General features: G+C 37.7%; 2 protein-coding genes, 1 long non-coding RNA gene and 1 pseudogene across 4 annotated transcripts; all 4 read left to right on the top strand.

Moving 5' to 3' along the window:
* Positions 1-1,264: 1,264 nt before the first annotated feature.
* LOC134528947 (serine protease snake-like) lies at positions 1,265-30,342 on the top strand. The gene is made up of 5 exons (XM_063362615.1): positions 1,265-1,382; positions 12,842-12,951; positions 13,571-13,827; positions 29,192-29,361; positions 30,175-30,342. Exons 1-5 carry the CDS (start codon positions 1,278-1,280, stop codon positions 30,340-30,342), a joined length of 810 nt encoding a protein of 269 aa, XP_063218685.1. The 5' UTR covers positions 1,265-1,277.
* LOC134529568 (uncharacterized) lies at positions 20,449-21,860 on the top strand. Of its 2 annotated transcripts, none has more exons than XR_010074630.1 (3): positions 20,449-21,135; positions 21,343-21,525; positions 21,767-21,860. It is a non-coding gene; the product is annotated as an uncharacterized LOC134529568 (long non-coding RNA). The 2 variants fall into 2 exon arrangements; XR_010074629.1 differs by lacking the exon at positions 21,767-21,860 and having other exon boundaries at positions 20,449-20,596; positions 20,983-21,135; positions 21,343-21,600.
* Positions 30,343-35,504: 5,162 nt separating the features above from the next.
* Positions 35,505-35,579, top strand: LOC134529970 (U6 spliceosomal RNA; annotated as a pseudogene).
* Positions 35,580-38,755: 3,176 nt separating this feature from the next.
* On the top strand, positions 38,756-101,293 carry LOC134529570 (uncharacterized). Its single transcript, XM_063363797.1, has 4 exons — positions 38,756-38,943; positions 89,539-90,075; positions 93,551-93,710; positions 101,088-101,293. Exons 1-3 carry the CDS (start codon positions 38,917-38,919, stop codon positions 93,677-93,679), a joined length of 693 nt encoding a protein of 230 aa, XP_063219867.1. The 5' UTR covers positions 38,756-38,916; the 3' UTR covers positions 93,680-93,710; positions 101,088-101,293.
* The last annotated feature ends 24,891 nt before the right edge of the window (positions 101,294-126,184 follow it).

Here is a 126,184-nt window from a genome sequence, read left to right on the forward strand (position 1 = left end):
TTGTATTTTACTTTTCACCTTCGTAGTTAAAAAGTTGTGCTAGAAAACTTTATTTATTATATTTGGTTAATGAAAGCACAGTTTGTGCAACTAGACTGGTCATTACTGACAGTGCTAACTTTTTTTATTAACTTGTTTCACGCAAATCTGATTATATTACAATGCACAATTATTTCGAAATATTTTAAATATATATATTTTTTTCTCATGAAACTACATATACAACATTAATTCTTCAAAAGTAACTGCGCAGATGGCATTTTCCAAAATAATTAATTAAATTTAGGTTTGAGATACTGTAACTATGTCTAATTAATTTATTTCTCTTCAGTTCAACCACATTGAATTTGTTTTAGTAGAACATGTCAGAAATGAGTTGGAATGTAAACATGGATCATAAATGATACAAATTTCTGGGATAAAAATTACATGTTTGGTCAAGTAAAAGCAAAGAGAGATGGGGTAATACTGGGTCTTAAAAACTTTAGTTTCTGCGAGTCATATGTGACGTGTTAATTGAAGATTCTATACGGGGATGAATTGTAAATCCATGGCAAAGGAATATTTTTTTCGATTGTACATTTTTACACAATATGTAATCCGAGCATTTTCTTATCGTTGGTAAAACTTAACCATGCCGCAAAGGGGTAGAGATTCAAGCACCAAAGTTAGGATAATATAAACAAGTTGGAAATATAAAAAATTATCACTACACTGAGTAGGAATGGCAGAAACGCTTCTCGTCAGCGAATTTCCCTTACAGTTTTAGTCAACTAAAACGACATATGCTCTAGGTGTATGGTTTACTACATGTCCACCTATGTCGCAAACGGCTCGGTTGCGGACCATTATTTACTGAAAGTGAGAGTGTGGTGAACACATCTCCTTAAATGGGATTGTAATGTTTTAAATGATAGGATTCTACGTCACACGGATGTTTGTACAGAAGCTTCTGACGACGGAGCCTTCAAAAAATTAGTGGACATCGAAGCACTTGGTGGCCGACTCGCTGCTCATAAACATGAGCCTTGCTAGGCCGTTTGGACCAAATCCACGACCCTCGCCACATAGGCATACATAACACGTCAGCGATGTCGGCTCACGATGATCCTTACTCCTTATGTTTTGTCTTGCTAGTTTTAAACGGGTTTGTGTGTGTATATATATATGTATGTCCTTAAATTTACATTTCACTCCGGCAAGCGACTAATTTGTTATTTACCACAGAATGCCAAGAATATGCTGAATACGTCAGTATGGAAGAAGAGTCACCGATCATGTTGCCCGAGTTAAGGATAAATAAAATTTCTACCTGTGGCATAGTGGAAAATCCCCTTATTGTTGGCGGTGTAAAAGCAGCTCCAAACGAATTTCCTCACATGGTAAGTCTTAGAGGTATCTCGAAACAAATTGCTATCATTTTTATTTTATTGTGTAGAATTTGCGCAGCAAAATTGATATTTTTGTACACAACTAAATATACATTTAAGTTGAGTCAGAAAAATCTAACCTCGAGCCAAATGTTTTTTCACTGATCTATGTCAGTATTAGGTACCGTGTAGATTTCTTTGGCAATAAATAAACAAACAAACATATTCTTTTGATATAATTTTCCCTCATTATAGCGAGGGACTTTTATGGCCTGAATAATTATAACACTTACGCCTGAAGTGGAAACCATGGTTACAAGTCAGATACACTGACAACTGATAAATTTTAAAATATTTTCAGAAAGAGTAGATAAGACTCCAGTCCTAATCCTCCTGCTTGTAAACTAGCCTAGAGTTTGTCCCAGGAGCAGCTAGTCAAAATCAATATGGGGGGCTACTATCCTTGGATCAGCAGAAAAGTGATATAATGTTGGAAGTAAGACGTGGTCCAGTGGTGGTTCCATAAGATCGCGAGAGAGGAATGTTATTTTCTCCAGTGTACGTAACAATTAAAAATGTCCTTAAACCCCTTCATCCTCCTCTCCCTAACATCCGCCTTGGAGTTCTGCCCCTCGTCATCATTCTTTAGATTCTTAAGCTTCTCCAGCTAGAGGTGACAGCGATAAAAAAAACATTGGACTCGCATTTGGAAGACATCTTTACGAATTATGGCTCCAGTGATCAACCCAGAAAAATGCTGTGATGGTTCCATTTCAGAGGCAACACAGGTTCCCTACCCAATTTTATTGCTTTGTATGAGATTTTGTAGTGCCTCGCTGTTCGAGAGATGTAGGTAAAGCCACATGATAAAATATATATCAGCTCCACCAAATCTTACAACACTTGCTATTCAGCTTCGCTGGAAATAATAATTCAGTCCCAGGGGTGAAGCAGCTGACTCAACAGTGTAAATATAGGGTAGGCAAAAAGTCATGGAGGGGTTATAACTGTAAATAACTTTTTATTTATCATTAGTTTCCATTGAGTTTCACACACTTAAATAAAATGTATGGGGAATTGTTTACACTTATGCGTGGAATTCAATTCTTGATAATCAATGGAATCGAATGATAAATAAAATATGTTACAGTTATAACCCCTTCGTAACTTTTGGCTTACTCTTGGCAAAGTTACGCATGTTTCATAATAGTATTGTATGAATGTAGGTTCTGCAACAGGAGTTGGATTGAGGACTGTAGGCTCCCAAATTGGTTTCTATAAAATCCCACAATTTGAAGAGCCACCATTTTAAATTCAAAAAAATTCCACTATCTGATATTCCACCATTTTTAATTCATCTGCTGGAGGCAGCCAACTTGTTTTCTTCTGCTGGTGGTCATCATCTAGTCTTCTCCTGCTAGTGGTTGACATATTCGTTTCTGGTGTTCGTGCTTATAGTGCGATAGTGTCGATTTTTTTGTGCACATGAGTATTGTAGAAATTGGGTTTCTGTGCCTGGGTACTGAAGGCAGAGCCTGGGGAGCCGAGCACCATCTTGGATTATGATGTCATGCTGGTAATCTTGGATGAGCTTGAACTTAACCTTTGAACTTAATGTTTGACCTTGATATTTACCTTTGACCTTGACATTGACTTTTGACCTTGACATTGACCTTTAACCTTGATTTATGACCTTGACCTTTGACCTCAGTAGCCATCTTGATTTCAGCCAACTTGAAATTGAGCATCCCACTCCCCAAACATTTCACTATTCTTTATTGTCGCTGTATTTAATTTTGACATCATGGGGGCCATCTCAAATGATGTTTAACTTTGATCTCTGACCTTGACCTTGATGTTTGACTTTAAACTTGATATTGACATTTGACCTTGGCATTAACAATTGACCTTTACCTTGACCCTGACATTGACATTTGACTTTGACATATAACATTTACCTTTGACATTTTTCTTGACCTTTGAACTTGACTTTATACCTCAGTTGCCATCAACTTTTTAACAAGCTTGACTTCTAACAATCCATTACCTAAATGTTGAAGTTTTTGTTACAGTCATCATCTTGAATTCTGATGTCACATCCTCCATCTTAGATCTGACATCATGACCATCACCTTGTTGTCATATACTGGAGGCCGCTATCTTACATGACATCATGGCCACCATCTTGCATACCGACATCTTTGTTTCTGCTGTTTGTTCCTAGAGAGTGCCAGCATCGCTATGTCTCATGCACGTCAGGTTGAAACTCCATTATCAACCAATGTTGTTATGGCCCTTATCGACATATTAAATATTATATTTTTATACAAAATGCATTGGAACCGTGATGATTCGAACCATCGCAGTTCGGACCTCTGGGTTGGAAAATATTTGCCTTTAACTGTACGCCCATCGAGACATTTACCAGACTGAGAATTATGTAAGGTATGTAAAAAATAGCAAACTTATTCAAACTTGTAAACTTTTTTAATTCGAACGAATAATAGCATCACTTGTTCAAGACCGAGCCGCCATCTTGTTTTTAATACTCCATACAAGGAGCGCTATTGTCACATATTACACACATTGTCTGCTGGAGGGTGCAGCCACCATATTATTTTGTGTAATCAATACAAGGGGCACTATTGTCATGTAGTACACACACCATCTGCTAGAGGCTACTGTTGCCATATTAGTTTTATGCTATATTGCAGTAGTATTTATTACTGTGGTGTCCGCCATCTTGTCGGTCGTGTCGGCTGCCATATTGAAAGTTTATAATTATTAAGCTATAAATTAGGGAAATTTTCAAACTTCACTTAAAAATAGCTTATTCATTAACTGTTGGATTCTATCGATTCCTGTCCTAGGTTTGATCCTTGTTAGAAGCAAAATATATTATTTCTGGTAATAATATATTTTATTAAATATGGTGAAAAATCCTAAACGTGGCTTACATTCCTCATCCAGCTGTCAGAAAGTTTCTATCGTAATTTTTTCCGCCATATTGAAAATCTGTAGTATTTTATTTAGAAGTTCGGATTTTTTTAATCATCAAAAAAATCTCATATTAATGTAATGACTGACTCGATAGATTTTTGTCCTTGATTCAATTATCTGCCTGTGATAAGAGTAAATAAAGTTTAAAATTAATTTTAAATTATGTTCCCCATTACCATTAGTCGATTTTATTAAGTTTTCCCTCAACGAAAAACGACTCTATACAAGATACCTTTTTGACGAACTAAATACGTTTTTGCTGTCCCTACCATGGAAGTCTAATTTTTCGATACTTTGAATACCTTCTAACCAGGTAATGTTCAATGAAAGTCATATAGGTCAAATTTATACAAAACAAGAGGACATTTTTATACGATACTTGACATTTATTTCAAACAAGAAACGACCTATTTCAAGCAGACAAGAATCTCGGAACTGTCAGACCTAAAGTATCGATAAAATAAATTTCAAGAAAATATACCAAAAGAGCATGTTTTACGCTTACTAAAGGACCAAGAATTCCTAAAAAAAATTTTTTATCAAGACCGGGAAGTTTTGAACCAGTAAATATTCATAGCTGACTACAGACTTGAATAAAGACATTCAAAGGAACCCCACTAATTCAACAAAAGAAAATGACATGCAATGCACACACTGGACACTCAATGGACATGAAATGCACACACTGGGCACACAGTGAACACAAAATACACCCTTTTAACACACAATGCACACACTGAACATACAATGAACACACAATGCACACAATGGACACACAGTGGATACAAAAATGACAAAAAATGTCACACACACTGGACTAACAGGTGACAAAAAGGACACACACTGGACACAAATTTGACAAAAAGAATATCCTGGTCACACAGTCGAGAAACTCAGTATTAGTTAGAAATCTGATTTCGAGAAATAAAACAATCACTTATGAAATGCAAGATATATATATATATATATTTTTTCAATTTTATACATAGTTGGAGGTGTGTAGAGGTAGCATCCAATGTTAGAAGTTTCACCAGGGACGAATTTTTGTGGATTCATTGAGACGAATTAAGTTGTTGACCAGGCAAACGACCATTGTGGGACCTGTGGAGATGGAAATGAGTCACTCATGAAGAGGGGTGATTATGTTAATGAGATCCCCTTTGTTTGGACAGAAATGTTGCATCTCAGTGTTTCATTTCCCACTGCGATCACATCAAAGGAGCAAGACGATATGGCATCAGGGTGCATCCGTGGAAAACGGAGTTGTGTGCTTAGAGAGTAAGCATACAGGGGCCGCTAACAGAGCCAGTTGAGTTTCTGAGGCGTTGGTTTATCCTCAGAAGGAAGCCAAACTTTCATGTAAAGTCTTGACAAAAATCGCAACAATTGTTTGTGAGATGCTCGCTGTGCAAAATGGTATATTTTAAGTATTTTCCACACTTTCCGAGGAGAATGCTAAGATTCTATTTTGTAAATATGTATCCTGTAGATAAAGGGAGTTCAATTGTGGTTATGATTTGGAAATTAGTTTAGAGTTTGCATAACTCGAACCACAGGGGCAAATCCTCGCAGATGTCCCTCCGCAAATTTAGAAAAAGTGTTTGCTTTCATGCTCCGAATCAGTTTTCAGTTTCTTATGTGAGAAAGACTGTAAGAAGGAAGTTCTTTTCACGTGATCATTGAGCAGGACTACTTATGTTCGTTGTGTCCTCACACACTCACCCGAATTGTTTAGGTTCCGATCGAAGTTAAAGTCACAAATCCTGTAGATATATAGTGCTTGGCAAAGTACTGCAAAAAATTAAATGAGTGAAAACTATTTTATGGTATCATGTATAGCGACGGTTTACACATGTTCTTAGTTACATCAATAACTACAATATTTTCCTTACAAACATACTCATAATTATTCTTTCTTCAGGAACATCAGGGACTTGAATATGTATTTCTTCTACCTCTCGTAGTTCTTCTAGGGTTGGTCGTGACTTACGAACTTTGTTCTCGCAGTGTTTACTAATTATTAAATTACTTCGCCTTCACATGGTGAATTAGTTATTATATTTACATCTTTTGCCTTTAAAATTGTGTTCTGACACAGCCTGCTCAGGAGAACGCATATATCACTGTGTAAAATAACGTGTTGATTAAACATGTAATACAATTTTTAATGTGATTTTACCTCAATTTGTCAATACTTTATTAGGTCCAGACCAATACTAGAGAAATTTAGAACTTTCCTCTTTCTAAATACTTGGAGTTTTGTGAATATACATAGCCATCTACTTCTATGCTGGAGACTTTTAACGTAATGTAATAATACTCTCTCGATTTTTCACTGCTTGGTTTCTTTTTCGTGAAACATCATACACCTCTCTTAATTTTTGTAAAAATATTGTATGTGGTCACTGTAGTCTCCCTCTTTGCTTATAATAATAAATATAACCATGCAATCTGCTACCAAACTGTAGCACGTTACGATCTGAATAAATTGAATTATTTATTATTAAATACAAAAGCTTGGATACATACCGGAAAACAACAATTATAACAAAACAACATTTTAACAAAATCAGAGGTTGAGAGGGCGCTTACTATGTTACAATAAAATTAATTAATTTCTCTTGAAACTTCTTGTGGACAGATTTTCTTTACTTTTCAGGTTTTAAGAAATAATTAAACAAGAGTTTGAGATTCTTTTCTTTTATTGATCAAAACATTTGGTTATTCACGACATGTTTACAAAGAAGGTATAACTACTTCAGAAAGTATATAGAATAAATGAAATTAATACAAATAAATTTAAATTTAATTAGAATTTTACCTTTTTATAGTTGATTCATAATATTAAAGTTGGATCAAAATATTTTCGGAGCTCGTTGTTGTTATGATGAAGAAGAGAACATTATATTTTCCTTCGCTGTAGAACATCATGGCATCTTGGAACATGGCGTAGACGGCATGGCGGTTTATTCCATGGACTCGATTGAAGTTATTAGATGGGAAGCCATCCGGAAACCAACCCACTGCATCAGAGAAATGCAGGCTAACTCAGAAATAACAAAAAACATAAAATAATGCCACAGAGTCTTTATGGAAGGGGAAGGGGTGTATTTGAAGAAAGAACAACGGATTCCACCTATATTAGTTATGTGGGCCTGTATTATGTTCTCAAGATCTAAGAAGACGGAGATGAAGCACAGGAAAAACACAAGTTTGCCATACACACGAGGCGACGAGAACTCGCTAGCTGACTAGTAAAACTACTTGTGTTGAAAATTTAGGTATTTTGGGAAAGATTCTCGGACCTAAGTGACTACACTGTATTCAAACCAATTGTTCAGTGAACCGCCGAAAACACGAGACACCGACGAGCACGGATAGGTGAACTGGCTGCGGCGGAGGAAGAAGCCATAGGACGCCGAACTGCGAACGGATACATCGCAACATCGGACAACAACAGTAGCGCTGGAAGTCGCGTGCAACTTCACTGAGGAAGTTTTTAGGGTTAGAAGGGGGTGGGGAAGTGAAATTAGTGTTGGGCAGTAATGAAATAAAAAAAACATGGTGAATAAGTCTATATGAAAAGGCAGAAAGCTGCAAGCTTGCGCGGGGAGCACAGGGAAAGATTGGCTAGAGCAGAGTGCAAATTACGTTGGCAATAAGTTGGTGGGACATTGGAGTGAGGGTGGGGACCAGTAGCACAGGAAATTCCGTGAACAGCACTGACAAAATTAGAAAAATAATGCTACCGGGGACTAGCAAGAGTGCCTTAGTAAAGAATGCAACTCAGGCAGAAAGGCTTGAACTACTAGAGGTGAAATAAACCAAAATTAAAATCCCCATTAAAAAATATCAAATTTAATATAGTTAAACGCCATGAAAAATTAAAAATTTTAAAGTGCTATAAAAATTTCCAAAAAGTGACACATCACTGACGTTAGTTCCACTTCCTACTTCTTATCTATCGCAACTCGATTCTCCTAAATGGGGTAGTCTCAAATCTTTCCCATAAAACAAATACTGGGAACTAAAACCTTTAGGATACTGAATCATGCGGTAGGTGTAAACTGTAAACGGGAAGTATTTTTCCAAATACTACTGTATTCATCGACATAGCTAAGGTTCTGTGTAGTCATTCGTCTTCGGGTAAAATTGAGTCGTTTGCTTCTTTTTTAACGCAACTATCTATACGTTTACACCATTCGAACATACTACAGTCAATGTAACAAAAAATATTTGTTTAAATATTAAAGTTAATTGTAATTTAAATGAATAAAGCATCTACGTCATCAACTTTGTAGTCCTTTGTTCGATTCCCAGTAGATGCACTTGTAAAAAAAATCAAAACTTCCTTGATTCTTCCTCCATTAATGTACATAAGCGGAATAGCTCCCTCTACGACAGCCAAGGTGTATATTACTACTACCACTGTCATTTTATGGCAGCCATGTTGGCCGCTTTCTTGTTTACGTCATCTGAATTTCACTTTAGACGGTCGTTCTCTTACTTTATTTTATTAACCTGGTAGAGTACACTAGTGTTATTAACCAGATCGTCAGCGAGTCCATCATCTTGATGTAGATCTTGACCGCCATCTTGAAAAGCCATAATTATCAACCAAAAATAAAAAAAAGCCAAATATTAAAAAAAATGCTTGTTTATGTATTGATTGTTGAAATAGATTGCATTTCTTGCTTCGATTCTTGTTCGGTGCAAAAAAGGTAGTTTAAGCTAAAAATCATTATTAACAGTGTATGTAATTCAATATGACCTTACTAAATTAAATAAAAATGTTTTATTATAAAAATTGACATCCTGGGATCAATACTACGCGAAACTACAAGTTATGAAACAACACACTTCTTAAAAAAATATTAAACTTCTACTCTACTAACACAAACAAGTATATACAACTGAATCATTATTTTATTATAATTTTAATTTTGTCCATCATATAATCCTAAGTAAAACTTCTTCTGTCCAAAATACAACTCTATATTTAATTTTGTGTGGTTCAAGACACTGTATACCTGTAACACCTGATTTGCGAGGATTATAAGCGAAATTCTTAAATATCCCTAACATGCATGTATACAGTAGCTATGTTTTCTAACCTTGGGTCTTAAGGCAGGCTTGCACAGTTGTGACTCGAAGAAAAGTAAAGTATTTCTCCGTTTGATTAACCTGCAAAGTGTTTTCTTGGGTTTTACTTACCTTACTCTGCAAGCGGCCCTACAAGTCGCGAAACGTTTTTGATATAAGTGTGAAGCATTGTTTTTGATATAACAGTAGTGTGAAGCATTGTTTTCATCTGTCGAAAGCAATACATCGATTATGAAATTAGATTTTCTTAAAATATACTCTCATATATTAAAAATATACACTAGGGATAGGGATTTGAAAGCCTAGTGAGCTTTAGGAACGTGATAACCTTGCCAGGGTGTTGTCCTTGCAGTTGCATGGCTGTTGAAGTGTTCTGCGAATGAATATTTCTTCATGCGCACAACCGTCACTCCTTGCTAATGGTTTTATCTAGATTTTTAGTTGGAAGTGGTTCATTTCTGTTCATTTCATAATGAGGCTCGTTATTTTTCTCTACGTAAGCAACAATAAAAGGATAGTCTATTCTAGCTTAAGACTAATCGGAGGATTAAAATTAGCGAAATATTTTACTTACAATTAGTAGAGCTAAGAACATTTCCGAAACTGCAGAAGCTCAAGAAAATGGTAACTTATTAAAAACAAAGTTTTTTTCTACTGTCAATGCTTGCAACTGTACGAGAGAAGGATGTTTGGATGTAATCGAAATTCCTAGTCTCCTTGTCATCGTTTAAGAAGTGCCGATTAGTTGTATGTTCAAAACCAATTTCTTCAATCGTTATTGGGAAAAATCTGTTCTATTTCAGCATTTCCCTCACATACTTGGCGAAGAATTTCTTCACCTTCAACTGATTCTAGCATTAAATAAAGCAAAAATCCCCGCGCCTACTCATCAATCCTCTCAGCACCGGATCGGACGGCGACCGATGCTCTATAGGTAGAGACCTGTAAAATTCGCGGATTCATTTCACGATAGGATAGAATACAAATACTTTTGACATTATTTTGCTTCAATGATTGGGCCACAGTTCATCTGAAGGACTCTGGGCCAATGAAAAATCTTTAACAGAAGAATTAGCGAATCACGATCATTCCAGTCAACAGGTGTTACGAGTCGGTAACCAATCAACAGATGTAATTTGCACGAGTGCATAGAGGATCATGGAGTTTATCCTTTAGGGATTTGAAATCGCGAATTTGACAGGTCTCTATCTATAGGAAACGCCGACTATGCTTCAGTCGTGCTGCGTCCGACGCACTGCGGCTGACGCGTGCTTCAGACGCTGCGTAGGAGTCGCACCTTAATAAGGTCTGTCCCAATAATACCCACGCACGTAGGGTAGAGATGAGAGGTGATTTTTATCCAAGGTAAGTAGCTGCATCATAATTAGTGATCGTGTGCAATTGTTACCTTATAGTAGCAAGGTAATCCAAATAAAGTATTACACCAGGAATGTGGAGTTTGAGAAAATTAATACCTTATAAAGTAAGGAAGGAATACGTCTCTTGCCTTCCTTGAAATATAAAGTAAAATTTAACTTAACGGAACTTGCAGACTGCGAGACCACAGAATTAACGAGTCTATCCACAGAAATAGAACATGTGAAAAGTCACGAGGTCTTAACCAGTTATATGTTGGAGAATATGTTCTTGGTATATTTCTCTTCTTGAGTTGTTTAGTCAACGTCGTGATGATCTTCTAACGACGTTTCCACAACCTCGTTGTCGGGTGTTCGACTCCAGTTCAAGCCAACCACGAATTAAAATGGGCAAATTTTATAGTATTCAAGATGGCGGCCAGGGTCAATTTCATAAAATATGGCGGCCATTATTTCATCAAACACGGATGCTGACAATCCTTAATCTTCACTCTGACTCCAGTTTCAGGACTTAATTAATTATGTTCAATTTTAAAACTAATTTTTAAAGACTACTACAGTTTCTGTAAATAAAGGCAATTATTACAAAAAAACAAAGGGAACTTAACGTTTTAATTATATTTTACTATATAAATGTTTAATTACACATTTTTATGTACGTGTGAAAATAAACGAGCACCAAGTGATAAATTAGATATTGTAAATAACTCATTATTCGCGTGATTAAAAAAGAAAACACCGTAACTAGCAGTTTTATTAACCACGAAATCAAAAACTCACTAACTTGTGCATGTGTCTAAATACTCTAACCCTGGGGAAAACTCTTCGGCCTCATGCATTTGTGTAATATTACAAAGACTTTTATAGTGCACGTAAGACCAGTGTGATTTTATAAGTGACCTCGTACTATAGCCTTGCCTTGAAAGTGAGTGATGTGTGAGTAAAATGCTCGCTAGTACAAATTTTATTCGTTCAAATACGTTAAAGTTAATATTTATAAGGCTCTGGTTGCACTTATTAGTTCCATAAAATACATTATTACGAAAAATATTAAATTACTTGGCTATTTAATTAAAACCAAAAAATAGGATATTTAGAGGATATATGTTTATGAGTAGAGATGTGTCTGAAAAACACGTCAAAAATGAAGGACTTGTAAGGGATGCAAAATGTCGATGAACATACGCTAGAGCTGTTACCATGTACGATGAGACACACAGGTTCCTCAATATGTGTAATGCCTAGAGACATGCAAAATTCGCGGATTCATTCACGATAGGCTAGCATCAAAACAACTATACCTTCGTACCGCTTCTGCGATTGGTCCACATTTTATCCGGGGAACTGTGAGCCAATGGGAGACACTAAACCAAGAAAGTGCCGAATTACGGACAGCCTAGTTGAGACGTCTCACGCGTCAGTATCCAATGAACAGGTGTCATTTCCGCGAGTATTTATAGAACTGTGGAGTCTATCCTAGAGGTAAATGAATCCGCGAATTTTGCAGGTCTCTAGTAATGCCATATAGACGGGCTGCACAAACACTATTCTGTAATCAATCTATGATGAACACATAACAGTTCGCCCTATATACTTGGTGCTTTGCACAGCAACGTTGTGTAGCGTCTGAGTTGCTGATTGGATTGGTAGGAGGGTGCATGCGCTAGTGAATTGTGTTGAATTACTGCCAAATATTTCAGTACACAACACATCATATCTACAGCCAATGATCGTATGCACTTCCACTACATATATATGGTGTATTTTGTACCATGCAAGCGATCGCTGATATGGCATTCCACGTAACAGGGATCCAATGTATACCGTACACGTTAATGGCTCTTGTAATGATCAAAACCATTTTCGGACCTATATTCTTTGTTATTTTTGCCTCATCTACGTGTTCTGATTTCTGCACATGTACCCATAGTTTTGACATGTATTTAAAAACACTTTATGCATGTGGATACATAACTTTTTTTTTAATTTCAGGCTGTACTTGGCTATATTTTGAAGGATAATTCCACTGGCTGGTTTTGTGGTGGCTCTTTGATCAGCGAACGTTTCGTGCTGACAGCTGCACATTGTATCGATAGCACCAAGTGAGTTACCATTAGGGTGCATGCTCTTACCACTAAACTGATGAGATAATTTATTTTGGAAAGGTATTAACTTATAAATCAATTTAGGATTTTCAGCGTTAAAAATTACAATATCAAATTTAATTTAAATGCAGAACATTCTAATTAATTTATTAATTCACAAAAAAATTCAAGCAAAAATTAAATACAATTAAACTAGAGTACTTTGCTTGAAGGTAGGATGAACGAAACCGAGTTCTCGATTTCAGAAGCCATCTTGGATTCCCAACTTCTTTCATGCCCTTATTTTACCTGGCTGATCAAAAATTTAGCTGTAAAATATTTGCTGAACATTTTATAAAGCACTGAGGCCAGTGTTATTCCTGAGCAATGAAGATTGTTGTGATGTTCAAAGTAAATTACTTTAGTTGAAAGTCATAGCCGCTGAATTTCCGGGACCTTACAAAATATCTGTCCTCAGACCCGCTAAATAATACTATTCATATGTGCCACGAAATGTGTCTCATAATATATATATTTCTCTTTTATCGCTTTGTTTCATAAATTAAGTCAGAATCGAAACTCACGTCTGTCCACAAAACTATTATTTGAGATGCACAACTGTTATTTTTATTTCCAGAGACCTACCACATCTTGTGCGATTGGGAGACTTGGATTTGCAAAATGACAGCGATGGTGCTGCTCCCAGAGACTACCTGATTTCACAGTTAATAACTAATCCTTTTTACGACCAACCTTATCGCTACAACGATATAGGTTTGGTAAAGCTTGAGACATCAGTATCTTTTAATAGTCACGTTCGTCCAGCTTGCCTTCAAAGAAGACACATATCTACAGCTAAAGTGATAGCTACAGGCTTCGGGAAAATCTCTGCCAGTGAGTTCCTATTTTTAAGACCCTTTTATTAGCTTGACCTATATGTTTGAATGGACTATGTGATATTTCCATTCAATTTTTACCCACTTTTCGACGTCAGAATGTGTTAAATTTTGCATACATAAAAGAACCTCTGACAATACAATATTTTTTATAACTTATGACTTTAGAGTTAAGGGGGAGAGGGGGTTCAGAGGGTCAAAAAACCACTAATTTCGAGCTATGAGTAATAACCATGCTTTTTGTGTACCCAAAATTTCGAAAATGTTTAAAAATTAATGTTTTTTCGATTTGGAGTGTCTCCGATCCAATAGGTCATACTAGTATATAAATAGGCGTACGGCGACAGGCTTCCGCAGGAGCATTGGGAAGATTGGGGTTCCGGCTGTGGATCGTGACGTCACGACGGCCATCTTGAACTCAAAATTCCTCAAAATGTCTCTAATAGACTCAAAATGTCTCAAAATTACTCAAAATTTCCCTATTTCGAGGAAAAAATTACAGTTTTGAGGGAAGTTTTCCCATTTTATTCCTCAAAAATTTAAAAATTAAGAAGTCGGAAAACCTCGAAATACTTTTGCCTTAGAAAGAACACAAATTCCTAAAAATGACTTAAGAGTCCTAAGAGCAAGCCGCCATAAGGCGCTGATATCAGGACCTTGATCTATGACTTTGACCTTTGACCTTGACCTTTGACTTTGAATTTGAATTTTATATTTGACCTTGAACTTTACCCTTGAAATTTGACCTTGACCTTTGACCCTTGACATTGATCCCTGATGGCCTATTTGAATTCCGTCATTTTGTTTTCTTGAACTTTCCTCAATCTAGGAATTAAATGCCCCAGTCCCTAATGTTGCAATTTTCGTTATGCCACCATCTTGAAATTCCATATTTTCTATGCTAGAAAATCGGAAAATTTGTTTAAAATTTATAAAAATAATAAATTTTAAATAAAAACACTTCGACACCTTGGATTATGATGTCATGTTAGCCATCTTGAAAATATGTAATTATTATTGGATTTTAATGGAAAAAGATTAAACATTTTGTTAATCAAAATATAATAATATATTATAAAAAAACGCTGTTACATCATGGAGTCCTTGGTTCGAACACAGTGAGGACAAAAAATAAAAATGTCAACCATTTCTTCCTCCACAGAAGTCACCGGCAGACTGACCTACCACCACTAATGCCATGGTGTGTGTGTGTGTATATATATCGCCAGCTAGTATGATGTCACGTCTGCCATCTTGTTTTCGTCTGCTAGAGTGCACTGCAACCATGTTAGTTTAATTTTTACTCGCTAGAGTGCAGTAATTATTTATTATTACTATGGCACTCAGCATCTTGAAATAATAAACAAAAAAATTAAAATAATTTTAAAAAAATGTGGCTTGTACTAGAACTCTATCCTTGCTCAACAAAGGCTAAGTTCACAAGTTGTAATTATTTTAAAAATTGTAGTATTTTTAATCTTATTTTGTAATTTTTTATTTTTTTAAATTTTATATTCATAATATTTTTGTAATTTCTTTTTGATATATATTGAGGAAAACGTGCGTTAGTTTACTCCGTGTGTTCCTGATTATTCCTGGCTTGACATCTGTTGACATTCTTCGAGTGCTTCAGGTTATTTTTGAGAAATCGATATCTGCATAAAAAAATTTTACTTAATGAGTAATGCAATTTTTATTCAGAGTTACTTTTAATTAGTGAATTAATATTACTAAATTAGCACTAAAATATTTTTATCAGGTGCTATTCAAACAAGAAACATCCATTACTCAGTCAAATAACATACCTTTAGACAGCTGAGAATCACAATCATGCAAGACGAACTTCCTTCTCCTTGATGTCTAAATAAGCCTTCCTTCTTTTGCGATCGTTAGCTAGTCCTACATTAAAAAGAATAATATACACCTCCACGAAACACGTAGTGCCATCTGTTTTTGATAACCAGAACTACTTACGACAAGTTTCGTGTATGAGATAAAAAAAACTCTCGCTGATGAAAAATTAAAAAATGTAGATTTAAATAATTGTTCTAATTGAAAACTCTCGATTTGCATCTGGCATTAGTCGCAGAAGCTAACATGTATCCTGGTTCGTTATCTGTAGCTGTATCAAAGAGTCATCGCTTTAAATACTGCGGCAATGAGTTTACCTTGAGAAAAAATGCTAAACGTTATGAGAGAAGCAAGTGTATTTTGGGTCCTTGCCAAAAACCATTTAGTTGCAGTCAGTGTCAGAAAACACTTGGTAGAAGATATTTCTTGAATAGACATTGCAAGACCTGTACAACTAAACTGACTAAAGATAACGGGGACTGGTCTACAACACCGTGGAAGAGGAACGAAAGCAAAATATTAGATGATTTTAATGATTACAAACAATTTTAAAATGCTATTGCTAAAAATACTTTCCTAGATCACTACAATAATTTAAAATTTTAAACTAACGAAGAAAGTAGAAATTTCATGGGAAATGAAAATATATTTACACAAAATTCTAGTCGTCTCCATGAAAATGCGAATAACGGAGAACGGCCTGAAGCTGACAAGATCGAAGACTGTGATAAAACATCTGAAGCTGACATGATGAAGACTATGATGACACATCTGAGGCTGACATGATCGAAGACTATGATGACGTACCTGGAGCCCACAAGTTCGAAGACTGTGATAAAGCGATGGGACCAAAACGTTGGAAACGATATGTTAAAATAAATTATTCCAATCAAGCTTGCGATGATCACTGGGTCGTTGATGAAAGTGGCCATGCGGCTGGTGTTAAAACGGAAGACTCTAGAAATCTTAATAATATTTATTATAAACATGCAAGGAATATGGTAGCAACAGAAGAGATTTATTACGCATAATGGGAAGATCCTAAATATTGATCGACAGGTTAAGACTTCTACATGCTTTGCTTTGTGCTGAAGCACACTAAAGAAGTAACCTTGATACTAAAAGAACTGAGGGAAGCTGGCTACATACAATAATGACTTGTATTACTTGCATGTGTATACAATTGAAAAAAAAAATTTGGAAATTCAAAAGTGATTGTTTCATTTCTCAAAATCGGCTTTCTATCTAATGTCATATTCTAAATTAAAGATGTAAAAATCATAACCATTGACAGAACAAATTGAGAGTAATAATAGTCATACCAGTAATCAGGCTAAGTTCGATCAAAAAAATGTAATTTAAATCATTTGTAGCCAAATGTAGATGGAGCAGTTGGAGCACTTAGAGTGATGGGAGCACTCGGAGCAATTAGAGCTGTTGGAGCGATTGGAACATTGGAGCTCTTAGAGCAATTGCAGCTTTAGAGCTCTTGGAGCGATTGGAGCATTGGAGCACTTGAAGATTTGGAGCACTTGGAGCTGATGTAGCAATTGGAGCATTGGAGCATGGACGTTTGGAGTCAAATTCAGTTGGAGGCAAATACATTAGTACTTTTCTTGACGATATCAGGCAGAACATTATCAATAAGCTTACTGATGAAGTAGCTACATAAGGACCTTTAAAATATAACTTGTGGTTGGACTGTGTATATGATAAACCATATCCGTTTGAGGACAAAGTGAAAAAGTATGCATTCAAGACAGTGAATACTCCCATTTATAATTCCAACGATGTGAAGCAGTCTGTTAAACACAGTATCAATAAACTCTGTCGGAAAGAAAAAGACCTTGTAGGCAAAATATCTGGTTGGTCTCTTGTCTTCAGTAAACCGATTGGAGCTGAGAATTAGTCAGTTCAAGCCGATGCATAAATAAATGATTATAAGATTGCTAACATTAGCATGTGTTCCTGTAGTAGAGTAGAAATTATGTAATAAATTATATTAAAAAAAAGGTGTTATTTTATTTCTTGAAACCTGTTACATTTGAGGTATTTTTTTAATTAAATTGCCTTTTTTTCATTGACAAAGGATCTAACCAAGGAGAGGAATCCATAGAACAAATGAGTATATTAATTTAAGATTTTTTGATGAATTTTGGAATATTTTCTGGATTTATAGCTGAATAATTACGAATTTCCAAGATGGTGGCCAAATTACAATATGGCGAGCACCACAGTAATAATAAATAATTACTGCACTCTAGCAGATAAAAATTAAACTAACATGGTGACACTGCACTTTAGCAGACGAAAACAAGATGGTGGCCACCAGCAGACGAAAACAAGATGGTGGACGTGGCATCATGCTAGCTGACGATATAATATATCATATATATCATATATATTATATACCATAGCATTAGTGGTGGGAGGTCAGTCTGACGGCGGCTTCTGTGGAGGAAGGATCGATTGACATTTTTAGTTTTGTCCTCACTGGGTTTGAACCGGGGACTCCATGATGTGTGTTTTTAAAAAATCATATTTGATTAAATCTTAGTTTATTAAGTTTTTTATAAATTTTATAACTTTTCTCATTAAAATCTTATAAGAATTACGGATTTTCAAGATGGCTAACATGACATCATAATCCTAGGTGTCGAAGTGTTTTTATTTAAATTTTATAATTTTTATAAATTTTCAACATAGCCGGGACGTCAGCGACGACGGGCAGCAGCGACGTGGATAGCTCTCTAGTCGGTGGTTGAGTTACTTCCCCTCGTTCCACTTCCAGACAGGAGTTTATATGCCCATCAGGGGCAACGGTCTCCATGGCCAAGAAAGTTCTTAAGGGGCCCGCCTCGTCAGGGGTGTATGTGTGTTAGTGAGGCGGGGTGATAAGCGCGACGCTCGCTGGTGCTTCCAGCGCGGTATAGCCTCTAAGCGCAAGGCTCTGAACTGGCGCGCAGTCTTCTCGTCGTCACAGGATAACTGTGAAATTTGAGCGGTGACCGTAACATTATGTGGCGGAGAAATGAAGATAAAGGTGTTATGCAAGCCCCTTAAGTACTTTCAAGAATCTGTACTGATTGTTTTATGCCTAAAAATTACTCTGAAAACACGCGTTTTAGGCATTTTAACGCTTCTAAAAATACAGTTTAAAAACTTAATCCGAAATTAAAAGTACTTTTCGGTCCTCAGCGAACTCTTAAATGCTATTCGTAAATAGGCCCCACTCGGATATCTTGAGTAGTTTTGAAATCGCGTTGTTTTTCCTGAAGCTCTGCACACCGTATGTGTGCCCAGGTAGGCGGGCCCCTTAAGAGGCCTATACAGACAGTCTTCAGGACGTGATTGTAGGGCCTTTTGCTAAGAATAATTTGCAGCTTCCCATTACAGATAACACTGTCATTTTTTTTGCGTGCATAAGGAAAGGATGAATGGGTCGATCTATGATTTTTATAATGCTTTTAAAAATTCGTAACATAGGTAAAAATATTTCCGAATGTGTGGTTTTACGCAGCTGTTTTATGTATCGTGTGTAATGCATACAAAAAAAGTAGAAACACACAACGATAGAGTATTAATCGTTGATTAAAATGGTGTAAAAAAATACATAGGTCACCGCTGAAAAACTCCCAGAATTCTTCTACGACGAAAAGCATTTCCGCACATTTATTCTGCCGGGAAGTGTCTCCCTCGCGCGGCGTATTCTTCAGCCGGCGACTGGAGCCGAGGAGTGGGGCTAGCGGTGCTGTGAAGGCAGCGGAGGGGAAGTTCGTCTGACGGATGCTCGGTCGCCTTATCAGCGCGTCGGGGTATCGGATATCGCGATAAGCACATGTATTCGCAGGAATAGTGTCTACCACTGAGGCCGCCTGGTCGGGAAGGGTCATTCCATGCCAAATCAACCAGAAAATAATAATTTTTGGCATCACCATCTCAGAATTAATAAAAACTCGGCAAATTAGCAGTAGGTGTGCAGAAAAGTGCATTAGCAAAGTTAAAGCCCCCTGTGAATAATACTTTTTATACAGCAGGGTTGCCAACTTGTGGAAAAAGTGGAATTTTTGCTGCGCGAGGTCCAATAAAAATATTTGTAACTTCCTTTGTAGTTGAGTGAGAACCTTGAAGTAGGGCTCAATAGAAAGCTAGAAAAGTGTCCTTTGAGATAAAAATAAGTTTTACGAATTTTAGAAGAAATTTGTTTCAAGGTCATGGTCATGTAACATGTGACCTTGAAAATTTTGAAAAGTATATTTTTGAAAAATGTGAAAAAATTATATGTTATGAAGTGCGTTATTGGTCTAAGTGACATAAGTTTCATTTTGGGATGGATCTGGGATCAAACACTAGAACATTGTGAATTAGGCCATGTTCACTAAAACTACTCTAGTAAGGCATTAACACAATTCCACTTTTTCCACAAATTGGCAACCCTGCTGTATAAAAAGTATTATTCACAGGGGGCTGTAACTTTGAGAATTCACTTTCCTGAACCTGTACTGTTAAAGCCCTAAGTTTCATTGAATTCGGTGATGGTGATGTCAGCAGGTGTGTGAAATGGCATTGAATGACCCGGAAGTAATAAATTCTAGGATTCAGGCAGTTATTCCCAGAGAAAACCTCAACCATTCTACGCCCACCATATCGCGCGGCGAGAAGACTCAGTAAGGCATACTCGGAGCCAAGTGGAGGTTATCTGTAAGCGAAAAAAGTTGAGCGACTGTTATTTTTACCCCTTGTTGAATCGATATTTGACTTTGTAACAGCATCGAGAAGTACTATTATATGCACGATTTCTTTTTCAAGGATGGAGTTAAAAAGAAACTGGAGAAAATAAAGAAGAATCATCTTTATATTTATGCAACAAGAAAGAAAAATGAAGCTACTCATCTCAAAGCATACTGGAGTCAAAGGTCAGTTTGTTTTGTAATATGTCATACAAAATACAGATTGCGTTCATTAGCCTGCGTAGTCGAAACTTAGTCTACCTTGTGATCTCTCACCTCCAACACCTTCCCCACCATAATATTGAGTTATCTTAGATGAACAGTCGCATATTGAAAAGTTTATTTAAAATATATAGGTTAAATATGTATGTTTATAATATGTAAAGCATCCATAAGTTATTAGTTTGGACAGACTGAGCTCCCTGTTGGGAAGGGGGAGGGGCGGAAACAAACTCTGGCTCCTCACAGTCGAAGCATATAATATGTGTTTGTATTAACGTTGTAGTATTAACCTTTAAAATGTGTAATGTGTACATTTTTTATTTGGCACTGAATTATCAATTTATTCACAGGAATAAAACTATACCTAAACAAAACCATGTCAATGAAGAATTGGAAAACCAGAGCCTATCAAGAATTCACTGCAGCCATCAAGAACTGATTGAAAACGAAATAACTTCCGGAGTGCATGAAGTAGTGTACTATGAAGAAAGCTATCCGGCAAAGTGAGTAACTGTTTACATTTTATTTAAAACAAATCTAAGTTATTATTTTAGAGAAAGTAAGATTGGCAACACAAACAGTTCTATTAATTTAACAAATATGTTTTGGCCAAAATAAACATAAGATTTTTGGTCTGTTCAGTGTAAGGTCATTTATTGCACAAAAATAAAGAAGTCGGTATTAAAAAGGATAAATTTTATGCATTGCAGGAAAAAATTTAAACTTGATAGCTGCAGTTATCAAGTTCCGGAAGGTAGAGACTCACGATGACACCTTGGCAGCCAGGGAGTAAAAACGGCACAAGAAATTTCTTCAAGAGAAAATGACACATCAGATGAAGAGAATAACTACTCTGTAACCAATGTCCTGCACAATGAAGATGGGCAGTGTATGTAAGTCCCTTAGCCCACTTTAAAAATAAGTTAATTACAAAGTGTTTTTAATACATGCTATTTTTCTTTCTTCAACTATTTCCTGAAAAATTGTTTAATTTTTTTCCTTCGTATCATTTGCACACGGTCGGGTAGTAATAATATTACACGAAACTAGACATTCTTTCGAAACTATATTTCTATCTAAATAAATCAATATAAATAGTTAAATGTTATTGCTACTGTAATGTGGCTCTTTCAGCTCTACAGCCATGTCTTACACAGAAATGCAACCGCCTCTGAAACTATTTGAGATGGAAGCAGGATGTTCTTTCTGGTCAACCACCGAAGGAGCCATTGACATTCCATATGAGCTGGTGGACAGGAATGAGCCAACTGTAGACAGTAGATGTATCCATGGGCGTAGATCCCGGGGGGGCCAGGGGGGCCCGGGCCCCCCCTGGAATTAATGGGCCCCTCCTTGGGGGGGCCCCACTTCGTGATTTTAAAGTTAATGATGTACACAACATATATATCAGATTATTATTTACAACGACGACAGACACTTTGACATGCTTTACATTCCTACCTTCGAGTTCCGTAGTTATTTTCCCTTACCCCTTCTGCGAAAGCCATGGTATGGAGTTTTGCAGTGCGAACTTTGAAACACTTAATTCCTAGAAACCGTTCATTCCAAAGGACGAAGCTAGGGTAGGGTTCCGTTAGCATTTCCTCCCCATTGTTACCCACACTACCTTGTCCTCTGAAACGACAGTATTATAGGTTTCAGGTAGTCTGTTTTTAAAGTGGTTGTGCTCTCGTGTGCCCCAGTCTTCTGCTTTCTTGGCAAACATCAACATGGATAAGTTCGTGACGCGGAAGAAACGGAAAACAGAATCCGATTTTCACCTGGTAAGCTTGATTGTTTTATAAGTAGTGACTATTAGTTAGGTAATATATTTTATTTAAGTGATTATGTAACGTTATTTTTTCCAGTAAATAAACAACTTAATACTTTAACAGTAATTATAGCAGAATTTAGTTTATTTACGAACTTAAACTTATATACCATTTTCTGGAATTTTTTAGCTCATCTCCATTCTGTAATAAGGCTAGCTGCTCTGTACATTACATGTGAATATACAGGGAAAAAATTTTTTCCTCGTCAATATGGAAATTAAAATCACTCCCCTTTTATTATCAAACGATAATTTTCACAATTCATGGCCGATAATCACTTTATAACATTTGTTATTTTATAACTGCAACACTGCACGAGTAAACAGAAGTAAGAAAGAGAAAGAAGTATTTAAACGTTACACATTCGTATTTAAGTTAATAAGGAAGCAAACGCGCCTCTTTAATACCTAATCAAGCGGGATATTTTAATTAAATAATTCACTGCCAAAATACTGATTATACTAAATATAAGCCGAGAAATGTATGTGGTTCAATTAGCTGTAGGATCAATTTCATAGTTCTTTCTCCGAGATGTTTCATTTGTGTCATTAAGTTATTTTTTTTCTTTTTTACCTGGTTGATGCCTTTACTAAATAAAATAGTTTTTAAGGGTTTTAATATGATTAGATCGTTCATTTGATGTTGATCTGTTTATTAGCTTTGGCGCTTTGGGTTTTTAGGGCGCGTCAAAAACTGTGAACAAAAAATTTCACGAACAGCATTTGAATCGCAGTAATTATGTGATGTGGCATAAAAAAAACCCGACACAGTGCGAGTCGAACTCGCGCACGAAGGGTTCCGTACCATTATCTATAAAAACGGCAAAAAAAAATCATGTCTGTTGTATGGGAGCCCCACTTAAATATTTATTTTATTCTGTTTTAGTATTTCTTGTTATAGCGGCAACAGAAATACATCATTTGTGAAATTTTATTCTTTTTTCACGTTTGTTGTATGGGAGCCCCCCTTAAATATTTGTTTTATTTTGATTTAATCATTTATTTTTAAAGTGAATATATAACTAAATATTCTGTGAATATTTCAAGCGTCTACATGTTGCCGTTTTCAATATCGAGCAAAAACGAACAAAAAAATCACGTTGGTTGTATGGGAGCACCCTTAAATATTTATTTTACTATGGTTTTAGTATTTGTTATGTCTAACTATCACGGTTCATGAGATACAGCCTGGTGGCAGACGGACAGACAGACAGACAGACAGACGGACGGACAGCGGAGTCTTAGTAATAGGGTCCCGTTTTACCCTTTGGGTACGGAAGCCTTAAAATGTAACCCCACTCTTTACATCTCAAACTTCGTCAGATTGAGATGATTTTAATAAGATCTGTTACCCTAATATTAAATTTTTACTGATTTTCTTAGCAACTTAATCGGTCTCTACGGTGAAGCTGACATTTTGCTTCAAGATCTGAAATTAGAATAAACACTTTTGGAAAATGGTAATGTATGGGTGGGGTGTTATCTATTTGCATTATATTCACGTATATTATTTTTATAGATTTTTTCATGGATATTTTATGTATTTAGTTCAGGAAATTATTCAAACATGTTTGAGAGATCACTTCTTATAGTCATTAATTAATATTTACTGAAACATATTTTGCTCCGCTTTATTGTTAATATCACTTACGTAAAAATAAAGTGTATAACATACGAGCTTATCATCTAGAAGACTTGTTTCGGTTGACCTCTAGCGCAAAATTCTTAAACCACAGAATTCACGGGCCCCCCCTGGAAATCCTACAGATTTGCGCCCATGGATGTATCAACAATTCAGAGACAAGCAATCAGGTTAGCTGAATAACAATTATATTGCTTTTAATTATATTGACCTGTTAAAAAATTACAGTTAAGTTATAATTTAACTTTACGAATATACTTCAATTGAAAAATTACACAACTACTCAAACTACATAAATGTTTTTATCAGAAATTTCACTAAAAACAGGGCAAAAAAATGAATACAGTAAAAAATCTTATCCCCATTTAGTGACAATAGACAGCATATTTTACTGACCTTACTTAAAAGTGATACACCATCCCCAGTTAAAACATAAACAGCATTCATAAGAACACTGATTTAAGCACTGAAAATGTTTATATTGTAGCAAGACTTTTCAAAGTATGCATCATACATTGGACAAAAAACTATTAAAGATACTACAGATACTATAAGTACTTTTACTGCTATCAATATTCCTGTTTTATTCGTAACTAGGGAAAAAATAATATATACATATTTTATGCACATAGAAATATAACATGATTTTAGGTACATTAATAGATATAAGTTATTCAAAAATAATATATTTATGAATGATTTCAGCCGAACAGTTTATTCATTACTCCAAGAAAATATCAACATTTGGATGAATATATTGAACATGTAAAGGAAGACAACGGTTTGATACTAGAAAAGCAGCAAAAATCCACTATGGTCCTCAATGTCAACAGCCTGACATGGATCCAGAAACATTTGAGGAACAGATTCAAGCTTTCCTCAGTAGGTTACAACTAACACAAGAGGACCGTCAACAGTTAGAGAGAGACACAATTCTCCAGGCAGGAAGCGGAAAATGGCTTGAAACACATAGAAAAATTCTAACAGCTTAGAATTTCGGGAAAGTCTGTCGTAGACGTGCATTAACAAGCTGCGTTAACTTAGTTCGCAGAATTGTTTATACCTCCGATATTTTGAACGTGCCTGCAATTTATCATGGTAAAAGGTTTGAGGTGATGGCTATAGAACTAGAAAAACAAGAAGGAATATAAGGTTGGAAAAAGTGGACTCTTCATTGACAAGGAATTGCCTTTCTTGGGTGCCACTCCGGAAGGTGTTATTGGAGAAAAGGGTCTTGCAGAAGTTAAGTGTCCATCATCTGCAATTGAAAAAGATGTTACTGCAGCAGTTAAACAAGGGAACATCCGATATATGAGTTCGAAGGAGATGAACTGAAACTGAAAAAACACATTCATATTTTTATCAAGTTCAGGGACAGCTGCACATTTCAGAGAGGGAATATTGCATTTTTAGTGTTTGGACATCAGTGGAAAAAGAGATGGCAATATTTCGAATTGAAAGGGATGACAATTTTTGTAAACAAGAGATGGAACCACATCTTAAAAAATTCTATTATAACTGCATTTTGCCAGAACTGGTGGACCCTAGGCATACGAGGAGCATGGAAATTCGAGATCCTCCATACATTATTGACGCTATTGAAAAAAGAGCAAGAAAAAAATTTGCTGCTGTCAAGACTTGTTCAGCTGCTCATTAATTACCTCTGTAGCGTATCTTCTTAAAAAATGTGGGAATATAATATGTATTTTTTCTTAAAGTATTTATTGCGATATGACATTATTATATAAGAAAATTTAAACTCAGTGCGCTGTTAAATTATGCTTGTAAAAGCAGACCATCTAAATTTACTCAACTGTATCCATAAACTCATATGTTTATTGTCTTTGTGGTGTGCAAATGTGTTCAAATTCAATTATATTTGATTAAATAAGATGTATTTGTACAACTTCATACATTAACTTTTTTTTTCTTCAGAAAAGCCAAAAATAATTTGTACAGATAAATCGATGATTGTTATTTTCTGAACAGTTATTGGGTGGAGATGCATACAAATATTTTAAACAGCAAATTGTAAACAATCTAAACATGAAAAAAATACAAGGTAGAAAAAATAACATGATTCTGTGCCGTATTGAAAATGCATTTTGGCACAATTATCATTACCACACTTCTTTTTAAAATCAATAATAATTGATATTGACAATGTTGCAAATATTCTATTTCTAAAGGAATAAAGAGTTAAAAATACATGATATGACATGCTAAGTTATCGCGTCATTATTTCAAAAAAAAACTATTCACAAACAACTGGTTTGTTTACGTTTGGAATAAAAACTGTGAACACTAGTCACACACCGTAAAAGCCACACATCTTCCTGTATACTCACTTCATGTTATAGAATGGGGAAAGTCCGGGTGAACAAAATTACGATTTTTGCCTCATAACGTCACCATGTTTCGGATGACTTAAGACGACTTGTTCCGTAATTTTTTAAACTTCAAATACAATTTGCAGCAACAAATAGTACCTGTGACTATGTTATATGACTTCGTTGAGCAAAGAGATGCATTTCAACCTGTTGTTGAAACAAACATATTTTTATGTAGGAATGTTTGTTAACTGATTGTTTCATCAGTGCACGCTTCAATTCGTTTGTAGTCGTATGATAAATTGTAGTTTAGTACGTACATTTAAATCTAATACGTATTTTATGATGAACGAAATTGTATATATATATATATATATATATATATATATATATATATTACCGGAAGGGTGAAAAATCATGTAAACTGTTGATTAGTTATTTCTGAAACCCAGAAATAATATAACTACGTTCGTACATAGTATAAAATTGAAAATTTGGAAAATATTATTCTTTATTTGATTGTAATCATATTACTTTCTTGCTGGTGGACACGTAATAGCACACAACTTGAAGGATAACCAGACCCAAGTGTATAACTGAATTATTAATTATTATATAACTCAAATCAAAACTTAATTATTTAAGTAAATCATTGCTTGCCAATAATTGGCACAAATCAATTTTAATTTCTTAGTCAGCAAGGTTTAAAACTACAAACGAAAAATTTCCCAGCAAGGAAGTGTGCATGTGTCCGCGTATGCGTACCTGTGTTGTTTATGCTTAGGTATGCGCACTTGCTATGCTATGTATGCATTATTTTTGACTAGGTAACACGTAGGCCTACATATTTCCGACTATGATATTAAAATATGTAATATTTTTTGGTTAAATATAACGGAAAATGCATTTGATTCGTTATATGGATACGAGTTTCGTAGTTATGACAGCTCCATAGAACTTGCAATGAAAGTTCGGCGCAGCTCCGAAAGCTTGGAAAATGAGAGATCTCTGAGAATAAATACTCCAGCCAATAGTCTTCTCTAGTGTAAATAACCTGGCCAGGGGAGAGAATTGGGAGGTTGGTGGGCAATGCGCTCAACACAACGCCAAGTGCGGCCTTTATCCACTGACGTATAGTAAATAACTGTGCCTCGAAGGTAACGCGACACCGCGACAACACGAGACTCGAGGACAGAGCGATAGCGGGTACGGAACACCGCGATCTTTCCTAAAAGACACTGTAAGCTGGAATGACGGCGGGGTGGAAAGTGTTTCCCCCACTCCGCCTCCCAGTCGAAGTGACGCGCCGCCAAGATAACCAATCCACGTCTCCTCCTTCCAGCTTTGTCCCGCCCACCTTGCACGATGCCGTAAGCGCAGAACCCGCTGGCGGAGTTGCGCCCTGTCTGTATAGGCCTCTTAACTCTGCCGGGGGGAGTGTGCGGGCAGCTTGCACATCAGGCGCGGATTCCGCCGCCACGTGGCGGTCAAATGAACGAGACTGTTCTAAAAAGCCTGCCGCGTACAAGCCTCACCAGGTGCTCTAACCTACAGGTGAGTTGACGTGGCTCTCAACAAGTATTTTCTTGGCAACGAGCGGCAAAGCTTATAGTTAATGCAAACGTACTTGCCCCATTTATTCGTGACATTTTGCGTCGGCGCGCAGCACACCAAATATGGTTAGGAAAAAAATTTCACTTCTTAGTTAATTCCTTTAACTTCACGAAAATTATTCGGCGATTCACACTCCTTCAAAACTACATGTCCTATTTCACGCAGAGTACTTTAGTAGTAGCGCAGCGATTGACTACTCTCTTGCACCAGGATTACAAGCCATCACCCAAACAAATAATAACTGTAGAGGCCTCCTCTGGGCAGAACTCAGAGTTGGCGGCATTCTCCGCTCACGCACGCACACACGTCTCGTCGCCACGTCTGCCCGGCGGAATCGCCTTGCGCCGATTGTCCGCTGTTCGCCCGATGACGTCATCGCGGGCGCTCGGAACTCGTTGGCACGGGAATGGAAACAATCTCGAAGCTGGCAGTCGTCCTTACACATTTACCTTGCTTTAACTAATGTTCATCTAAAACGATATCAAAAATAAATGTATTAAACCCAAATATTGACAGGTACGCAAATATTAAAAATTCTTACAAAAGAAAATTTAGTTAAAAAGTGAAACAACCTGTAAATTAAAATACGTATAAAAACAAAAAAGCTATAATATAAAAAAGTACATTATTCTCAATTATATTGTGTTGTATACATTAAGTTACAAAAATTATTTAAAAACTAAAATGTAACCAGGGTTACTGGTTAAAAGGGATCAGGGTTGTAGATATTGGTTGGCAAGGGGTAAATGCCGGGGGCAGGGGGCAGGGATGATGTGTATTGTGTCGATTACCCTTACAAGCAAAATCCTTGGGCTGCAGATTATGCCTCCCCTCCTCCTTACCCATGAGAATCCTACTGAGTTGCGCCCTGCGTGTGGGGGATGTGCTGGACTTCAATGCCGAGCTTTAGAAATAACAGGAATTTTAAACAAAATTATTGTGCATTTTCGGGTAATACCACCATTAATTTACGAATTGTAGGGGTAGTAGTTATTCAATGTTTGAGTTGTTTCAAAATTTTTCGAATGTAATAAATACATCATTGCAGGATAACCTTCTGAAACAGCATATGAAAAATTGGTTATAGTCAAAAAAAAATCAATCGTATATTTTACTTATTTTAAAATTTAAAATTCTTTCAGGATCAAAAGAAAAAAGTAACTATCTGATGAAGGTTACCGTAAAATTAGCTTCAAAGGAATACTGCAACATTTCTTACCAAGAATACTTTATACGCCGGACACTCCAATTTGGTGTCTTGTCATCGCAGATCTGTGCTGGTGAGGATGCTGGGGGCAAGGACACATGCCAAGTAAGAAACTACTATAATGATTTCGTTTTAATTCATATAATTTTATCTAGTTGAATACCAAATAAACCCAATAAAGGTTGTTACTGTTTAAATACTTCAGAAGCGATTTAGTCGTCTTTTACAATATCGTTTTCAAACAAAAAGCATACGGCGCAATGCAAAGAGAACTTTGCTGTAGAAAAAAGCACGCAAAAAATTTAATTTTATAGGCGGATGGTGAAAAACCTACCAGGAATATTCCGAAACACACTTTCTTATGGAAATTGAGGTAAAGTATACATAAGCCTCTCATATCCTAGATGAATTCCCAAGTTATTTAAATTTTTTAAATTCTGTAATTAATACTGGCCACGCCGCTTACATTAAGCACTAATAAACAATATATCTTAAATTCTACTTTGAAATAATTAGAGCTTTTAGGCTTCCTAGGGCACACTCAGGCGAGATATTTTAGGATGTAGAAAAGGGCATCTACCTGCTTCTACTCACACAGTTCAAGCCAAATCGGTGAGCCTCGACTCACACCCACAACTTGTAAGACCAGACAGACGTGCTGTATTAAAATTTGTTTTTGTATCTGGTTCATTTAACAGGGATTTATTATTAAAAAGTTTGAATTTTTTTATATTTGTCTAGTATTTTATTATTTCAACTTTAATTTTTAAAATAAAAAAATCTATACACAGTTTTTGAATACACAGCTGTTCTCATAAATATTTCTACTTTCTGGTGAGGGTCGTCTAAGAAATGGAACAAGTAATATTTCGTTAGAAAATGAATACAATTACCTACACTCTTGTTGTCATGTTGCAGGGTGATTCTGGAGGTCCATTGCAGTTTGTGATGGACGATCCGTACTGCATGTACTGCATTGTTGGAGTAACGTCTTTTGGCAAGTTCTGCGGCTACAAGAATTCACCAGCAATCTACACCAAAGTTTCACACTACCTCAACTGGATAGAAACTGTCGTCTGGCCATAGGATGGAAAAAAAAAAAAAAAAACTTCATAAAGTTTCCCAGATTTTAATTAATTTAAGCAAATTTTTTATTCTACTTTTATCTGGACACACACAAATCTAATCCAACAGACCTGTAAAAACAACTGTCCAAAAACATTTGTTCACTTGATATGTGCATATAGAAAATCTTATGTATATAAGCAATATACAATAAAGGCAATTATAATAAATACTACCATAAAACATATGTATTCACTAAAATAAAAGGACACGCACTCTCATATTACAAACAATATTTGTGTATTCCGAAACTATGGATATTGATGCCGTTTTAGTAAAAGATGTGACATAATGAACAAAAACACTCATCTCGTTGCAACTGCCTGGGCCTAGTCATTTCGACGTGGCACGCATGCCTGTTCTTTGCGATCTGCGAGGCAAAGAGTTCACCGTAGGCACCAATAAAGCACCGAGCCTGAGCCATAGTTCAGCGACATTTAATAAACGACTGCAAAAATACGAATTGTGTACCTAATACGTAAATGGGTATTTGATAGACTCGTTTAACTATTTGCAGTAGTATATAATAGCATGTGCGGTGCCTGGAGCAGTAGCGTGGATCGTCGATTGTCGGCCGTCATCTTGGATTGTGATGTCACGGCGGCCATCTTGGATGACCATGGTCATAACCTTTGACCTTGGCCCCGGCGGTAATTTTTGGATTATGTCACATCCGCCATTTTGGATTCCACCATTTTGTTTTCTAGAACTTTCTGCCATCTTGGACTCCGCCATTTTGAATAATGATATATGGAAAATTCGTATATATTATCAAAAAATTGGAAAACAATTAAATTCATAAAAATATTTAATAGTGATCAGACGACATTTTGTGTATCACGCTGACTGCGAAGTATGTTTGAAATATTTTATTTACCACAGTTTTTAATGTAGCGGGATTGGACTTAGGTGCTCCACTCTCATGAGTGATCTCAGAGGGAGAATAAATTTAATGATTTTTCTTGACTCGTGTCTTTGCAATATCATGCCATTGGCTGTTTTTTTCCGACAGTTCTAGTCTTTGTGTTTGATATTATTATCGCCAACTGCCAAAAATGATTGAGATAAGCAGTATAAGACATCCAGCTCATTTTCCGTTAGTGACCTGCCTGGCGGAGTATACATTGAGATTAGCACTATTTTATGATTATATTTATCGTAATATTTATGCTAACCACTTCTAATTGGTTAAAATTGGGTAATTTTCGTTATGTTTGTTTTATACTTTTGTGGATCACAAAGGCCACCCCACCTCTCATAGTAGGTATCGCGGTCACGCCTATAAACATTATGGTTTAAGATCGTGAAGGTATCAGTTGAAATAAAATGTGTTTCATTTACTGACCCAAGTTTTAATTTTATTGATATTTAATAGGTCAGTAAGTTTGATAATTTTATTTCAAATACTTTGTGCATTCCAGTAAAGGATGGTTACTTAATTAATACACTGTCAATAGGTGTTAGATTAATGACATAACCAAAGTTATGGGTGTGCGCCATTAATGCTGCCTGCTAAGACAGTCACGAAGCCCCCTAGTAGGCTTTTATTTGTCCTTTAGTTACTTGGATGGTGGCCATTAAGTTGCACAATGGTTCCGGGTGGGTGCTAGGTTAGGGTACTGGATGAAGTCATGCGATTGGCTCACAAGCTTCAGAAAATCGCTCGGGTACATCTCTGGCTTCTCCACAAGATTTGGCTGCAGTGAAGCAGTTGGCATCACTGCTGTTGGTGACTCAGTCTGCATTTGGCTGGCCTCGTGTGGCCTCGAGTGCAACTTTCTTGGAATTCCTGGGTGGAGGGGTAGTGGTGGCTGGAGCATTAGGAGCTGTTTGTTCCTTCACTTATCCTTGCCTCCCCCTTTTTCCTTTTTTATCCCTTTGACTTTACCGTTATTTTGTCCTGAATGGTGGTTCTTCAAGGGCCTTCGGGGCAGTTGTTGTCGTCTAGATCTCGCTGGGTTTGCCATTTCTGGGTGCTCCAGGTAGTACCAGTAAAACTTCGCATACTGGTTTGGGAATTAAAATTTGGCTGCTGCTATTGCTGGGGAGCTGTATTCCTCGGGGTTACACAGCTACTGGGGTTGTTAGCCTTGGGGATCAGCTAGCTGGTGGGAACGTGGGAACTGGGAATCTGTTGCAGCCCGCTGGTTGTCGTGGATTTCGGCAGATTATTTTATTATTTTATTGCAAATTTACATGCATTAGGTGACGTAAATACAGGAGCCAAAGGATGGTCTGGATGAAGAGTTGGACAGAGTAGAAAAGAGCCTACCATGCGGGGGTCGAGAGCTTGGACTTGTGGTCCGCTTTATATTTTGTCCAGTTCTGGGTTTTGTAACCAGAGCGCGATCGCCCCTGGTGGTAAATGGATACATCGACCACTCACTCTGTTTCCATGGAGCATCACCAAAATGCGAATAGGTCTTGACTTAATTCACCTGTAACTTTATACGCCGACAGTTTCTCTATATTTAACTAGTAGTATAGTAATAGATATTAGAGATTTGTAAATTAGTAATAAGTCCTAGCTACTAAGTAATAGTCATCAAAAATATAGATATATTTCTAAAATAATAATAAAAAAATCAAACACAAAATAAAAAAATAATATTTAAAGTTATTATTTTAGTTTTATCTTTAAGCACTGCACGTCCATCCCTGAGTTGGGTGTTTGCCTATTTCGTAACAAAATGCCTAGTTTCTAAGTCATTTATCTTTTTTCTGTCTTAGTATCTTAGTTTTTTAGGTGATGACTGGCGGCGGAGTGAGTGGTCAGTGTAACCACTCACCACCAGGGGCGCTTGCGTCCCTGGTCAAATATTCCAGATACAAATAAAATACAAAGCGGACCACGAGTCCAAGTGCCCAAACCCCGCATGGTAGACACTTTTCTACTCTGTCCAACACTTCGAGGGCATCATACCAGAAGGGTGTATCAACACTTTTTGCAATATCGAGATAAATGTAATATAACCCAATTAGGTTCATAAACACTTATTCAGAGCTTCTGAAAAACATAACCATGAATCGAATGATAATACCATGTTATGTAGACAAAGGAAGGGAAAAACAGCCAAACTTTAAATGACTCCATTGTAAACTTGCATTTTCGTTGATACGCCCTTTTGGTATGATGCCCTCGACTTCATCCAGACCATCCTCTGTCTCCTGTAAATTCCTACAAGTAATGCATGCCAATTTGCATCCCGCATGAATGTGCCCAGGGTTTTCCCTGTGTCTATGCAGGTTTTACCTGGGTCCAACCTATCTCTAGTTATAGTCTAGATTTAAGAGTGAGGGGAGTTAGTCATGGCGCCAATCGTTGCCATGGCTGGCCAATCCCCTCCTAGCACATGATGCATGCGACCCTCTCCCTGCATGGCTAATCCCAGCATGACTAGGCGTATAGGCTTCGGCCTGAGACGCACCTAGGTCCCTCCCTAACCCGGAACCCTCCCAAATACACTTAGTTTTAGTTAGGTTAGAAAAAAAATCTGGGTCAGCAGTGACGCCGGCCGAGGCGGAAGCGAGCGAGGCTGACCGAGGTTGGCCGAGGTTGGCCGAGGTTGTACGAACAGAGCTGAGCGGGGCGCTTCTCCGGGTCAGCAGATTTTTTTTTTTTTAACCTAACTAAAACTAAGTGTATTTGGGAGGGGTCCGGGTTAGGGAGGGACCTAGGTTCGTCTCAGGCCGAAGCCTATACGCCTAGTCATGGTGGGATTAGCCATGCAGGGGGAGGGTCGCATGCATCATGTGCTAGGAGGGGATTGGCCAGCCATGGCAGCGATTGGCGCCATGACTAACTCCCCTCACTCTTAAATCTAGACTATAACTAGAGATAGGTTGGGCCCAGGTAAAACCTGCATAGACGCAGGGAAAACCCTGGGCACATTCATGCGGGATGCAAATTGGCATGCATTACGTGTAGGAATTTACAGGAGACAGAGGATGGTCTGGATGAAGTGTTGGACAGAGTAGAAAAGAGTCTACCATGCGGGGGTTGGGCACTTGGACTCGTGGTCCGCCTTGCTAATTGTCCAGTACTGGATTTAGTGACCAGGGACGCAAGCGCCCCTGGTGGTGAGTGGTTGCACTGACCACTCACTCCGCCGCCAGTCAGCACCTAAAAAACTAAGAAACTAAGACAGAAAAAAGATAAATGACTTACAAACTAGGCATTTCGTTACGAAATATGCAAACACCCAACTCAGGGATGGACGTGCAGTGCTTAAGATAAAACTAAAATAATAACTATCAATATTATTTTTATTATTTTTATTTTAGTTTTTTTTTAAATTATTATTTTAGAAATATATTTTTTTATGACTATTACTTAGTATCTAGGAATTATTACTAATTTACAAATCTCTAATATCTACTACTATACTACTAGTTAAATATAGAGGAACTGTCGGTGTATAAAGTTACAGGTGAATTAAGTCAAGACCTATTCGCATTTTGGTATTTGTTGCAAGCTTGCAATTCAAAATCCCATGTCTTTCAGAAACACAACCGGCACTGGAGGTGAAGCCTGCCAGGCGGGCCATGCCCATCGGACATAGGGAGTCAGCCCTAACACAACAGGCAGTGAACTCCCGGGAGCCCAACCTACACCTCTGGGTCAGCAGATTTTTTCTTTTTTTAAATTCCTAACCTAACTAAAACTAAGTGTATTTTGGAGGGGTCCGGGTTAGGGAGGGACCTAGGTGCGTCTCAGGCCGAAGCCTATACGCCTAGTCATGCTGGGATTAGCCATGCAAGGAGAGGGTCGCATGCATCATGTGCTAGGAGGGGATTGGCCAGCCATGGCAGCGATTGGCGCCATGACTAACTCCCCTCACTCTTAAATCTAGACTATAACTAGAGATAGGTTGGGCCCAGGTAAAACCTGCATAGACACAGGGAAAACCCTGGGCACATTCATGCGGGATGCAAATTGGCATGCATTACGTGTAGGAGTTTACAGGAGACAGAGGATGGTCTGGATGTAGTGTTGGACAGAGTAGAAAAGAGTCTACCATGCGGGGGTTGGGAACTTGGACTCGTAGTCCGCTTTGCTTTTTATCCAGGACTGGATTTAGTGACCAGGGACGCAAGCGCCCCTGGTGGTGAGTGGTTGCACGGTACTCGCTTCGGCGGTACATATACTAAAATTGGAACGATACAGAGAAGATTAGCATGGCCCCTGCGCAAGGATGGGTCAGCAGTGACGCGCCGGCCGAGGCGGAAGCGAGCGAGGCTGACCGAGGTTGGCCGAGGTTGACCGAGGTTGTAAGAGCAGAGCTGAGCGGGGCGCTTCTCCGGGTCAGCAGTGACGCGCCGGCCGAGGCGGAAGCGAGCGAGGCTGACCGAAGTTGGCCGAGGTTGGCCGAGGTTGTATGAACAGAGCTGAGCGGGGCGCTTCTCCGGGTCAGCATTTTTTTTTCTTTTTTTTCTCTCCTAGCCTAAGTTAATTCTAAGTGTGTAGGGGAGGGTCCAGGTTAGGGGAGGACCTAGGTGTGTCTTAGGCCGAAGCCTATACACTCTACCATGCGGGTTTCGAACCATGCAGGACAAGGGCGCGTGCAATCGTGTGCGTGTTGGGGTTTACTGGCCAGCCATGGCTGCAATTGGCGCCATGACTGACACCCCATTGGTCGCCTAGCTTAAAAGCTAGCTAAGTGTGACCCAGGTAAAACCTGCATAGACACAGGGAAAACCCTGGGCCGGGTCATGCGGGGATCAATTATCATGCATTAAGCAAGCAGGTAACTACTGGACAAGAGGGATGAAGGGTCCAGGTAAGAAGAGTTGGAGGGGCTGAAAAATCAACCATGCTGAAGTTGGGTGCTTGGGCCTTGCGGCCCGCATTTAAAGGTTGGGAACTCCTGGGTTATTATTAACCAGGGGCGCATGCGCCCCCAGGGGCGGGCGACTTCACTCGTCGACCCAGCCACAGCTGCCCAGGCAGCCACAGTTAAGACAGAAGTGGGCAGACGAGCCAGTAAACCGGCTCGAACTGCGGGCGCACGGAGCGAAAGGCAGCCTGACGTTGCGCTATCTTCATCTTCCTTCTTCAGGTCAACAGCAGTACTTTTCAAGCCAGGGTGGGGGGAGGGAACCAACCTCGCCACCCAAAATCCCCGAGACGGTTTAAGGTCGCGCCGCTCGAGGCTACTGCTGCCACAGCTACAGCAGCCCCAGCTGAAGGTTCCTGATGTCTTCCTTCAGAGTTCCGATGCATTTCAATTCCGTTGCGCGCGCAGCAGTTCACAGCTCCGCAAGTTCCAGCCCGCAGTTCGTCTACACTTCGCTACTATGGCACATCGAGCTCCCCTGCGGTGCCTTCGCCGACGAAGCTGCTTCCTGCCACGCGCCGAGCTACATTCAGGCTACCTTTCACCCCGATAGCCGTAATAACGACTCCACAGGCCGGCCATTGGTCCGCGGACTGCTATTGGTTATTCACAGCCACCCCAGCGAGATTGCAACTCTCGAGCTCGGCTCCCGTATCCGCCACCCGCGGGACGCGGTCGGTAGCAGTTGGCACTGCTAGGCCGCCCCCAGCACGCACACAAATCCCACACGCACTGCCAGCCTTCGGTTACCCAATAGGGCGCAGGGAACTCCCAGCCAACAGCCCGCGAGAGAGATGCGCACGCCCCGAGAGACGACCACCGACCTCCGGGTCAGCAGTGACGCCGATTGATTTTTTTTTTCCTAACCTAACTAAAACTAAGTGTATTTTGGAGGGGTCCGGGTTAGGGAGGGACCTAGGTGCGTCTCAGGCCGAAGCCTATACGCCTAGTCATGCTGGGATTAGCCATGCAAGGAGAGGGTCGCATGCATCATGTGCTAGGAGGGGATTGGCCAGCCATGGCAGCGATTGGCGCCATGACTAACTCCCCTCACTCTTAAATCTAGACTATAACTAGAGATAGGTTGGGCCCAGGTAAAACCTGCGTAGACACCGGGAAAACCCTGGGCACATTCATGCGGGATGCAAATTGGCATGCATTACGTGTAGGAATTTACAGGAGACAGAGGATGGTCTGGATGAAATGTTGGACAGAGTAGAAAAGAGTCTACCATGCGGGGGTTGGGCACTTGGACTCGTAGTCCGCTTTTCCAGTTATTCAGTACTGGATTTAGTGACCAGGAACGCAAGCGCCCCTGGTGGTGGGTGGTTGCACTGACCACTCACTCCGCCGCCAGTCAGCACCTAAAAAACTAAGAAACTAAAACAGAAAAAAGATAAATGACTTACAAACTAGGCATTTCGTTACGAAATACAGTGACGCCGGCCGAGGCGGAAGCGAGCGAGGCTGACCGAGGTTAGCCGAGGTTGGCCGAGGTTGTATAAACAGAGCTGAGCGGGGCGCTTCTCCGGGTCAGCAGTGACGCGCCGGCCGAGGCGGAAGCGAGCGAGGCTGACCGAGGTTGGCCGAGGTTGGCCGAGGTTGTATGAACAGAGCTGATCGGGGCGCTTCTCCGGGTCAGCAGTGACGCCGGCCGAGGCGGAAGCGAGCGAGGCTGACCGAGGTTGGCCGAGGTTGGCCGAGGTTGTACGTGCAGACCTGAGCGGGGCGCTTCTCCGGGTCAGCAGTGACGCGCCGGCCGAGGCGGAAGCGAGCGAGGCTGACCGAGGTTGGCCGAGGTTGGCCGAGGTTGTATGAACAGAGCTAAGTGGGGCGCTTCTCCGGGTCAGCAGTGACGCCGGCCGAGGCGGAAGCGAGCGAGGCTGACCGAGGTTGGCCGAGGTTGACCGAGGTTGTACGAGCAGAGCTGAGCGGGGCGCTTCTCCGGGTCAGCAGTGACGCCGGCCGAGGCGGAAGCGAGCGAGGCTGACCGAGGTTGGCCGAGGTTGACCGAGGTTGTACGAGCAGAGCTGAGCGGGGCGCTTCTCCGGGTCAGCAGTGTCGCGCCGGCCGAGGCGGAAGCGAGCGAGGCTGACCGAGGTTGGCCGAGGTTGACCGAGGTTGTACGTGCAGAGCTCAGCGGGGCGCTTCTCCAGGTCAGCAGTGACGTGCATGAGGTATGTCAGATCTTAATTGATTTCATTCTAGGCAATCATATTCATGTATAACCCTGAAGTAGTAATAATCCGAGGTGGCCGGTTTCCGTGCCCATCCTCTTACTCCTTCATCCATGGCCTTACACTCCTGTGGTAGATAGGTCTCTACCAAGAAGACTAGCCTCCCTACCCGTGTTTTTCCTTACCGTAGGTAACCCACTAACGTCTAAGTCCAGCTGCTTTGAATCATGGCTGCTGGTTCACACCGTAGGCCACCCAACAAAAAAAAAAAAAAAGCAGTGACGCTCCGGCCGAGGCGGAAGCAAGCGAGGCTGACCGAGGTTGGCCGAGGTTGACCGAGGTTGTACGAGCAGAGCTGAGCGGGGCGCTTCTCCGGGTCAGCAGTGACGCGCCGGCCGAGGCGGAAGCGAGCGGTCCCGGCGGTCGGGTTCAAGGTCGCGCTTGACCGCCGCCGGCGCGACGAAACCGCTCGCCGCCGCAGCGAGGCGCGCTCCTCGCCTCCAGTCGCTTCCTCGCCGACAATGACTTCGCGGCTCCTCCTCATTCTGGTGAGTGCAGTGCTTGTTCGTCTCACAGGGTTTCACGTCTACTGTTGTGCACGCTGTATTACGCCGAGTAGCCGAGTAGCATGTTTCATTTTCTTGTCACCTCCACGGTTTTATAGATAGGTCTGTCAAATTACTGTCATTCTCCGTCGGCTTAGTGAAGCTCGCGGTGGCCTGCGAACAAACGGCGCTAGTAGAAGTTGAATCCATCATTAACATTGGGTTAAATGAGAGTTTCGTATAAAATATGATATTAGTTCTAATTCTGTTTCAATTTTTGAAGTTTTTTTTCCGCCAGATTAATATTTTTTTCATTTGTTTGGTTGCTTGATACATGCCTAATCTGTACCAAAGCTTTAATTTTTTTTCCGAATTTTTTTTATTTAAATTAAAGTGTTATTTTAGAAATATGTTTTAATGTTTTCTGAAGTACCTAAGAGGCGTGACGTAGTTTTTAAGTTCATTGCCTAGAAATATGTCGGCTCGTGTGCGATACCCACTAGTATTGTAGGTTTTACATTTTCATTTTTCTCGCAATATTAAACTAATAATCACAGAATTTAAATATGTTTAACCAGTTACATTACTCCACCATTAAAAATAGTTCTGGTTGAAATTTAATAATTAACCAATTTGTAATAAACTTAACTATATTGAATATGTTAATATTAAATATACATTTAACTGTTAAATATAGTTAATTGTTTAATATTGTGAAAAAAAATTAAAATGTAAAACAAAAGCAGCACCAGTGGGTATCGAACCCAAGCCGGCTGATTAACAGGCCATGCGATGGACCATTGTGCCATGTCCCTGACTTGATAATCATTTTAAACATATTCTTGAAACATAATTTCATCTTAACTAACAAATTCGGAAACAATTTAAGGAATTGGTTGTAGAAGAGGCATTTACCAAGCACCCAAACAAATGAAAAAATAGTAATCTGAGAAAATTTTTTAAAAAATTGAAACGGAATTAGGACTTATATCATATTTCATTTAACAAAATGTTAATGATGGGTTCAACTAACACTAGTGCCATTAGTTCGCAGGCCGTAACGCCGTGAGCTTCACTAACATAAGCAGACGAGACACGCCAAGGCAAAGAATAGGAGGTTGCCAGACCTATCTAAATGACCGTGTCACCACTACCAATTTAGAGAGTTTTCTGTCAACTTATGCCTATAGTTATCTTGCATTTGTTGTTCACAAATTTAACCGGTTATTATTTAACCGCTATTTTTCAAACTGTAAAGGTCGAGCAAGTGATCATGACTGTGAACTCTTGTTTGATAATTTACCGCCATAAAATTAGATTTATAAATATTTGTTGAGTATATTTAAGCCAAAACTTAGAGTGCGAGAAAGCTATCGTGATGAATTTACTGGAAATTATCTCAAAGAATAGTAATTAATAAGAAAATTAAATAAACAGCATGGAGTGTGAAACCGATTATTTTGCTTTTATAATTTCGTGTGTATGCTAATAATTTAAACCCAATTTATAACAATGGTGATTTGTTTACAATTGGTAACATAAATTAAATAAATGTTTATTTGGAACGTGCTCTCATGAACAGTGAAGTATAATCGTGTGGGAAACGTTTAAATTAAACTTCATTCCGTATCTTTTGTTGTAAATACATACATATTTAGAATAAAAATCACACAAACACACACCTACATATATATATATACAAAATAATATGAACCATGAATTTTTATGGCTTTGGGAAAATCAAATTTGTATTGATTAAGTGTGACATACTACAGATAGTTTTACGACAAACCCTCCGTACAAACTGTTAGTTTAAAAACGTTTTCATGCTTTCAATTTACTCTGAGATTGAAATATAAATTTGGCCTTTAAACATTTATTAAATTGATCAAACCATTTATAAACTATCAACTAAAGTTATCAACTAAAATTCATTGAAAACATACATACGACTTGTGGTCTAAATTGTTCCCAAGGCTGGTATAAGAAGAACGTAGTTGTATATTTTTCTTCAGCTTTTAATTGGTTTAATGTTTGAGAGTCTGTTACAAGAGACTTGACCTTTCTGAGCTGCATAGTGGGTACTTACCTGCAAAGGGGCTGAAGTCTTTAGGCCGTAACGATTTTTACTCTTCGGAAACGAAGGTTTCTGATATATAGAACATTATCCCAAAGTTGAAATTTTGTACAGTGGCAGAATAAACGTTTCTCAGTAAAATATCAAAAGTTAACCACCGCAAACCTTGTGCGTCACACCGGAAACGTGCTGTTAAATCGAAATGATAATTTCTTGAAACGATCCACAAAAATGCTCTTCTTAAACGCAATTTATGTAGTAGAATTTCAGTATGACTACTGGAACTAATATAAAAACATTTCCTTACGTGTTAATTGTGATAAAAAGTACACAGTTTTAATATCATATAATCTAATACACAATTTAAATCATTAAAGTTAAGAAAACTATTTTTATTCAATTTTATGGAAATATAAACACAAATTACATAAATATGAACCGTTCAACACAAAAATCAACTTAATAAACGCTGTTACATATTTCTTAAGCTTTAAATTTATATATTTGTTGAGAGTATTGTACAATCGATCTAACCGCTAAAGCGTTCCGAGCTTCGTAGTGAGTACTTTTCTGCGGCGGTACTTAAATCACTCGGGCTGGGACGATTTTCGATCTTAAGAAACAAATATGTTTAATGTATCGAAAATTATCACAAATCTGTTACTTTTGTACAGTGGAAGAATAAACTTTTCCTGGTTACATATCAAAAGTGTACTACCGCAAACCTAGATAAAAATAAAACTTGCTGGATATGATTTGCTTAAGTAAAAAGGTGTTGTAGTATGATTCACTCTCTATTTTCTATTTTATTAATAAATAAATAATGCAATTATTGCTGGGACCAATAGCGTTATTTCTAGGGACAACATTTATAATATTTTAGTGTAATTTTATACAACGAGCCTTGGACAAAATTTTGACGGACATTATTAATGAACTCGCGATTTCATTCGAAACGAGTGCACTTATTTTTTTTTTCGTGTAATGTACAGCAAACTTAGTTTAATTTTTTTCTTCACACGCCATACTGCTACGGTAATAAGAACATCAAATTACTTTATTCCGTTACTACGGTGAAACAGAGCTAACCCAAAAATTATCGAATTCCCCGCAAAGTTTTGATAAACTGACGAAAGGTTATCGTACAAGTTGCAGACCCATACGTGACTAAAGAGAAAGGCTAAATTCTCTTACCGTTATTATTTCTGGGACAGACACCGTCTCGTTCGCTAGAGTCATAAACGACTCTCACACCCTTGCAAAAACAGCCGCCCGGCTTTTGCCACTCTAGGGATCCATCGAAGTCAGCTATCCAGCACACAAATATATCAACTTAAAAAAAAAAAATCTTTCATGCTAAATATTTTGCAAAAGCTTTGTTGTTTTATTTATTTTTTTGTAAATAATAGTTAGTAATAATATTATAAAAGCAGCATTTGTGTCATTTTTATGTAAACATTAACTTATTTTCAAGAATTAAATTTCTTAAAATATTTTATAATACATGCTTAGTTAATATTTAGTATTGTTCTGATCGTAAATAAAGTGATGCGTAAAAAAATTATTTATTTAAATAATATTCAATTTTAAATAATACAATTTTTGTAACAAATTATTTAACCACAGATAGAAAAATAACGTTCTCATACAGTTTTAGATAAACAAATTCCATAATTTAGTGTTAATTTTCATGTTGAATCAAAAATCGTTCATAGAAGAGAATCAATAGAAATTAAGTCTTGACATGTAATTGGAATATACCCTATCATATGAATTATATATATTTCTAATAACCGGTAGATAAGTCCAAGTGTAATAATGAGTGTCGCAATGTCGCGCCGGCCGCGGCCGTAAGAACTTATAACGGCCACAGTTCGACACACCCTGCGTCGTTCGGGCCGCTCCAGGAAGCCAACTTATTGCGCTAGATTTTTTTTAAACAGACTGTCTTAAAGCTAAAACAATATGCAAAAACATTTATGAAGAAACGTTTTACACTGGGCTTGTTATTTTTGTGTAAATCGTATATTTATCTGGGTGCCAGAGATAAAAAAGATTCATAAATTAGTCGATTTAAATCTTATTTTTAATATACACATTTGGAATATTTTTTAATGTTAATGTGCAAACTAGCGTTTCTAGGTTATTTTTGTATGTTTATGGAGAATATACGTTAAAAATGGCATAAATGGGAAGCATTTTAATGGACTGCTGTAAGTCGCTGTTAACTAGGACTTACTGCTCATTTTCAGTGATACGCTCAAGGTCAAGAGCGGTAAACTTTCAGTATATTGTTGAGCATAGTCGACTCTACCACTGTACAAATATTAAGCTTCGGACAGTTTTATGTCTTCGTTTCCTGGATTTTGTTTTATTTTTTTTCCTAACCTAATTAAAAACTAAGTGTGTTGGGGGAGGGTTCCGGGTTAGGGAGGGAGACTAAGTGCGTCTAAGAACGAAAGCCCATACGCTCTAATCATGCAGGGTATTAGCCATGCAGGAGGGGTAGCATGCATGGGGCGACTGAATTGCGCCCCATTGGAAAGGGCGCCTTTCAGGTTTTTTCGAGCACACACACAATTATTTAAATCCTGATAGGCTGCCTTTCCAGAGTTGGCTGTTCGCTTTGCTTTAAGCGAAAGAAAACCCTGAATTGTGCCCCATCGGAAAGGCCGCCTTTCAGGTTTTTTCCTTGTACGCATACAGTCCGTAAAATCCTGATGGGCTGCCTTTCCAAAGTTGGCTGTTCGCCTTGTTTTAAGCGAAAGAAAACCCTGAATTGTGCCCCATCGGAAAGGCCGCCTTTCAGGTTTTTTCCTTGTACGCATACAGTCCGTAAAATCCTGATGGGCTGCCTTTCCAGAGTTGGCTGTTCGCCTTGTTTTAAGCGAAAGAAAGCCCTGAATTGTGCCCCATCGGAAAGGCTCCCTTTCAGAAATTTTTAGTTTTCGTTAGATCGTTGTGGGCACTGAATTTCGCCCCATTGGAAAGGCCGCCTTTCAGGTTTTTTCCTTGTACGCATACAGTTTGTATAATCCTGATGGGCTGCCTTTCCAGAGTTGGCTGTTCGCTCTGTTTTAAGCGAAAGAAAACCCTGAATTTCGCCCCATCGGAACGGCCGCCTTTCAGGTTTTTACTTGTACGCATACAGTTCGTAAAATCCTGATGGGCTGCCTTTCCAGAGTTGGCTGTTCGCTCTGTTTTAAGCGAAAGAAAACCCTGAATTTCGCCCCATCGGAAAGGCCGCCTTTCAGGTTTTTCCTTGTACGCATACAGTTCGTAAAATCCTGATGGGCTGCCTTTCCAGAGTTGGCTGTTCGCTCTGTTTTAAGCGAAAGAAAACCCTGAATTGTGCCCCATCGGAAAGGCCGCCTTTCAGGTTTTTTCTTTGTACGCATACAGTTCGTAAAATCCTGATGGGCTGCCTTTCCAGAGTTGGCTGTTCGCTCTGTTTTAAGCGAAAGAAAACCCTGAATTTCGCCCCATCGGAAAGGCCGCCTTTCAGGTTTTTCCTTGTACGCATACAGTTCGTAAAATCCTGATGGGCTGCCTTTCCAGGGTTGGCTGTTCGCTCTGTTTTAAGCGAAAGAAAACCCTGAATTGTGCCCCATCGGAAAGGCCGCCTTTCAGGTTTTTTTCTTGTACGCAATCAGCTCGTAAACACCTGATGGGCTACTCAGATAGTTTATACTCTTTATTTTATTCCAAGACAATTTTGAATTGTCCCCTATTGTTGAATGATCGGCGCAGATAAAACCCTTTTACGCTTAAAATGCAATCAATGTATGTCTATACAAATTAATATTAAACTTATGGTGTACGACAAAACGAACAATTTTAGTTTCCTTGTAATATTTTATTTAAACATTATAGTTATCTGCTGACTGATGTCTACCATCAGAAACAAAATCGATGCTTATACAATCGCCCAAGAGATCATAAAGCTATACGTGAAGGAAATACAACGTAAATAAAATTATAATACAACTTATTGCTAGGTACTATTACAGAATAAGACCACGGGGCGTTAGGACATCCAGTGGGCATTACAGTGACTTGTACGGCCGTAGATGTACACACAGGCACAAGACAGCTTTGTTTTTGACATTCGGTGAGGGATAGTAGAGAGCTTTTATAAAGATTGCCGTGACAACTTGTCTATGTTCTTGCGGGTTTGTGGAAGTAGTGTTGCATTTAGTGGGATTTAAACTGTGTAACGCAGAAGGCCTACTGACCATAGTTCTAATCTACGTTTTTTGCACCCATGAATGTGAAGCCATGTAAAGTTAATGTAATAGAAAAAAGTTTAAAATAATCAAAATGAAAAAGTCTATGTGAAAGCGTCTGAGTGCCTGATTATGGCCAGTAATTATAACATACAAAATGAAGTGTACTCACCGATAAACTAAGCTCTAAGCTCTCTTTTTATGTGTATTATATATATATATATATATATATATATATATATATATATATATATATATATATATATATATACACACAAACACACACACACGCCACGGTACCAGGTTTTCGTAAAAGCTGCTGCGTGGACTACTGTAGCTGCTCCCATAACACCTTATATCATAGAAATCGTCAGACCAAGAGCAGATTTCGCAGCGGGTTTGACGATATAGCATGCTTTATTTTCTCCAGGAGGTGAACAGGGTTGAAAAATGTTTACACCATTTTATTTTTAACTCCCTAACCTGTGCAGATATGGTACTGCTATTTGGTTCAAAAAAATTGCTAAATTAAAGTACCTATATAATGGTATAGGATTTAGGAAATTATAAAAATAAGGGAGTGAAAAGGGGCGCAAACTGTCTTTGCAATTTCCTTAAAATCTCCCTCTAAATCCCCATAACTTGGGCAGAAATCGCTATGCTTTTTGGTTTCAAACATTGTTGATTTAAATACCTAAAAAAAAAGTATTTTCAGGATTTTTCGAAGTTAAAAATTTAAGGGGTAGAAAAGTGGTGAAAACTGTTTTCGCCATATACTTAATAGCTCCCTAATCTGAACAAATATACAAATATATTTATACTATTTGGTTTCAAATCACTGCTTACTTAAATACCTACAAACTAATTATTTATTTTTTAGACATTTGGAAATGTAGGGACTGAAATTGGGGTAAACCTGTTTTCGCAATAAACTGGACATATATCTTTATCCTCTCTGGTATAAATCTCAACTGGACATGTATAGTTTTTCCCTTAGTATATTAAACTCAGAGTAAAACATAGACTAAACAATTTTAATGCGGGTAAAGTCGCGTCAGGACAGCGTCAGGACCATTATAATAATGGCGAAAGTTTATATTTTTGTTATTCAATCACGCCTGAACAGGTTTGTATAATATTTGGCATAGAGAAACTTTATGTCCAGGAATAGAACATACGCTATTTTTATCCCGAAAAATGGGTTTCTAAGGGAACTAATCAGACATGATCTTTGTTAAGGCTCTACTATACTTTTTGCTAGGTGATATGATATTGTGACCATACATAGGCCTACATAAATAATTTATGCAAAGTTCGTTTGCCTTCCGTTACATAAATGTACGTATATGTTCATCGTTTCTTATGGCCGTAGCAGGAAGTGTTAACATTTTTACAAGCTTTTATTTAACTTGCAATGTTTGTATGTATGTATATCTGTGTGTTCGACACTAATCTTGGAAGCAGAATTAGAACCACTTCCCTATGTCCGATTAAGCTCAAATTTGGTGCACATATGTATCTTCGGTGACAATACAACAATATGGTACCATGAAGTTCTGATAATGAAGCCGGAAGATGGCCATAGTAATTTCTGAACTAAATAAGATAAACCCATCGAGTTTGGGCTCGATAGAATCGTTTTGAGGAGTATGTTTTTAAACCTCAAATCTACACTGAAATAAAACTTAGTTTGTAAAAACAAATTTGAAATATAGCAAATGAATTAGGCGCAATGATTAGGTTTATACTATCTCAACAATAAGCCAAATTGTTTTATTAATAACAAAAAAAACTAAACATCTATATTATAGTGTTTACATAGAGAAATAATATACACAAAATTTTAGAGTACCACAGGGCAAAAAACACAAAATCTGCTTTCTGTAAAAAAGTTGAAGGTCAAGATGCGAAAGTGGAAGACGTTCATCTACCTTAAGAACTTCAGAGGCTCAGCGGCATATTGGCGTACTGCATTAAACGAACTGTTGGCACAAATTCGGTGTCTAGGACCGCAGACTTACTTTTTGACATTCAGTTGCAATGACATCAATTGGCTAGATATGTTAAAAGCTCTCCTCATCGTCGTTGGACAACCTATGGAATATCCGGATGATTTGGATATGGTAACAACACAGCGGTTAATTGAACAGTATCCCGTAATTGTTCGCAGACATTTCATGTATCGCCACAACGCCCTTATGAAATTTATGTTAAGCAAACATACAATTTTAAATGGTCGTATTAAATATTTCTGGCGGAGAATCGAATTTAATAACCGCGGAAGCTCCCATATTCACAAGGTAGTTTGGGTGTTCACATTATTCAACCTAAATCTGTGCAATTCCCGATAAATTTTTGTCACGGCACTGCAGAACGAAATTATGAATTATATTACGCTAGGCTTGCGCAGTACACAAAATGCAAGGTAGCACTGTCGACCACGCCGTCGTGTACCTACTAAGGTTCAAAGCTCTTCGCAGCTGGTCAAGCCATATGTGGCCCTAAGTAGAGTAAATTCGTAAGAAGGTCTACTTATTGATGAATTAGACTGCACCAAAATTGACTGACAAACAAACAGTCAATATCGACGCTCTAAATGAAATGAACAGCTTAAGAATCATTTCGATATTTACAATGATAAATAAAAATTATGAAATAAATTAATTCTAAAAAAATAAAAAAAAACTTTTATTTAAATGCTCTAAAAACAAGAAAATAAATTAAATTGATTCAAAATCATCTTTTTATAACATTACACAACACCACTATTTTTATGAAACTAGCGACGGGTCGCCCCCAGAAGACCGTAGCGACACTAAACCGTACGCTACCTACCTGGCCAATGGTAGTGGGGGGGCGTGTCATGCGGGTGGGGGAAGGCTTTCCTCACGCCAGTTAGCCAGTCATTTAGCTGTTCCTTCAACACGCCTGCGTTCACAGTCCTGACAGAACAACCACGCAAGTCAAAGTTTATGTTTTTAATGAAATTATTGATAGTTTATTATAATTTTTAATTAACTGTTGAAACGCATTTGTTTAGTCACTTAAGCTAATAGTTTAATTAAAGGTTACGGTAAGTGATGGTTTTTTTAATATATCGAAATGCGATATAATTTTTATAGCCTAATAGCCCATGAATTTTAGTGTTCTACCTGAAAAAAAAATAATGCAGTTTAGAAATTTGGCACAGATGTTCCTTTGGGTGTTAAAAATTGATCCTAAAAAGTCCCCATCTCTCAGATGCTGGCTTCATACATTTTTAAGGCAATAAGGGCGTAAGTGCCAAAATATGCATATCACGACTGTTGCGTGAAAAAAACTCATTCTAATATATCAAAATTTGGTCAAAATTTTAAAGTTAAGGGCCCTTAGTCCTTAATCATTCGTTTTTATTACTTTATACATGGCAAAAATTATCTTATAACCTAATTTATACTCAACTAATGGAAGTAAAATATATCACTGCTCTATACAATCACCAGTTACATCAAATTCACCACTGATAGGAAAAAATATACCTATATAAAACATTTTCCGTTATTTTATAAGCTTTAAATCGGTTGGTCAAACATGTATATGCGATAATAATTGACTGACGTATTAAGGATTACAATGAACTACTGTACAACAATGGGTTTTTGAGCAATTTAGGTCAATATTGACTATAGCATATTACCTGAAAAATAATAATGTAGTCTTGAAATTTGGCACAGATGCTCCTTTGGGTATTAAAAATTGATCCTAAAAAGTCCCCATCTCTCAGATGCCGACTTCATACTTTTTTAAGGCAATAAGGTTGTAAGTGCCGAAATATGCATGTCACGACTGTTGCGCGAAAAATTTTCATTCAGTTGTATCGTAATCTTAGCTACATAGTTTTGTACACTTCAAACCGATTGTTGAATAGAGTTTGATCGTGTATTGGATTATCAAGAAAACAATGGCAAAAACACGTACAAAGTTTATGAGTTGTGTTTAGAAATTTTTTTGATACGGCTGTAGCGACCAGCCATCCTATCTTATTTTAACTCAATAACGTTCATTGTTTAAGAGAGTCGTTATTTTAAGAACTAATTTTATAACCTTACATCAATTATACTGTTCCTGAGCTTACTTTTACTCTCCATAATTTATTTGTGTTAACGCTTAATAGCCCCCTTCTTTAAGAATTTTATTTTAAAACTATTTCTCTAGACTCATAAAAAATTAAAAACTTTGTTTTAAATTTTATATGAAAAAATTAGCCTGAAAACAAATTTAAGTATTTTTTTTTTTTTTTCGTCACCATACAAAATATTGCCTGAATTTATTTTTCGGTGGACTGATTCATACTGCTGTATTTTTTAAGTGTACTTGTGTTTGGTTGCCAAAATATTTAGTGTAACTTCTGCAATCACAAACATTGTGTCGTTTTTTTACCAGTTACAAAATTACTTTAAATTAAATAAATAAGGAAAGTAGCATTTTAACAAATATTTTCGTGTTGGTTAACTTGAATATTTTAACATTAAAAGAGAACAAAATTACATAACATTTTCATGGACTAACAAATTTCTGAATTCTTGCAAGTAGTAAGGTCTGGCGAGTCGAAAACATAATTTAGAGTTATTATTGTTGTTAAAGTTGGGTTCTACCCGACTTTGACGAATTACTTTGACAGAAAAATAACATATATAATGAAGTTCCATAACTCAGGTAGAATTTGATGCTTAGAGTGAAATTTGAATCCTAGATTCCAATTTTACCTAGAAACTGAAAGATTCAAATTCAAAAAAATGAAATACATTACAAAAATTATGAATTCTTTTTTCATTCTCTTGTCTTAAGACAAATGTTTATAAATAAAACTTATATCAATACGTATTTGAAACCAGTCACATGAAAAAAAATTATTAGTGTCAATTAATTCAATTACGGTATTTGAACCTCGGGAAGACAACAAAAAATCCACCGCTGTCTTTAAAATTCCAAGCCCATTAGGTGACTGATCTCCTCCGCAGCAAGCAGTAAGTCTTTTATGTTCAAATACTATTTCTATTCTTTAACTTTTCAATCTCACTGAACATGTCATAACAATATACAGAATGCTGGCATGTAAATCTTCATACAATTAAAAAAATGACAATTATTACACAAGTGTTATGAAATGTAACATCATTAAAAAAAACAGTTCTAACCAAGAAGACGCAATTTTTTGTTTATACAAATCAATAATTTATAAACGACTTATTTGTACATATAATTGGATTCACTTACAACATACTAAAGTGTGTGCATGTTATTAGATTTAAAGGCGTAAAATGCACACGCCGTCCATTTCACACTTGTTTTATTCGTCATGACTAGAGACCTGCAAAATTCGCGGATTCATTTGGTGATAGACTAGAATACAAACACATATACCTCTTAGATAATTTTTCTATTGGCTTACTGTTCATCTGGACAAATGTCAACGAATTATAAACCCTGAACCAAAGAAGGATCGAATCACAGGCAAACCAGCTGAGACGACTTACAAGTTGGTAGCCAATGAACTTGCGTTATTTGCCCGAGTGCACAGAGGTATGTACAGTCTATCCTGAAGGCCATCGAAACCGCGAATTTTGCAGGTCTCTAGTCATGACGGGTGAGCCGCACTTAATGTTTACAAATACAAATACAAATAGGATTATTTATTTTATTGTATTGAATGAAACCTTACATATGTAAGAAATTAATTCCTCTTTCGCTAGACGTGATTTTAAATTTCTCGTTGGAAGCCTCCGATTTGATTTACTTCGCGGGCAAATTACTTGAAATGTTGTGAGACACTCTGTGCTTAGTTTTCGTTTGGCGAAAACAAGGCTTTGAAAATAACGTTTTGCGGTAATATTTTGTTCAGAAAACATTTGTATGAAAAATTGTGTTTATGTTTTAATATTGTAGTAAGAAGCCACATCGAATTTTCTTATATCAAATATCCGTCTGATAGTTTTAATTTTCTTTTTGAGTATTTATTCTTCAATGTCTTCATTTTTTAACATGGATGCTTTGGTATCTGTATTTATAAATGGAAGTAACTGACCTATTTCTAAGCATTGCTTTGTTTTTAAGTGGGTTCTTAAGCCAGTGATATAACGTTGACTGATGTTCAAAAATTGAGAACACATTAGGCCTTCAGACGTATTTAATTAATGCCATTAACCTTAAACATTACTGTCACCAAAATTCTTCTGATGTGGTTTTGAAATAGCCATACTTTACTAGTACCCGCAATTAAAAATAATAGATTAGGTTTTGTACATGAATTAATGTAATACACCTTACGTGAATAGCTAATAAAATTGTTCTAAAAAGTTACCACAATTCAATGGGATTATCTTGAATCAAGGTAAAGGCAGAAATTATACAAATGAACGTAAACAAAAATATACTTTACTAACACGACGACGGATTGTTCGCGAAACCACCCATGTTTTTTGCGCGAGTCAAATGCCAACTGGCGAGTGAGACGGCGGCGCGGTGGCGCGGCTATGTCCGAGTGCATGCGAGATGCAGAGCGACGGAGCGGCAACGTCGCGCTAGGCGATTCAAAGAGCGGCAAATTGGACTGAATTTTGCGCGATTTGTCAACAAATTCACGATGTGGATCCACAAGCCAGTGCGGGATATCCCAGGCCTTTAGATGATGCTGGATCCCGCGGGATTGCGGAATTCCGCTTAGCTGTATTGCAATCCCTAGGCGGGTTACACACATATGCATCTCGCACGGTGCGACTAGCATTTTTGATGCCAGTAGCACTGTGCGAGATGCATGCAGGCTGCATGGTCGTGGCACGTGCTAGTGGCCAGGTGAGAGAGGTGGGGACGTTCTGGCACTCAGTTCATTGGAAAATGTCGTCGTCGTCGGATGATGAAATGCTGCTGTTACTTACCGTCATTAGAAGAAGACGACGTCGAAGAAGAATAAATATTCAACGTGAATATTGGGTACACCCTTATTGGCGCGAAAATGTTGAAAGTAGCCAATACATAATCAGTAAACAGCTCTTGGAACACCCAGAGAAATTCCAGAAGTTGTACCGCATGAATCCAGACACATATATAAAATTACGTGAACTTCTGAGAGACCATTGTGACATAAAGAATAGTAGATGGCGTGATTCTGTCGGTGTTGAGGAACGACTCTCTATTTTCTTAAGGTATGTAGTATATGAAAGAATGCATTAGAGTTTTTGCAATATATGATACATAGGAATGTTAAACGCCTGTCGCTAAGTATTAACATTATACGTAATGGAATCAGCTGATTATTTTAGCGATAATATTAATAAGAGTCTGTTTCTTTAGTTATTTAAGCAAAACCATTTTAGTGAATTTCACAACAATAAACAAAACTTAACTCAATGAATAATTGTGATTTGTACAGTCATAATTTGAATGTACAATTAACAATGGTGAATCCATTTCATTTAAAACATTGTAAATAGAGTTAATTGGTAGGCCTACGGTAGTCCCATGTCAAGTAGGAAGCAGTAGCTCCATCTGCATCCGAAGCATCGTAAACTTGCATGTTGTTGAAGTTCTGAGAAGAGGTCATGGGAAATTCATTTGACATCGTTACTGGAACTGGTGGTGTGGTCGCTGAACGGTTGAAGTTTCTAGGAAAGTTCATAGATGCACTGGGAATATTTCCTCCAACCCTTTCTGATGGTGTATTTGCTGAAGATGAGCGGCTTGATGATGCAAGATCTTCTTCTACCAGCTCATCTATAAGATCCAACACTTTACGTTTAAACCGTCTTTTGGTTGGAGGTGTAAAACCCTTTATGTCCGGTAAAATACTTTTGAAGAAGTCGAGGTCGGCTGATGATGTATCTTCTCTTTCATACCTGGTTGATTTCTTGTCTAAGTATGTGGAGACAGCCTTCTCTAATGAGTCTTCTTTTTTTGTGCTTTTCTTAACTTCGAGCTCCGCCATGCTGACAAAGACGAGGAAGGCGTAGTTGAAGGAGGGGTTTTGTGAAGAATTCCTCGTAGAAAATGTTGTTGTGGCCGTTTCAGTAGGCTGGTTCTGTTGTTGTTCCTCAACATCGTCCCCTAACTCTTCTATTCCATCTTCTGTTTCCTCCTTTTGAGATAATTGACTTAAGCCGAGGTTCCCCGACTGAGATTTAGACTTGGTATAGGGTCGTAAATATTGCAACTGGTCCCACAAGTAGTAAGGTTTCTTCGCACCGCTTCCAGTATCGCTCATACTCTTCGAGTACCTTGTGAATCCACCACGGATGTTTTTCCATCGCAATCAGCATTCCGCCTCTGAAAAAATAATAACACCTGTAGACATTTTAGCCCTATAATATTTAACTCAAAACTTTAGAGTAGCTACATTCTAATTTTCTCAGATTTTTTAGTAGCAGCAGCAGAAGTCTTTTTGCTACTCAATACCTTTTCATACTCAGCAAAATAATTGCTAAAAGTTACTTTATATGTTTGTATTTTCAGGTATTTATCTACGGGTTTGATATTTACTGCGCTTGCCTACGAATTTTACCGTGGAGTGTCAACTGTAAGCGAAATTGTGGAACACATTGCTGAGTGTTTGTGGGAGACTCTTCAAACAGACTATATGCCAATGCCTTCAAAAAACGATTGGAAAGTGATAAGTGACAGGTTCTACAAACAATGGAATATCCCGAATTGTTTGGGAAGCATAGACGGGAAACATGTGCGTTTGAAGTGACCGCAGAACTCGGGATCGGCTTATTACAATTATCATGGATTTTTCTCCTTGGCATTGTTGGCCTGCGTAGATGCGGACTCCCTGTTCACATGGATAAGTGTTGGAGGTTATGGTAGGAACAGCGACGGAAGAGTAATACAATATAGTGGCTTCCTCCAAGCTATAGAGATTAATGATCTGCGTATCCCGGATCCGAAGGCCATTACCAAACACTACAGACCCACCATTCCCTTACTTTTTCATCGGAGACCAAGGTTTTCCTTTGAAAGAGTTTCTATTTCGGCCGTACCCAAGAAAAGGAGACAATGATGTTAAGAGGGCATTTAACTATCAGTTGTCCCGTGCAAGAAAGAGTGTAGAATGTGCATTCGGAATGTTGGCACATAAGTTTCGAATTTTCTTGGGCCAAATAGAATGTGAGCCAACAAAAGCAATTAAAATAGTAAAATCTGCATGCGTTTTGCACAATTTCATTAAAGTTCATGATGGGAGGATCGGCAAACCTCAGTACGAGAATGAAGTTGAAGAAGCATACAACAACTTGACACCACTACAACAAACTCGCCCAATAGGACAGTCGTCTCGTGCCAAGGACCTTCGTACCATGCTGAGTGATTATTTTACAAGACCAGAAAACGCGTTGCCTTTTCAAAATATGTATAACTTTGTATGAATTTGTTATTTTAAAGAAGAAAATAACAAACAGCTTTCATTATGTAATAAATTATTCCTTATCTAATCTCATCTAATCTATATTACAAACATTCGAATCAGTTGTCCTAGTTTTTTCTATCGTTATATTGCCTAATTTAAAAATCTAAATATGTGCGGGCAAATCTGAAAATAAAAAAGCCTTATCAATTACAAAGTTTCCATGTATTGTATTACTAATATAGCTGTTGAAAGCGTGGTATGTAATTTATCATTAATAATTATTATTATCTATGTACTTTATTATAATCTTTATATATATATTTCTTGTGTGCGTGTGTATGTCACTGAACTCCTAGACGGCTGGACCGATTTTGATGAAATTTTGTGTGTGAGTTCACGGGGATTCGAGGATGGTTTAGATTCACAATTGGATATTTTATCTCGATTCTAAATTAAGAAAAACTAAAAAAACACACTTTAAAAGCAAAAATTGCAACGCATTATTAGAAGCCATTAAGTTTTGCTAATGTAAGGAACTAAGTAGAGAGTAAGAAAAAAATAAAGATCCTGACAGTTTATAGTGTCGCCATATTTGTTTCAATTTTTAATACCCTTTTTGTATATTACAATTTAAATTGCAGAAAAAAATCATGTTTCATAGCCACACAAATAGTGAGGATGGTTTAGATTCACAATTAGATATTTTATCTCGATTCTGAGTTAAGAAAAACTAAAAAAACACACTTTAAAAGCAAAAATTGCAACGCATTATTAGAAGTCATTAAGTTTTGCTATTGTAAGGAACTAAGTAGAGAGTAAGAAAAAAATAAAGAACCTGACAGTTTATAGTGTCGCCATATTTGTTTCAATTTTCAATACCCTTTTTGTATATTACATTTTAAATTGCAGAAAAAAAATCATGTTTCATAGCTACACAAATAGTGAGGATGGTTTGGATTCACAATTGGATATTTTATCTCGATTCTGAGTTAAGAAAAACTAAAAAAACACACTTTAAAAGCAAAAATTGCAACGCATTATAAGAAGCCATTAAGTTTTGCTATTGTAAGGAACTAAGTAGAGAGTAAGAAAAAAATAAAGAACCTGACAGTTTATAGTGTCGCCATATTTGTTTAAATTTTCAATACCCTTTTTGTAAATTACTGTTTAAATTGCAGAAAAAAAAATCATGTGTCATAGCCACACAAATAGTGAGGATGGTTTAGATTCACAATTGGATATTTTATCTCGATTTTGAGTTAAGAAAAACTAAAAAAACACGCTTTAAAAGCAAAATTTGCAACGCATTATAAGAAGCCATTAAGTTTTGCTATTGTAAGGAACTAAGTAGAAAGTAAGAAAAAAATAAAGATCCTGACAGTTTATAGTGTCGCCATATTTGTTTCAATTTTCAATACCCTTTTTGTATATTACAATTTAAATTGCAGAAATAAATCATGTTTCATAGCCACACAAATAGTGAGTGTGTGTCATTTCTCTATGTCCACGAGGTCTCGCCGCGTCAATTTTCTCCTTGGAGCGAACCCGTCCGCTTAATTAAATAAACAGCTTTTATCGTTGAATGATTTCTTGATTTATTTAATGAAAATATGCTCTCATAAAAAAATTAGTTAGATAGACATTCAATAGGTGTCTTTCTCTCACTCTCTCTCTGAAATGTATGTAGCTTGCTCGCGGGTCAGTAATGCAGACAATCTTTACATTCTAGCTCGAGACAGAAAAAACAGTAAATGTGGTTTACAAAGACATTTTATGAAGTGTCTTCCGTTCATTACATTTGAAAGTAGAAACATATTTACTCAAAATTTAGGTAGTAACATATTTTTATTGCAAAGACTGAAATAGAGGTGAGAAAAATTATCATTTGTGAACATAAGAAAACTACTACAACTGAATCAACTGTTATGTTATAATGTTTAAATTTCTAAATGGTGCAAGATAATACAAAATTCCACGCGGAAAAAGTCGTGGGCAGCAGATACGTATAGTTATAGGTGTGGGGCTATGCATGCTGATTTTTCATATACTGCATGGATGCGAACATGTAAGAATAATCTATCTATCTTACTATAATAAAACAGTACTTTTTCTGTCTGTCTGTTTGTACGCGATTTTGATGAAATTTTGTGTGTGAGTTCACGGGGATTCGAGGATGGTTTAGATTCACAATTGGATATTTTATCTCGATTCCGAGTTAAGAAAAACTAAAAATACACGCTTAAAAACAAAAAAACTAAGCATTGTTGCAAATTAGCCTCCATGGCAACGGGCTTTTGCATTGTTGTTGCCTTCTGCGTAACCATGGGAAAGGTTTTTGGTAACGGCAGTGGCGTGCCCAAGAGGAGGGGTATGCATAATGAGAAGATACAAAATGTCCAGCGTAGAAATACTTACCGACATATGTACATTTGGGCAGGACAATGTCTGTCGGGTCCCCTAGAAAGATATATAGAGATATATATGTAGAAATATATATAGAGATAGAGATATAAATAGAAAGATAGAGTGAGTTATAGAGATATACATAGAGAGATAGAGAATTAGAGAGATAAAGAGAGATGCTTAGTATACGTTTAAAAAATTGATTGAGGCATTGCAACGCATGCCGGGCATTATCTAGTAAAATATATAAATAACACTAACCTGAAGCGTTGAACTTCGATTCAAGAAGTCTACATGCCTTGTCCTGCTCATTTCTGTTACTGTATTCTTTCAACTTAAAATCATACAGTATTGGAGTCTCCTCCACAGCTAACACAAATTCAATATTTGTTTTTTCGTCCTCCGGAAAAGGCATTTCTAATTATTACAACAAACTATTCACACAATTTTATTCACTATTTAATTACAAATTACTAATAACAAACTCAAGCTATTCAAAAAGTGACTTTCCGCACTTGTCAACGCAGTACACGTGGTAACGAGAGCGTCAGGGCTGTCTGCGTATGGCCATGCGACTTGGAAATGTGTTCTGCGCATGCGCCAACTCAAGACGCACGCTGCATGCAGCGCAAAAACACCGACCGATCGGTTCCTGTGGTGCTGCACGCTGCATGCGACCAGTACTCGAGCTGCACGATGCCAGTAGCACCGTGCCAGTCGCATATGTGTGTAAGATCCACGTGATTAACACAGGTTATTCTTCGAGCTGCATGCTAGTAGCAAGAAAAATGCTAGTCGCACCGTGCGAGATGCATATGTGTGTAACCCGCCCTAGTCTCAGTGCCTTGCTCCTGTCAAGCTTATACGCCTATAGCGTTACAGTCTTTCATTTACATGTACCTTATTAAGTAATGCGATTGTAGTCTCGTCTTTATTTGCTGTTAGCCACGCACACGGAGCTCAGAAGGGAGACGCTAGCCATCAGTGTGTACCTAACTACGTTTTGCTAACTAATCAAACCATCTTTCTTTACAATAAATATATTTTAAGTTACTCCACTTTTAAGAGCAATGTATAAATTTTAAACCATGGCTATGCATTTTTTTTATTTTTTCTGTCTATTACAATAATAAATTAGCGTTTTTCTGTCTGTCGACGTTGCTCGGATACGTTTATTTGTTGCATAGATTCTTCTGGAAGAGAGGAAAGGGAAGGGGTCAATTTTCCCTTAAAATAAATATTACCAGAATTTAATGAAGTTTCCTTTATTTCATGTTAAACGATCTTTACGCCATTATATACACCTCGACAACGCGACAAATCCCGTGTTTCATAAATAGTAAAACTATTATTTTAAACATACTCCCCTCACATGCCTCTTCTGCATATATTAAGTTTACTTGATATTATATTAGTATTTTTTTCTTCATATGAACTTTTTTCTATTCAGAAATTCCTTACAAAACACTTAAAAGGTTTTGTTTTTATTAACAGCATACTTATTTCTTAGCATGACTTTTAATTTGACAGTTTCTTAGTAAAGTCTGTATTCCGTGTTATTCATACTGACTGCAGTTATTGCATTGTCCATGCGTTCTTCACTGCAGTCGGGAAAGGCCCTTGGTGTATTTGCACACATTGCTCTTTAGAAACTGCCAATAAGTTTTAATTATTAAAATGGCTACTCGGTTCAAACCTTTGCGTTTTAATTAAATTTGTTTTAAAACAAATATTTAAGTAGATTTAAATTTTTTTAATGTTTGTATTTGTACGATTATGTGTGGTGTTCACATTTCAGTTTCGATTTAAGTTCGGAATAAAATAATATGTATTTCAATACTTTCTTGGTGATATTTTTGTGTAGAATCAATGATGACTATTTAATGTGTTAAAAAAAACAGGAATAATTAATTGATTCACTTACTATTTTATTACTGCATTGTTGTACCGGAACGTGGCGCACACGTGCTTTTCAAATATGATATATTATAAATCTTACAGTTAACATCACTTTTGAATGTTAACCCAGTCCATCTGTTATTATTACCACATTTCTACAGCAATAATTAAATAAAGTTGAATTAAAAAACTAAATATAAGAAATTGTTCGAATTTTACATTCATTTTGATATCAGTTATTTGTAGGGACCGGAAAAATTCGCGGTTTCAATGGCCTTTAGGATAGACTGCACATTCTCCTGTACACTCGGGCAAATAACGCAAGTTCATTGGCTGCTGACTTGTAAGTCGTCTCAGCTGGTTTGTCTGATTTGCTGTTAAAGTTTTCTTTTAGTTTATTAAACTAATTTATTTTTTGATGGAATATATCCTATGTCCTTTCTGTACCCCTGACAACGTGTATGCAAAATTTAATGATTGGTTGAGTAGTTAAGGCGTGAAAGCGTAACAAACAAACAATCAAAATCAAATTCGCATTTATAATATTAGTAGGATGAATAAATAAAAGTGCCAATTGAACGGAACAGGCCGGTGTTTATTTTTCATAGTCGTTTACCTATATTTGTTAAGTCATTGACATTTCTGTCAATGAAATTAGATATGTGCCTCCCGAAATCAGATACTAAAATAAAAAAAGTTAATTTTGTTTTGTTTATGAATAGGTTGAACGAATATTTATGCTTGTGTACACGAGCACAGCGACTGCTTGTTGTCGACGGAAATGTTTGCAGGTTGTACTGTATGGCTTGTCATTGTGATGCCTCAGTGGGGCGCCTGAGATCCCGGACTCAAGGTCGTAGGGTCTTTGGAGAAGAATAAATGAAAAGTGCTGGGGTGGGGTGTGGCAGGAAACCCGTGCGTCACTGGAGAAGGGGAGAGAAGTTGCCAAGTGGTGGGGGAATAATTTAAGGGCAAACGGATTCTCAAGACAAAGGACAGAATGAAACTTGCGCAGATTTTCGTGCTGGTTTGTATGAAATATAATTCGAGTATTCACAAACACAAAATATTAAAAAAAACGCAATACATTCTCCTTGAGTTCTATGGGGAAATAAATTCTTGTTTAGTTAAAGTGTTCCAAGTTACTTCCAAAATTAAACCTTCACATTAAATAATGTTATAAAAATCTGCAGTTTTTCACTTTTTACTATCGTATTCTAACACATAAAATTTTTTCACCCGTTCAGATAGTACAACAAGCTTTGAGAGACGTACGTGTACTCTTACAAGGAGGGGCCATCCATAAATTATGTCACACGAATCATTATTTTTTGCCCCCACCCCCACCCGGGACTCGTCACAGATGGTGTGACGTCACAAATTTTCCAACTTTACATATTGAACTAATTTAATTAAAACAGCAGTTTTAAAATTATTTTAAAATTCATTAAAAATGTTTTAAACAAAATATCATTAAATCAAACATTTCTTAAAATTGACAAAACAAAAAACTACTTACAGAATGAATAACTAATAATTATATCAATGAAAGATACAAAAGTCAATCATCTTGTGTCCATGGACTCTGAACCCACTCCTCTATATTGCTTATCACTGGCATAGCAGGCATTTCGTTCTCATTTTGGTTGTTAATGTCAGGAACTCAGAGGCCATTTGTCGTTCAACTCTGTTGAATGCACTTCTTCCCGGAGCGTTTGTGGCGGGAGTGCGTCGTTTGCCCTACAGGCGTTTGCCCTAAACGCATTTTCGAAGCATATTCTCGCATTCCTCATTCCAAACGGCGTTTGCCTTAAAATCGTTTGCCCTAAAGGCGTTTGTCCTAAAGTCGTTTGCCCTAAAGGCGTTTGTCCTAAAGTCGTTTGCCCTACAGGCGTTTGCCCTACAGGCGTTTGCCCTACAGGCGTTTGCCCTAAAGGTGTTTGCACAAAATGTTTGATAATCACATTCGGACCAAGCTCCGGCATTTGCCCTAAAGGCAATTGCCCTAAAAGAAGTTTTCGACAGTTGTTTGCCCTACAGGCGTTTGCCCTAAAAGTTTCCGAATTTTCAATAATCCGAAAATGAATGCTTGCCAGCGTTCGCCCTACAGTCGTTTGCCCTAAAGGCATTTGCCCTAAAGTCGTTTGCCCTACAGGCGTTTACCCTACGAACCTTTTCGAAGATAGATGTCCTTACGTGTGTCGCCCCTGTTGACAAATGTTGGAACCATTCTCCAAATGAGTACAAAGTACAAAATTTACAAATTAAATGGCAGCACATACGGTTTGCTTTCCCAACGTTGAAGTCTAAGAATGCAGCTGTTAATTAAACCTTACAACAGATGGTGCGCCAATCTCAGTGACTGGATTGTATTTTTTAAATCATTTTTTTAACAGAGAGGTTGATGATGTAATATTTTCCCATGTGTGTGTGTGTGTGGGGGGGGGGGGGGGGTTGTTAACTAGCGAACGAATTAACTTAATTTAATATTGCTGCTATATATAAAAATAAGCGTTAACAAAAGGAGCTCACAAAATTGTATTACCCTTGCCTTCTGGAATTTTCACTTAAAGTCATCCTAAAAACGATGACCCTAAAATAATTTAAGGCAGAGGATTATGCATATGCATTTATAAAAACATTTTTAGTGTTTAAAAGTTACTGTTAAAATAGCCTCCGAGACCTTCATGCCTATTTTCAATTTTTATATAACATGTGCCTAACTGAATCTGTCGTTTTATTAATATGTTTGTAGAATGCGGTGAAAATACTTCCATCGAGAGAGTGCATATTTTGCTAATTCGCCCAGATCATCTATAGCTTAACCCCTAATAAGTTTTATGGGAGCAAGTGAAGTAGGTATAATAAAAGACTGATTTAATGTGTGACAGCCAATGAAATGTACAACTTTTCAAAATGCATTTAATCATATCATCCATATTGCCACAATATTTGAATGAATGTCATAGGTATGAGTGTAAACTAGGAACGATTTTGATATGTCGTGGAATGTACAATAATGAATTACGTAAAAGTATAATACACAAAGAAAGATCATTAAATATAACTCTGTTTCATATGCTAATGAATCAGCATATTCGCAAAAATAAAGTGCAATTTTAGTTAACATATTTTCAAAACAATTAAACAAACAGAATTTACTGGAAAATATGTTATTCATAACTTAGTAGGAGCAAGTGACGTCTATTCACCGTCACCTATGTTTAATAAATAAATACGTTATTTGTTATTTTTGTTTTGTCTCATTGCTATGTACATGCTGTGCTGAAAGACTATTACTTCTAGATTTCAATGACAGTTTTTCTTGAGCGCGCGGTGTATGCCATGTCTACGTGTCGTCTTTGAAATCGTACAAATGACTTGTAGTTTTTATTAGTTTAGTTTCATATTTTGACATGGTTAATGAATTAAAACAAAACATCAATTTGTATACAACCTCAGTACACATAACATGGTAATTCTATGGTTTCTCAGCCGTATTTATAGTTATATGCGATTACGTAATGGAAAAGGTGTTTTCGTGTATGCTGCTGAAAGAATTCACTCCTTAAAATTTTATTTATGTGCTATGTGATAAATGTCCCATTGTGATACTTATGTAGGCCCTACCCAGCAGCCTAGTATCGTGAGCTGGGGCGGTTTAGCATTGAGCTTGAAACCATTGTCAACAAATCCCACTCGCAGAAAGCAGTTTTTATTTCGTTCTTATTCATGGACACTATTACTAAAATTATTTATTACCGCGAATTGTAATTTTTTATAAGTATACATAAAGGTTTTTAATTTTTTAATAAGACATTTTTTTGTGACAGATATCTCAAAGAAAACAAAACCAGTAATTCGGTAGAATTCTATACGAGCCTCGTTGCCAAATTTAATGGACGCAAAATAATAAATTACCTACACATAACACAACGTAAATGTTACATGGCAGGACAAGATTCAAGAAAGGTTTAGCTTGGGAGAAGAGTCCTTTAAAAAAAATGTCCGGTAGGAGCCCTGGTTCAATACACAAGAAAGTCATTCGTAAAAAGATTCGACACTGCACAACTCGGCGTAAACTGGCTTACCAAGAAGATAGTCGGATGAAACTAAAACGGCGTGAACTCCAATCGACTAAACCAAATGTTAACTATGGATCCTCATCAGGGCAAGCTACGGATGTACAAGGGTGTGATCTTCCTGAAAATGAACTATTAAGTAAGTGTGAACATTACATCGCGTCACTGCAAGTCACTTTGGAAGAAGGAAGGAATATTGTGTAACAAACAAATATGCATACAATCCCGCAAGGAAAGTCGTTCTGTGTGCGGTGGACTAAAGTCACATTATTATTATTGAGAAATACCATTACATATCTTATTATTTTATTTTGGGAATATAAGTGGAATCCACTATGGGAATATGGGAAATATTAAGGATAAATTCAGGGTTTTCTTTCGCTTAAAACAGAGCGAACAGCCAACTCTGGAAAGGCAGCCCATCAGGATATTACGAACTGTATGCGTACAAAGAAAAACCTGAAAGGCGGCCTTTCCGATGGGGCACAATTCAGGGTTTTCTTTCGCTTAAAAGAAAGCGAACAGCCAACTCTGGAAAGGCAGCCCATCAGGATTTTACGAACTGTATGCGTACAAAGAAAAAACCTGAAAGGCGGCCTTTCCGATGGGGCACAATTCAGGGTTTTCTTTCGCTTAAAACAGAGCGAACAGCCAACTCTGGAAAGGCAGCCCATCAGGATTTTACGAACTGTATGCGTACAAGGAAAAACCTGAAAGGCGGCCTTTCCGATGGGGCGAAATTCAGGGTTTTCTTTCGCTTAAAACAGAGCGAACAGCCAACTCTGGAAAGGCAGCCCATCAGGATTTTACGAACTGTATGCGTACAAAGAAAAAACCTGAAAGGCGGCCTTTCCGATGGGGCACAATTCAGGGTTTTCTTTCGCTTAAAACAGAGCGAACAGCCAACTCTGGAAAGGCAGCCCATCAGGATTTTACGAACTGTATGCGTACAAGGAAAAACCTGAAAGGCGGCCTTTCCGATGGGGCGAAATTCAGGGTTTTCTTTCGCTTAAAACAGAGCGAACAGCCAACTCTGGAAAGGCAGCCCATCAGGATTTTACGAACTGTATGCGTACAAGGAAAAACCTGAAAGGCGGCCTTTCCGATGGGGCGAAATTCAGGGTTTTCTTTCGCTTAAAACAGAGCGAACAGCCAACACTAGAAAGGCAGCCCATCAGGATTATACAAACTGTATACGTACAAGGAAAAAACCTGAAAGGCGGCCTTTCCGATGGGGCGAAATTCAGTGCCCACAACGATCTAACGAAAACTAAAAATTTCTGAAAGGGAGCCTTTCCGATGGGGCACAATTCAGGGTTTTCTTTCGCTTAAAACAAGGCGAACAGCCAACTCTGGAAAGGCAGCCCATCAGGATTTTACGGACTGTATGCGTACAAGGAAAAAACCTGAAAGGCGGCCTTTCCGATGGGGCACAATTCAGGGTTTTCTTTCGCTTAAAACAAGGCGAACAGCCAACTCTGGAAAGGCAGCCCATCAGGATTTTACGGACTGTATGCGTACAAGGAAAAAACCTGAAAGGCGGCCTTTCCGATGGGGCACAATTCAGGGTTTTCTTTCGCTTAAAGCAAAGCGAACAGCCAACTCTGGAAAGGCAGCCTATCAGGATTTAAATAATTGTGTGTGTGCTCGAAAAAATCTGAAAGGCGCCCTTTCCAATGGGGCGCAATTCAGCGTCCCCGCATGCATCATGTGCTAGGAGGGTGATTGGCCAGCCATGGCAGCGATTGGTGCCATGACTAACTCCCCTCACTGACTATACTAGACTAAAACTAGATAAGTTGAGCCCAGGTAAATCCTGCATAGACACAGGGAAAACCCTGGGCTCTGACATGCGGGATGCAAAATTCCGTGCATTAATATCGAGCAGGATGCTTACGGGAAACAGAGGGATTGATCTGGAAGAAGAGTTGGACAGAGTAGAAAGAGTATACCATGCGGGGGGTTGGGGGCTTGGACATTGATGTCCGCATTGGTTTGGGTGGCACTGGTTGTTTCGGGGGCGACTTTTATCGTTTTAAGCTGGACTCCCAATCATCCGTTTCATCCGTCCGTCAATTTCGGTCCGTTATTTCTCTCGGCAATTATTACTGACTCTCAACCATCCGCCATCCGTCCGTCCGTCACTATTCTAAAATATCAGTGCTACAAATTTCCGCCACATACTTTCTCAATTGTAGGTAAACTTTTGGTGAAAATAATTTACTTGGGATAATTAACTTTTGTTTTTATGAATGTGATAATAAGTTGACAGGCGGGAACCGTGCTTTGACAAGTGGATTAAACGGGAGCCGTCTTAAAAATAACATTAGTCATGCCAGCAATAAATAAAATTATGCTTCTTTTATTACTGCGTAAAAGGAAACAGAAAGAAGCTATTTATATCCAGGCTTTTTCCCTCAGTTGCTTATCCCGATAGTCTTTGCTACATATATTATACAAATGCTCCCGTTCCCGGACGTAATTTATCAGCATTTCTTCCGAAAAGCTCATTCTCATAAGCAATCTTTACCGTTATTATGACAATAATAATCGGTCAGTTCGACACAGCCTTCTATATATTGCAAATTAAAAAAATCGAACACTGTTTTCGGAAAGTCGTATTGAAGACGATCGACTTAACAAGGCGGTGGACCATCCGTTGGTCCGTCAAAAGCTAAAGCTTGGCAAGGTTTTGACGGACGGACGGATGGAATTTTCGGGCCATCTGATTGGCTGCAGGTCACGTGATTGACGGACGGACGGGTGACGGACGGATGAAACGGATGATTGGGAGTCCAGCTTTACCCGCCGGGCTGCCAGCCAGCCCGGTTTCCTGGACTACTCCAAGTTAGGAGTGGGTGCCGACTCAGTGCTAGTAGATGAGTCAGCGGGGCGTTGGGATCGAGGCCGTTACCCTCGGCCACTGAGTCACGCCAGTTCCGAGAGTTTAGAAAAGGCCTGATCGCTGGCGTATGTTAAACACGGGACGTCACGCACAGAAGGCCGACCCAACGTCTAACAGAATGAGCGAGGCAGTCATATTATCCCTGCCTAGACGCGTTGTTGAGTTGTGATTTCTGTGGCAGTCGGCAGGCTGTATTTTAGTGTTCAGCTGTTTTTTTTGGAGTATTTCTGTTTTTGGAGTATTTCTGTATCATTACTATATGTATTACGAAGGTATATTTTTTCATGTTTGTACAAATGTGTATTACAAACAACTGAGAAAATTATACGAACGGACCAACAGTGCACTTGTTCAAATTTGTACCAAATGTTGGAGCTAAAAAGAAATGGCTTAAAGCTATTCAAGAAAATATTTGCACAAAGTCCATGGTCAAGAATAGGTTTTAAATTTTAGTTTTTAAAGTTATCACTACATTTAAGTATCAGTTTATTATTTATTTTCTAAAATATAATTAATTAATTGGTGAAAAATGTTGATTGAATTATTCGTGGTGTTTTGAAAAGAATATTAATTTTCTGTTTTAAATAACACAATTTAAACCAAATTCGTGATATTATAATGTTTGTTTTACTATGGAGTAACGTAACTAATTTTTGGTATTGCCATACATCGTAATCGTGCATTTAAATTTAAATAATTTAATGAACACAATTCCGAATAAACAGGGTTTTAAAGTAATAAATTGACGTATTTAATTTTTAAGCTCACACGAACCTAATAAGACCACAAAGAGAAATTAAACACATTTGATTCGAATTTGAATAATGCTACTGAATGTTTGTTCTTGAAGAGAAGTAGTACTAATAAGAAATAGGAAATACTAGTATTTTTGCACCACGTACAATGGTACCAAGCAAGATTCTATTTTATTTTATTTTGCAACAGTAAATTGCACCACTGTAAAATCTGATTATAGGAGCCCGAGTGAGTATTTGTTTTTGATTTATGTGCCTGTTAAACCTCATAGGTTAATTTAAATAAAACGATACTACTTGTAAAATAAATTAATTAAATTTCCTCCGTTTCTATGAGCGGACGATTTTGTAACCAAACTAAATGAACGTGATTCAAATCAGTGTTTGTAGTATTAGTTTTCTAAGGTTATATACTGTAAGCGGGTGGTTTTATAATATAAAAAATAAATTGTGATATCAGTTGAAAATTTTTGCGGAAATCATATGCAATATCAGAAATACTTCAATGTGTAACCATTAAATAATGTTCTTAATGATTTGGTTAAGATGCTCCAAATACACGCACTTTAAGATTTATACAGTTGGATTCAGAATAACAAATATGAAAACTGCCGGTTTAGTAGATATTTTTACAGTCACTAACATTTACGGAATGATCTACATTGGTCTGACAGTCAAAGATGTGTAATTTAGAACGGAAGTGGAGAGCTTGTCTACTAATATTCAACAAAATACGTTTTACAAAATACAAACAATTTAATAGAATCGCTTGAGAAGAAGCGTAAAATTCTTGCATTAGCATATATATTTATTATGAGGTTCATATTTTATGGGTTATTGCAAAATATTATTTAATGCCAATGTGAGATTCTTGTCAACAAGTTTCAACCAAAAATAAAATAGTTATATATATTGAAAATTTTAACGTATAATTTAATCTATATTATTTTTAAGATTGAAAAATTACCAGGGATACACACACTGACACAGGTATAGGAAGATGATCATTTAAACATTTTTATTTCGTGAACAAGGATAAAATATATCTCAGATTTATTTAATGAATATGAGGGAATACTTTGTGGGCCAGTAACTATAAGCAAAAATGAAAATTATTGTCATGTCAAGGACTACAGTGAAACCACGAGCTTTCGTTGCCTCGACTGGCGTATCAGTTCCGTCCATGGAGCCAGCACATCTACATGTCGTTATGTGTAGGTCCTATGCCATACGTGACATTGAATACTATAATTGATTTCAGTGACTCTCCAATCACAGGTCGCGTGGATCACCAAGGAAAATTATTTCAGCTTAACTCATCATTTTCAAATGTCAGTCAGAAGAATCGTTTACTGACCAAATCCGTTTGCATTATGTTTTCCATGTGTTACAGTGACACGAAACGTAATTATGTTACTTACTTGGTTTTATACTTAAAACATCATTGATCTCTTAAAATAATCTTATGTGCACGTATAATTGATTATGCAGAGTATCAATTTTTTTCGTATGTCAAATGAATAATAATAAAATAATGGTTTGATATCACTCGAAGTCACAGTCAAGACCTTGTCAGCATTTAATTTGAAGGACTTAGCATAACTGTATTTTTGCGTGGATACAATAGCATTGCGGTACCTAGTCCGTAACTGTTGAAGATTGGCGTTTTCTTTTTGAGAGACAATATATTTTAGGTTTACCCTAGCTGAAATCTACTTAAATGCAAGTGCATGGGTATGTGTTGTCGCAACATGACTTCCTGAGATGGAATATGAGTAAAATATTCATTTGGCAGATGATGATGTGAACACGTTCGTATGAGCTTCCACAAACACATTAGCATAAATAAGTCATTGCAATACATATTTTCTAAATTCGTAGTATGATCATTTTACATCAACCGATTTTAATGTTTCATATTTTAGGTTTACAAAAGTTAGTTACACGACGTCAACGACTTACATTTAAATTTACTTTGGTTTGTTAAATAACACAATTAACGAATTACATTCAATAAATAAAATGCTTAAAGTTATATACCGCAAACAAACGTAATTTTTTTATAAGTTGAGTTACAGATATCACACTTTGCATATAATTTAAGATTAAATAGTGAGTACCATGTACTGTTGTTTTACGTACAATTCACTGTCATTTTTACATCGTAATATTTGTTTATAAACCAGAACAATCTTAAATAACCTTAATTAATTCTTGCTAATTCTTCTAAATATAATATAGTTATTAACAAACACATAAATACCTATTTCAAAAGAATGTTAAAGACAATTTGTTTTCAAATAAAGGAAGCTTCTTGTACGATGTTTAGTGTTCACGGTATTTATTTAAACTGTAGGGCCTACTGGATAAGTTAAGTAAGATTCTAACTTTGCAAGAAGGCAAACTTTATTAGTCTAAAATCTACGCCATGCCCAATACAGAATCTCGAGAAAATGAACAGTTTCCTATATAATTTAAATAATTTATGAAAATTAGAAACAAGGATACGATATTGAACTTACATACCAGAGGTTCCCGATTCGAATTCTATTACAGCATCGCGACTTCTGTTTTCAATATTCTCCTAAACTGAAACACTCCATGCAAACTCTGTGTCGCCGTCTTCAACGAACTCTCTGTTTAGGAGACGTTAAGACCATTATATATGTGTGTGTGTGACTGGAATATATATAGTTACTTGTGGGAAACAGGTTCTAAAAGGGTAGCCCATTTTATTAAATACAATTTTATTTATAACTAATACTTGCAGTATTAATAAAATTACAATAGGTACTTAAAATGTCTGTCCACAAATGAACCACTCCTTGGTTTAGTCCACAGTTCACTCTCCCTACTGGAGCTCAGCTCGTCAGTGGCTCTCCCTATTGCTCATGGGCGTCGCAAGGATATATTTTTTGGGGGGGGGGGGGACTGCAATTGATTTAGTTGTTGAGGAATATCCATCCCCTGGAAAAAAAAGCGGGGGGTCCGGGGTCCCCTCCCCCCCCCCCCCCCCGGGAAAATTTGGGGTTTGAAGGTGCAAAAAGGTGGTTTTTAGGTATTTTTCTTTCCTAAATATTATAATTATAGTTGGTTGCAATATATAATTTATTTTTTATAAAAAATTATTTCAGAGAACAAATTTGTAAAAACACAGTTAACATATCTGCTGGTGCTATATCCACACAAAATCATCAATTTAAACATCAGGAGAAACCTGAATGTTACACTTGAATGCCGTAGCAGTATTGAGAATATTTCGCACATGTACATAAACATAATTAAAAAAGTGATTATATTCACTATTATTATAATATCTCTCCTCGGTATCGGACCTGATTTTGATTTTACACGAAGATCGAATTAAAAAGTGCTCACATTACCACGATTGGACTAAATACACCATGCGCAACATATGGGTTATATCACAGAAATCATAATTTTAATATAACTACGAAACTAAATATATTATTGGAGGGGACGAAATTGAAGACTTTTATTATTGGGGGGGGGACGTGTCCCCCCCGTCCCCCCCGGTTGCGACGCCCATGCTATTGCTCGTCTCTTACCTCGCGCCTCTGTCCCAACACAGTCTCGCACTATTCACACAGTCCCGATGCACTAGTCTCCGCACACGAAGCCCGTTGCTTTTCGTCCGATTATCGCTCGCCAAGGGGTAACTCGCCCTCTTCATTCCACTGCCTCGGAGGCTGGACTCGCAGCACTTATAACCCTCATTCCCCCTTGCGGATTGGTATCGCATCCCTTTGACGTGTAGCGTCGTCAGGGTCGACTTGATGCCCGAAGCTCCCAGAACATTGACTCCACGCGGCGGCCTCTGGAAGCCCACAGAACACTCAAGAGGGACCAAAGGGCCAATGGCAAAGTGCTGATTTAGACTGCTGATTAGCGAGACCGGGCCAATGATACGAATAGTTATCCGCTGCGTCAATGGGCCGTGTTTACGGAATTAAATGATTTTTTTTCCCCAGTAAAATTACATATTATATTTGTTGCTCTCTTTACAGTTACATGAATTATTTAACAAAATTATTGATTTTACACGGACATAAAAATTGTGACAGTTTTTCTCGCTAGCGACGAAGCCACGCATTTGGTAGTTAGTACCGATAGATGTGGCGCAATAGGTAAAACATCCGAAGTGGTGAAGTTATTAAATAAAACAAGTATCAATGACCCGTAGTTAGCGAAAACTTGTAACTAATCTTGAGAAACTATTTTTTAAAAAAATATGACTTTGTCTTTCGGTACTCGCCAGTGATGTGTAAACATCTAACCTCGGTAACGAGCAAATTCACGTGTTTCATGCTGGAAAAAAAATTATAATCTAATACTAAACTTGGAAACAAATTTTAACGTAGAATTCTTATAATAATGCCGAACATGATAAATATTAAAATAGATTTATTTTAAGGAAAACGGTAAATATTTTCCCCTTGAGACCTAACAATAATTCTGTTTTAAAATATGGCACTATTGATTTCTGAGGGATATCCGAACAATAGGAGCACCGAACGCATCGCATGTTAATGTATCAATGCTGGACCTCTTGACATTTCCCCCTAAACAGAAATTATCATTGCCTGCCCTGTTTGAGGTAATTCTTCTTTAGGCGCGTTGAGGGTGAAATTTTAGTATGCGCCAGAAATGAAATTAAATAAGGTTGCAATATACAACGGAAATTTGTCAGGTTGAAAGTCAAATGCACAAGCTTGCAGAAACTGCTATAGCCACGTGCCGAAGTTTTCAAGATGGCGGACCAACGTGTGGCAACTTCCACTCGTAATATTAATTTCGCAAACATCGGTGTGCTGAAAGTAAACTTTATGGCAGTGAAAATATCCTAGAATCATTTTTAAAACTTGAATAGTCATAACAAGATATAATCGAAACTTTAAAAATACCTATAATTATTAGCCAGAAAAATTTTCTTAGAACAAATATGGCGTCAAAGATATTTAACATTTTTTTGGTTCTCTAAAGCATTAAGAACGTGGCACTATCTTTTAAATATTTTTCGAACTAACAGTTGCATTGCTATAGATACATTAAAACAAAATTAACCCGAAACATTTAAAAATACATATTATAACACTAAGTATAGGTACTAGGATGTATATTTATTTGTTTTCTTAAACGACAGAACTCAATCTGTAAATACTTACCTACATTCAAACCTCGACCTTATTCAGCTGATTAAACATTTAAGATTTAACAGCAAAATTTCATCACGAAATTCTTTTAATTTAATGGCGTCGAATGTATATAGGCTAGCTATTTGTTGTGTGTCTACAGAAAGATAAACGCTACGCTATTTCCACATTTCAATGTTAATTTATGGTTGTTAAAATTGCAATGCCAATATTTTAACATATTTTATAAGTTGTCTTCGCGGGACTGGCGGGACTTGCGGAACTAGCGGGACTAGCGGGACTAGTAGGAACTTGAGCGTCTAGTGGCATTGACGGAACAGGCGTGACTTGATGGACTGGCGGGACTGACGGAGCAGTTAGGACTGGCGAGACTGGTGGTACTAGCAGGACTTGTGGGACTGGTGAGACTGGTGAGACTAGTGAGACTGACTGGTGAGACTGGTGAGACTGGTGAGACTGACTGGTGAGACTGGTGAGACTGGTGAGACTGACTGGTGAGACTGGTGAGACTGGTGAGACTGGCGAGACTGGCGGGACTGGCGGCACTGGCGTCACTGGCGTCACTGGCGTCACTGGCGTCACTGGCGTCACTGGCGTCAGTAGCGTCAGTAGCGTCAGTAGCGTCAGTAGCGTCAGTAGCGTCACTAGCGTCACTAGCGTCACTAGCGTCACTAGCGTCACTAGCATGGCTGGCGGGACTGATGGCATTGACGGGACAGGCGGGACTCGCGTGCTCTTCCTGCCTAGCAGCCAAGGCTCCGGCCGGCAGTGGGGCAATGGGGCTGTATTGAGGTCATCAGCCTCGTGTCCGCAGGCGGCTCTCTCGTAACGGCGCCTTCGATCGTAGACCCACGCTGCTGAGCGCCGAGGTCGCTGACAGAGCGGGGAGGAGGGTGGGGGGAGGAGGCGGCTCCACCACGCCGCTCTCTCTCCCGCCGAGTCGAGAGCCAGGTGGGCCTTCTCTGATCGTGACGGCCTTGTTGCCTTGTAGGGTGGTTCAGACTGAACGTATTCGCAGTACGCGTTCGCACGGAAGATACAAATCGTCAGACTCCGCGATATGTCTTCGTTCACAACATTCAACGTTAGTTAAAAAGAAACTATTTCCTAGCCCTTCGACTTGGTGAATTTGGGCTTTTTCGCTCTTCTTATCTTAAATATTGCCAGCTGAACATCTGTGAAACCATCCAAGGCGTGTAGTGTTGAACTTTTCACGCTTTGTAACGACCAAGTTACAGTGTCACTGTTCGAAGCGCAATTTTTGCACGCAGCACGACGTGAAACCTACATGCAAACTCACCTCCTTCGTGTAGAGGCGACCGGGAACTTGATGCGCAAGCCAGTGTCACCCTTATCGCCTCCTTGTCTCTGCGCCAAAAAAAATATAACCATAGCAATAGCTTCTACATAGACGGGCCACTTACGCTTTTGTGCATAACCAAGTGGCGTAAACAACTAATTAGAAAAGGGACGATGCCAAAATCTAAGGCACTTGTTTGCTTATTTTCGAATTGTCACTTGCCTATACGCCTGTACACACAGCTTTGAATAAAATACATTTCGACAATATTCGATATATTTTAGTGGCCTCTGATTACGAATTAAATTGGTGAACTAGTGTTTGTTTCTCGCGTTAATATTATTTCAGTGAAAATTACTAAAAATATGTGTTTTCACTATCGTTTTCGAAGGAAAACTTCCTGATAGTCGGTAGGGTAAGTCGAGGCGATTATGTCATCAAAACGTTACGAAAGTATAATGCTTTAAGGGCAACGAAATGTGAAATGATCAGAAATGGGGAGCTTAATGGATTTTAAGTAAATATTAGGGGAATTTTAGAGGATTTAAATATTGTTATTTTTTGTAGTTTTATATTTTCTTGGGCGTGTGTATATATATACACACGCCCAAGAAAAAAAATATATATAAGGCAATATTGAAGAGGCTAAATATATAACAGTATTTAAGTGGGTAGCGCCTAGAGAGACGAGAGAGGTGGCAGTGGACTGAATGAAGGAGAAACAGCTTGCTGGAACCGTAGGTACATGTCTGTCCAGGACCAATTACATCACTCATTCCTAACTTTTAACGTTGTGCGCATATCCGGTCTATTATTTTATAGTCCTTACAAAGAAGCGGTAGTGGATTCAATGCATGTTGCTTTTTAGGAATAAGAACAAAGATGCCTAGAATGTCACGTACAAGAATGTCACGTACATCCTCACTGAAGTCGGGGCCAATAATCTTCCAGGGGACCTTGTAGAACTCATAGGGTATACCATCAATTCTTGGCGACTTTTTTGTTGGCGATTGCTGTATTATTTTATTAATTTACGCGTCCAAACATGACGCCTCCTTTGCTTCCTTAAAATCTTCACTGACTTTATTTTCACACTCCTGCAGAATTTATGAAAATTAAATCTGGTTCTGTTTTTGTTTCTTATACAGCTGTGAAAAGTATTGTCTTAGTACATTCACTATCTCGAGCTGGTCGTGCATTGTTATTCTATCGTCGTTCAGGATTCTGGTAACGACTTCACAACGTACTTTTCTGTTTCTCTTTAGTTACGGAAAAAAAACTGATATTTCATCGTCAAAAAGGCTCTTATTTTGTAATAGTGTGTGACTTTTTGTATTTTTTGAGTGTATAAACCTAACCATTTTTGTTTGGTGGCTTGTATATTGTGCATTACATTTTCCTCTCTGTTTTCATGTTGCTGTAATTCGTGCAGAATGGTTTCGTAAAAAGTTTAAGACCCCTGTCGTTCCTCCGCCAGTCGATATGCATGCCATTTGAAAAACTTCATCACATTCGGTTTTTACACACTTCTCCCACCAAACGGTTATCGAAGGAAACTGCTGTTTCAGTCCTCGCTGTCGTTGCCATTGTTCTGTGAAGTCAGCTGTCACTTCTGTATTCTGTAACAGTTCCGTGTTGAGACGCCATACATATTCCTCACCCATACCGTGTAATCTCTTTGTCTTGGTAAATCATTTTTCAGGTATTCTTGGTTTTCTTGTAAGCGTAAAAAATGTTACGTGGGTTTAATTGAATAATTAGCTGACATCGAAGAAGGTCGTAAGGTTCGAATAAGACTGGTCTATATGTCTGACATTGTTCATGACCCTGTCTCGCGGTCCGAAGACGCTTGGTCTATATGGGTGGAGGCTTTGTACATGAACGGTTTAGAGGTTATTCTAAGTATCGAAAACTAGACTTTCATGTTAGGCATAGCGGCACCGTATTTATTTAGTTGGTCAGGTATATTGTCTTGAGTTGTTTTTCATAGAGTGAATGATTAATAAACTCCGGGAAAGGTATTGGAAACTAAAATATAAATAATATTTAGTTAAACTTGTCACTGGTCAAGAAGCAAACCGACGACAGGAATCCATCGATTCAATATTAAATTGATGAGTTATTTTCGGTAAATTTTGGAATTTGTCCCGAATTTATAATTTAATAAATACAAATATCCAAGATGGCGGTCGTAATGGCTTATAGGATGATGGTAGTAGATGATTTTAAGCATCTTTTAGGATTTTGAACATGAGCTATTGAAGTTATTATTTTTTATATAAAATTAAATTTTTTGCATCGTCCAGGTATCGAACTAAAGAAAGGAATCGATCGAATCAATCAGTATATTGAATACTAATTTATTTAATGAATTTTGTAATTTTTCCCGAATCTCTAGCATTAAAATTACGAATTTCCAAGACGGCACCCAAATGACAAGATGGCGGGTGCCACAGTAATAATAAATGAAACTGTGCTCTAGCGGGTACGAATTAAACTTAACATGGCGTAAACGCACTCTAGGAGTCGAAAACAAATTGGTGGCCTACAGCAGATGTAAACAAGATAGCATACATGTCATCATACCAGCTGATGATATATACCTTGGTATTGGTGGTGGGAGGTCAGTCTGAGGGCGGCTTCTGTGGAAGAAGCATCTATCGATTTATTTTTTATGTTTTGTTCTTACCGGGTTTGAACCAAAGACATAAGTGCATTTTAAAATAATTTTTATTAAATTTTAATTAGTTAAAATTTTTTATGAATTTAATTTTTTTTCATTAAAATCGAATAATAAATAAAGATTTTCAAGATGGCGACCGTAACGAAAATTGCAATGTACTAGAATCCAATATGCTAACCATAATGAAAAGTGAAACGATGACGTCATAGTCATCCAAGATGACGGACGTAACGAATCAAGCAATGTTTCTGGAATCCAAGATGGCATCCGTAATGTCAATTGCAATGGTGACAACATAATTCAAAACAACGGGTGTGGCGTAAAACATTTTTATTACTTTTTATTTAGAATTTGTTTTAAATATATGAATAAATTACTGGTTTACTATCGTCGGGAATCGAACTGAGGAAAGAAAACAATTAAGTAACTAAAAATTTGTAGTATGCAATTTTTCAAATATTTTTTGGAATTTTTCGGAATTACTAGCATTAAAATTACTGATTTTCAAGATGGCGGCCATAACGCGAATTACAACAGTTGTGACTTAATACAAGATGGCGGTTCTGTCTCGATCAGGTGGTGCTATTATTACTTAAAATTAACAAAAATTACAAGTCCGAATATGCATGTTATTTTTATTTATATACCTTATTTAATTCTCAGTTTGGTAAATGTTTCGATGGCCGTGCGGTTAAAGGCGTTTATTTTCCAACCTAGAGATCAGAGCTGCGATGGTTCGAATCACAGCGCTTCCAATGTATTTTGCATAAAAAATTACATTTAATATGCCGATAAGGACCATAATAGCTCTGGTAGGTAATGGAACATCGACCTTATGTGATGAGTCAGAGCGACGCTGGCTCTCTTTAGGAACAAACAGCATAAACTAAGTCGACGGTATCCAATATGGCGGCCTCCAGCAGAACAGAAAAAAATCAATATGGCGACAGTGACGAAAATTTCATCATGAGTGAGTGGGGCGCTCTATTTAAAGATGGCGGATAAAAAATGTCCACCGGGGTCAAGGTCAAAGGTCAAGGTCATGGTCATCCAAGATGGCCGCCGTGACGTCAGAGCAATCGGTCATTGACCAGGCACAGGCACAACAGCCTTAAAACCTGTCCCAGGACATACCGAAACATACTACTCTTATCGGTCCGGTTGCTCGGAGTGTTTGGATTGGGACAGTGCTATTGCTTTTCTTGCTGGGCTTTTACTCCCGGTTCTTCTGACTTGTTCGTGAGGTCGTTTATCTCGCGCGGTATTTTTTATCACTTTACGTGTCTCTGTGTTTACATTTTCACCTACTTCCGTGACATCCGCCCACAATCCAATTTGCAATACGTTATCAATTTTTAAACCATTCTGTTTGTGTTCTAATTTGTCGTTTCGCGTGGAGTGTGGGTCTGTTGTTTTTCCCGCCTTCGCCTTACGCGCATCGGTCAAAAGCGAGTTTAGGTTGACAGCTCGCTCCTCAACTATTTCCGCAGTCGGCGTTTTCACTGGTGGTTCCCGGTCACGCGAGTGTAATGGAGGGTCATCCTCTTCTCCAGAAGACATGACAGTTACGCTAGCCCTATTTCGTGAGCTGTCTTCAACCGTGTTCGGTGCGCCCCACCGGCGCGTGGCACGCGCGTCTCGTTCCTGGAGGCTCGGGCAAGCAATGCGCTCGGACGAGTGGACTGGCAGTAGCTATACGTTCGCGGTTGTCCCGGTTTCATTACTACACCACGATATCCATAAATTGGTACATAGGACGAAATATCTTTCTTAATTTCCATTTTCACAAGACGGAACTCCCTTTTTTACTTTATACTTGTATTTCATGTTCCAAACCTCGTCTTGAAAAGTTCAAACACGGCCGTATCCTACTAGTTCTGTGATTATTTTATGATTTTCTATTTCTATAGGCAGGATGAGGATTTTTTCCATTTTTTAGTTGTCAATGGCTTGTTCAATAGTGACGCTGATCCGTTCTTGATCGGCAGTGATGAATGATGACAGTCCGTTGATGCGCCGAAATATGGCTTCAAATGGTCCAGACGAAACAAATTTCAAGAATATACAGTTTTGTTGACCGTCAAGCTGTAACGCCTCAATTTGGTCTTTTTTTTAGATTTAAAACTGTATCTATCCACTCGTGTATTTCAGGGGCTGATGGCCTTTTGGCAAAGACCATACGCTAAGTATTGACTCGTAAGTTTGGCATAGTTTCCTTACACTTCTAGTGTCACAAACTGAAACTTGCGTCTCACTTCAGAGAAGTTACCCCGTGGGTCACTCCTGTGACCCGCGCCGCACTCGGAACACGATGTGCATTCGGCGGCGACCCGCACGGACAAATGACCGCTCGGCTGCTGGGTCAAACAGAATTAAAGTTCGTAATTTTAAACCTTAGTCGCTCGGTTCTCTGGGTTGGTAAACATACACCTTTGACCGCACGGCCATCGAGACATTTACCGAACCGAGAATTTAAAAAGGTATATAAAAATATAACACACATATTCTGTCTTGTATTTTTGACGTGGATACGTCTTTAAAATTGCTTCCATAGTGGGAGGCAATCCAAAAAACGAATGCTAACAAAATCGGGGGATACAGTTTGGTGTTGCAGCTACATATCTATTATCCCCATCCAAAAATTAATTACGCCACTGGATAGCTAAAGGATCAAATAATTCGTTACGCTAAGTGAGGACTGTGACGCATCGCGTTCGGTGGAGGGGGTGAGCCAACATCTTCCGGTAATTTTGCTGCGTTTCGAGATTTCCATTTAGTATAACTTTGGACTCGGAAAAGCTACGACGTTCGTTTCAGTTTCAATCGTCAGCTCTCGTCAAAATCTATCTATTTCATATAAAACATTAGTGTAAAATAGTTACAGTTAATATGTATGGTGGGAAAATAAAAAAAAATATAATCAAAAAAATATAATGTCTGCCTAAACGCGTCATAAAGCCAAATCCAAATATACATGGTTGGAAAGGGCTTCCCAAAATAATTTGAATGATACCAGTAAAACACCATATGACCGAGTGAAGCAGTGCCGGTAACGTAAAAGAATGAATGCGGCCGAGCGTATCAACGACGGTGCCAGTACATCTGCAGCTGGGCCGGTTGAAATTATGCAAGTGGATGATGAAATCGCTTCTGTATCGACGCCGGACTGTGTAGGCATCGATTGTGTACGATCATCGATTTTAAAGACACATTGGGCAGCAGCAAGTGCACATTTCACTACGACGTTTGTTAACAATCCATTCGGACATAGTGTGATGTGTGTGATCGTCTATGGTTTCTGCGCTCATTGAAGCCAACAAAAGAAAAAACACTTACCGCTACGTAATAATACTTTCCGCGAAGAGCCAGTGGCTGACTTTAAACTGTGCATGGAAACCCAAAGGACTTCTTAATGTTCAAACATGATTATAACATACATAAAATAGCGTATTTTATATTTTGTATAGAAAATATTACCTATTACACTTATATCACGTACAACACACGACCATACTTTTTTTTTTAATTTGAAGGAATAATAGCATCACTTGCTATGAGGCACTACCAACATATTAGTTTAAATTTAACACTATAGAGTGCAATATTACCATACAGTCAACTGTCATGACATCCTCTATCTTTTCGGCCGTATTGGTTACCATCTCGAAATTCAGTCATTTTAGCTAGAAATGCGGGAAAATTTCTAAAAAAAAAAAAAAAAACTTATTAAATATTGATTGGTTCGATCGATTCCTGTCCTCGGTCCATAAAAACATTAAATAATGACTGTAATATAAAAAAAGGTTTATACAAAATTAAACATTGTTATGTTGTGAATTTCTTTAAAATCATGTGCAAAACTACGAAATATTTCCAGCAAAGTAATTTAGGATACTACCCCCTTAACCCGAGCCGATGGCTTTAAAAAAAATTGTTGAATGGTTTTTTACGACAATGATTGGTCATACAGTGTTTAGTTTGATATCCGTCAACACACATTACCAACACAAATACAAATATATTTACGTCAGTATAATACTGATAAAATCTTTTTACTTAAAAAAATATGTTTTCACGCATTCTAAGTCTTAAACAGTTTATTTATTTTTGTATCTATGGTAAGAATATTCTTGTCAATTCATCGGCAAGAAAAGTTGTAAGCGCGAGCGTTACCGGTGTAGTAAAACCAGCCTACTCGCACATGGTCCCCGTAATCAAATAGGCTTTCAATTTAATATAGTTGAATTTTTGAGGATTTCGTGTTTTGAAATGTGGAAGCTAAGCGAACAGTGGGTTGACCAGGCAGTGTAGTTGCGTTAAGGGGACCGTCTATTCGGAATGATAAGCGAGACGCTCACTGGTGCTTCTAGCGCGGTGTCGCCTCTGAACTGACGCGTAGTCTTCTCGTCGTGCAAAGAACAATTATGAGATTGGAGCGATGACCATAACATTTAAAGACACAGAAATAGAGAAAAAGTATAATGAAAGTCCCTTAAGTGCTTTCAAGAATCTGTACCGATTGTTTTACGCCTAAAAATTACACTGAAAACACGCCTTTTAGCCATTTTAACTCTTCTAAAAATTCAATTTAAAAACTTAATCTTCAAATTAAAAGTATTTTTCTGTCATTGGCGAATTCTTAAGTGCTTTTCGTAAACAAACGCCACTCGGATATCTTGATTAGTTTTCAAGTCGTGTGGTTTTTCCTGAAGCTGTGCCCGGGTAGGCGGGGCCGTAAGCGAGATTGCTATCAGCACCGGCGACTAGTGTGGCCGCCGGCAGTGGTAGTGACACTCTGCCACCGACGAGAAAGCGACTCGCTTGCCAGAAGTGTGCCAGAGGAAACAAGATTGCAGGCTCTTATTGGCGATACGCCGCCACAGGGCTATGACCCCTAGCACCCTACCTGGATGTAAAAGGCTTTCTGTTTAGTGTTTTCCTGGTGTTGATCAGAGGTTTTATACTATTAGGCTTTACATTGGTCTAACGGCCAAATTACCATGCAGAAAGTCTGCTATATACGTGGCTAAGATGTTCTAGGCGCGAATGTACTGTCCCTAATCCCTTCTCTTACTCTCTCTCCCCCTCTTCCCCCCTCACCCTGAAGGACTACCTGAGGAGTTTCCCGAACTAGGGCACGCGATCTCGTACTTGACAAGGAGTTTATAGTCTTGCATTGACGATTCCACTGCAAATTTCAGCTGAATCCCAGCATCAGGCAGGGCAGCCACCTTACACTTCAGCCATCAAATCGCCACTGAACGAAATTCAAGTAAGCAACACTAAAAATGCAGGTATTTCCCAATCCTAAACGACAACTAATTTAAAAAGGTGAAATAGCACTCCTATATACCGAAAAGGATCCTGGTCACAAGAAAGAGAGATACAGCAAAAATGGGCTACTTTGAGTTCGCCAGTCCATCAAGTAAGTTACTATATTACTTTTCACTCACGAGCTCGCGGCAAATTTTCACCAAATATCGTTCAGATATCAAATTAATATTGTGCAGGAAAACTCAATCATGTACCGAAGGAAAAAAAGGCAAAGGAAATTATCACAACCAAATAAGTCAACCTAGAAATTACGTTACAGCAAAGGTGAACAAATATAAATTGGCATTTAAAAAATATTAAGGATGTTAGTGTACGATATAAACTACTTTATATTTGCTACTTTTGAGAAATTTATTTTTCTGAAAATTTTTGTACGACTGTTTTTTGAGAAGCATTAGAAATAAAAACACTTAATAATAAAAGCTTGACCGCAGGAAAGAGGATGCAGCAGAAAGCAGTCTTAATTTTTAATGTAGTCCAAGCATAACTTTAACATATCGCATAATTATTGCTGGCGCAGAAAACTGATTAACTACAACGATGATTTAGATAAAAGAATGATAGAGAAACATGAGCTTGCTTTTAATAGTGTATTTTGATATACTTTATTTAAGAAAATGGCTTTATAGATATATTCATAAAAAAATAATGCCGCCTCCAATATTTTTTAAGTAGTGTAAAGTAGCTTTATATTACTGCAATCCAAAAAGAATTAAAAAAGCATTGTAAAATTGCTTCCATGTCAATTTTTTATATGGTAAACAGTATAAAATTCATGTTTCAGTACATATAAGGATTCCTATGCTTTTGAATAGTTCAGGATACGCAAGATTTTCAAATTGCGAGAACACACGAACTCAAAGTAATGTATACATTACATGGGCGAAAATCTGTAGTATTCCAAGGGGGTGAGGAGAACATTTATCATTCCCATTTCACAGTTACGATGTTGCAAGCGCATGCTAGCCCCCTCAGAGAGGGGCCTTTTGCTTCCGGACACCCCCCCCCTCCAACCCCCGGGAGTTACGCCCATGGTACAGAGTATAATTTTTTTTTGATAACTAGATTCCAAAAATATTTCTTGTAGTACACGAACATAATTTTGATCTTATTTATGAGATTTACATTTTCCGAGTTCGCAAAACAGTTTTTTTTAGTATCCTATTTATTTTGTAAATATGCAACATGAATTTTATATATTGTACCGAAGTGTGTTATAAAACCTAAAATAATTAACTATCTTTAGAAACTAGAATTTCATACACGTGTTTGTAAAAGAACACAATTATTTTTACTGTGTGTGCATATACAAAGTATAAAAACTTCGGAATACTTTCCAGCTTAATTTGTTTATCCTCGTAAGGAAACGGTACTGTTTGCCAGTAAGCAAACAGCAACGTTTCCTTACAAATGTTGCACACATTTGTAAGAAATTTAAATTATAAGTGCCTAAACAGCCAATATTCCAACAGAAAATAAGCGTCGTCTTTGTTTTGCGAAGACACATAAACGTTTTCTGCAAATTCAGCACAAAATTTTAATTAATTTAAATGTTAGCTGCCTGCACAGCCGAAATAGCAAAACGAGACAAGTATCGTCATTGTAATACTAAGAGACATATCAAATACACTTTATAAACCCCTTTCCTGTAATACCTCATCTCGTACTGTTATAACAGAGAGCGAATGTGCAAGATAAATTAAATAACACGCAAGTTCACACATTCTGAACAATGAAAACATTTTCTGTACATAACGCAATTCATTAATTAAATATATGTAAACTGTACAAACAAAATTACTATTAAAAATAACTATTTGCCAAAATACATGGCAACAAATGAAAAAAGACACACAATTCTTGCAATATTTCATAGCACTTGCAAAAAAAACCATCTTTACCCTAATTGTGGCCATGGTAATTTTGTACAAGGAAATCTGCACGAAAGAGTTATGATAACAGACTGCAAGGAGAGACAAAAAATTTATAAGATATTTAGTTTCATCTTAGATGAGATTGAGGTTTGGTCATGGGCGAAAATCTGTAGGAGTTCTGGGGGGGGGGGGGGGGCGTCCACCGGTTAGCATTAATCATTCCAGTTTCACAGTTACGATCTGGCAAGCGCAATCTGGCCCCCTCAGTTGAGGGCTTTTCGATTCCAGGGGGCTACGTCCATGGGCATGGTTATCGCTTGGTGGCGGAATGTTAAAAACTTGATAAGGCAATGAAATATCTGCCGGCCATGACAGGTAGATGTTGCATGAGGGAGATGCCCATATAATGAGCGGGGAAATTCCTATTGCAGCCAGTAACTAACTCATTTATTGACGCTCCTTGAATTGTCTACAATGTTCGTTCAGTTTTAGCGTGCTACAATGGGCTAAGCTCAGCACGAACACACAGTTGGTGAAGCATAATCGTGTTTTATATGAGTGTGTATTGTTTTTTACTCAGTTGTCTTCAGTATGTTTGGAATATTAATTAAACGACCCGTAACTGCAAAGATCCGAAATCTCTCGCAAGAAACATTGGTGTGTATCGCTGAACATGCAGGTAATAAAAAGAGTAGCTTAAAAAAATATTTGTTACGTGACAAACTAAATATACATTGAGTATAATTTTGTCCGGAGTTAGAAATATGAGAGCACGTTTCTTAAGCTCCTCGGTATGCGAGACTTTTTAAAATTTATATATTAATTTAAAAATTTATTCCCTAATGTGTGTGTTGCGAGCGCATATTCTGCATACGTTTGTTTAAGTTGCTCAAGCAGGAAGATCTTTCAGTGTGTTGAACAGGATATAGAGGTTAACAATGGATCAACAAATTCTTACTGATCTAGGTGCATTAGGCATTGAATTAAGCCTTACGTGGACATTGAATTTTTGTTCTATTATTCAAATATTCGTTAGTATGAAAGCGCGAAAAACTAAATTTAAATGATTATTTCCTTTTACTTTATTCGGTGTTAAGTATGTTATATGTTAAGTTATTCAGTATTACGTAAACTGTTAGGTTTTAAAAAAGATCTGTCATATTTTTCAAAAAGATATAAAAGGGATGAGAATTATGTTTTACTGAGAAAACATTTAAAAAGATTCCTTAAAATGCTGTTAAAAATCACTTAGTGATGTCCTATTTATTTGACAGTAAAATCTCTTAAATGTTTGTAGACTTTTGATTTTTGACGTGATAACGTCTTATAAATCGATTAACGCCGGCTGCACGCACGAAAAAGCATGACTCATTGTCACGTTCCGCCTGAGCCGAGCGTGCAAGAACCGGCCAATCACCGTGCGAGAAAATCTTCTATAATATCAAACAGGTTAAGGCGGGCTTTTTAACTAATGGTTTTGATTATTATTTTCTAAACAAATTTATTTAAATTAAATTTGCGAAAACTGTAAATATTTGAAAATTAAAAAGTATGCAATTTTTCATCAATGTTTTCTTATGACGTTATCACGTAAAATTTTTGTCCGTAAACCGACTTTACAGACAATCACCTTTTTTTAATAGTGAGGGGTTTCAGTTATAAGATTAATAATTTAATTTGCCCAATTATTGAGCGCAAAAATAATTTCGAGATGATCGGTACTAACAACTTACCGAGTTCGAGGCGACATCGTTATCGAATAACAGATGGCAGTATTTCACTAATGACATTTGTGTCAACACGTTTTCAAAACACTGCATGACCTGCTGTATTTTTTACGATTGGATTGGACAATTAGATACTTATGACATAGATAAGATGGTTGCAGACTAATCACATCCACCTACTGTAAGCATGGGTGTAGCTAAGATTGTGTTTTAAAAGAGAGCAAAACATTTTCAGGAACATGACACATGTAAAAACTGAAAAAGGGGAGGAGGGGGAGACACATGTATGTAGAGTTAGCAACCCACCTTCCTAGAGAATTTCGTTGACATGCCTCAGCAAAAGTTATAGTATGCTTATTCAACACACAATTTTTCTATATACTTTTAGTTTTTACTTTTAGTTAGAATACTTCACTCCAATTTACCCTTGTGGCTACTACCCACGCACTGTAATTTTTTTTGTAAATGGAAGAAAAATATTCATGTAAAATTACAGATATTTGTAAATTAGTACATTTACATGACATTAACTGTATCACTACAAAATAGTGTTCGCAGTAATACTAGGTTCGTATTTTTACTCGGGAATTTTATTTTTGTGTTGTCTCGCTACCTGCAGTAATTAAAGTTATTTGTAAACAATTCTCTAAATAGCTTTCCAGGATTTACTGCGAACATTAGTAAGCATAATAAAAATAATAAGTCTCATTATTAAATATTCAATTATCTTTTCCATGGTTTAAAAAATGCTTAAATGAAACATCAATAAAATATAAAACTATTCACCAATTAAATCAAGTCTTAGTATTGAATATTCGATTATCTTTTCCATGTTAAACAAATTATGCTCGAATGAAAAATTAATCAAACTATAAAACTATGCACCAATTATCGTAATAAATACTCAGTATTATATTGAAAAACGTATTTCACGAATAAATATATTGCAGATAATTTAAATAAAATAAATATGGTAGCGCAAATCGTTAGCCGTTACAAAACTGAGGAATAGAAAAATACAAGCAGCGTTACGAGAATTCCGTAGTATCACTGCTGCGTCATTTCTACCTCTCCCCTGTGGTCTCCTCTTCTGGCCGCTATAACTAGCATATATCATGCTACGGAATTTTCGCGACGCTCGAAAATTGTAGCCTCCTCATTAAAGAAGTTTCACTTCAATAACTAACGATCCGATGATTTAAAGAAAAAAGTGGCCTGGTCACTCACTTCCCGTCTCAGTGATCAGGGATCTGTTCCCAGGTGAGTTGTACTGGCCTACTGTAATCCAGCGCTAAAAAAAACGTACAAAAATACATAGTTTTTAGGACAAACAGCGTGGAAGTCATAGAAAAAACCTTCAAAACGAGCATTGAAAACAAGGTACAAAATGAGATATTTAGTCTTTCATAGATACTCTCACTGGACGGCATTCTGAGAAGCTTTAAGTATTGCAGTTACAATAGCCATGTCAAAGATTACCGAACTTGGCTACATTGAAGTTTCCTTAAGATTTAAACAGTACATAAGCAAACATTACAAAAAAAACGTTTTTACAAGAAAATTTAATGGCCTCGTCAAGTCACATAAAGTTTTAAGGCTTTGCACGTAATTACGGGTTATACAAAATTTATATTTAAGATTAATTACAATGCACTGATAAATACGTTCATGAAAACATCCAGGGAATTACTCGCTCGTGTGTTACACGATGTTACCAATCACATATTAAGTGGGAAAGGTCAAATAATGGGTCGCTCATGCAAAACGCAATTAACAAACGCATCCAACCCGAGCCAACCCTACACTAGGCAAAGTACAAATAGACACCATATTAAAACAGGGCATACTCGACAACAAGGTAAGTTCAAACTATTAACTCTCTGATAAGACGAAAACATTAGACAAAAAGATGTTTAGATGAGCAACGAGTTCCACAGTCGTGCATGGGAAAAGTCAGCGACCAGATTAAACTTGAAAGCAAGACCTAAATACCGACAAGCATGACCAAAAATAGCTAGAATGCACCAGAGACTTTACGATAAGGGCTATAAATTTTAAGGCACATGTTAGGGTAAAACATGGACGACTCGCTAAGAAAGGCGTGCAGCGCACTGAGACCGAGGGAGGGGCCAAGTGCATGTTACATGCCAAGCAAGATCAAACAATAAACACCTCGTGGCATGAAAGCACCAAATGAAAGCTACGCGGCATTATTAATTTGCAAAAAAATCACAGAAGCATAGCCAACAGGCAGAACAGTGCATCAAAAAGTATTTTAGAGAATACATTCATGTTTCTAAAGGAAGCCCGAAACCCAAGTCGACTGGTGTTCGCCGCCCTCTTGCTCACCGCGAAGTGCAGAGGTAGCTCAAAGCTTTACACATACAGTACTCTACAGGATCTCTCATCCAGAGCTAGTTGAAGGCCTTCCAAGGCCATAACACTAAAGGAAACGACGAGCCACATGCACTACGCATGCGTGTAAGGGATGTAGGGGAACTCACTCTCGAGAGATGAAGGGGGTATACATCACAACACAGTCTCTCGTTCGGGTGGGCATCATCGATATCAACGCATGCAGTTTTGAAGTTGATGAGCCGGCTCCTCCGCCACCAGCTCAGGTTAAACCTGAAATATTTGAAAGCGATAAACGTGGCAGACAGCGCAGCAAACTAGTGGGTTTTCTCAGGGTACTCTTGTTTCCCCCATCCACTCATTCCGTCTATGTGCCACCCTAATCTCATCACCACACGTCGTATCTGGTGTCAGCCGATGTCGACGAGCACTGGCACACATTGGTGTTCCTTTTACTCTACACTTGAGTAGAACTAAAAACTGTAAACGTCCGAGGCAAAGAAAACTCAAGAGGTGTAACACTGAAGGGTCACATAAAATTTATTTATAATACACACACCACTAGATGAATGTAAAGGTGGATCGAAAAAGGCCGGAGCGAAATAATACGTCGGAGAATTTGGTAGCTTATTAACTAGTTTATAGAGAATATTTATGGAGACCAGGTGATTCATAGGTAACGTTTGGTTATCATGTAAGTAATACAAAAGATGGGTGAACTTACTAAATTATTAAAACACCTGTAAATCTTACATTATGGATGAAGTATTTCCCAAAAATCTATATTTAAATTACCATTACAAATACGAGGCAAACTAACTTGTTAGTAAAATAATAATGATTTTCGTGGCATTAAAAATATCTTATGAGTCTTACAAATACATATTAATTGCTTTAATGTTCTTTTAAATAACACACATCTGCAATTCTAGTGTCAGTTTAAAGATCAAAATGCATCTTAAGTTTGTTAAACTACCGAACAAATGTTCCATATATCTTATTCTTGTTACTCGTAAAATGCTGAAATTGATATTTAGCTCTTGCTTCACTTGTTTCACGGTCTATTGTAACCGCTGTTTTCATTAATCCCAGCCAAAGTTAGATTGGGTTCATCTTTCAGCAAGGGAGACATGTAAACACTATTTTTAACATAAAACAACAGGAAAACATCCTGTAGAGGGAAGAAGGTCGACACAGCAAGCCAAGGAATATTTGTTGATACCATCGCATGTCACAAATAATAAAAAAAATTAGATTTCCTCATCGGCATATTTTTATCTGGTTTGTGTAGGTGTGTCTGGCAGCTGTTTAGCCAAGGCATCATGCGCATGTGGCTTGTTCTGGGCTCTGTCCTAACCAGTGCAGCAGTGTCACCTAACTATGAGCATCTGGTCGGTACTCAAGTGGTTTGGAGATCACTGGCCTCTTGCTGGGCCTGTCTTAAGCCTTTGAGCATAGCCGTGGGACGAAAAACATGGTGGATATGGAGTGAAGACTGTGGCAAACAGTCCTTCCCCCAATCCTGAGCACTCCATATGATGCTAATAAAATCAGAGTCCCTCAGCGTTGGTATATTTTTGGCCAGCAGACATTTTGAAATACAGGTAACTTAAATGTAATGAAAGATTAGCAGCGACAATGAAATACAGACAACTTATTATATAGTCAACAATTCTATAGTTGATTTTGTGATTTTATGTAAGTTACAATTTTTTATTATTTTAAAACACACAAAGTTATTTCAATCTGCCTATTTTTAGGTTCAGTATTTATCAAGTTGCCCCAAAATCACTTACAGACATTCTTCAACACTATTCTCGAGCCATTAGACCACAAAGAAGTCATATATAATATAATTTAGGTCTACTATATGCCCAGTGTATCATTTAAATAACCCAAAGCTAGTAATAACCTTACTCCTAAAATATTCTGAGCTATGTGGTGTGCCGAGTCAGACAGGCCCCAAAACCAATTGTCTGACCGACAATTATATGTTTCATGAAGTAAGTATTATTTGTCAATGGTGCATTGTCGTTAGATGCGAACAGGTGGCAATGCTTACTCCAGGTTGTAGTACCACCACTAATGTTAACTTTCATGTTTCTGAATGTTTTGACCCGGTGAACATGAATCCTTAAGATTAGGCTAAAGATCCCAGAGTTTGATTCGTGGCCAGCTTCAGAGGAGTGGTTTAAGTGTCATCAATCACTCCCATGCCTCAAAAACAGGTGCAAAAATGTTCTGAAGTACTTTGCCATTACAAACCCAGGAGTATTGTGTTAGGTAAAACCATGCTGCTTAATGGAATCAATATGCTCAAATATGAGCTACAATATGCATCATCAGCAATAACTTATATATTTTTTGTGTGCATGGATATTATTATTTATTCTAAATAATTACCATAAACAAATTTCTTTTGTTACAGAGCTCTATGTTCATCCTGGATTTTGCATTGCCTTCAGACGAACCATTCTTGTCCACCAGAAGCTTGGACGATGTTTCGGTCGACTGGTTGTCCCAAGGGACCTACGACCACCTGGATGCCGATGCGTTCGGTACAAGTAACTCCACTGACACGGAAGGCTTCGGGGAAAGCGTGTACGTCACTGGCTCTGGCTTCATGGCGGGTGGCAAGCCAGCGCTCAGGAAAGAAGTGTTCATCTACAGGCCCATGATGGAGGCGATGCGTAGACCTGGGATGTCGGAGTTCCTGGGTCAGGTGTTGCCGATACTGCGCAGCATGTCACCGCCACAAAGGCTGGTGTTGGCGGCGCTGCTGTCGGCCAATGTGATGACGTCCTCGGCCTCACTGTCTCTGGACCAGGTGGTCGCCATGTTCACCACCGGCCACGACCAGCACAAGGCCAGCTCGGATGTGTCGTCGGACCTGCTTCTCCCAATCAGCGTCGATATTGCAAACACTTTCCACAGAGCTTCCAGGGATGAAATACAAGAGCAAAAAGTAAGTATACACACTCATAAAGTCTCCATGTTGTAATAGTGTAAGAACTAAAACTTTACAAACACGCAACAATATTTTTTAAAAGTTGTTGTCAAAAGAGTTTCCCCTGAAACATTCAAGTAGTTTCAGTTTGGATCGTAAATATTGGTAAATAATGTATGTATAGGAGTCGGTGGGTTATAATAAATTTTCATATTATTGTTTCACGAAACAATGTCACAGAGTTCTTTAGAATTTTGGCTCCCAAAAATTAACATTATTCATTTTAAAATTAAAATTAATATGAAATTTACAATATTTGAAGATTTACTTTTTTATAAATTGTATAGGTTAGTAACTAGCCTTACATTAATAAGAAAATTACCAACCAGAGAAGAAATGTTTCATGTGTATTTTCTGAACAATATTAGAGAGCTCTCATTTACATCTCAGCTAGAATACCAACCTTCCAGAGGCACCATGACAGCCAAATCCTATCCAGCAAACAACATTTATTCATTAGTAATAATATTGATGGCACTAACAAAGAGACCAGGGAGAGTGTTAATGCATCCAAGTGAATGTAAAACAACAGTGGCACATGCAGAGAGGACAGGGCGAGTTTTAACCCAGCAAAGTGAATGCACAAAATCGATGGCACAAGCAGAGACACAAGTGTTTTTTTTTTGCCGAGCCAAGTGAATGCACAACATCGGTGGCACGGGAAAAGAGGCCAGGGTGATTGTTGGTCCAGCCAAGTTATTCCAAAACATCAATGGCACAAGCAGAAAGGACAGGGGGAGTGTTGACCCAGCCAAGCGAATGCACTAAATCGGTGACACGAATGAAAAGGCCCAATAGAGTGTTTACCAGCCCTATTTAATGTAAAACATCGGTAGCACAAGCAGATAAGGCAGGGGGAGTTTTGATCCAACCAAGTGAATGTACAAAATCGGTGGCACGAGCAAAGTGGCCAGAGGGAGTGTTGATCCAGCCAAGTGAATGTAAAACATGGGTGGTACAAGGATTCATTTATAAATGCTGCAATTGTTGTTTAATGTGCTGTACTTGACAATAACTACTCCAGTGAGGGCTGGGTAGCCCCTAATACGAGCTCCTAATAGCCATAGGGAAATGGATATGCCATTTTAACACAACTTGGAGGTGTTTGGTCAGGAGCTACATTTAAAAGCTGAAACTACTCGTACCTGCATATTTTCCACCTACTCCTTCAACCTTATTAGGCTAAACTGTGGTTGACTCAAGGGATGCCTCATCCCAAGAGTATCCCAAGGGGCTTAATCAAGTCTTCTAAGTTTCTGAGACCCCTCAGCCATAGAGATTCTATGACCTGGTCCTAGTGCATCCAACTTCTACTAACTGTCCAGGCTAGTACCAGAGCTGTGTCACTGCTCACTGCATCCACCACTTAATGAAGTGGGGACTCCTTGGATCATGCTCTAAGTGATCAGAGCCACCATCAACAGTGCGATTCCACACCATGCGATCTGGGCCAGTATATTAAACCTCAGGAGGGAGTCCCAGTATCAACAAGGGTAACCCGGCTCTACTGCCTAGATATTTCATACATATGTGGGCTTGTACAGTATGTTAGCCCGTTAGCTAGTATGACTCGTGCCACCGAAGTTTTGCATTCATTAACTGAGTAAAAAACATTGTTATCTGTTGGTACTACCATGTTTTTGCATTTACTTGGCTGGATCAACATGCCTCCCTGGCCTATTTGCTAGTGTCGACACTGTTTTGCATTTATTTGGCTGGTTCAACACTCACCCTGACTTATTTGCCCATGCCACCGATGTTTGGCATTCACTTGGCTAAATCAACACTCTCCTTGGACTCTCTGCTCGTGTCACCTATTATGTAATGGTAAAGGCTAGTATGGGTTTGGCTTCTGCCGTGGAAATGGATGCAACTGATTTTGAAAGAATTCTGTAAGGTCTGGGTGAAAGGTCCTGGGGATGTGCTGACCCATCCAAATGAATTAGAAACATCGGTGGTATAAACAAAACAGACCAGGGCGATTTGTCCCATCCAAGTGAATATAAAATGTCGGTGGCACTAGCAGAGAGACCAGGTTTTTTTTACAGCTGATCAATGCATAACCTCGCTGTCACGAGTGAAGAGGCCCAGGGAGTTTTGATCCAGCTAAATGAATTCCAAACATCGGTGGCATTAGCAGATAAGACAGGAGGAGTTTGTCAGCCATATTAATGCAAAGCATTGGTGACAGACACTCTTAGCCACATCGAAGCTATTTCCGCACACCGGTGGTCTCGGGCAGTATGACATATTCTATTCAGGTGGTGGTCAAGGCAGTGGCGGCGAAGTGGTCTTCGGGCAGCGTAACACTCTATGGTAGTGAGAGCGGAGTCCTCTCCTTGCAAGAATCCCGAATCGGCTCGACTAAACTGGTGGGGTAGGAAGAAAGTTATAGGTGACAGCTTATATCAGTAACAACCCATCCAAATGAATGGAAAACATCGGTGGTATGAATAAAGTGGCCAAGGGGAGTGTTGTCCTATCCAAGTGAATGCAAAACATTGGAGGCATAAGCAGTTTTTGGAGATGCACATATATATTTTAAATATTTCAAAATAAAATGGCTGATAACCAAATAAATGAGTGCACCACAAATATAACCATGCCTCGTGACACCGGCGTAACATTGTTCTTCGAAAAGCCTACAAGCCAATTTATTTCCCTTGTATCCTTTAAATTTTATATTACTAGGTTTTGAAACCAACCTACCAAAAATAAATAAATCAATGTTCGTCAATTTCAAAATTGCTGTGTATTTGATACCAACATTGTTGTATTATTTTTACAAATGATATATAGGAGAGAAAATATCCAAAATTCATTCACCAGTTTACATAATTTTTAACATAAACAGCTGCAATTTTCATCATTTTTTTCAGTATTTTGTTAAATTGACAACAACATGTTTATCCTTCCCCAATATGATTGTTTTGGTCGGCAACTGTGTTGGCTGGTTTTCTGATAACATTCTAGGTATCGTGTGTATGTAGTTAAGTATATTCTACTATACAATCTTTTATGCACTTTTTATACCCATGGGCAGTAGCGGATCCAGAAGGGGGGCTAAGGGGCTCAAGCCCCCTCCAAAAGTATCTGGGTCCACTATTGTTTTAGTGTTTGCCTTGATAAAGCCTAGCCTCAGCTGGGTCAAGCCCCTCCCAAATCAAAATCCTGGATCCGCCACTGCCCATGGGTATAACAGATGTTATAGCAGAATGAATGCATAATATTTTCTCCAGTTCAAGGATGTTGACTTCAGAAGTGTTGAAAATATTTCCGGTGTCCTGTTTAGCCACGGCTGATATTTAAAAACCAAAGAAAATGTTGACTTAATCCTTTAAAAAAGAGTAATTTTATGCTTTTTTTTTTAAATAAACAGTAAAATGTGTCTAGTTTTAGCTTCAACTTTAATTGCCTTGTGATCTTTATTCAGGAGATGCAAAAAGAAAAACACGTGCCATTAGCATCTAATAGTCGCCTAGAAAAGGATACTTTCGCGCATCATCGTGTGGAAAATTCGCCAGCAAGCATCAAGCAAAGTCAACATATACTCACTGGCTAGACATGTGTTGACCACTAGACGTCTTTGTAAGGTTCGTATCAAGAAAGTTTGGTTTCAAGAAATTGCATGATGATAAGTGTTTTATAAGACAATTTGGGTTGCTAAGTGCATTGTTCAGTAAGTCTTGCAGGTGAGCGAAGATCTTATGTTCGACTCTCAACCAGGTATGAAATACTTTAAGATTGAAAAACTGTCTTTCCTCTTCACTTCCATGCTACAAAGGCAATGGGAAACCACCAACTTCTCTCCTGTGGGTGGCTTGGTGTTCCACGACACAGCTTTACGGGTCGCCCTGCGTCACCATGAATCACCATGCTTTACTAGAAGCCAATATTATTTTTAAACTAGCATGACGCACCACTACTACTGCAGTATTCGTTTATGCATATTGCCGATTTTATATATTGAGGTAATCCGTAATTCGAAATACCCTAAATAAAACATGAATATTTACATTAATTTTATCATATGTATGTTATATTTGCAGCAGATCGTATTTTTCGGTGTTGAAAAACGAATTGGTCTTTATAACGATGTATTTTATCATAAGGATCATCAACCACAAAACATCTGACTAGCCAGAATGTCCACCTTGTGGGAAAGTTCTTGTGGAAAATTTCACACAGTCGAAAGCCACACTCATGAAAACGGCCAGCTGGTTGGGCGGTTTTCATAGACATTCAGGTAAGGTAGCGAATAAGCACTGCCTTGTTGACACCAACTCGCGTGCCGTATTCCAGTACATGTCCAAACCGAACCACAGTAAGGTAACAAAACGGTAACCGTTTCAATTGACTATGCCCTGCGCGAGGCTAGAAACTGGTTCCAACGCATTCTAGTGGACTTTACGCATCTATTGATACACTTATTACGGCAAAAATCCTAGAGATAGCAGCATCATCGCACAAAAATATAACTGTTTATCTAATTTTCTTAAGTACCTTTAAAGTTGCGATTATTTCTTGTTATGACCATTAAAGCGTACCAAATGTATTCAAGGATGGTTTCGCTATCATAAAGTTTCATTTGGCACATCAACACGCGTAATACGTCCCCCGATGATTACAAATATTACTATGTACGTGTTAATGGAGCCAGATGTGAGTACGCCATTTGCACGAAATCAACATAAAAGTGAGCGCTGCGCATGCGCGGAGTGCAGCCTTAGAGGGGCTACCAACAAAATAAACATGTGATTAATTTAATTAATTAATTAATTTGAATAAAACCCAGCTAGATGGGTCATGGAAGAAAGTAAAACATGTTGTGAAATTTAGCGAACAAGGGATAGAAACGTAAAGCACAACCAAATTTACAAAAATAAATATATAATTTATTGCTTAGAATAAATATGAAATTGCATTAACTATTCACATTTGTGATGATACAATTAGAGGTACGAGTCATTGTATTCGAGACTATTATTCGACACATAGTCATTACAAAATATACGAATGTTATTGCAATAAATATAAAAGTTAATATATAATCCCGCTCGTGAAAATATCATACCATTAGCAACGTATCCAAATATATAACAAGAAGTTAACGCCGTACGAGACCCCTACATTACTTTACAAAGCAAGCCTATTTTAAAAAACTAACTCATAGAAACAACACGATTCATTACACAGAAACCGAGAAGGTCAAGATAACTGCTCCTCGTGAGGAGATTCAAAAAGGGTGCTCGTGCTTATGGTCTGTCCGATCCAACGGCCATAGCCAGGTAATAAAATAGAGCAACAAGTTACGGCCAACAGCAATGAATAAAAAAAAGTACGTTCTTGTACAAGCACGGCCAGTCAAGGTAATCAATACTTAAGGCTATAATAAGAATGAGAATATTAAATCTGGGGGTGTCGCGCCACGGTTCGGGTATGGCGCAGCAGTCATGCTTCAAACAGCTGATTAACTCCAAAGCAATTTAAGCAGACACAGGACAACCAAAATCAAATTTTCTAAAAGTGGTGGCCGAAACAGGAATTTAGAATATAGAAAATAGAACGCTAACCTCAGGATAATTTCAGCTACATAAACAACAAGAACATGGACACTTCACACTAATTTAAAGTTACGACTGCTTGAGCATACAGGGGGCCTACAAATTTATAATCCCAGTGAAGTCACGGGAATCGGCGTAGGGGAAAAAAGGAAGGGGAAGGTGGAGGTTGACTGATAAGGGGAAGGGAGCGGAGGCGCTCGGCGGCGCGCGGTTTGAAGTGGCATCCACAGGTCGGCAACAGATAGGACACCATAATCGTTCCATAAAAATAAGGAACTGGCCGTATCCTATCGTGAACATATTCAACATCTTAACCCTTAATTTTGTGTCTTGGAATACCGGCCCTAAACTTCCATAGAGCAGTGCAGGTCAGCGGCCATGGATGTTGGTACGGAGTTTTCCAAGCGAACTTCCACCGTGTCTCGTAAGAGAAGTCTATCGAGTCACGCAGGTGTTATTTCGGAGTGGCTTGTCTGTAGCATGTCATGGGGGTGTTTAGAGTGATAGGTACTGGCCTGCATCTCAGAGTCTTCGTCACAATTACGCGCAAGGCACTGAACTGGTGGGAGTCTCTGTTGAATAATTTTTTGTTGTAGTATTAATGTACAATAAGATGATATGCATGACTTCCTGAATTCTCATACATAAAAAAATATTTGATCGTGAAAACACCCGTTTTAGCAATTTTCACATTTCAACATTGCAGCATCGGTAGTTTGTTCAATGACTTTCGTAACAGAGGCCCTACATACATCTTCAAAAGTATTTAACAGGGTTTTCTCGTAGCCCCGCAAGTCGTTTAGCGACCCTGGAAGTTGCAGCTTTACGCCAGTATTAAAACGGAGTAAAATCTTCACGCACCGAATATTGAGCTAGCTGGTGAACTACTGAACACTTACTCGGTTGCATGAGAGACTATGTTACAAAACGAAATAGTTTTGGAGGGCACCTTGCAACATTTTTTTCTTTCAAAACCTCCCTTGATTAATAAATTATTTGTTACTGACAATATTAATATGTAGTAAACAATATTGATTTAAGTTCAAAGTATTATTTCTTCATCATTATAATTTTTTCAATTAACACGGTGTTTCTTGCCTGTAATTCTGTGATAAGCTTTATATTATGTGTGGCTGGACTTAGTGTTGTATACAACCATGAAGTGCGTGACGCGTTAGTTCAGATCACTGTAACAAATGCATTTGAACAAAAGTGGGCATTTAGTCTTATACCTCGAAGTACAGAAGTGACACATAGTTTTTGTCCAACCAAACGTTGTCTTATAAGTATCGCGAAAAACACATATTTGTAGTTTATTGGTAGTTATATATATTAGCATAAAATCTACAAGCTTTATAATACAATTTTTTTTCTAAAATTGTTTTCTAATTAGTAAGTTGTGATGCTGGCCCACTTGGACCACTGTTGCTGGCAGCTGCATTCTCGAAGCACCGTACACGTGTTTGCTGTGTTCGCAGTGCCCCGATGGTAGCGACAACCATTGTGCTATAAGTTGTTGTATTTTCGAAAAACAGTATCAAGCCGGTGTCGTGAAACAGTTATATTTACAGTGCAATCATTGATTTGGTTAACAACCATTTTATTTTGAAATATTTAGAATTTATGTATGCATATTAAAAATACTAAAATGAGTTTTAGGACAGAAGAAAATATTTCGATTAAGTGTAGATTAGGTTCAGTTACAAGCGCATCCCACTGAAATGCTTATCAGTGTCGTCTTTTTACCGTATGTTTCTGTTAGTAAACTTTTATTGAGCAAAAGACTATTTCATATATAGAGTGCATTGTTAACGTAAAGACACTTGACAGGGATGTATTTTAAAACACGGGGACTATTGATTAATGGAAGACCAAACAGACTTTCAGGAGAGAATTCAGCGAGCATATCGTAAAGGACTTGGGTGTCGAACATCCACAGAACTGACCACTGCCCGAAGACAGCACAGCTTGGAGAAATGTTGGAAATAAATTTTAGGACCACGAACTAAAGAAGGAAAACTGTTGACAACTAATAACTGGTGTTTCATTGTAGCCGTGGTGTTGATTCCGCTAAGACTCCACGCACAGTTTCATGGCAAAGTAACTTTCCTTTTCGTTCAATGTGTGTTTAGAAGTTATCATTCGCCGAATGTGACCTTGTGTTCCCGTTAAACATTCATAACAGGAGGAGCAAACAAGAATGTACGCAACCATTTCAAGCTCTGAGATTGTACCACCGTCAGGTTGAGAATAATATTGTCGTATTGTGTGTTTAAAGGAAAAACGTTAAAGGATTTGATATGCACTTTAAAGCATTAGGGAAGTTATCAAGCAAGGGTAGTGCGTTGTGTTTTCCGAGTATTTATCTGAGATAAACATTGCCTGTGTAAGTATCCGAGTTATTTGAACCAAGATACAAGGTGAGGCAGAACTCTACTGTCAGGTAGTGGACTGTACTTGAACAACACGGACTTGTAACAAAACAAAACAAAAAAATTTTGCGCAAAACAGCTGCACATAACTTGAAAACATTGATGAAAAATCGAATAAAAAAAGTCCGTTTGTGACACTGGCATGTTGTTCGCTTGTGGCTGAAAATATGCAAACAAAATCGTGTGGGGAATCTTATCATTCGTCTGCTTAATGTCAAAAAAAAAAAAAAAAAGTTAATGGACCAAAGGCATAACGCCATATGGTGAACAAGTGAAACTTAAGTGCGGATAGTATTGAAAAATATACTTTTACTAACTTTTGATGTATTTAGGTTCACAAGAATCTCATTTCCTCAGACACGAGTTCAAACATAGCCGGATTTATCTCAAGTGGGAAATGTGGCGGGCGTTGCCGTTAGCCCGTGTGTTTTTATCGGCTTACTCCCGTCTCTCCCACTCATACATTCCGTAAATGCTTCATTGGCGTCTCATCGTCTCTCATCGTCTCTAATGACATCGATGTCTGTAAGGTGTTAGCACAATAATAAATTAATGATTAAGGCCTTAACGTCTTCTCGACAGCGAGGTCATAGGAAACGGAGACACACAACTTAAATCAGAAATGGCCTGCAGTAAAGAACCATCCCTGGGGCGACTTCGGAAAATATCAGTATTTATGGATCAGTATTCGAACTCGAGTCAAACAGAATACGAGCCCAGTGACTTAACAATACAGTTTAAATACTACACTAACAAAATGAACAGTTAAGACTGGGTAAACAATTGAAAAAAAAAACAGTAACAATGACAGTAGGTCGTATTCATCTTTATCTGTAAAATAATCTACCTATAGATAGATGCCTATGAGTAATGTTGAACCTGGTTATCAGTTAAATATAGCCTAAGTAAATATTATTTTGTTTCAAATATGTATCTCAGTTTTTGATGTCTCAAAAACTAGTTTCAAATGTATGTCATAGAGAAAAACTGAAGTACGGGCAAAGAAAGATTAATACACAAATACACAGAAAAACAAGCCAAAATCAGTCTACGTCAAATGTTCAATGTACATACAGCAAAGAGAATTCCGTTGAAGGAAACAGTCGGAACAATATTACAGCACAAACTATCACAGATGGCTGACAACGAATATACAGGTGGAACGAGAACAGTAAGTATAGACGAACAAACTTTGACAACACAACGACAAACAGTGTTATGTTGATTTCTATGTTCATTGTAAATACTACAATGCTTGCATGTATTGTTGACTTGCTTCATTACCCCTTACTGTCTCTACCCTAATAAAATATTTTACGAAATATATTAAATACATATCAAGTGTGCATTATGAAATCAAATAAAAATATATATTTTATAGCTGAATCATTATGAACATGATGGTTATAGGTGTTATAGACGTTACTACAATTACTCTTGAGTACTTTTTCAAATCCAACGTATATCTTTCTGAACGGGCGTGCAAAATAAATCGTAAGATTACATTGAAATTTTTTTATATACATTTGTTATTAACGACTTATTTCGTGGAATGTATTTGTTACTAAGCCATTATTGAAATTTTTAGAACTTGTTTAATTGCAGAAATAAGACATTAGTTTGTTATGTTTAAGCATTATAGTAGCATTTGATTAAATTCAGAATGTTACATTATCTAAAATATAAATACGTTCATCACTGACTCCCTGACTGACCCTGTAACTCTGTATTAATTCTGTTTTCATGTGCTTACAGTGTAACATTTTCATTGCTCTTTGCTAACCTGTTCCTCCAAGCATTGCTGCCGAATCCCTAGAGCGAAGATAATATGCATGGGGGATAGCGTCATATTTTGACGAGGCAAATAGTTCCAGCATTTTTCAATGATAAAGTATCTAGCTGTGGCTTATTTTTGCTACGGTATGGCCGCGTATATAAGTTTAATGTAATTCAAGTTGTTGGCCTCCACTTGCAAATATGAAACTACCAACCACTGTTGTTTCAATGTTCTACCGCTAATCATACGATTAAATTGATCGCGAATAGATATTAAGGCACATTTGAATTGTAGCATGCTAATGTTTTTGTGAACTCTATTCAATTGAGCACCTTAATATTAATCACACTGCCGTGCCGGTATGGTTGCCATCCTTGTGTATATTGAAACGAATCCACAGCATAGAAGATTAATGAATGACCAGAGACAATTAATAAGCAATGTGGTTTTTCAAGAGGTTCTTCATTAAAAACAATTTTTGGCAAATATTTTTTTTATCATTTCACACACATATAATTATGTATATGTATTTATAAGTATATCAATATAATTTTCAATTTCACAATATTAAAAGAAATATAAATTTTAATAAATATTACATGTATATTAAATTAAAGTGTTTGTTATATTCAACGTATTCCAATGGACACCTTAGGTGCTTTACAACTAACCAGTTTTGTAGATTATAAATGGCAGGTATAAACGATGACGATGTTATGTTTGACGCCTGCTCTGATCATGTTAACAATTGGTTCTCACATGCTAGACAAGAGAATTGCTAGTTTAAATCTCATTTACAAGTTTAAAAACAACATTTCAATTGCATTTTTTGACACTATGTTTTCCTTTTATTCTTAGCTCGGTATAATTATTTACAAATGATTTTGTCTTGCTTTATTTAATGTTGATTCAACAAAACATTTTTGTCTTAAAAGAATTTTCAAGTGTTTTCTTGGCATATTTGTAGTTATGGCTTTGGAGTAATAAGATAAGGGTCAGGGTGGATTTTAAACCAAAATATTAATAATGGTTCCAGCGCTGACTTCATATCATTAAAAATATCCTTTTTGAAAGTAATAACTTAATAAGTATAAAAAATAATGATTTGTTAAATAATTTTCCTGATCAAAAATTTTATATTCAGATTTTTTAAAAATATTTTGTATGTTCTTTTTGATTTGTTGATTATATTTTCAGGCTTAATGGAAGTACCAACAAACAACTGTTGCACGTATGGTGCGTGCAAGAAATCTGAAGAGTTATATTGGCTTAGATGATATACAATGAAGAAAGACAATGGAAATTATATCACATTGTCAATTGTTATTTATTTTAAATCTATTTTATTTTCGCATGTTATATAGTATGTAAGTTATTTAAGCAATACATATAATGCACCAAAACTATTTTTTTCCCTTACTTTTCATTTTCCTATTTTCTTTAAGAGGCCGAACTAGAAACCGAAGAAACAAATGGGAATTTTAATTTAAACTTATAAACCAACAATATAAATAGTCGATCATTGTTTCTACAATGTTCGGGGATTGCAATATGGCGACGGCGAAGAAGCAAGTGACTTCAAAAACATTACGACATGCTAGGGGGCAGGAGGGGATGCCGGGCAAGCCGGGTAACTGCTCAGGAGGGAGGGGGGGGCGACGGAAGACTGCCATAATGGAAAACTACCATAATGCCATAATTCCACCTGGCCTCTTCGGAAAAGGCGGAAAAGTACCATAACAGAAAACTGCCATAACGAAGTGGAATTATGCCATATTTATTTATACACTATGGAATGAACACAACTGCTTTGCTCTCAAAGTAGCGTATAGAATACTTCGCTAGGTAGCGCTGTTAACCCCCTAGCTGTTTCTTAGGTTAACTTAAAAGGCTACAGATAGCACTTCTGGCGGTGATTTTCTGTAGTTCGTCAAAAATCAACTCAACAGTTCGCGCACTAGTATAAACAAATGTTTCCAAAAATTGGTTATTTGAAGCAGCACTGTATAGATATAAACACGATCTTTAAATAAATATGGTAGTTTTCCATTATGGTACTATACCTTCTGTTTTGACGGGTTGGGGGGGGGGGGGCAACGCAAGACTGCCATACTGGAAAACTACCATAATAAAAGAATTCCGCTTGGGGGCGACGGAAAAGTGCCATAATAGAAAACTACCATAAGTTAAAACGCAACCATAAAGTCCTAATGCTCGAATGACAAAGTAAATTATGTCTGTTATCTTAGAAAGAATTTGTAGAAATAAGCAGCATACAAAGTCTTGTGATTCTAATTCATGTGTTATCTCCAGGTCACTAGTTGAAATGAAATGCAATCTAGTGACCGAAAATCACAATTCCCTGACAACCGACCGTTAAGTAAGTAAAATATTGCATGATTTATATCATATGTTAAAAATGCCACGACAGATTGTCACCATCAGGCGTATAGCCATCTATAGTACTGATGTGGCAATTAAATTGATTTTATTTTACGTAATGTATATCAAAAGAACGATAAAATAAACTTAAGCATGAATGATTTCACAGAAAAATATGTTTAAGTTACCACATCATTAATAATACCCACATGATGTTTCTGATGGGCTGTTGGGGTTAAATTTTCGTGGGCTGACTTCACGACCTCACTTTTTAATGGCGGTAATGTTGTTTTTGTCGTGTCGGAGCTGTCACATGATATTGTGATTCCAGCATAATGTTTTAGCATGTGCTGAGAAAACCACTAGAAGAGTATTTTAACATATAGATCTAAAGAAAAACAATTTCCATTAAGAACAGATAAAAAACAATCTCAACATTTCCAACCTGAGAACTGTGAATACGTCATATTTTTTATACTTCACTTGAGAACGATTCACGTTTGCTGTTTAAGTTTTATTGATTAATTAGTGGTGGAAAGTAAGGAAACATCCTACCAATTTTCTAGAATTATTTCAGGAATCAGCAGAAAAAATCAGTGGGGATGTATCGGGACTCGCGGCCGTTGGTTTCGCGTGCAACGTCTTATGTCAGCGAGTCGCTTTTAGTGTAATGATTTAAAATAAAAACAATAAAAAAGAGACATTGACTACGTATTAAACATTTTAATTCAAAACAGACACTAAATGGTAGCTTACTATTCATTTCAATTTAAATTCGACAAAAAATTTTATTTAACATTGTCCTATGATATGAGATATCGAAGGCATAATATCAACATTGATGTTTTTGACGTGATAACGACTTATAAATCGATGAACGCCGGCTCCACGCGCGAAAAGGTATGACTCATTGTCACATTCCGCCTGATCCGAGCGTGCAAAAACCGGCCAACCACCGTGGGAGAAAATCTTCTATAATATCAAACAGGTAAAGGCGGGCTTTTTAAAAGCAGCAATTTAAAAAATTTTATATGACGTTATGACGTAAAATTATCGTCCGTAAACCGAATTTACAGACAACCCCCCCCCCCCTTTTTTTTTGCGTTAATGTGTTACCACTTGACACTAAAGAAAATGAAATTAGCAGGTCAAATATATTCCTTAATGTAAACAGTAACTGTTTTTGTAGTGAACGAAACCTTTTCACCATTCTGAAATTGTATTGAACATCCCGGAAATAAATTATTCTTGAGGTGTTTGTTGTTATTCTTATTCTTCTTCTTATTATTATTATTAATATTCTACTATGCGAGTTTGACAGTTGTTTATTGTCTCCGTTCGAACTTAAAAAAAAAGTTATTTTTTTCAATACGTTCTACCGTTACGCATTTTCGATGATGTTACTTCAATCATAGATGGCAGTGCAGTCGGCGATTGTCTAAGGGTACAGAAAAACGTTGAGTTTCCAGTCTTTCAAATGTATGGTCGTTGGGCACACATCTGTACGATTCGTGGTGAAAAAAAAAGGGGGGGGGGGGGGAGAGGCCGCGTGGCCAGATAATTTTTTTTTGGTGAACGTACAATCTGTACTGCCCAGTGTTGTCAGTTCTCTATACAAAAACACACGAATCACTGCGCTATCACGTCTGAGTCGTGAGCTACACTGAACAGAATTATTTTCCTAACCTAAAGTAAAACTAAGTGTACCTATTTGGGAGGTCTAGGTAGGTAATACTCTTAAATGCGTCTCAGGCCGAAGCCTATATAGTTAGGAAAATATTAAAGCAAGATGATACGTACCTTTTGGTCTGTTCTGGTACCTATATGATTCGCTGTTAATTTTAAGACTTTTAAGGTGATATGACAATGGCCAGCCGGGATTTGAACCTGTGTTCTCTGGAATATGAATCTAGTGTCTTACGACTTGGTCCATAAACTTCGATAGTATATCTTTTCTTATCTTCAGATTGCCTTGTATTGATGCCCCATGCTACAGGCGTGAGTGTACGATCATTGCACAACAGTACAAATACATAGTTTCAGACTAGAGTACCTACTCCATGTAGGCTATCATCACATGTCTTGAAAAATTATTGACATCTAACATTATAAAAACAACTACTTTTTTTTAAAAAATTACAGTCACAAATTATAACTCACGTGTTTTGAGTATATCGTGTACTAGTGCGTATAACTACATGTGATTTTGTTTACACATTTACCATGGGTGTAGCTAGTATTTGTGGAAGGGGAGGGCAGAGGCCAGTCCCTCCTCCGGAAACTCTTTTACAAAGACAATGCTTGAAAATACCTTTTTAGGCTAGTTGATGATCCCTTAAGTGCTTTTTTAAATTCCTGCCATTGTAATTTTTGTAAAATAAAATTCTTTGTCTAAATAAATCTGGCAACCCTACTCCCCCTATTTTTACTACGCTCTTGACACTTATTGGTACTGAAACAGGTTCCTCTTTTGAGTAAGCTGCTCTGCAGTAATACCTGTGCCTTGTTAACAGAAGTGTAAACAAATATACACATAAAACAAACAAAACACAAATCTGTTTAAAGAAAGTCAGTATCTATGTTAATTTAAACAAATTCAGTGTAGTTCATTAAAAAAAATTGAACTGACAAGCAACATTTTAATTAATATGTAAATATTTCAATTGTAATTTATTATTATTATAATTAATTCAATATGTAGGTTTGGACATACGCCATTACTCATTAAACTGTATGTCATGACAAACCTCAGTCTGTTTATGCCTTAAGAAGGGAATTGATCTTTATCCCGAAACGTCGCAACTGTTCTCTTAGGAATTATATACTGGGTCCGGCAGTTATCTTGGCGTCTGAGCTCCCTAGTCCTGTCTGAGGGAAAGGGGAGGGCGAAGAGAAAGCGATACCCTATTGTCAAGGTCAGCGGCCAGGTTTGTACTAGCAGAACAGAAAACATTCGGCGCGTGACTTCCTACACTACGTAAGTCTGTATCCACGGGGACCCCAGGGCGGTAAGGCCTTTTGGCTAAGAGCGCTGGGTTACCAAACCAAAAGTGAGAAATCCTATTAATTGTACTTGTACTACATAAGTGTAACATTGTGTAAATTGCAGTGGTTGTGCTCGAATATTTGTACTCATCTGTCAGGAAAAGTAACAAACTATTATCTAAAACTGTAACGTTTTACTTTGTCCCATCAGATATACTTACAGTGTCTGCTAATTATTATGCTAACCAAAACTAATTGAAATTTTGTTAACTCAGTAACTAGCGAAAACCAGACACGATTTATTTTGTAAACTAGGTCACTTAGTATGTAAAATAAATTTAAAACTATGCTTCTCAATTCATTGTGTTCTCAAAATTATTTTTAAAAAAAGTCTTAAAAGAAAAAGCAAACGACCAAAACATTACGCAATTGTAGCTCTCCGCGCGAAAGCTATCTCACAGTTGATGACGCAGGAGCCAGTCTAGCCCTTATCGTTCTCCGGTTTCCGTACCTAAAACGTGCCATTTAGCGCTGGATTTACATTTAAATAAACATGGAGCTTGTAATGTTATATTTGCTGCTTTAACTTCATGTCAGTCGTTTAGGAAACACCTGACTACCAACGTTAATGGCATTTAAAAAATGCTTGTGTAAGTGTGGCTTTATATTTTTATGCACCTTAAATCGATTATTTATTATAAATGTAAATACAATTTGCATTGTACTTCCACTTTAGAATGGATATTATAACCTTCAAAACCTCATATAATTGATTGTATTAAGTGACGAAAAACAAAATTAAGTTAAAATTAATTACTATTATTACTATTCGATTGTCAGCATTCATAGTGTACAAACAATGCAGAACATATAACTTACAATGTTAAACTTTCCATTTAAGCCACTTTTGCGCTTTTTTGGAGTAATAGCAACTTATACCATAGAATAAACAGTTTTTATTATTTCCCGCTCTCCGCTATGTATCACTTTACCGCGCCTCTGCGAGCTGCCACCTTCGCCTTCTATTTTCGGGTATACAATGAAGGGCGATATGTCTGTGCTGTCGTCACTGTTTATTCACATCGCTGGGTTCACTGTGCGTCTAGGTATAGCCGTTTTTTTTTTTTTCGATTTTTATATGTTAAGTTTCATCGTTTAGTTATTCTGTTTGCCGTTGTGTACCGTAAATTTTCTTTGTAAATGGAACCGAAATATTCATGTAAACTTACCCATTTGTTAATTTGTACATTTACATGAAAATAACTGTATCACTACAAAATAGTGTTATCATTTATGCTTTGTGTTGTCCCAGTACCTCCAATATTTAAAGTTATTTGCAAACAGTAGTTTGAATAGCTTTCAAGTATTAGATGCGCATATTAAGCACGGTAAAACAAAAGTAAGTCAAATTGTTGAATATTCGATCGATTATCTTTTCCATGGTTTAAAAAAAACTATGCCGAATGAACACAACAATTAAAGTATAAAATTATTAGTTAATTCTTGTAAGAAATGCTCAGTTATACCGCGATAAACCTTCTTCATATATGCAAATATAACCAAAGCCATGTGATGTACAAAGTTATAATATCTTTCTTTTAGTATTGCAAACAATTCCTTGTCAAATGGTTTCCAATAGAATCTTTTGTAAAAGTACTGAAAATTCAATTCTGTGAGTTGTCCAAAGTATTTTTCGTCCGTACGTTTGCAAAAAAAAAGTACTTAAAATAAAATTACATATTATTTCGTAATAATCTTAAAATATCGAGTGTAGTATGTATGAAATATTTCATAGCGAAATTATTATATCTACTTAAGTTGTTAAACTGAAGGAAAGGTTCGAACATAATTTAAAACAACAAAACTATAAGAAAAGTGAACTCTTTTGTTGAAGGATATTTTACTTTGTACAAAATATTTTTTTTGGGCGGAAATAAACATACGCAACCATTAAATGAACGTTTGTTACTGTAACAGTTAAAACATAATACATGTTTTATACTATTACACGTAGAAATATTACACAACCAAAATATTTAACACACAGTATTCAAAATTTTGTTGCAATTAAAATTACAAATAATTAAATAGCGATGTCACTGCGATGTGCACAAATATTTAAAAAACTTTCTGTGGTTGTGTACTCAAAGAAGTACCCGTTGATTTAAATAAGTTTCTGAGGGTTTCATTGTATGAAATAAAACATTTATGCTCCTGCTAAACGCTGATTTATGCTCCTGCTTAACCCTGAGGTAAGCTATTACCAAGAATTCTGTACTCAGGAGTATTGAAAGTTATAATAAAATATAGTTGTACTCAAATAATGTGAATATTTCTAAATAAGTAAGCAAATCTCACGAAACCCGTGTCATCTAAATTCTTAGTCTTCACAAACTGATCGATTCCGGCGATGTCAGTACGAAAATGTATCTTTTAATATGACATCTCCAACACTATCATAGAGTTAATACTTAATTAAGATTATGAAAATGCCTACACAGTTGTTTGAATAGCTTTCCAGTATTAGCAGCGCATATTAATCACGGTAAAACAAATGAAAGCCAATAGTTATATAAAATAGTTAACTCTTCTGTGGCTTTAAAACCAAATAATAAAAATGTGTATACAATTATTTCATGCTTGTAAGCACACACATATTTTAACTAAACGCACTCTTTCAATATCTAATTATTTCAAAATAACTTTTACCATCGACAGTGATAGCTCTTACATATTGTTTTACTAGTCTATATTTCTACATAATTATTGCACAGCGGGACTGTAAGTTTGTTAGCAGGAAATCAATTAAAAAATTGCCAGACTAGTTATACAAATTATATTTCACTGTTATGTTCACATAATTCATGCTGAACGAACAACATAAGAACACATAAATTTGTTCGTTACCGAGGTTAGATTTTACTGCACGTACTGCACGTGTTAATGACACACGAAACTACAGTCAACTCGTGGAATAACATCATGTAAGTGTTAAGAAGACTGCGAGTATCCGCTCTACCACTCTGGTTCTGGGGTAGAGCGCCTGCCTTGTGACTTGTAGGACCCGGGTTTGCGCCCCGACTCCTCCAAGGCGGACTGCCCAGACAAAATGGTAGCATTTTCTCTGGTAGGAATGCAATCCCTTGTAACAAGTCAGGCTACCAAAGAAACGGTGGGTGGATCAGAAAAAAACCTTTCAGGTGGCTTCCAAATTGGATTTTGTACATAAAATATTTTAATTAAGTGTGTATCAGTCAGTGAGTGGTTGTATACCGATGTTGTGTGTTAAACCATTTATCGGTATATATTTTCTTGAAGTATTATTGACAGTTAAATTTTAGTCACAAACTATTGACCAATATCTTTGTTATGTAGTATTTTATGTTTTCGAGGGAAATATATTTATAGGCACATGAATTTTATTCATTAAAATATTATTTCTGAAAAACCACATAGTTTCCAATCAGGAAGATTGCGTCTTTAACACACACACAGTATAACATCCATACATAAATAAAATGTTCTATTTATTTCAACATGAGCAAAACCTTTGATACTTTCCAACACAATCTTATGATTAAAAAATTATTAATTTTAGACCTCATCAAGCAATGCGTGGTATACATATATATGTTTTAATTATCTTACAAATAGACGCTTTTAGGTCAAATTTGCAAACGCAATTTTATGGTATTAGGTGTTCCGCAAAGTAATAGTTTGAAATTTTAATTTATACTTCGTTATGAGCTTTGAAGGTGAAATTCTGGTATGTAACGGTATGAGCGCGCACCATGCCTCGGCCAAATTAGGTGAGCCAATACCAAAACTATTACGGATATTTATAGTCACGAAAAGAAATAACCTCAAGGTCAAAACTTATTTATTCACACGAACATTTCCATTTATAGTGAGCGATGTTTTGGTGACTGATCTCATTTTCGGCTTAAATTTCATTGGCAAAACCGGCTTAGTAAATGAACTCCAGGCAGGTAAATTTAAATTAATAGGCAAGTTTGCATTCTCCTTGTGGTGCCAGGATAAAAATCTCTGAGTAATGTCACCACATGTGTAGCAAGTGCTGAAGATGGAAATATTTTAGTTTTAGACCATCTCAGCCAAGAAATACAACTTACAATCAAAAAACAGTGAAGCGAATTTTCTGATGTTTTAACAAACTGGGTCGTTTTCACTTGATTGAATATGACATAAAACTTTTGGACGCAACTCCAGTAAAATGTCACCCATAAACATTGCTAGGCCCTAAGATGGAAATCAAGCAAAAACATATACAAAATCTATTCGATAATACAACCTTCCACCTCTTCTTTCAGCTTGCCCGCAGTTTGGTCCCAAAAGGGAAAGAACAATGTGTGACTGACTTCCGGAAAACCAACCGGCAGATTGACATATAATAAATACCCCTCCCAGACCTCAATCAGCGTTCCATTGGTTCAGTAAGGCTAAATATATTAGCGTTTTTGACCTTAATTTAGCATACCACCAAATTCCACTCATTCGAGCATCATAACACATCACTGCCTTTTGTGTACCGGGGAATCTGTACCAGTACAAAGTCGTACCATTTGGGTGCTGCCTCGCTTGCTCGACCAAGTACTAGGAGTCATAAAATTTTAGTTTGTTTTCAACTATTTTGACAATGTTATGGTGTATTCAGAAACCCACCATTGCCCACCTTACAGAAGAACTATGTAGGTTGCGTAGTGCAGGCTTGATGATAAGCACTAAAAAGGTCAAATTAGCAGTTGAAGAGATATCCTTCTTTGGCCATTTAGTTGTCAGCAAGGGAGTAACAATTGATCCCCATCATACTCAGGTGATCATGGAATTCAAGTCCCCAAAGATACGAAAGTCATTGCTCGCTTAAACAGCATGTCTAATTTATATTCTAAATACATACTAAATTTTGCTGAATATATAGCCCTACTGAAAGCATTGCACAAGAAAAATGTGCGATTTCACTAAGGACCTGAGCAGGATGAGGCTTTTCAATTTTTAAAGCAGGCTATATCTAATCCTCCAGTCCTCATGATGGCAGATTTCACAAAATCATTTATCTTGCAGATTGATGAATCTAGCATAGCGTTAGGGGCCGTCTTGTCCCAAAAATTCGACAGTTGCCACCAAACAATCTCATTCGCCTCTAATACCCTAACCTATCAAGAAAGGAAAGCATACTCCATATATGAGTTAGAATGCTAGTCAGTTGTGTTCGGGATAGAAAAATTCAGGCAATTTTTGGAACAGAGGGAATTTCTTCTAGAAACAGATAACTAAGCATGTGCATGGCTTTTGGTGCATCCTAAACAATTAGGCAAACTTTTAGTTGGATTGCCAAAACTTCTTCACTAAGTTCCACATAGTGGCAGACACACTTTCTCGGATGTTTGAGAACCCCTCCGACCAAACTCCTCCAGATGACCCTCTAAATTTGTGTAATTCTTTGCTAACTGAGTTCTTTTTGTCATTTCAAATTCTTCAGTCACACCAGCAGTTGGACCCACACATTTAAATCAGGATCTGCTCCAAAATTTCAAAAGAACTGTTGTATTGGTGTACAAAACAGTCAAAATCTTTCAATATTACCACACATATCCCCTTGGTGTTCATTTGGGCACCTACAAAACAATCTAAGGCATACTCCACCATTTCATTTGGAATGGCATGCATCGGGATATTGCCGAATGAGTAAATCTTTCCAAACTCTGTGCCCTCAGTGAACCAGCCCAGAAAACTCAGTTTCGTTTTTTATCTTCCAGTGTGGCTGGTCATCCCATGCAGAAACTTTTCTTTGATATTATAGGTCCATTTCCATGCTCCAAAAGTAGTCCCACCCTCATTGTGTGCATTGATACATTTTTAAAATTTGTCTGTGTTATTCCTTTAAGAAAAGCGATAGCAATCACCACCATTTCTGCTCTGCAAAACCATATGTTAAAGAATGTTTGCCTCCCATCTATAATCGTCTCGGATAATAGTGTTCAATTCACCTCTAAATCATTCAAAACCATGTGTTTCTCAACAACTAGTCACCTCATGCCCTTATCGCATGCGAAACATTTATCAGAAATTTCTGTTCTGCTCTCATAGCATATCATGTGAATGCACAGGATACTTGGGATTCAACCTGGTGTGGTTACAGATGGCATATAACTATGCTTGCCATGAAGAACACAAGACAAACCCATTTCAAATCCTGTTTACGTATATCGGCCCAGCACCCCTCTTTTCAACCTCTGGTCATTGCGAGACATTTGCCCGATGATCCAAAGGACATATGGGTGGATTGGAAAAGTGTTTACAGAAATCTCAAACTTGTTCATGTTGTAAATAAGTAAAGGTAAGATAAATACTGTTCTCCTAACTATTACAGGGTAGGCGACATCACAACAAGACTATAGACAAGAAGTTCGCCAAGCTCTCATATCACTGGATTGGTGGCCAATGTTTTTTATCACCAGTTACTGCGGCACTAGCAGACCCACGTTCTGGGGAGTATGTGACAAGAGCTCACATCTCCCATGCATCCGAATATGAAGCACTTTTCATTACTTCTTTCCACAGGAGTCTCTCTAAGCTTTGGCATGCCCAAACAACAAGAAGATGTTTACCCAACCAAAATTTCTGGGTCACAGAGTTAAGTTCATACTAATTATAAGTATGCTACCATGTATTTTATTAGTTTTACGTGGTGTTATTCTAGTTTATCTTTAAGTGTACATAGTTTGTTGTACTTTTTTCCATATGAATTATGGTTATCTTGTTTTGTTGCTATGTAAGAGGTTAACTACATTACTAAATGTTCAGGGTACTGGTACTAACCCTAGGCACTGCTTTCCAGCAGAGGAGTATGTGCCACAAATTAAGCATTTTTCTCGGCACCATGAAATTTCATTTTTTTTATACTTTGATCAGTATAGAGGCTCATATTTAGTTTTTTCTAACTCCTGTAGCCTAAGGGGGCCTTATAATTTAAACTTTAGCCTGTAGGTCTGAACATATGGGCTAGCTGATCTTTCTTTTTCACGTGCTGTGTTGGCAATTTCCCCAATCTTTCTGCATGATCCGACATGTAATTCCTCCCATACTAAGTACCTGCAGCACACTCATGCATTCGAGCACTGCACCGATAAGCACGCCCGCACCCATCAGCATGCCTTAAGCACGGGTACCAGTAAGGTATCGGCTGCACTCTGCAATTTTAGTCAGGTGCACGGATCCCCTGTTGGCATGCCAGAGCACGTTAAGCATAGCATGTCAGTCGGTGCCAGCATTTTCCCCACACCCCTTCACCAACTCTGTTTTTTCTGTGCTTCTCGGAACCCAGTTCCGGTAAATGACCGGAACCCAGATCCGATAAAATGACCGGATCCCCTCCCTACCTTCCTCCTCCTGTGGGGCTTCTACATTGGCCTGTATTGGCCCCCGAGAGCAGCGCCCTCCTGCGCTATCTCTTGGGCTCTGGCGGAACTACAGTTAAGCCCCTTAGCTCCACTTGTTGCTGCAAGGCAGCATCCTCCCTTAGACTCCGCCTTTAGGCAGATGCAATACCGCGGCATCTGTGAGTGCAGACTAGCAGCACTGTTGACAACAATTGGTCGGTGCTACTAAGTTTAGTTCTGCTTTTCTTCCACCGAGCACTACTGGAGAACGTTCCTCCAGTTACCCCTCACCCATAACCATCCTGTACACCTTTCCGGCATGTAGGCTCTTGTGACCACAAATCCCCCTTTTCCCAGCCACCCTATAATGTTTTGCTAATCGACAGTCTCCGAATTTGCACACATTTATCCCTCTGCGGACTACTTTCTATGTAAATCTTGCCGTTTGAACTTACATACTGCCAGTACATGTATGTCCCGCCCTCCAACACTACTTTCGCTTGTGAACTTATCCTTTGTTCAGCAAGGATAGAGCTCTAGCACAAGCCAGAACTTTTTAATATATTTTTTAAATAAACTTTTTGTGATTTACTGAGCTTGATTTAGCAATACATACATTGGTTTTCTTCATGTGCTCATGATTATTCCTGCCAATATTTTGTTAGTTTTCTCCAAGTGCCTCTGGTCACTCTGGCGAAAATTCTGTTGGTTTTCTCTGTGTGCCCCTGATTATTCGTATTAATATATTATTGGATTTCTCTATGTGCTTCAGGTTATTCCTAACGAGATTTCTGATGATATTCTCCGTGTATTTATGGTTATTCCTGGCGAGACTTTTGCTGATATTCTCCGAGTGTTTCTGGTTATTCCTGAGAAAACAATCTCTGCCTATATTTTTTTTCGAGTTGAGATTTGCACTTTTTTTCAGAGTTTCGTATAGATTCCTGTTTCAGCGCTTACAATATTTTAATCAGGTGGAAGTCAAACAAAAAATCATTACTCAGTCGAACACTATGGCTTAAAACAGCAGAGAAACACTCTTATGCAAGACGAACTTCCTTCTCCTTTATGTCTAGCTTACAATCGTAAGCATTTTGCATCTCATATAAAAGCAGTGACTGTTTGTACAACACATCGAATGAAAGATTCGTTATTAAGTTGATTACAATGCCTTGTGACAGCTGATAAATGCTATCATGCAAGACGAAAAGGAAGTCACATCTTTTTCCTTGATGTCTAACGATCACTTTTTCTCTTATGGTTGTGAAAGAGCACCCCGCATCCCACATTAAAAATAAATAGTATTTATCTTAACACTACACGTGGCGATATCTGTTGAAAGGATTGGACTACATGTGACAAGTTTTTTGCAAGAGATAAGTTAACTCTTGTTGATGAATGGAGCTATTTTAGCCAGTGGGAACCATTTAGCTTCGTAGCCTTGTAGCCTCGTAAACTTGTAGTCTTCTAACTTCTTAGTCATGTAACCTCAGAGTCTTGAATTCTCATAATCATGTTACCTAGTAGCCTCGTAGTCTTATAGTCATGTTGCCTCATAGCCTCGTGGTTATGTAGCCTCGAATTTTTGTAGCCATGAAGTCCTGTAGACTCTTAGTCTCGTAGCCTTGTAACCTTGTAGCCTTGTAGTCTTGTAGCCACGTATTTTCGTAGCCTTGTTGCCATGTAGCCTCGTAGCCAATTTGAGACTTGTAGACTCATAGCCTTGTAGCCTTGTGGCCTTGTAGCCTCGTAGACTCGTAGCCATGTAGTACTGAAGCATCGTAGTCTCGAAGCCTCCTAGCCTTGTAGCCATGTAGTTTCGTAGTCTTGTAGTCATTTTGCCTCAGAACCTCAAAGATGTGTAATTTCGTAACAAAGTAGACTTGTAATCTTGTAGCCAAATATCACTGGAGCAGTTGGAGCCAAAGACAGATGAAGTAATTGGATCCTCATAGACTTGTAGCTTTATAGCCAAGTGGCTTTGTAGCCATGTAGCCAAATGCCATTGCAGTTGTTGAAGTCAAAAACTGTTGGAGCCAAAGTCAGTTGGAGCAGTTGTGGCCTACCATAAAATGGCCTATCATATCCTACTGATGAGTGAGTGAATGAGTGAGTAATGATTGAGTGAATGTTGGTGTAAATGTACGCCCTTCTCGTTAAATGCACATAAACAAGACTGTAGTATCGTATCCTATTGATGGGATCGTATCCCTCTGATGAAATCGTATCCCTTTGGTGGGGATTGTATCTCTCTGATGAGATCGTATCCCACTGATGAGAATGTATCCTACTGAGTTAAATGGTCGTACAAATATGCTTCCTTTTTGTGAATGTGTTATCAGATGTGCTTTCTTCTTTTAGTGTGCTGCCAAATGTGCTTCCTTTAACGAGTATGTCCAATTGTGTGTCCTTTTTGACGAGTGTGTGCCCAGTGCGTGTCCTTTTTGATGAGAGTGTGTCCATTGTGTTTCCCGTGTGTGTCCTTTTGTTTAGAATGTGTCCAAATGTGTGTCCTTTATGTCGAGTGTGTGTCCAGTTTGTGTTATTTTTGATGAGAGTGTGACCAACTTTGTGTCATTTTTGATCAGTGTGTGTTCTTTTCGTTGATGAAGCATTGACAAGACTGTATAGTCAGTTGTCGATTGGCCTCGTGGTTTGGAGATGCCTGGTATATTTACCTGAGCTGTTTAAAATTTTCGCTGAGATGTGACTGTATGTGCTTGACCACCAAATTGATATGCCTGACCAATCTACTAGTTGTGCCTGGCCAACCTGCTAGGTGTGTCTGTTCAACCTATCTGACATGACTTGGCACCGACCGAATGTGCCTGGCCTATAACTAGATGTTCCTGGCCAATAACTTGATGTGTCTGACAACCAATTGGTCGAGTTAGCCTGACCATAAACTGAATGTACCCGGTCCATGACTTGATATGCCTGGCAAACAATGGGATGTGTCTAACCACCAACTGGTCATGTTAGCCTGACAACAAAATAGATGCGCCTTGCCAACTACTGGACATGCATTCCTGACAAATCGACTGATATGCATGGTCACCAACTTGAAATGAATAGCTTACATAAAGATGTCCCTGGCCACAGACTGGATATACCTAACCACCAACTAGCCGTGTTAGCCTGACCATAAACTGTAAGTGCTTAACCACCAACTAAATGTGCCTGTCATGTGGGGATAGCCTGAAAATACATGTCAATGCATACAAAATACTCGTTTTGTCTTCTAAGAAGACTGTAGAAATTAAGAAACACTTGTAATTTGCTTGTTTTTTGTTTGTTTTTTATTTTCAGTATTTACATAACTTTTTTATTTGTAATTTTTTCTCTGACATGTCTTTTTTACTTATTTTATGGGATTTTTAGTAAAATTACATTTTTTGATCAGTCATAGATCTAACCAAAGATGTAGATAGATCGAATCAATCATTATTTTAATAAGCAATTTATTTGATGAATTTTGGACACTTTTCCGAATTTCCAACTTAATAAAAACATAATTTAAAGATGCGGTCTAGGTTTATGGAGGTTGGTAGATGAGACATTTAAGCTGTTTTTAGGTTTTTTTACCATGTTAATTTGAATTATTTTTTTTACATAAAAAAATTTCTTTGAGCAAGTATCGAACCGAGGACAGGAACTGATGGAATCAGCCAGTAAATGAATTGTTAAATTTTTTTAATGATTTTAAAAAAATTCTTAATTTCTAGCTTAATAACAATGGATTTTCAAGATGGCGATCATGACGGCCGGAAATATGGTGGACGTCAAGGTAATAGATATTACTGCACTCTAGTAGGTAAAAATTAAACAAATATGGTGGTGGTGCACTCTAGCAGAAGAAAACAATATGTCGGATCCAAGATGTTTGCCTTCAGAAGATGAAAACAATATGGCTGCCTTGACCTCATACTGACCGATGTAATATCTGCCTTGGCATTAGTGGTGGGTTAATCTGCCGGTGGCTTCCGTGTAGGAAAGATCTATCGCCATTTTTAATCGAATGACCTCACCGGATTCGTACAAATTACTCTTTGGCTTGAGCATGTTTTTTTATTTTAATTTTACTATAAAAATTTTAATTTTTTTCAGAATTTCTGGCACAAAAAATAGAAATTTCCAATATACAAGACAAATTTCATAATGGCAAAATGATTTTTTATTGAAAATTAATTAATTTTTTATAAATTTAAAATTTTTTTCTGAAAGTCTAGCTTAATATTTACGAATTTTCAAGATCGCGGCTTAAAAGAAAATTGCAACGATGGCAGTTGAGGTCAAGGTCAAGGTCAAAGCTCTCCAAAGGCTTATTGGAGGCTTGTAAATGGGTAATTTAAGCTTCAATGGGGACATTTCAAGCCTCTGACGTTTTTGGTGAATAAAACAAGAAATTTCCTTCAAATGGGGAATCAATCATCAAAATAAGGAAATTCCTAGGAATTTTGAGGAATTTTGAGGATATTTGATGCCAAAAATTACTGCCATGATGTCACAATCCAAGATGGCGGGCGTTAGCACCAGCACCAGACCCAGGACCTAAGACACCGGACCGGCTATGTTATACTACTAATGTCCTTAAAATCAAATTCTTTGTCGATATCAGAAGAGCTATGAACATAATCACGTTCAAGGCAGGGAAAATTATTTTCATCATTCAGTACACTCTTCTTCAGCAAAGTAGCTCCATCATTGACCTCTATCTCATATGTGTGCATGGCTTTACAAACCCCGCCATGTCTGTCTATGCTATCACGCTGATTAAAGCCTTACAACACCACAGTGGTCACAATTTAACATTTTGTGTATGGGCTTTTAACACAGTCATTTTTCTCATGTCGTCTAGCATTCTTTCTCAGGACATATTCCTTGCTGTAGAAACTAAATTTATAATTTAGATAATGCAGCAGGCATCGAAACAGAATCCATATTAGCTTCTGCGACTGTGGTCAGATGCACACTGAAATTTCATATTAAAATCAAATACTTAAAAAGGAATTTAAATAAACACACCCGCGGCATTTAATTTTGTTATTTTGACAAATTTGCGGCCGAATTAGTTATGCTTTTTACCAACAGATGTCCCATCTTAAAATGATAATTTACATATTTTGTCAGCCTCAGTTAATTTATCTCATGCAAAAAAATGTAAGTATTTCCTGTTATTGCCAACAGATGTCACCACATATAATGTTGAAGTAAATGATCCCATCAGAGTCCCAACTCCCACTGCAAGCATCAACTCTTGTTACCTTCCACAAGGTAAACACTTGCCCAGATGGGGCCTAACCTGTATATTAAATTCAAAACCAAATACAAAAGGACAAAACCTATTCTGAAAAATGTTAGGTGGCAGAAAATTGACCAAACACATCAAATTAGTTCCAACATTTAATGTTAGTCTTTAACATATCTCATAAATAACTTCCAGTACAAAAATAGTTATATCTGGGATGACTAGTTAGTCCAAAAATATTATAATTTACACACAATAAATACTATATATAACTTTATAGTTTTCTTTGGTATAAGCTCTAGGTTAGAAAAGCCAACATTTTATAAGCTACATTTAAATGCTTAATATCTTTACCAATATTAAAATAAATTAATAACCAACTCTTAAGGCAAGGTCTTTGGAGCGCTAAATCAAGTTATTGAAAACAATATGGCCGCCAAACAAGAAAATGCACAGGAGGTGCAGAAAATGGAACAAGTGCCATATCCACATTATGAGCACCTAAACAAAAAAAACTGCTAACACTTTTAAGTTGAATCAGGTGCATCATATTCACAAAAAACACAAGTCCAACTACACACACTATCAAAGTTATTATCATCATCAAAAATTCAAACTCTACTAGCCATTTCATAACAAATAATTACAACCCTACCAATACAATACAATACAATACAATACAATACAAAACACCTTTCCTGTTGTCGATCTCTCTCTCATGCCTCATGATGTTGGTGGTGATGGTCCTGCTGCTCCATGCCTAACTGGTCAAAACCCCGAGCTTATGTACCCATTTTCTCCCCCCCCCTTCCCTCATATTGCCCCCCCCCCCCCAAATTCTCGGGTTTAATTTAATAAATAGAGATGATTCTAAAATGTTCTAGAAGGATCTTCACACCAGTTCACATAATCGATATATATATATATATATATATATATATATATATAAATAAAACCGATTTCCGGGATTTATTCTTCTTCTTCTTCTTGCTAAATCCGGAGTTGGTAACACTGAATTCAATGTTGTGTTGGAATGAAGTCTCCACTTTTGTCTAAGGTTTTTGTGATTAAGGCTGGGTTCACAATGGAAAAAATAACAGTAACAGTAACAGTAGGTATGTCATGTGCATAGGATATGAACGCCATGTTTCCTAACCTAACGATTCACAATAGCAGAAAGTTGGTCGTGTGCATGGGAGCGAGGTCGTGCGCATAGGAGTGAAATGAATATATTTTATTTCGGTCGCGTACGCATGGCACAGCAGCCAATGGGAGAAGAGCAGGGTGCTTTTTTGGCGGGACTAGAAATATGTTTATATTTATTAACCATATTGTGGTAAGAAAATTTCGAGATAATAATAGTATTATCTTTATTTTGAAAGTTAATATGTTTATTTACTAACACTGCTAACAGATGTCGCATAGTTCGCGAAATTTCATTGGCTGAAATTAACAGTAAGAATTCAATTGTGAACCGATTTCGCAGTTCGCACAGGTAGTGTGCACAGGTCGTGTGCATGGCTTGCTATGCACTCGCTTAATTTTTTTAATTGTGAACCCAGCCTTCGGCCTCGTTTACACGTTCCGGTTTCTACCCGGCCGGTAGATTACCGTTCGGGAGCAAGCAACTATTCACATGTCCAGTTGCATTCCGATTTCCACCGGACGGGCCTAAGATGAAATTCCGGACGGGCAAAAGATGAAGGGCGAGTCTAGTTTGTGACCATGGATCGCAATGGTATCATAGCAATGCTGTACTTTCTTCGCCGTCGCAGAAACAAACGTCAACGATTGCATTGGATTCACCCAATACTGCAAAAAAGAGAAGAACTTGGCGCATTTTATATTCTGTTTGAAGAACTAAGAGAGGATGAAAATAAGTTTTTTAATTATTTCCGTATGTCTGTTTCATCCTTTGATTATTTGCATGGTAAATTGAAACAAAGCATGCAGCGCCAGAACACCAAAATGAGGAACTGCATCCAACCAGTAGAAATGTTGGCTATTTCCATAAGGTAGGAGGACACGTGAAATACATTAATTAACATACAGGAAATGCATGAGTTGAAATAACTAAGCAAAACGTGCTGTGTTTACACAGCCTAAATTGTTATTATATACATGAAATATTTTAATTACAAAATGTGTTGGTAGCTACATAATATTAATAAAGAATAGTAAAACAAACTGTATAATTCGTAATTACAGAATAATAAAAGAACATGGATTACAATTTTGCAATAACTGGTCGCTATTTACTGTTACATTATCCTTACATTAATTTAATATTGCTGAATTTTTTATTAAATATATGCTGTACAGCCTATTACATATTATTGATTTCTTTTGTTCATCATCAGATGGAATAAACACAAATTGTAATATGTCCCAATTTATGAAACTATTATATTCTGCTAAAATCGATGTCAGTTTCGTCACTAATTGCCGAACATATCGAATTTGAAGAGAGTGCTGGTGACTGTCTGTCTGATTGAACATATGCTGTAGCTGTCTGCTGCTGTTTATTGTAGTAGTGTTGTGTTTCATATTGGCTAGATGCTGTTTGTTGAGTAGGGGTGTACGGAATTGGTGCTTGTCCTTCAGTGACAAATGGCGAAGCTGGCACATCCGAGACGCGCTGTTGGTGAGGGTACGGTGGGGAGATAAGGTTGGCAATCTGTGGTACAGTGACACATGGAAAGTTGGTTTGTGAAAGATAATTGCCGGAGAAGTTTGCTGTACGTGCGCGTCGTTTAATATTCTTAATTAATTGTAGGACACCCATTTGAAATTCAATGGTTTGGTCATCGGTTAAAGTATTTAGTGATGGAATGACACCTTTGAAGAAGGAAAGTTGTCGATTTTGTTCTGTTCCTGCTTCCAGAGCCTTGATCATTCTCAACTCCAAGTCATCTGGCTTACGTTTACGGGATGTTCTTTGTCGCTGTTGGTCTTGTTTACTTGTCTCTGCTGCAACTGCCTGAGAAGAATCGCCCGCGTCATTGTCTTCAATTTCTCTCTCACATATGGTTTCTTGTGTTTCTTGCGACTGTCCTGAAGCATTGTGATCTAAACTGTTTGCAGTTGGCCTTTGTGTGTTTAGTTTTGCTAAGAATTTTAATAGGTCGTGTTAGATATATTTCTTGTGTTTAGAAGCCCCTGCTCCTGAAATTTTCTCTTCTTTTAGCTTCTTCATGGATTTCATCCAGCAGTCTCGGATATTTCCCCATTTTCTGATCATTTATTTTCCTGAAAATGTAATAATATAATATTACTTGTAAGCATAGTACACGAGCTTCAATGAAATTACTAAACAACTTTGTAATAATGAGTATATTCACTATAAAGTTCATTAACTCCTGTCTGCATTTTCTAATTTGGTGAAGAAATAAATTGGATGTTCAATGTAATGTTTTCATCAAATAGAGAATCCCAGAATTCCACTAAAAATGTATGTAATCTATTACATTAATTTACACTGTGACATCTCTTCATAAGGTTATAACACTAAATTAATAATTATATGCGATTCAGTTTTTCCAGGTACCTAGCAAGTGGATGCACCTTTACTGATCTGCATTATAGTTATCGAATCGGGATATGTACAGCCAGTAATATAGTGCGACGCGTCTGCACTACCATTTGGCGAGTAATGCTTCAAGAGTGCATTCCTACGCCTACACAAGAACAATGGGAGTCGATTGCTTTGCAGTTTGAAAGAAGATCCAATTTTCCACACTGTCTCTCGGCTGTTGACGGGAAACATATACGCATCGTCAAGCCTCTTCATGGTGGTTCAATGTTCTACAACTACAAAGAATATTTTTCGCTAGTTTTGATGGCAATGGCAGATGCTAACTACCGTTTTGTTTATGTAGATATTGGCACCTATGGTAAAGATTGTGATTCCACAGTTTTGAAACGCTCTGTATTGTGGGAGTCTTTGGAAGGCGGTAGGCTTGAATTGCCGACACCAAAACCATTACCAGGTACAGATGGGCCAGATGTCCCATACTTCTTTTAAGGAGATGAAGGGTTTGCTCTCCACAAACATTTATTACGGCCCTTTTCTGGGTCACATCTCACAGTGTCAAAAGAGTATACAACTACCGTCTATGCAGAGCCAGAAGATACGTGGAATGTACATTTGGCATACTAAGCAATAGGTGGAGAATTTTCCATCGACCACCCAATGTAAATACAGACTTTGCTGTTGACATAGTTAAAGCTTGTTTCGTTCTCCACAATTTTGTTCGTGACAGGGATGGCTATAGCGTTGAGGACACCATGACTGTTAAGGGCTTGGAAGATCTGCCACATGGACCATCTGTACGCGGGGGCTTACAGCAAACAATGTGAGGAATATTGTAGCTGATTATTTCATGACAAACGTAGGTGCTGTATCTTGGCAAATGTCTAGAATATAAACTGTTGTAAAAGTGTGTGTACATTATGGATTTTGGTGGCAATGTTTAGGTCTTCAAGTATTTTAGTTGATTTGTTGAATATCACAAGAACAAGGACACATGAAGATTATTACATAATGACAATGCATAAAAATGTTCATTTACATTGAAGCATCTTAACATGTTATTATTGTTATATAGTTTCAGACATTAATAATTGTAAAAATTAACGTTGGATATTTAAAAAAACATGTATGAATTTTGATGCTTACTGTATTTCTAAGTTGTCTATCATAGGTTTTTTTTATTTTTATATAATTACATTTATAAATTATGTGTTGCAGTTATGTATGCACACTGTTCAGAATAACAATATATTTACATTTTTGAAAATTTGTATCTCCCTACCAACAATATTGATAGTTCAAACTTGCCAGACATTGCGATCGGTCGTCGGTGGTTTTCCTCGGGGAACTCCCATTTAAATATAACTACATCGCTCTTTTGCGCCGAGGACTTTGCTGTCGGATAAACACCTTCCAACTATTTCACTTGCTATAAAATACTCTTTTGAAACAACTCTCTCTCTCTCTCTCTCTCTCTATATATATATATATATATATATATATATATATATATGTGTGTGTGTGTGTGTGTGTGTAAGAGAGAATATATATGAAAATTGAGAGTTCCTGCCCAGTTTTTACTCCAACAATGCAGCTGAGGTTGCGAATGCTGGTTACCACAGGATTGGAAGTGGAGGAGGTCCACAGACATTCTTTAAGAGTCATTGTTATCGGTACGACAAACAATATGTATTTACATCCTCATTTGCGTTTATGTCTATATGTCTATATAAAATATACACGGAAATCACATATGTTAATTTATTTTCTACTTTCAAACTTAACATTTGTGTTCCGAAAATACGCATAATCATAACATTACTCACCAAATGCATTCTTCTCAGCATCACTTAAAGATTCAAAATCTTCTCTCATCTGCGTACAAACTTCTGTCCAAGCGTTTTTGGTTTTGTTTCTGTCTTTGTACTCTTCTAGCGTCTTGTCCCAGAGCACGGGCCTGGCCTCAACGAGCGAGATCAGGAGTTCTGTATCAAATTCGTCACTCATGTTCCACACTTGTAGACAACCGGAAGAGTTATAACCGGTGCGTGTAAATACCGCCTATCATAACAACACAACACTGCTCCCCAGCGCTCGGCCGGCGACCGGATGAAGCCGAGGCTAGATTCGGGCGCTGCCCGGCTACCGGCCGGTTATTTCCCGGCCGATCTTAAAACCGGACCATGTAAAATTGCACATGCTGTCTAGTGTTTCACTGCTCATCCGGCCGATACCGGCCGGTACCTGCCGGGTAGAAACCGGAACGTGTAAAAGAGATCTAAGTGCACTGTCTTTGCCTCACTCAGCCGTAGCCTATCTATGAGTCATGATGTCACAAGATGTCAGTTTATTCCTACCCGCTAACATGAAAGATAAGCTTCTTCATGTCCTTAAATGTATGTTTGTAGAACTTAAATTAACGTCTCGTGACTATACGCGGTCTAAAAGTGGAGGGGATGAAGATGGTGTCATCATGCTTATTGAAACATGATGTAAATTTTCTTCGATTTATGTACTCTTCCTATTTAATTATTGTTGTCGTGGTTTGTAATTATTTAAAGATAGTATTTGTTGATTAATGAAGAATTAGCTATAATTTTAATACAAATTAAGTTACGACAAACTACTTGGGCACATTGGTGTATTGTTTATAAAGATCTAGATTTTGCTTGCTAACCAGGGATGACCCTAGGTTTCTGTTATTTTGATAGGTTATGTTGGGTTGGAGGTTAAGCTAAGATGGAGTTCCATATCTCCTTTACCTTCCTTCACTACTCCTCTCAGTGTCTTGTACTGTGCATCTGAGCCAGAACTATCTTCAAACTCGGTGTGTGGGGTTAGTGAAGAAGATGAAGTATTATAGCATTATTCATCGCGTTCATCCTCATTACCGAGGATCTGGGACTATACAGCCTGTACCTGGTGGTGTTGAAAAGCAACTGTTTCCCCTTCCAGGAATTGTTGTGAGCTGTTCATGACTCCTGTGCGAGTGAATTCGTTGGACAGCCCCAGTTGATTGCGAAATGTATTTGTGGACTCTTTGTTTCTAGAAGAAAAGAGGCTGTTTGGTCGCCGTGGGGTTCACCGTTATAATTGCATTGGCACATTGAGAATTCAGTTCTGTATCTCTGAAATAGTGATTTTGGTGAACTTTCTATCCTGCAGCTGGTTGCTGCCATTACGGCATTGTGAAGATTTTGGACTTCCACTAACCTGTGAGATTTGAACTACCTTCTGGTTCCTCCCTAGAGGCATATCCTCTTTTACCCTCGATCCTCTTAAAAGGGGGGGGGGAGGGCATAATATTTGTGGTAAGTTACTTGTTTGCTCGGGTTACCCTTTGTTTGTAGTTTATGGATTTTGTATCACAATTATTGAATCTGTGGGGTAAATAGGCACCTAGCTTCATCAATGGTTTCCCATACCTACATTGTTTGAGATTGGCTTATGTTAGACACTGTTAAAGATGTTAATAAATGGTTATGTTTTACAATTTTGTTTTTTTGGTCCCCTGTGTAAGTTGGTGTTTTCTTGTGTTTTCAAATCACATAAGAATTTTTGTGTTGTTTATAACCATACATGGAGATACAACAATTGTTATTTTATGTTGTAAGCAATAGGATAGATTTTGGATAGCTCGATCCCATCTTTAAGATTTGCTCCATCTGTTATGTTATTGATTCTCCTCTCCCCGGTCTTGCTAAGACTTTTTTGAATCGGTTCGTGCCTTAAAGGCTTCTTTTGTAATCTAAATTGTTAACTAGTAACATTATAAAATGTTCTTTGAATCCATTGTATGTAAATTTGAAATTGTTCTTGGCTTGTGGGGCACAAGCCCTCGTCGTCCAGAGTGATGTCTCGCTGTAAAGTTTTAAGTGAAAGGTTATTGAACTCTATTTTTCGCAGCGGTTCTTTTGAGCCCGCTAGAGTGCCTGATGCTTGCTTGCAACACTCGGGTGTTGTTTTTTTTTTCTTCGCGGCGTGGTAGATTGCGAACATTCTCGGTTTTTCTGGGACGGGTGCCATGATTTCAGCTCGATGCCTGGCCAGCTGAGAGCAGTTGGGTTACGACACCTCGGCCGGGAGTCTCCGGGAGCGTTGGCTGGCCTGGTTTGTTCTCGCTACGTTGCAGTTTCGCGCAGGCACGTTCGCCTGTCGCGCTGGTGTCTGTGTCGCAATCTGGCGGAAGGAATGCCAGTCTAGCATGGGCGGTGGAGAGGTGAGAGCGTCGTTTGACCGCGTTTCGCATCCACGTAAATCGTTCTCGATGTGGGTGAGAATTAATAAATGGGCCACCCAGGATGGGCCCGGGATGGTTCTTCTCCGTGAGGTGTTTGGGGACTGTCGGAGCCTCCCTGGCTGGTAGCTGCGTGCTGCCGTTCGAAGAAGGTGTTGTATGTAATGGCGAAATCATAATTAATTTTTCAGCTAGGGCTTCTGATCGAGTAAAATAAAGAATGTGGTTGTAATTATAATCGTGTTAGGATGGCTTAACTTTTTGTTTCTTTCCAGGAGGGCAGGCCGTTTGGTATCCAGAAATGTCAAATTCCTTTCATGAATTTAGCTGGAGGATGGGTCGATGTGTTTGTAAAAATTGATCATTTCATCCTAAAAGTTAATACTCATACTAAGAAGAGGATAAATTATTGTTTATGTATTTCTAAGGAGTATTTATTTATTGTGAAAAGAGTAGTTTGACGTTATTTATTAATTTATTTATGTGTTGGCCATAGTTTACCGGAAATAA

Source organism: Bacillus rossius, chromosome 2, assembly GCF_032445375.1.
Source record: "Bacillus rossius redtenbacheri isolate Brsri chromosome 2, Brsri_v3, whole genome shotgun sequence".
NCBI lineage: Eukaryota > Metazoa > Arthropoda > Insecta > Phasmatodea > Bacillidae > Bacillus > Bacillus rossius.

Bases quoted from the DNA above. Each gene is read 5' to 3' on its own strand.
- LOC134529570 (XM_063363797.1), top strand. From the start codon at position 38,917: ATGACTTCGCGGCTCCTCCTCATTCTG. The intron at 38,944-89,538 runs GTGAGTGCAGTG...CTTTTGTTACAG, and splicing joins CGCGGCTCCTCCTCATTCTG to AGCTCTATGTTCATCCTGGA. The intron at 90,076-93,550 runs GTAAGTATACAC...ATCTTTATTCAG, and splicing joins ATGAAATACAAGAGCAAAAA to GAGATGCAAAAAGAAAAACA.
- LOC134528947 (XM_063362615.1), top strand. From the start codon at position 1,278: ATGTTGCCCGAGTTAAGGATAAATAAAATTTCTACCTGTGGCATAGTG. The intron at 1,383-12,841 runs GTAAGTCTTAGA...TTTTAATTTCAG, and splicing joins CAAACGAATTTCCTCACATG to GCTGTACTTGGCTATATTTT. The intron at 12,952-13,570 runs GTGAGTTACCAT...TTTTATTTCCAG, and splicing joins CATTGTATCGATAGCACCAA to AGACCTACCACATCTTGTGC.